This window comes from Amphiura filiformis, chromosome 20 (assembly GCF_039555335.1).
Source record: "Amphiura filiformis chromosome 20, Afil_fr2py, whole genome shotgun sequence".
Taxonomy (NCBI): domain Eukaryota; kingdom Metazoa; phylum Echinodermata; class Ophiuroidea; order Amphilepidida; family Amphiuridae; genus Amphiura; species Amphiura filiformis.
The window spans coordinates 15,776,642-15,905,708 of NC_092647.1; the positions used below are offsets into that span (position 1 = coordinate 15,776,642).

A 129,067-nucleotide genomic window follows, 5' to 3' on the forward strand; every position below is an offset into this window, starting at 1 on the left:
GTATTTTATTGTTAAACCTAAATAGCGTGATTGCTTTTGAATGAGCGGCAACACACATATTTTGTTTGAGGATAGCTGGATCTATCTCCTTTCTTCACATCTTCTCTGGACATACCAAAGGATTGCGGAGTAAAGTGGTAACATCGCGTGGGGCGATGTTATGCCTAAACAGGAGGGTGAAAGTGCATAGGAACAATGCCGGAAACTACGTCACGCTATTGTTCGACTTAGACTACATATTTTTAACGCATGCGTGTTCGTCAATACAGCTTTTAGTCTCCTCCACCTTCGCAACACGGTAGGCCTACGTGAAGTGTCTGGAATCACACTGACGGCGGAGGAGAATACTAGCTGGTCAGACAGTTTAATTTTTACAAGCATATAATACCTGAACAATCACCGTCATTTGATCGATTTACTACAGAATATATTGTATATTCAAAATATAATTTTAATATTGTAAACCTGTTAACTTGTATATTTGTGTACTAAAGTATAAGGACACGTGAATAAAATCACGTCGAAGACAAAATGGCCGCTAATCCGCCTATTGTCTAGACCTAGGATACATATTTCAACAGAGGGCAGCAGTCTAGGATTCCTATCCCTTTGTCTATTATTCCTGGCCTAAAGGACATACCAAAGGATTGCGGAGTAAAGGGGTAACATTACGCTGAGGGGCGGTGTTATGCCTTAAAGACATACCAAAGGATTAAGAGTACAGAAATAAATCAAATACTGGAACTTACGTTTCGTAAACACGACGTTTCGTCCGAAACCATCGGACATCATCAGGTGACTGAATTAGGTCGATTAGATACCTCAACTAAGTCTGAGGAGTATTGTGGTTTTTGAGAGGATACCATTTTGGTGAGTTATATATTTTATAATCAAGAGATGATATTATTTGGTGAGTCGTGTATATTTTTATTATGCTATGTGATGGTAGTGCACATTCTGTTGGAATCATATTGGGGTTTTTTTTGTCGTAATTTTAAGATCATGATGCATGATACCTTGCCATACATGCGTGCCGTGTTTGCAAGTGTCATTACATTAGCATGCGCTGAGCGGGGCTACTATGCCCAATTTTCGTTTGCCAAAAAGTAGTTGTGTTTTATATAATATTTGATTAAGATTATGATGATACCTTGCCAATACATGCGTGCCATGTGTTTGCAAGTGTCATTACTATTAGCATGCGCTGAGCGAGGCTACTATGCCCAATTTTTCGTTTAGTACCAAAATAACCTTGCCAATACATGCGTGTCATGTGTTTGCAAGTGTCATTACTATTAGCATGCGCTGAGCGAGGCAACTATGCCCCGGGACTATGCCCAATTTTTCGTTTAGTACCAAAATAGGCCTTTCATATTAAATTGTATTAACACATTTTTTCTATTGATTGTCATTCTCGTCCTTGCTGCAGAGAGGGTGCTAGCTGTGTAGTATTGCAGAGGTAGTGGTAGGAGTAGGAAGCTAGAGTATAGGATAGGGGTGTGACTGAGTCTTGTATGTTGTAGTCTGGAAATAAGTAAATAAAGTACTGTTGAAGTTAAATTGGAATTATTTAGATGCACTTCTGTTTGTAAAAGATACTCTGAAGGTGGGGTTCTGCCCCCACGACTTGCCACGTCTCATTACAAAACTTTTCGTGTTCCCATTTTGGGAACTGGTGTCAACCCGGCCACCTGACTTTCATATTCAAAGTTACCGACCAATCAGGTTTCATAATTAAACATACATTGAGACAGTTCCCAAATTTGCATGGGCGTCCTCACATTATGACATCATAGCGATATTATGTGGGGAATGTTTGTACCTATTTGAGATTACTGGATAGAAGAGACCCATAGCTATACATTAGTACCAAATATAACGGTACACGACGTTTATAATTATAAGGGGGTCGCAACAACCCCCCTCTTCGTAGTGCCTGTTACAAAATATGGCTCAATAGTTCTTGGGTTAATGTCTGGCATATATAACATGAAAATGGAAGGTATTTTAAAAGAGCCATGTACACCAGTAGCGTACCGTGGCCGCTCCTACCCTGGGGGCTGAAGAAAATTCAATTTTGCCGCCCCTTCCTCAACAGCCCGAAAAGGTTCACCCAATTTTTTTTTTGGTGGTTTGAAAAAGTGAAGAGCAAAAAAACAAAAACAACAAAAACAACAACAAAAAAAACAGGATTTTAGGTGCTAGCGCCCAAAAAGCAACACATTGTACCATTTTTTCACAATTTTTATACTTTTTCAAATTTTTCCGCCCTTTTTCTTTACTAATTCTTTTTGCCGCCCTACTTTTTTGCCGCCACCGTTTTTGCCGCCCTTCTTCTTCCGCCGCCCCTTCGTTTTGGCCGCCCCCTGCTTTTACCCCGTGGGGCTCGCGCACCCAAAGCTCCCCCCCAACAAAAATACGCGCATGTACACGACCCCCCAGAGTATTTAGTTTTAAGTTTGAGTTTCTTATATCATTGTGTACTGTGTTTATTCCTGATTCAAAGTTGCAACTGGATAAATTTTATGAAAAAACACTTTGATCATTATTCAACATCACTTGCAAAAAGCAACTTGATTTGAAGATCTGGTGCTACATTTATGATAATTATTATATGGTGCCCACTTTTGTGGGCAAAAAAATCTACGTTATTGGGCAATGGGCAAGTTGAATTTACAGGACGGGCAAAATAATTTACTGAGTGGGCAAATTAATACTCACCCAGTTTCCTGTTATTTACCTCCCTGAATTCTTTTTATTACTATTTATTGAATTATTTACTTACGATAAATATCTCTTTGAGCTCAACTGAATGCATTTATTGTGATTAAAATATGTTATTGTCTATGAGAGAGAGAGGGGTAGTGAGTGAGAGAGAGGGGAGGTGGGGTATTATGCAGTCACTAGATAGATGCACACATCTTTATCATATTATGGTGTGGTTTACTTCAATTCTCTGTGTCAACTATGCGCTGAACCTGGGTTTGACCCGTTTTGTCGAATTATGAACTAAAATTGGTGAACTAGTCTGATGATTCTTTTTAATATTGTTGTTTTTACACACTATAGCTCTATATAGGTCACACCATACACTCCCTCTTCTGAGTTTAAGTTTCTCTTTTCTTCAGAAACCAAAAATCAGGGGATTCAAAACAGGACTCAGGTCTTGTCTGCAATCATAACGCCTAAAGGCTGAATTTATACTACATCGCTGAGCGATAGAGATTTGTTTGTAGCCAATGAGGTAGAGCGCTTTTTGTTGCGTTGGGAAAAGCGCTGCTACCTCATTGGTCAAATACCAAACGCTTTTCGCCCATCAAATTCAAATTCAATGTAGGCAGGACACCCACTCGTGTATTATAGTAATATAACTATTGTCATGATTGTAAGCATACATTTTTATTTTTTTATTTTTTATTTATAACATTCGGCCGAAGCCAGGCTAAACCCAATAGTGCTCAGAGGCTACTAAATTCAAGGGATGCCTTCAGATATGACGGGACAGGGATATGGGAAGAGGTCCGATTTTAGAAGCAGGAGGAAAACCGGAGCACCCGGAGAAAAACCTGCGAGGACGAGCATGGATCGGCAACCAAACTCACATGTGGCACCGCGGGGAATTGAACCCGGGCCACAGTGGTGAGAAGCGAGTGAGAAGACCAGTGAGAAGTGGTGAGAAGCAAGTGAGAAGACCACTACACTAACCCGCCCTCCCATATCCACCAAAAAAACGTTGACAACGTTAAGAAAGCAGCAAGTTTAAAAAGCCCCCACCTCGGCTCACTTTTTGAAACTTGGTCCCATTTGTAAAAGATACTGATTTAATCTTTGTCATAATTATCAACTTAAAACATTTCCAGAAGTGTTATGTATCTTTAATGTGCCGATGAGATATTAAGTTGTTAGCATTCTGGAACGATCAGAAAGGTTATTATGTTGTTCTTGGCCAATATCCTATATATGTTTTGTTTTATAATAATTATTTAGTTCATGACCAATGATTGAATTAAACGAATAACAAGTAGGCATGTTAATGGCAATGATCCCAGCAAACACAAAAACTTTTTAAAAACGTTTTAAATAAGTTATATTTTGGCTTTTGGTTTAGGTAAAACGTTTTAATAACATTAAAATGTCGGGTTATATAAAGGTCATGATAACTTTTAAAACGTTTTGTATGAAAACACACTACAACAATATTTTTAAATGTTTTCAAAAATGTTATTGTAAACTATTTTTGCAAACATTTTTGCCAAATATTGTGTCAATAGTTAAATAACATTATGTTAAAATATTTGAACCCAGCAAACACAGAAATGTTCTTAAAATGTTTTTCAAAACCTTTTAATAACATTTAAATGTCGGGTTATATAAAGGTCATGAAAACGTTTTTAAAACGTTATTGAAAATATTTTGGGCAAACGTTTTTCGCAAAATATATTTTCAACCCCAAAATAACATTCTGTTTAGAATGTTTTGTATCAAGTTTTCAAAAATGTTTTTGGAATGTTATTAAAACGTTTTTATACCCTTTATATAACCCGACATTTAAACGTTTTCTGTAAAACATTTTGGTTTGCTGAGCAGTAGATTATCAAAAAATGATTTTTAAGGTTATGAAAACGTTTTATACTCTTAATATACCCTTTATATAACCCGACATTTAAACGTTTTCTGACAACCTTTTATAACCTTTTTGCGAATGATGTCGAAAACGTTTTGTGTTTGCTGGGATGCTATTGTTTAAACGTTAAAAACACCGATTTGCTGTTGATATTCAAAATGGGACCAAGTTTCAAAAAGTGAGCCGAGGTGGGGCTTTTTAAACTTGCTGCTTTCTTTTACGTTGTCAACGTTTTTTGGTGGATTTTCTTTCTTTTTATGAATGTAGCCAAGCAGCTCTAAGCTTGGAAAGTCATCGGGTTACGAAGTACGTTAACGTTACGAAATATGTTATCCTTGATTTATGACAGTAAATAATTTAATAAAACTTTATCAGCCGTTTATTTTGTATACTTGCTGGTCACTGCTACCGCGTGACTGTAATGTTAATAGGGATACATATACATTTTAATATACTTTAATTATTCAAGGTAAAATGTAAATACGAACAACACATACCCAATGTTGACGATACCAGCGAGACACAGAGTCAGTCCGATTTACTTCAAATTGAAACTATGTAGCAAGGCTTATACTACGGAAGCGTCTAAGTGCCACGACTTAGCAAGATAATTATGTTTTAATGATTGTGGTTTTGTAGCCCTGCGGGCAATCTAGTTGGATATCCAAATTTCGCGGTTGATAGTTCTTTGTAGCCCTGCAAGGGGCAATCTAGTTGGATTTCCTATTAAGCGGCGGTTGTTGGCGGTCTTTCGCGGTTTGTAGTTTTGATTTCCCTCATTCTTCATGCCTTACCTTCAATCGGGGGTTAATTTATAGTTTAAGCTTGTTGGATAACTATACTTCGCGGTGTGTGGTTCTTTGTAGCCCTGCCGGGCAATCTAGTTGGATATCCAAATTTCGCAGTTGACAGTTATTTAGATTTATATATCTAGTTGGATTTCCCTATTAAGCGGCGGTTGTTGGCGGTCTATCGAGGCTTGTGGTTCTTTGCAGCCCTGTGGAAAATCTTGTTGCACATTCCTATAGGCTGTGGGGACAGTCCCTCCTTTCAATAGGCCTTTGTGTATTTTTGCCGCTTTGCTAATTTGTCTTTACGTATGACTTTAATGGCCTTCCATATTTGGTTGTCTCTTTTTGGATACGTTTTTGTCCCTGCTGGCCTTCCATATTAGTGGAACAATTTTTCACACCTATAGAGTGTATGCAACAAACCAACCGGAACGGTATAACAATTGAAATGACAGTCATGTAGGAATACAGTTCTACGATAGCTGAAGATGACAGAGGGACAGGTCTCTAGATCGATTCAACAACCATTCATACATATAACATGTTTTATTGTCCTATTATCATGCGAATCACCCCGTGGTAGGACAGAACTTTATCTAAATGAGAAAATATTGGTAACCTGATCTAGTTTCTAGATTGTTGTGTTGTTCAGATTTAAATAAATAAAGAAAGTAATAAAGAGATTTCTTTTATTATTTGTTCTGCTAGCGGCTGCACTATAGGTTTTTTTTTTAAATAGGCCCTTAATATAATAAATAAAACCTGAGAATCAAACATAAAAAAAATAATATCACAATAGCACTGGATGATTAAAATTGTGTTATCCTTGATTAATGACAATAAAGTTATTGTTTAATACAATATTGAAAAAAACAGTTGATCATCGGGTTTCGAACTCGGATCCCTGGATCCGGAGTCGAACGCCGAAACCGTTGAGCTACGGGACTCTGATATAAATTGCTGTGTCGAAGTACATTATTTATTATATGAATGGGTGCATCGTCCGGAAAGAACAAAAGAATTTTTATCTAGGGTATCTCAGAATATGTGGCACATATATGGGCGCTAAGTTGTAAATTTGCCCATTTTGGCCCCAGATGTTTAAGGCTAGGGGACCCAGAGGCTCAAATGTTAAAATAAAGGGCATGTCGTTTCTCAGCAAATAAAGGAGCTACATGGTTTAGATTTGGTACACTAATTAGGTCTAAAGCATTATATTGTTATATGTATATATGAACCCCGTGTGTCACATAATATGGGCCCCAGGGCCTCAAACGCTAAAACATAGGGCCGGCCGTTACTCCGTAAAGAAAGCAGCTACAATGTCCAGCTTGAGTCTGCTGATAGCACTTGAGAATTATATTTCAACATATGCACATGAGCCCCAGAAGTCAAATATTATGGGCCCCGGGGCCCCAAATGTTAAAGCAAAGGCCCAGCCGTTTTTCATCAAATAAAGCAACTTTAGAGCTCAGAGTTTGTACACAGATTGCACCTGAGAATTATATTGTTATATGTACATATGAGCCCCATATGTCACTCCATTGATGGGCTGACGTTAGGCATTCCACACTGGTAACAAATCCAAGTCATGCTTGAATTTGCATGCGCTTCATACTGCAGTTACTGTCCGTTTTCCTATACACAATACACAGTGCTCTCACCATTGAGCTGTGACCTCTACAAATCGTGCCACGTTAAAAGGATAGGCATTTGCCTAGTTAACGTCAATGTGTGAAAAATACCCGGCCAATATTAAAAATACTCTCAAAAACTTCTAGCAAATATATTTCTCTAACATGACCTAAAATTACAGCTAGGTTAGATGTTCAGAAATATTCGTACTTTGGTAAAACAGTGAGTGAGGGCAAGGCATAGCTAGCCAAATCGCGTGTTAATTGAATGGAGATTTGACCGAAAATTTTGGTAAACGGACCGCTCACTTCTGAAGAATGCCACACGAAAACGGTACAAGCTACATTTAAAGTACTCTCTGTTCGATCATCATGATGAGTTTTTTTAATAGTATGCCGAAATTTGGTACTGTAGGTAATTGACAAAGGGTCGTACTTCGCTGATGAGTAAGTGACAGTGAACATGAAAATCAGGGCCCATAACCCAAGTTAGTAGCTAGTTAGTGGAGGCCGTCACGGGACTGATTATTGATTATTGAAGTGCCTTATTAATAGATACGCACGATTTAGGGCAAGAAAAAAAAAACCGGGACACTTTTGGAGACATCATCATCATCATCATCATCATCATCATCATCATCATCATCATCATCGACATCATCATCATCATCACTTTCTACATTTTTTCTAAACAACATAGGGCCTACCGTTTTAATAAGATTTTTTTCTTGAAATGCATGTAACTATAATTATTGTTTAGAGCGTGATGAAATAAAACATCACGATTTTCATCACAAAACAAATATAATGCATAAGAAATCGTTTGTTTTAGAGCGTGATGATGAAATAAAACATCACGGTTTTCATCACGAAACAAAGTAATACATAAGAAATCGTTTGTTTTAAAGCGTGATGAAATAAAACATCACGATTTTCATCACAAAACAAAGTAATAGGCCTACAAAAGAAATACATTTTTCGAGAGTGATTAAATAAAACATCACGATTTTCATCACGGAACAAAGTAATACATAAGACATCGTTTGTTTGATTGCAATCAACCGCGACAGTTCGTCTCACACACATAACAATGCACTGCGATCAAATAGGTTGATGACAACATTTGATTGAATGGACTGCACTGCGCCATCCTTTGTTTGGAGCCAATCAATAATTTCACGTACAGCCTCTATGCAAATTAGAGTTTACACACGCTGCAGCTGGGGTAATCGACCGAAGCTGGTTGCCGTTAGTGATCGAATGCATGAGCTTATTTGCTTTATTGAATCGATTTACTGGATTAATTTCCTGTTAACTGGGTTTAATGCCACAAAGGTCGAATCGGGCTTGCCATGGACCATAAGTGCATCATGTCGTAGATTGCAAATGGCATCTTCATGCACTGCACGTGGTACCAACCACAACATTCATCGCACTGTAAGGGTCGGTTCATAGTGCATATTCGAAGGCGAATATTCGACTTCGAATACTTTTTGTGACGTCAAAATATATACGGCAACGAATAAAATATGATGACAGGCCGAGTTGAACCGGATTAAATATCGCGCAACTGATAGCGAGATACTATTGATTTATATGAAAGGCTCGAGGTCACCTGAATATCGTTCGACGAACGATGATTTCAAAATCCCCAATGAAAATTAAGGGATCTGGAATGAGCGTTTTGAGCGTTTCGACAGTATTTTTGTGGGACATGAGAACACATCAGACATATCGAATTACATTATGAATACGAAGAATGTCTTTCTGATATCAAATAATTATAATACAAATTTTATGACAAATTATTAAAATTTGATATTTTTCACATATTGATATATAACAGTCCTCGAAGTAAATATTATAAATCTAATGATATTTTCTTAAAGTGTATGTAGCTGGGAGGAAAAGCCGACGATCAATTGAAAATTTTGCCTTTTTCCCCAAAAGACCTAATCTTTTTGGTGTTTTGGGGAAAAATCCATATCTTCAATACGAAAGGTCAAAATTTTCAATTGATTGTCGGCTTTTCATCCCACCTACATACAGGGCCGTTCCTAGGGATTTTGCCGCCCTAGGCAATGCCTCTCCCTGCCGCCCCACCAAAGCATACCAAAAAAAGTATTAAGGGGGTTACCCCCTTGAAAACTCCTCAGTTTTGACCTATTTGTATACTGCCCACGACCGTTTTCCTCAGTGGCGTAGATTTCTTTTTGACATTGGAGGGATGGGGTTGCCATGAAAAAATAAATCTTGAATTATAATGCGCGTGAAGCGCGCGAAAAATATTCCCATTTTTAAGCTAAACTGTTGAAATGTGGTGCAAAAATGAAATAGATTCGCGCGAAGTGCGGAAAAATTGCAATTTTGGGACTGAAATGGCCAAATAAGAGGTGAATTTGTCAGAAACCCACATACATGCGTCAACATTGGGAGGGGGGAGGGGGATGATTGTATGGACCATCCCCTGGCAAAATATTGGGGATTTACCCCCCCCCCTGGATCTACGCCTATCAGCCAATGAAAAAAGTATTCACCGGAAATATATTTGTGAAACTATGCAGAACAACCAAAACCACGAGCGTTGGTACCCTATCATTGCGTGTTCTTTTAAAATAAATTCTTGTTTATTTCTATAATTTGTGAATCGATCAGACATTAAAACACACTTAGGCCCTAGCAATGTAGGTCTACACAAGTTCGGAACGAGACGTTTTATCTTTTGACGCGTATTTCGGTCGAATGCCAAAATTGATTGCTCAATGAATCATGAAATGAGAGCAATACTACTTTTATGATACCGATCTCAAGTGGATATCAGCCAATGTATATTTGTGGGAGTTGAATTTTGTTGAACTCGACAGATATATATTTGGTGGGTCACCGTGGGTGGTCTCATATATAACACTTGTGAGGGCTGTCATATTTGCCGTCGCTTCAATCATAGGCTATCTTATGATATTTATATATTTATTTATTTATTTATTTATTTATTTATTTATTTATTTATTTATTTATTTATTTATTTATTTATTTATTTATTTATTTATTTATCTATTTATTGATTTATTGATTGATTTATTTATATTTATTGATTGATTGATTGATTTTTTAAAATTATTTATGCATTTATTGACTTATTTATATATTTTTTATTTATTTATTTATTTATCTATTGAATCATTCATTTCTTGATTTGCTTTGCAGTTGAAACCTACAAGAAGGTATGGGTCAACCTCCGCGCCTGTTACAGGCAGGTCGTAAATGCCCCGAAAAGCAAATCTTTTTGACTCCTATTCAGGTCAGGTGCGTAACCAGACCTGACCTGGGGGGGCAAGATTGAAAAATTTCCCAATTTCTGATCAAAAGTTTTAGTATTTATGTTCGAGAGAAAGCTCGCTTGCCACGAAGCGTTAAACGGGTGGGGTCCAGGGGTCCAGGGGCAAAGCCCAGGCGGGGGTCAAGGGGGCTGAGCGTCATGAAGCTCCTGGTTTTTTGGCATATTAGAAAATATCAGTGTTTCAGAGTACACATTTCACAATGAAAGTAATAGGCCTATAGATCTTCTCTCTTTCTTTCCCTTTCTCTTCTCCCTTGAGTCCCTTCCCTTTCTCTCTCCCTTCCCCTTTTCTTCCCTCTTTTTCTTTTCTTCTTTCCCTTTCTCTTCCCTCTTTCTTTCCCTTTTTCTCTTCTCCTTCCCTTTTTTCTCTTTTTCCCTTTCTCTTCCCTCTTTTTTCTTTCCTCTTTCCCCCTTCCCAATTTTTGACTCTTCTTCCAGGTTTTTGTGTCCGGCGGCAGCTTGCACCCCCGGCCCCCACTGGTTACGCCACTGCTCCTATTTAGACCCATTTATACAGACATTAAATCATGACAATAATTCAATGGAGTTCACCTATTATGATTTTATTAACTTCGTTAAAGAAATTCTCTAAATTTTGCTTACCTTGGTCAACGGGCAATACTTGTTAACAGTCGGGCAACGCTGTGAATTGTAGAAATATATCTTTCTCCGGTTCATAGTTTTATATTCGAAGCCGCATATATTTTGACGCCCAAAACGTATTCGAAGCCGAATATTCGCCTTCGAATATTCACTTTGAACCAGCCTTAAGCAATCCTGACCCCACTTGGCAGCTTTTTCGCAGACAAGACAGGGATACTTAATAGGGCGGGGCCCAGGGTTTAATTCGGTGTCGCCTGCCAGTAACAGGAGGATAATGAAGAATGACGAATTCCTTTCAATTTTGAATTTGGGTTTCACAACACTGTGCTTGAAACTACTGTTGAATACATTCAATGATTGGGTGGGGGTTACATCAAAGTCAGAAGTTGTAAAGTGATGTAGAAAAACAAAGTTCAAGCCGTTTGTTTTGGTCAAATACAGGCAGATGTCAATAAAACCAAAAACACAAGTGGTTTCATTACTGCTGTTGTTGTGGGGGTGACCATATGGGGCACGTAAACTGTTGTTCATTACATCATCGTATGGAAAAGTGTTATGAGTTCCAGTAGAAATGTGCCATACACTGATGACAAACTGCATTAATGTCAACAATAGAGTTATTAGTGGTTGCATCCTGAGGCTGAGCAATAACAACCAGCAATGTCAATGGATAAACAATTTGATGTTTCTCACTACATATTAAACAAATAAAGCATGGGTAGATCTCACCAGTCAGTGATGGACAATAAACTAGCAGAATTCCACTATCCACAGAGTAAAGCCCCAGGTTCAGTGATCCGTATCTTCCGCGGGAATGAGGTTGCCGAATTATGCAGACATGCACTTGCACAGAGATTTGGTATGTGCAAGATAATCCAGAAAAATGGCATTTAAAATCCACAAAATGGAATGAATCCGAGTTCATACGGTGGAGAAATCATAAACACACAAGGTATGATGAGAAATGAGGCTTAGATTATCAGCTAGGCAATAAAAAGAAAGCAAAAATGTGGGATGATGCACAAGGTAACTCCGGCACTGCGCACACGCATCAATATACAAAGAAATGAAGCAAAAGTGTTTGTTTATTATTAAACAATGGTTGACTGTAGGATTGGTGTCCCTTTTTGAATTAATGAGTTGTCAAGATATTACATTTGGGACTCTAAATAACATTATACATGGTTTTAGACACACTTTGTACCCAGCGAAAAATATCATAGAACAATAGAAGTCAAATGTTTTAATGTTAGGTGTAAATATAGTGTCGCGGGAGCATCTTATTAGTCTTCTTTAACAGTCTTTTTTTTTAAAAACTTGCTGGTCACGGCTACCGCGTGACTCTAATCCGTCTTTGTGTTATGTTGAATGTAGACAACATGGATCGGATATCAATCACACGCGTGCACGGTGACTGGTGCATTCATAAGCGACATTCAAATGTTTGTTACACAGCCGTGACATTAGTCACGGCTGTGTCTTTTTTCTTACAGGATCTTCTTCTTTCTTTCTTTCTTTGTTTATTTCTTTCTTTCTGTCGACCATTACATTTGCTCTAGCACTGACATGCTTGCACCGATTTTGACCTAACTTGGTCACAACCAGCACTGACCATGCCCCAACATGTCACATGAAAGTCGTTTGGTCAAAGGTCACGTAGGGGTCACAGAGGTCCAAAACGTGATTTCAACTCAAAATGCTACTTCTCCCACAAATTTTGCAGGACAGTAACGCCACTTGCACACATGCATTGTTATTACCCAGTGTATATGAATCATACACAGATTTGAGGTCAAAGGTCATTCAGGGGTCACTTCCTGTATAAAACCAAATTCCTTCAAAAAATTTTATTAGCTAAGAAAAACATAGGAGAGTGACGGTATGTGCACACATGAATTATGTTTACCTTATGTATATGTGGTATTTTTTTTTTTAGAGTCAAAGGTCATTAAGGGTCACTTCCAGTATAAAACGAAAAACCTTCAAAATTGTTTATTTGATAAGAAAAACACAGGACAGTAACAGTATGTTCACACATGAATTGTGGTTACCCAATTCATATGTGGTATTTTTTTATTTGGGGTCAAATGTCACTTCCGGTCTGAGACGGAAAACCTTCAAATACCCCTTCTGCCACAAGTAACAAAGCAAAGTGGTGCCACACGTGCACCCATGCATTGACATTAGCCAATGTCTATGGGCGTTTTCATATATTTTGGGGTCAAAGGTCATTAGGGGTCACAACACGGCTGTGTTCGTGGGTTAGACCACAGCTAAGTCTAGTTTTGTTTTTAATCTGACAGAATTTCATAGCTCAATATGTGAAACCAACGGGCATCCAGCATTGGATTGGTCTTCATGATATTACCACTGAAGACGTGTGGACCTGGAGTGTGGATGAGGAAGTAATGGACGATGCACAAAAGTAAGTTGTAGGATTTTCAGGAAATGGTATCAGTCTGTGCTCCAATCTCTTATAAAAACTCTCACATAGTATGTGATGCGATCAAGCAAAATCAGTCGGAACTCGGCAATCCTAGTTTTGAGATATGGGCGAAATAATATATGTAGGGGTAGAAAAATCAAAATTGATTTTTTTTTGTTGCAAAAATGAAAGGGAAAAACATTTTTCTTTCACATGAACATAATTTTGATGAAATTCCAAAGGAAAATGGGATTTTTGACCCCATACAACTTCGATGATTGTCAAAAATCGTGAAATTATTCCAAAAGAAGCTCGGATTTAGCGTTTTATTATGCCAAATGTGTGCTAAAAATAACTCAAGTAAAGTACTCTAACTTTAAACTTGATTTTCTCCTTTATTTTTTATTATTTTATTATTACTGTACCGGTATTCACATTGTTGTAACTTTGTAACCAAAGGTCGTATTGAAATGGGGTTTTCACTAATGTGGAGCTTTAATACGCTTAATGAAAATATAAGAATCCCAGAATTGACCTGGGCCTATTTTAGACTGATTTTGCTTGATCGCATCACATATGAAATATCCAGAGGGTTCATTTTCCCCACTACCTAGAACTCTCCGCACAGCGTCATCATCCCCATATCTTCGTGTCAAAAATTGCCGGGATAGTACGGCGAATCTTCTCGTTTTTCAATAGCTACGCATGGCGATTTTGTTCGAGATTGGCCGAGTGACTCAGGCTAAGCATACCATTTACACCATACGACTATCATATGAGATACCACCAAGTTTCTATTCTACACATTATTACGATTTGCGCATGCGCTAGTTCCCCATTATAATGTTGCTATTACAAGAAAATTCGATTTGTTTTCATGTAAAACCCAGGTTTTATTTTTAATACACTAACTTGAAATTAAATACACTAATTAGTGGCCATGGCTGTTTGATGTGGATATATTTTACTGCATTTTATAAGTAACGATTTTTAAATCGTAAAAGAAATTGTGATATATTTAATTTTGAGAATTTACAATTATATAAAGGAACACATTTAGCCCATTTACCTAAGATCCAGGTGCTTGTATAGAATATTCAATCATCATGGTCTATAACACAATGCATATGTAAACTTTATTTATATGTGTCAATAAGGCCAAAAAAAAGGTTTGTCTCAAAGCTCACGAGAAATTTAAAAACAAATGCGAAATGCGATTTTTTTAAAAAATTTTTTATTCCCGACTTTTTTCATGAGAAAAAAGTTTGATTTTCACCGATTTTTATGGAAAAAACTAAAAAACATTTTTTTTGGGTCAAATCTTGCGATTTTGCAAACGCGCGCGCAATCTTTGAGACAAACCTTTTTTTTTTGGCCTAATAGAGTATTGATTTCAATATAATCACCAACGGAGTATGGAGCTGTATGGAAAAAATATTTATAACATAGGGTGTTGACACTGTGCTCCGTAGCTCACTTGTCATTATGCATAAATGATAAATCTGATTTGTGTTATTTGTTCACAATTATTTTCCTGATCTTTACTCCCTTTGTTTGCTTGATACACAAGTGATATGATATTTGCTCGGGATTTCGCGATCAATAAACTGGTAGACCCCTAAATCAGAAATGTTAGGCAGTATGCAGACTCCGACTAATAGACGTATACTATTTGATGTAACATATCTACGTTATTAAATCTAGTCCCATTCTATTTCCAGTAATGTTTAAGTTCTAACGAATGTTTGATGACGTAAAATCGATAATATGTTACGTATAATATCTAGTAGAAATATTAAAGGGCATTTCGTGATCCACAGCCTCATCCCTCCCCACTTTTCTCAAAAAAAGTTGAGATTTTTATATCACTGGAAACCTCTGGCTACATGTTTATGTACAAAATATTTCTTGCAGATTAATTCGTTTTGCAAAGATATCGTGAAATTTGAATTTACAACGCATTGTCTATGGAGCAGTGTAATACACATAATCATGCATAACTCGCAAACGCAAAATCGGAATCAACTGAAATTTTGGGAATAGGTTTTTTTCGTGGATATGTACTGAAAAATATCATCAAAAAAGGATGCTAGGATCACGAAATCCTCCTTTAAATAGAAAGATTAAATAACGTAGATATGTTACATCAAATGTTTTACGTCTAATAAGTCTGCATACGGCCTAAGTATAAAGTAAGCCCTTATTATAATTATAATTATACCAAGACAAGTTGCATTCGTTAAGATACATATACTTTATTGTCATTAATTATATGAACTTTTTATGACCATTTATTGAATACTTTACTTGTGATAAATATCTTAAATAAACTTAAAGATTGCAGGGTTGCCTATAGGCCAAGAGGGGGGTGTCTCATCTCATTTATATTTATCTGTTGTCTTGTCACTCTGTCCTACATTTTTACTTGAAAATGTTATTGTCTCAAATTGATCAAATTGCTGCAAACACGAAATGTGTGCTGCCTACATGAAACAAACTTTTTTAGCCTTATGATAGTCTAAATCTATATGCCTATCAAATATCTGCATGTTCGTGTGTTTTCATTGATAGTATGTGGGATGCAGGACAACCTGATAATTATGGTAGTGGCGAGGACTGTGCAGAGATGCGAACAAACGGGAAGTGGAATGACATACCTTGTCCTGCCTATGATCGACCATACATTTGTGAAAGTCCCAATGGTAAGAAGCAATGTGCATCAATTTGCAATAAGCCCAATCGGCATTGTAACTTCCGGTTTTTGAGCGCAGTTTTGGGACACTTTGACCTGTGACATATCGGAAAAATTACTGTAATTATTATTAATTTATTTATGATTGTAATAATGGGTAGCTCCTAATGATGTTATCATTAAACATATATAGTTAAATAATTAATTTATAAAATAACCATATTTTTGGTTTGATTTTATTCTTGTACAACATTATATTTTGTACACACAAAAACCAAAGAGGGCAAAAAGTAAAAAAAAAAAATGCAGAAACTGTCCCACAATGCATTGCAAACTTCCAATGCCAATTTGGCTTATTGCCAGTGCCCTTCCTCAAAAAAAAAAAAAAAAAGTACCATTATGATAAATGAAATGAATTTGTTGTTTTTAACGTGTGATATTTCATCTGACGGAGTAATCGATGCAGTACGACGGCCACTCACTTCCAGAATTTTTACCGGCGTGACCTCTGTTTTCAACAAAATGTTGAAAATAAACCGGCAAATACGATGTTTTGGAAAACACTCAAAAATGGAATACATGAGTCGTCGTCGTCGTCGATCTACTCATATCTGAGTATTCGTGACCTTTCTGATGAAGTTTCTCCACTCATGTCGATCTTGTGCTTTGGTGTAACAACTGTAAATTGACATTTTGGTTAACGAAACAATTCCATCTGTCCACCTGAGTCTCTGTCTTCCTCTGCTTCTCTTCCCCTCAACTTTTCCGAAAAATTATCACTTTCTCTAGATTGACTCCTTCTCGCCTGGCAACATGTCCAAAATACTGTAACTTCTGTTTCCTCACTGAATTGATGAGTGAGACTTTCTCTCCTATTTCATGCCGAACACTCTCATTTGTCCTTTTGGCGGTCCATGGGATGCATAGAAGTTTTCTCCAGCACCACATCTCAAATGCTTCAATCCTTCTTTGATCTGCCGCATTGATCACCCACGTTTCACACGCATATGTTGCGATCGGGAAAATCAAAGAGGAGACAAGTCTAATCTTTGTTGACTTGCTGATACTTCTGTCCTTCCATAACTTGTGCATGGTGCATATTGATGTTTTTGCCATTGCTATGCGACGTCTGATCTCAGTAGAGCATCCGCCTTGGTTTGAAATCATGGATCCAAGGAAGTTGAACTGTTTGATGACCTCAATTGCTTGGTTTCCTGCATGAATAGTGGTGTTCTCTTCTTGTTGGTTGATGACCATCACCTTGGTTTTGCTTACATTTAGAAAAAGGCCAAAGTTTTCACTCTCCGTTCTCACTCTTTCAATCAGCTCCTCAAGTTCACAAGCACTGTCTGCTAGTAGGGTAGTGTCGTCCGCATACCGTAAGTTGTTGATGGTTCTGCCTCCGACAGATATTCCAATGCTGCAACTCTCAAGGGCCATTCGCATAATATACTCTGCATATGCATTAAACAGATGAGGAGACAAAATGCATCCTTGTCTCACCCCTTGCTCGATTTTGAACCAGGTACTGTCATCACATGTTGTTCTAACAATTGATTCCTGATCGTCATAGAGTGTCCTAAGCAGTTCTTCCACATGTTTTGGGAAGCCCATTGATACTAAGGTGTCCCACAGTTTTTGATGTTGAACAGTATCAAATGCTTTTGAATAGTCGATGAAGCACATGTAGACTGGACGGTTGAATTCAATAGCTTTCTCTGTAATATTTCTGATGTTTGCTATTTGGTCTCTTGTGCCTCTGCCTTCCACAAAACCGGCCTGCTCTGGGGGAATCTCACGACGCATGTGCTGTTTGATCCTCTCAACCGTGATGTACAGCATGATCTTACTTGCATGGGAGATTAGAGAGATGGTCCTGTTGTTTTTGCATTCTCTTGTGTTGCCCTTTTGGGGAGTGGTAGGAATATTGATCTGGTCCAGTCTATCGGCCAGCTCTTGTCTTTCCATAGAAGATTGCATAATTTGTGCACCACATCCACTCCTTCATCTCCGGTTTCTTTGATCAACTCTGCTGGGATATCATCATATCCTGGTGCTTTACCTGTCCTCATTTTCTTCATTGCCATCACCACTTCTGATCTCAGTATGTCAGGTTCATTTTCATCAACCTCAATTGGTTCTGTTTCACCTCCTAAACCATCTTTACTTGCATACAGCCCTTGACAGTACTGTTGCCACCTCTGTTTGATTTGATCACTCTCAGTTAGAATTTCACCATCTTCATCTTTGATTACATCCAGCTTTGGTGTTTTCTTCCCTGTGATTTCTTTCACTGCTCTAAAGAGATCCCTGTAGTGGTTGGTAGAAGAATGTGATTCAACCTCTTTGCATTTCCTTTCAAGAAAATCCTGTTTATCTTGTCTGGTTCTGCGTTGAATTCTCCTGCTTAGGTCTTTATACTGCCTTTTGTCCTTCTCCGTTAGTATGCCTCTTGCTTTCACCTGTCGTCTTTCGTCTGCCATTGTACCCACTTCCTCTGATATCCATGGCGATCGGGTTTTCTTTGGTTTCGGCAAGTTGTTCTGTGCTGCTGTAGAGATTGCCTTCTTGGTTTGTTCCCATAATTCATTAGGTGTCCACTCTTCTTCCTGTTCAAGGAGTATCTGAAAAGAGTTCCTGACTTCCACTCGGTACTGTTCATTAATACGATTAACATCATATCTACGTGGAGGAGTGTCCCGTTTGACTGACTTCAGCTTTGATCGAATTTCAGCAACCAGAAGCTGGTGATCTGAACCACAGTCTGCTCCTGGGTATGTTTTTGCTACCTTCACACTCGACCTCCATCTTCGTTTGATTAAGATGTAATCTATCTGATTTCTGGTCCTCCCATCTGGAGATATCCAGGTGTAAAGCCGTCTAGGATACTGTTGGAATAGCGTATTTGTTACGATCAGCTCATTTTCGTTGCAGAAATCAGCTAGTCTTTCCCCTCTCTCATTAGCTTTGCCCAGTCTAGAGCAACTTTGATGACTTATTAAGAAAAGTAAATCTCCCATAGAACACCACAGTTAGGCGGTCAAGATAATAAGTGTTTTCTTTCATTTTCATTTTACCTCGTTATTTCTGCTTCAAATGATACAGAAAACCTTCCTGACAGTTATATTTTACCCGAAATCGTATATTATGGCTTTAATAAAAGAATATGAATAATAGGATTAAAAAAACCAAAAACGAAATAAAATCAAAAATCAAATAGAGGTGCTAGCGGGGTTCGATCCAAGATCGCACGTCAAATATTTATCACTAAGCCTAAAACTGAGTGATTCGTTAGATTCGGTATTAATAGCTATCTTATTCTCACTCAGTTGCTCCCTTAATTCATTCTATTTCTGGAATGAATTAAGGGGTACTACACCCTGCCCAAATTTGTGCCTATTTTTGCATTTTTCTTTAAAATGATAGCGCATTGGGGACAAGTAAGATATGTATATTATAGGGGAAGGACTACAACAACTTCACTGTAAATTTTATTTCTATTTATTACAATAGGCGGCAGAAGCGGGAGGGGGCATGACCCTCCTTAAGATGAGAAAACTGGGAACAACTATTATGATATTTATTCCCACTTTAGGAGCTTGCAGACTTATTGTACTCTGTTGCCAGGGACTTATGGCAATGGAATTTTTATGGTAAATGACATAACTGGTTTGATATTTAGATAGCCGAGTGGGCACGATTTGCTTCCGCAAACTGTAAATTCTTACTGTTATGTGAATAATCATTCATGTCATATAGTTCATTTGCGTTGGACTGTACAGATTGAGTGAACATGAAAGCCCAGATTCGTAGTAACCAAAATGATGTGACAGGAAAAGGCCTTGGCTATTGCACGACTATTGCGTGCGGAGTAAATATCACAATAGTTGACCCCCTAAAATCCTAGTAAAACAGAAAGTAAATAATTGCCCTCTGGTTCAATCAATCTTTATTTCAACACAGCAAGCGAAATACATACTAGCAGGAAAAAACAATAAAGATTGGATACAAATGCCCAGGACATGTACCAGGACATGACAGCAAAGCTGACCCGGATACGGTGCAGGGCTGCACGAAGACAATAAATTAAAACACAAAACAAGGTCTAATTAAGGCAATATATACAATAATGCAAGAGGCAAATGAACGCAAAACACTTAAAGCTTGAGATGGGGTTGCAAATAGTATAAATGGAGAGGATATCAAGTTTGCTTATGTCCTTTTTGATTGACCTTCGGGTGGTTTGGCTTTGACAAAGGAGAAGATATTTATCCTTTTGATGATATCAGGTGTAAACAACCCACGTGACCCGATTTCTATGCAGGTGAGATTGCAGGTGGAGCCATTCTCGGAAATGTCTGTTATGAGGTCGGTATATTTTTTAGTTTTCCGTTCATGAGCCTTATTAATATTTTGTTCAAATGGGACTGTCAACTCAAGCAAGTGGACATACTTCTTTATATTAAAACAATATCGGGACGGAGTTTTGAGACTATGACATTGACAGGAAGTGTGCCACGTCGGAAGAGGGCATGTCGGAAAAAATCTGGATAGTTGTTGTACTGGCATTTTTAGATGTTGTAGAAGCTTAGGATTGAATCATGGCGCCACTTCCATCATTGTAAAAATACCGAGTTTTGGGCCAAAATAGGGTAATCTTGCACAATTTTGGGCGTTTCGTGCGCACTGGTGTATCAAATAGCAAAATAGTCTGAAATTGAAATAATATTTTCATGCACTTCACGCCCAAATGTCCCAGTATTAAAGACCAGAATGAAATATACCTAACCCTTGCCCTTACATTTTGATGATTCCACCGCCACTGATTATGACCAAAAGAGTTTATTTCACATGGTAAATCATGGTAAAATTTTCAGATATTTCCAATAAAAAGTATACAATGTAATAATATGAATGTGTACATCAAAAAATTCAATCATGGCAACTTCCTGACACCAAAGGATTTTTCTGTCTATAGACACATGGTTTAGCATATGCCCATCATGAGATTTAATATATGAAAGTTGTAGTGTGGTGACTGTGGTCTTTATCCTGTTGCAGTGGCGTAGATTTCATTTTGACATTGGGGGGATGGGGTTGGAAAAAAATCTTAAAGTATAGTGAATCCAGCACCTTTTGGCGACATAATAAGTTTATGGTACAAATGCGCGAAAATTTTTGCTATTTTGAAGCTAAACTGATGAAATATGGTGCAAAAGTGGAATAGATGCGCGCTAAGTGTGCAAAAATTTGCACTTTTGGGGCTAAAATGGGCAATATGAGGTTAATTTGGTCAGAAACCCATATTCAGATGTCAACATTGGTGGGTGATGATTGCATGGACCACCCCCCTGGCAAAATATTGGAAGGTAAGGCATTGGTCCCATGTATACACGTATATCACAGTCAGCTTTGAAAAAGTTGTGAAAAGGGAATTTTCTCCTGGTTGTCCCAATACACCTTCATTTGTTCATTGGAAACTCTTAAAATTGGCTGGTGCAGTTATAACATAATGGTGTTTTCTGTCTCACATTGCGACCCATCAAAGGAAGATGCGACAACTTTTATTATCAATTTTGTCCCGGTACTTTAAGCCACCCTGCATTTTTTAACACGCTTAAGATTAAAATTGCTATTTCGGGTGCCTTCTGCTTAAGCACTAACATCCAAATAAATAAAAATTTCCATTTTAATTTCAGACGTGATTATCAAGTGTGATGAGTCTAATGGTTGGATGTCTGCAGCCTCTGCTTGCTATAAATATTACTCAAATGACTACACATGGACGGATGCTAACAATTACTGTCTAGCTCTTGGAGGAGCATTGATAAGTGTAGAGAACCAAGAAGAACAAGATCTTGTCACGTTACAGGATCCACATACAAAACAGACATATGGATAGGAGCAAGTGATATTGTAAGTAGACCGTACCGGTCAGATTTGAAATGAAAAATGTACAAAACCTTTTGTTACTTTAGGCTCTCATTTTCACAGGGTATTTTGGTAGGGTGTTTTGTTTCAATTTCATTACTATTGCAGACAAATTACGTAAATTTATTATCTAAATATCTGCTTTGGAAAAAAAATCTTCAATTAGGTTCTCGTAGGCCAAGCAATCATTTTCATTTGGAGTCATGCACATTATACCAAATCAACCTGGTGTAGATTTTTCAACAATACTTCATTTTTGAGCAATATTACTTGTACGTATTGGGGGTAACGTATCAGTGGTAACGTATCTGTGAAGCCCTTTCCCACCTTTGTCTTCATCGTGCAAGTGTAAAAACTTACTGACTTCATAAACATACTTGATCAATTACCAACCAATGTATTATAGTCTGGTATGGTATTTGGCTTCATTTATCAAAGCGTTTTTTCCCAGTGGAGTAGAATGTAGGTAACGTATCTGTGACAACATGAACGTAACGTCAGGACTTTTTGCCATTAATAGACCTGATTTTTTTACTTTGAGACCATTGTTATATAATATATCTATGGAGCCTGATTGATCCATCCCATATGAGAATATTCATCTAGCCAACCTGTTGGACAAATTTAATAACCTGTGTTTTGATGTTTTATACTTTATAATTAGGGCATGATACCGGCTAATGAAAAGTACCTATAATCTATTATATGCGCGCACCTTGGCTGGCGACATCCAGGAACACAATGGATATGCATAATCAGCTTTATTGTTTTATACTTTCTAGATATGTTGCAACCTCTAGCCCCACACATTTTAGAAAGCAACTCCTAAGTATAAGTTGTATTAATAAAAGTCATTTCTTTCTAATGAAACAAGTCTGAATACGACTTGAATCTATGGGCGACACAAATTTGGCATTTTGAACACTTTATCGGAGAATGAGCATATACCGTCTAGTTGGAGCAAACTGATTAATGGTTTTGTGTTTTTAATGCATATCACAGTTTACAGAAATTAATTTAGTTGTTAAATGCAACACAACTTAAATGTGATTCAGTTTAATAATAATGATATTGTGTTTTCAATGTTTCATATTTCAGACAAGTGGTACATCTGGTGTATATCAATGGCCTGATGGTGTTAACATAGGACCATACACTAACTGGGCACCTGGACAACCTGATAATAGGTTAGTAGGGGAGACCGGGGCAAGTCCGCCCTCCCCGTGTTTCTGAACTCGTGACTGCTGGAAAAGAACAATGATGATGTAATTAGCTGACACACGTCATAGCTAAGTACCCAAGAAAACAAGGCAGTCCAACATATCTCGCCACAGAAATTATCGTCAAAAAACGTTTCCGAGTCAAGGAAGTTTACTTTTTAGAATTAATAATATTGTAATAATCTCAAGACCTTGCAGAGTTGGTTTTCGTTCTTATATTTATTTGGAAGGTGAGCCTTTTGCCCAACATATTATGCAATTAAAAGATCGACATTTTGTGTTTAGTAGGCATAAAACGAGGTAAAGAAAAATGTACTGTTGGGGGAAGTCTGCCCTGTATGTGAAGGGGCAAGTTCGCCCTGTGTTTTCCCATAGATTTTAGGTATTTAAAATCTATGGTTTTCCCCAGGCGGATTCCCGGGGCGGATTCGGCCCATCGGCGTATTATGCAAAATATTGATTATAATACCTTTAAAAAGGTTAAAACTACATGCAAGCATATTTTTATTAAAGTTAAGTGGTATCAGTATTACTCATACCACCATTTATGCCCTAAATCCATAAATGCCGAAGTTGTAAATAAAGGTTTTGCTCATTTTGTACACCTACATTTATCAGCTTACATTATACCCCTTCAATAAATTTAGTATACTCTTTGGAAAAGATTAAGTACCCAATATACCCTTTACTAAACGTTTGCATTAATTTTATCATTGTTATGCAATATTATAACCTTTTCTTTTTTACCAGCACGGGGCAAGTCCGCCCTTGCATCGTGATTTTTATTTTCACTTCTCTGCCGTTACTGAAAGCTCAATGTTCTTATAAATGTGATAGTATTTAGCTACAATATACTGTTTTAAAGTGCGAAAACTAACATGAGAATTGCCCTCTCTAGGCGAGATTGAAAAAGTAGGGCGGACACGCCCTGGTCTCCCCTATCCATATTATTAACACCTTAGATAAGCGGTGTACCTGGAGGATATACATAGCCTAGTCTGATGGTGTTAACATAGGCCCATACACTAACTGGGCACCTGTACAACCTGATTATTAGATTACTATCCATATTACTTATTACTAACACCTTAGATAAACGGTGTACCTAGTTGATATACATGGTCTGATGGTCTAACCAGTCTCTTACTTCCATGGTCTAACATAGGACCATACACTAACTGGGCACCTACATGTACCATGATTCTTACCATGTTGATAAATATATATACATAATAGTACTCATTGTGTTAATAAATTCGGTGTTTTCAACTCTGCGCCAATGAGCCATTCACAAAATTTACCAGTTGCCATTTATTACAAATGTAACAATTAGATGCTCATAAACTTAAAATAAGTTTTAGTAATCACTCATTTTTGTGTGATTTTATCACAAATTGTTAGTGGTTTTCTAAGCTGCTAATGACAGAAACTAAATCTTGCAGTTATTCCAGTATGGGTGGAAATTGCGCAGAGGTGGTCAGCACAGCATCAGAGGGACAATGGAATACAGCAGCATGTCCATCAGGAAGAAAATTTATCTGTGAAAAACCTGAAGGTAAGTAAAATATTAATGATACACAGAATGAATACAAAACTAGAAGGCTTTATATTTGTACACAAATACGGCTATAGCCGCATGTTATCGGTGTACACAAAATTACAGTCCTTATTTGCTGAGGACTTAGGTTGCTGTTGTCAGTCTCTCTAATTCACAGTGAAGCTATGCAATTTGAGGGATTGAAATTCACAATACGCAATTTAATTAGGGGAAAGCTATTCTAGAGGGAGTATGTAAATTAAATGGAACAGCCATTTCAGAGGGAGTATGTAAATTAAATGGAACAGCTATTTTGGGACCATTTCATAGGGAGTATGTAAATTAAATGGAACAGCCAAAGGTATGTAATTTAAATGGAACATTCTTAGCGTTTCACACATAGTATTTCCAATTATCATCATCTATAATTATTATAATACGCTATTGAAATTCACAATATGCAATTTGATTAGGGGAAAGCTATTCCAGAGGGCGTATGTAAATTAAATGGAACAGTCATTTCAGAGGGAGTATGTAAATTAAAAGGAAAAGCTTATTTTGTGGCCATTCCAAAGGGAGTATGTAAATTAAATAGAACAGCCAATGGGTATGTAATTTAACTGGAACAGCCTTAACGTTTATGTTATCTATATTATAATTACGCTATTGTCTGTGAATCTGTTTAGTCCTACGTGTGTGGGATGGGATGGGTGTTAGTAACAATATAATTCTCAGGTACAATCTGTGTACAAACTCTGAGCCCTGAAGCTGCATTATTTGATGATAAACAGACGGCCCCTTTTAAACATTTGGGGTCCTGGGGCCCATAATATTTGACTTATGAGGCTCATGTACATATGTTGAAGTATAATTCTCAAGTGATATCAGTAGACTCAAGCTGGGTACTGTAGCTGCTTTATTTACTGAGTAACGGCTGGCCCTATGTTTTAGCGTTTGGGGCCCTGGGGCCCATATCATGTGACATATGGGGCTCATATGTACATATAACAATATAATTCTCAGGTGCAATCTGTGTACAAAATCTTGAGCTCTAAAGCTGCTTTATTTGATGAAAAACGGCCGGCCCTTTGCTTTAACATTTGGGGCCCTGGGGCCCATAATATTTTACTTTTGGGGATCATGTGCATATGTTGAAATATAATTCTCAAGTGCTATCAGCAGACTCAAACTGGACATTGTAGCTGCTTTATTTACTGAGTAACGACCGGCCCTATGTTTTAGCGTTTGTGGCCCTGGGGCCCATATTATGTGACACATGGGGGTTCATATATGTACGCACGAATGGAAATACCCATCCGATCGTCTACCCAGGGTAAGGTTACCCAGGGTAAGGTTACCCTGGGTAGACAGCGTGATAGGGACTTTGATATAGAGTTACGATGTATGTACATGTACATTTGTAAACAGCCTAGAGCTGTTCTTATAAATTCAATTCCCGTTAAATAAGGACATGTGTACAGTGTGCGCAGGCCTACATCTTCATTCAAGTTTGCACATTAATAAATAACAAACATGTCAACTAGAACATCAATTAGCCTCCACGTAATACCGGTGTGCGGCACTCATGTGCTATAACAGAGTGATGGGACTGGAGTCTGGGTATTACATACAATATCATTATTGTTGCATCAGCGTGACACGCCCGTTGGATGTAATACCGCACCGGGGTCAAAGCATTAATGTTTGGTGGTGTTTGTGTAGGAAACCCCGACCAGCATGACCAGTTCATGAGTATGACCAGGGGATGACACTCTTATTCACATTTTCATTTTACAACGCAAACCTATATCGAATCCCGGTGGTTTGCGAATAATGAAATGTCCGCATCCCAGATCAATTAAACCCTGGTATGAATTATTTATTAGCTTTCGCCACGATCCGTTTTGCAATAACATAAAAGCACTTCAAATAACAGCCCGTTGAGTTCAATGAACTACGCCCTGAAACCGATAGTGCCCCGTAAAGAAGCTCTAGCTCCCATTGATCTCTATACAGGTCAGTGAGCTCTCCATACACAAATGAACAAGTACAATAGGACAAGGCCAGCACCTATGACCTGCTTAGTGACATGTTATTTTGAAGTCTTCTAAAGCTTAATATCTTGAAGATTAGTATTCGTTTGTACATATGGACTGCGCATTTATGATGCAAAATATTAGTTCTTATATAAAATTACAAAATATTGGTATTATGACACACGGTATAGGTGATATAAAACGACTAATAAAATCATGTCATCATGGCGTCATGTCAAAGGTTCATTATATCCCGTATGTTTGTCTAAATTAATTAATATTTTCAGAACAATTTCTACACCCATTTAATATGTACTCAGGTGGAACCCGACTTTTTTTAATTTTCATTTCTTTTTATGTAACAAATTCAGGTTTTTCTATTGCGCGCGCTGCCGGGCAATACAAATTTAATGCTAACATTGAATAAACGCGGAATTAAGAATATGCATTTCTAGTATATACAGCGTCTGACTCTACCTGAGGACCTAGCCTGATTCCCATGGGCTCCAAGAATGGCTCTCCATACACAAATGAACAAATGCAATGAAGGGTCGCCATTGCTCTCCATACACAAATGAACAAATACAATGGAGAGTCCGACTGCCATGCAAATGAGCCAAGTGTCCTCTCAAGGTATGCTCTGTGGTATGACATTAGCAGCGTTCCCAGTGTTTACACAGCACTGAACGTCCGTATCGTGGACATGGCCTTGGTACATGTTACGGTAGTCCAAGTTGGTATTTACAATTTAATATGTCCAGTTTTACTAATCCATTACCATTATTAAACCATGATAACACGTGCAGTTCAGAATGAAGAGTGAGAAGAGATGGGGTAGTCCGGCGTTTGAAAGTTGATAATGCATAATGTTCATAGGCGTATATTTTTCATAGACATTACACGTTGGCAAGAAGTCATACGTCATATACCTTGTCTGTGTTAACATGGTTAGTATAAACAGCACACAGATATATATATATATCCAGATTTTTACAAAGTAATATAGAGTCTACCCAGGGTAAGGTTACCCTGGGTAACCTTACCCTGGGTAGACGATCGGATGGGTATTTCCATTCGTGCATATATATACATATAACAATATAATTCTGAAGACCTATTAGTGTACCAAATCTAAACCCTGTAGCTACTTTATTTGCTGAGAAACGACCGGCCCTTTGTTTTAACATTTGGGCCTCTGGGGCCCATAGCCTTAAACATCTGGGGCCAAAATGGGCAAAAGGTAATTTACAACTTAGGGCCCATACATGTACCACATATGAGCTCTAGTGCCCTTGTAGTTTTATAGCTAGTCTTGTCAATTTGTTGCCACTTATTTTAACATTTGGGGCCCTGGGCCCATAATATATGACATATGGGGCTTATGTACACTTGTTATATAGAGTACCCTTGGATCTATCAGTGTACCAACTCAGTGCCCTGAGGCTGTTTCATTTGATGAGAAACAGCATGCTTTGTATTTTTACATTTGGGCTCTTGGGGCCCGTGACCTTTGACCTCTGGGGCCAAGATGTGCAAAGGATCAATCTACGGGGTAGGGCCCATAAGTGTTCCACATATGGGCCCTGGGGGCCTTGTAGTTTTAGCGCTAGCCTTGACAGAATGATGTGTTTGATGGAGGAGGAGAAGAAGAAGAAGAAACGAGAAGGCTATATATTTGTACACAAATACGGCTATACCCGCATGTTATCGGTTTACACAAACTTACAGTGCTTATTTGCTGAGGACTTAGGTTGCTGTTGTCAGTCTCTCTAATTCACAGTGAAGCTATGCAATTTAATAGATCGAAATTCACAATATGCAATTTGATTAGGGGAAAGCTATTCCAGAGGGAGTATGTAAATTAAATGGAACAGCCATTTCAGAGGGAGTATGTAAATTAAATGGAACAGCTATTTTGGGATCATTTCAGAGGGAGTATGTAAATTAAATGGAACAGCCAAAGGTATGTAATTTGAATGGAACAGCCTTAACGCTTCACACATGGTATTTCCAATTATCATCATCTATAATTATTATAGGCCTAATACGCTATTGAAATTCACAATATGCAATTTGATTAGGGGAAAGCTATTCCAGAGGGAGTATGTAAATTAAATGGAACAGCCATTTCAGAGGGAATATGTAAATTAAATGGAACACCCTATTTTGTGGCCATTTCAGAGGGAGTATGTAAATTAAATAGAACAGCCAATGGGTATGTAATTTAACTGGAACAGCCTTAACGTTTATGTTATCTATATTATAATTACGCTATTGTCTGTGAATCTGTTTAGTCCTACGTGTATGGGGTGGGATGGGATGGGCGTTATTAACAATATAATTCTCAGGTGCAATCTGTGTACAAACTATGAGCCCTGAAGCTGCTTTATTTGATGACAAACGGACGGCCCTTTTTCAACATTTGGGGACCATAATATTTGACTTGTGAGGCTCATGTACATATGTTGAAGTATAATTCTCAAGTGCTATCAGTAGACTCAAGCTGGGCACTGTAGCTGCTTTATTTACTGAGTAACGGCTGGCCCTATGTTTTAGCGTTTTGGGCCCTGGGGCCAATGGAGTGACATATGGGGCTCATATGTACATATAACAATATAATTCTCAGGTGCAATCTGTGTACAAACTCTGAGCTCTAAAGTTGCTTTATTTGATGAAAAACGGCTGGGCCTTTGCTTTAACATTTGGGGCCCCGGGGCCCATAATATTTGACTTCTGGGGCTCATGTGCATATGTTGAAATATAATTCTCAAGTGCTATCAGCAGACTCAAGCTGGACATTGCAGCTGCTTTCTTTACGGAGTAACGGCCGGCCCTATGTTTTAGCGTTTGAGGCCCTGGGGCCCATATTATGTGACACACGGGGTTCATATATACATATAACAATATAATGCTTTAGACCTAATTAGTGTACCAAATCTAAACCCTGTAGCTCCTTTATTTGCTGAGAAACGACAGGCCCTTTATTTTAACATTTGAGCCTCTGGGGCCCCTAGCCTTAAACATCTGGGGCCAAAATGGGCAAAAGGCCATTTACAACTTAGCGCCCATATATGTGCCACATATGAGCTCTAGTGCCCTTGTAGTTTTATAGCTAGCCTTGTCAATCTGTTGCCCCTTATTTTAACATTTGGGGCCCTGGGGCCCATAATATATGACATGTAGGGCTCATGTATACTTGCATATATAGAGTACCCCTGGATCTATCAGTGTACCAACTCAGGGCCCTGAGGCTGCTTCATTTAATGAGAAACAGCATGCTTTGTATTTTTTTACATTTGGGCCCCACGGGCCCGTGACCTTTGACCTCTGGGGCCGAGATGTGCAAAGGATAAATCTACGGGGTAGGGCCCATAAGTGTACCACATATGGGCCCTGGGACCCTTGTAGTTTTAGCGCTAGCCCTGTCAATCTGTTGCCCCTTATTTTAACATTTGGGGCCCTGGGGCCCATAATATATGACATATGGGCTCATGTATAATTGTATATATAGAGTACCCCTGGGGCTATTAGTGTACCAACTCAGGGCCCTGAGGCTACTTCATTTGATGAGAAACGGCATGCTTTGTATTTTTACATTTGGGTCCCTGGGGCCCGTGAACTTTGACCTCTGGGGCCAAGATGGGCAAAGGATAAATCTACGGGGTAGGGCCCATAAGTGTACCACATATCGTCGTCCGTATTCCATAGTGGCGTATAGTGATTTTTGGTCATTTTTTTTTTAAAAATTGGCACATATGTTTTTAATGATGTTCTCTTTCATTTTTTCTAAGTCTCATCAGTCATAATTATCTAATTAATTAGTAATTAATTAATTAAATGTGGCGTATAGTTACAAAGTGACATTTTTTGTATTCCATAGTGGCGTATCGACCATACGCCACTTTTTATACACATTTTATAATTATGAAATATCGGCAAAATGAAAAACATCGTATGTCATAGTGGCGTACGCGTATCGGACCTATACGCCACTATGGAATACGAACGACGAAAAGTAACGCCATAGGGATTACACGGCGACCGAGGTGGCGTACGGTTAACGTAAGGTTAGGGTATTGCGTTTTGTTCGTTTTCCATAGTGACGTATAGTTTTATTGTCAGTTTGCCAGCAATAGTATGTATTTATTTCTTTTGAAAAATATATAACAATGAAATCTATTTAGTTTACTACAGAAATTTCACATCATTTACAAAATATAATGAATGTCTGATTTACACAACTCGATTTTAAATTGGCATTTCTTCAAACCCGATTTTCTCGAAAAGTTGTTTATTCGCGGCGCCCCACTATACGCCACTATGGAATACGGACGACGATATGGGCCCTGTGGCCCTTGTAGTTTTAGCGCTAGCCTTGACAGAATGTTGTGTTTGATTGAGGAGGAAGAAGAGGAGAAGGAGAACTAGAAGGCTATATATTTGTACACAAATACGGCTATACCCGCATGTTATCGGTTTACACAAACTTACAGTCCTTGTTTGCTGAGGACTTAGGTTGCTGTTGTCAGTCTCTAATTCACAGTGAAGCTATGCAATTTGATAGATTGAAATTCACAATGTGCAATTTGATTAGGGGAAAGCTATTCCAGAGAGAGTATGTAAATTAAATGGAACAGCCATTTCAGAGGGAGTATGTAAATTAAATGGAACAGCTTTTTTGGGGATCATTTCAGAGGGAGTGTGTAAATTAAATGGAACAGCCAAAGGTATGTAATTTGAATGGAACAGCCTTAACGCTTCACACATGGTATTTCCAATTATCATCATCTATAATTATTATAGGCCTAATACGCTATTGAAATTCACAATATGCAATTTGATTAGGGGAAAGCTATTCTATTCTAGAGGGAGTATGTAAATTAAATGGAACAGCCATTTCAGAGGGAGTATGTAAATTAAATGGAACAGCCTATTTTGTGGCCATTTCAGAGGGAGTATGTAAATTAAATAGAACAGCCAATGGGTATTATATTTAACTGGAACAGCCTTAAAGTTTCTGTCATCTATGTTATTATAATTACCCAATTGTCTGTGAATGGGATGGGGTGGGTGTTATTAACAATATAATTCGCAGGTGCAATCTGTGTACAAACTCCGAGCCCTGAAGTTGCTTTATTTGATAATAAACGGACAGCCCTTTTTTAACATTTGGGGCCCTGGCCCATAATATTTGATTTATGAGGCTCATGTACACATGTTGAAGTATAATTCTCAAGTGCTATCAGTAGACTTAAGCTGGGCACTGTAGCTGCTTTATTTACTGAGTAACGGCTGGCCCTATGTTTTAGCGTTTGGGGCCCTGGGCCCATATTATATGACATATGGGGCTCATATGTACATATAACAATATAATTCTCAGGTGCAGTCTGTGTACAAACTTTGAGCTTTGGTGAAAAATGGCCGGCCCTTTGCTTTAACATTTGGGGCCTGGGGCCCATAATATTTGACTTATGGGGCTCATGTTGAAATATAATTCTCAAGTGCTATCAGCAGACTCAAGCTGGACATTGTAGCTGCTTTATTTACTGAGTAACGACCGGCCCTATGTTTTAGCGTTTGGGGCCCTGGGGCCCATATTATGTGACACACGGGGTTCATATATATATATATAACAATATAATGCTGAAGACCTATTAGTGTACCAAAGCTAAACCCTGTAGCTACTTTATTTGCTGAGAAACGACCGGCCCTTTGTTTTAACATTTGGGCCTCTGGGGCCCCTAGCCTTAAACATCTGGGGCCAAAATGGGCAGAAGACACATTACAACTTAGGGCCCATATATGTGCCACATATGAGCCCTAGTGCCCTTGTAGTTTTATAGCTAGCCTTGTTAATCTGTTGCCCCTTATTTTAACATTTGGGGCCCTGGGGCCCATAATATATGACATATGGGACTCATGTATACTTGTATATATAGAGTACCCCTGGCTCTATCAGTGTACCAACTCAAGGCCCAAGGCTGTTTCATTTAATGAGAAACAACATGCTTTGTATTTTTACATTTGGGCCCCTGGGGCCCGTGACCTTTGACCTCTGGGGCCAAGATGTGTAAAGGATAAATCTACTGGGTAGGGCCCATAAATGTACCACATATGGGCCCTGGGGCCCTTGTAGTTTTAGCGCTAGCTCTGTCAATCTATTACCCCTATTTTAACATTTGGGGCCCTGGGGCCCATAATATATGACATATGGGGCTCATGTATACTTGAATATATAGATTACCCCTGGGGCTATCAGTGTACCAACTCAGGGCCCTGAGGCTGCTTAATTTGATGAGAAACGGCATGCTTTGTATTTTTACATTTAGGCCCCTGGGGCCCGTGACCTTTGACCTCTGGGGCCAAGATGGGCAAAGGATAAATCTACGGGGTAGGGCCCATAAGTGTACCACATATGGGCCCTGTGGCCCTTGTAGTTTTAGCGCTAGCCTTGACAGAATGTTGTGTTTGATGGAGGAAGAGAAGAAGGAGAAGAAACCATAGAATGGCAATATACCCGTTCATGCTTCGCATGCGGGTATAAGAAACCATAGGATGGCAATATACCCGTTCATGCTTCGCATGCGGGTATAACCATAGGATGGCAATATACCTGCTCATGCTTCGCATGCGGGTATAGCAAATTATAACTCTCTTTTCACCAATTATGGTGGTGGGGTGAATTATGGACCTTTGTGTACTAAAACTATAAGTAAGGCCCTTAAGGTGACTGTGCACTCTCAGAAATGCATTATTGAAAGTGCTGTAACTTCTTATAAATTATTCATGAAAGATGTATAAAAGTATACTTTTTGGAATGAAAATTAGTCAAGGAATCTAAATATAAACACAGATTTGCTGTAAAATGATTAAAAAAAAAACTCATTTATCTACTCAAATTTGTGTAAACACACTTTAGAAACAACACAAATCCAAACTGCTTTTTTGCGTGTTTTTTTTTCAATTTTTTCTAAACTCTGTGTACTATAATAAACTAATAAACGCATACCAAAAAGTAATTACCCTCCCCCTTCATTACGAAATAAAACTCAAAATCTATGAAAATATTTAAGAATGAAATAGCAAAATTTTGAATTTTGATACCTCATTTGCCTGGATAGCTCAAAGTTTGTAGCCATGGTGACTCATTGAATGAAAAAGAAGCATTTTCAAAAGTTGCACTAAAAGCTACTCAAGTCATTGAACCATTACATTCTCTACATGACTGGTCAAAGTCAACAGGGAAGGTGCTATGGTACCAAACTTTCGGGGGTGGGGGTGGGGTGGTTAGTAAAATTAATGTCTAAATTCTCTTGCCAGCTTGAAGTACAGTGTTTCTAACATTCCCTAAAATAAAAAATGGAAAAAAATTAAAAATTTACCATCCCTGAAAGTTGGTGACCATAGCACCTTCCTTGTGGGCTACTAAAATCAAAAACTTTTCAAAATTTAGGGAATTTTCAAAAATAAAGAAAAACATAAGAATTGTTACAATTCTTAAGACTCTTAAGGCCAGAGTAATGGAAGACACATTCGTCCATACCCGAATTTGAGATTTCTTGATATCTATCAACACTAAGGTGTATTCTTTCACTTGAAACTGATAAAATACAACTTGCTAATACCTACTCGTATTTTTGTTTGATTTATTTTACTCTTTTCGACTCCAAAAAGTCACATGGCTCAAGACAGCTTAGTAAATTCACCTTTTCGGTAAATCCCATAACCCTTTGCGAGTACACCTGAGAACTCGTCATTTTACGTCACGCCGACTTTGAATGCGCAGTACAGCTCAACTGATCATACTTGTCCTACATTCGACCTTGCATGATTTTTGAGTTGACACAGTCATGAAAATAACTATAGATACTTGACAGACCATTAGTAGCCCAGTTCTGAACCTTTTCATTGATCATTCATAACAATAGGTATCTGATGGATCAGTGAAGATAAGAAGGGATTATAATATATCCGTAACCTTGATATTATAGTACAGCTCGAGGAAAAAGTGCAATGGACATGTTTTCATTTTATGTTTCAAATATCCCGCGCATGAAAATTGAGTATTTAAATTTATTGGAAATCTGTTTTAACAGATTTTGTTGACATCTTTTTCTGCACTGTATTATACCTAAATTAAGAAATTTGATAAATATTCAAAGAAAATATAGGTCATCTAAAAAATGTTGATTTTTACACATTTTGGGGCAAAAAAGGAAAAAAATAAGCAAAAATATCAAAATCTGTTTTAACAGCTTCATTCATCAAGTCATAACAAAAGGCCTACATGCTTAATTTCTAATAAAATATTGAAATTGTGAAAAATATAGGTATTCATTGATTTTCATGTTTTTTCTTGCAAATATGCTAATAATATGCAAATTATGAAATTGCAAAATAAAGTTTCTACATAGCATACATCTTGCAAGTGTGATGTTCAAAATGACAGACATCAAAAAGAGATTCGATGAAATGTAAAGGTGTAGTAACAATTTTGGCATGGACTGTCTGGTTAGGAAAAGTACGGTAAGTTGAGCTGTAACGATGTTCAATAAACGATGCAGGTGGTGGTCGCATTGCATTCTCTAAATTCAGTAAATTTTCATCGTCAACCGTGTAATTGAATGGGATTATTTTGAAATTTTAAAACGCTTGAAATATCACAAACAAATGGGCCTATGTTAATAAGTAATACTAGCGGGATACCCGCGCTTCTCGGGGTCCCCGCTAGATGAGTAAATGGGAGCGTTCACTATAACAGGAAAAATACTGAACAGGTAGAATCATTGAATCATTATTTTCTAAATCTGTTCTTTCTTACATATCCCTTTTAGCATCTTTTTTTTTTTTTTTTTGCTTGTGATTTCCCGTTTCCATGTTTTTTACTTAATTCTATTCTAATTATTTTAGCTTCTTTTTTTCTTACAATTCCTGATTAGTTTCTTTCCTTCTTTGTTCCTTTCCCGTTTCATTTAGTTACTTTAACCCATTGGCCTATTTACTCGTACCTTTTTGTCCCCATTTTAATTTAATTTTTCTTTATAGTACCGCTTCATGTTGTTTATACAACACGCATCTTTTCCCGTATTTATTACGTCCTCTCATAGCGTGTCTGCGGACGTGTTTACCCGGTATCCCGTGACCCGTCCATGTACCTTTTTCTCCTTTATTTTTCCTTCTTTCCGTATTATCATGTCCACTGGTCTCTGGCTCGCAAGTCGTGTGGCTCTGCGCCGTTTACGCGCGCATTTGCGCAATGCGCATTACGCACGCGGCGCCGACGCGCTGCCGGCCAGCTGCAGTGACGCGTAGGCTGGTAACCGATTTCATAACAAAAACCCCGTTTTTACGCATATTTTCACTGTTTTTGCAGCCAATTCTTTATCATTTTCAACCAAATTTTCGCATAACCGTCTCGGTAAGTTCCCCGTATGAATTTGGCGACATTTGGATCGAAACTGACGGAGCCTTTATACACTATACATAGATACATAGATACATAGATAGATAGATATTAGATAGATACATACATACAACATGCCCCTATTTATAGTAAGATAAATACAAGCTAAAACCGTTGGGGTTCGATAATGAACCCCACAAAACTAACCAAGTATATTGAAAATGCCATACGGCCGGGCGGTTTCACGAGTTGCCGGCTCGATCATGTCATCCACCACCTGAAACGATGTGCACATCGGCGCAGATAGGCGTGACGTAAAATGACGAGTTCTCAGGTGTACTCGCAAAGGGTTATGGGATTTACCGAAAAGGTCAATTCTCGCGATTCCAAATACAGCGCGCCACCAACGACGGCAGTGAAAATTGGCATTTCCCGTGTCTGGGGTCGACATCCTTTTTCATCAACCATAGCTGACCATGTTTGTGATTATTACTATAAAAAATGTTTTATAGTACTTTTTGAATTTTTTTGAGATTTTCTGTGTATTGCAGTTTGATATTCACAGATGTCCTTTTCTAAAACCCGCAAACTTGATGTTGATACTAGGTGTTTCCTTTTTGTTATACATTTTCTAAAACCGCCCTTTTTTTGTTTTTAAACTTTACGATGCTTTTCAGCCCGATACGCGCGAGCCTAGTCAATGCGAAGTAGGCCTAGGCCTGTCCTTTATTTTTAATGGAAAACGCATCTAGGTTTTATTTTGGTTATTAGAATAAATTGTTTTAATTCTTTCTGAATTTATTGTTTGTTCAATACGATAATAATTAATATAACACCAGCATACTTAAGAACATCCATACTATAGGTGTTGCGTTTTTGTAATCGGCCTACATTTTCTAAAAATGGGTTGTTGTTTTTTGCATGAAGGCGCTTTAGCGGCCCGCCGCGCGGGATAGGCCTACAGCAAAGAAATTCAAGTAAATTTTAAAAAGATTCTTAATGTCTCATTACTTATAAACATGTATCACATTGGTTTGCCGTTTTTGTTATTATTGTAATTGTTTGATTTGTCCTTATTTTATTTTTAGCCTAAATTTGTATTTTTAATTATATTACTATCAAACATTAAACAAATTACGATCGCAATAAAAACACATTGTAGACATAGCCTACCGCATAAAAATAACATTTATTTTTTGTTAGTATTTCAATTTGAGACTTTAATGCATAAGTTCAACAATACCTCAGAGTTCTAGCCTTATAATAAAGATGAAGAAAGTTTCAAACTGCAAAAGAGTACATGAATTTTAAAAGATCATTATTTTAAGGCATATCAAGAAAATATGCATGAAAAAACTTCATAACTTTAGAACCAAGTATGCTAGACCTTTGGTGTTTTCAGTTTAAAATGATAGCTATTGTACGTGTAATCTTAATACTAATAACGGCGTGTCCGTCCGTCCCTCTGTCCGCGCGCTATCGCGTTCGCGAGTTTCGCGTTCACGCGGTGCACTATCGCGTGCTCAAGCTGCGTTATCGCGGAGTATCAGCGGGAGTGTGCGCGGAGTACAGTGCGCGCATCGGCAAAGCATTACAGTGTGACTAACAGGTGCATCTCATCGGACCAATAAATAGGCCTTATTTTTAACACATATTTCAATACTGAACACGTGCACACACCAAACACGTGCATATAGGCCTATTTTAGAAGAACGTGACTATTTCCGGAATCCTCCAGAATGGGTTAACATAAAAATTATCCGTTGTGGTAAGGCCTATAACCTTTTTTGCGTTCACGTTTCTCGCGATTGATTTCATTATTTTAGTAACGGCCTATCCACGTCCAGATACTAATTTCGGTTTCTCTAAATGTGGTAACAGGGCTAGGAAGAGGCGAATTCCAGATTATGGGTAGGCCTACCGAACTACCGTTCTAAAACAAACAGAGTTGATTAAGTTGTGTCAAGTTGGGTCTTGATCATTGAGAGACGCATTTCATAGTAGTTTAAAAAGTCAAGGCAGGTATATGGGTAACGGGTTTGGGTAATTAGAAATAAGCCTATCACGAGAAGCGCCCGACCCGAGAACCGCGAAATCTAGTGTATAATATTTACAGTAACACAGTTTTCAAAAATGCCTCCTTTGGCGTGGCCCCCATGAACCAGATCGTGTCACAATGTCATGCCCGATTTTAATATTAATTCATGTTTCTTTTTCATATTTTATTTTTACTTCCGCTTTCTTGCATGTCATACCATCTTTATTTCATCTTTCCCCTTTAATAATTCATAACCCAAGGAAATTTACTCTTAATGTAGGCCTAGGCCTACTCCCAAATAGCACACGTTGGTTGGAATGAGTTTCTTTTTAGTCATATTATCGGTCGACACCACATTGAAAAATCAGGCCCATGGATCAAGGACTCAACCTACAAAGTAAAGAGGTCAAATCTGGGGATGGACTTCATTGGAGGGGTGAACGCATTGTTTAGGCCTGCTTCATTTGAGACTGAAGGGGCGAACCGGGACATCCACCCCACACCGATTTACGGTGAAGGATATACTGCACAATAAGGGACAATTTGCAGTTGATGTTTTTGACAGAAACAATATAACTTAACATGCTTAACAATGTAGTTTGGAGGCCATTTATAGGCCTAAATGAAAATGAAAACGTGCCTATTCATACAGAAGGGTAGGCCTATTCGAGCCCCGCACCAAATTTATTGAGGGAGTGAGCCCACAGCCCCCGATTCATGAGAAAGGCGCAGGATTGGTTGTTTTAGTAAATTTCCTATACTTAAGGTATAGGGAAATTTTACATTTCGCCACATATATAAATTGTACAAATAGCACAAATAGCTAGAAGTAAATGCAAAAGACAAGGGTTCAAAGGGCTTTAACGTACTGGCCATAAGCAATTTTGAACTTAGATTATTTTTCTCATATCCTAGTTGCTTCCAATGATCGCTATTTGTGCAATTTGTGCAATTGGTGGAAAGGGCTTTAAGGTGCCGACTATATAAGCAATTATGACATTGATCGCCAATTCCCTTCTAGCCGTCAGCAATTTGTGCAATTTATGCAATTTTGAACTTAGATTATTTTTCTCATATCCTAGTTGCTTCCAATGATCGCTATTTGTGCAATTTGTGCAATTGGTGGAAAGGGCTTTAAGGTGCCGACTATATAAGCAATTATGACATTGATCGCCAATTCCTTCTAGCCGTCAGCAATTTGTGCAATTTATGCAATTTTGAACTTAGATTATTTTTCTCATATCCTAGTTGCTTCCAATGATCGCTATTTGTGCAATTTGTGCAATTGGTGGAAAGGGCTTTAAGGTGCCGACTATATAAGCAATTATGACATTGATCGCCAATTCCCTTCTAGCCGTCAGCAATTTGTGCAATTTATGCAATTTTGAACTTAGATTATTTTTCTCATATCCTAGTTGCTTCCAATGATCGCTATTTGTGCAATTTGTGCAATTGGTGGAAAGGGCTTTAAGGTGCCGACTATATAAGCAATTATGACATTGATCGCCAATTCCCTTCTAGCCGTCAGCAATTTGTGCAATTTATGCAATTTTGAACTTAGATTATTTTTCTCATATCCTAGTTGCTTCCAATGATCGCTATTTGTGCAATTTGTGCAATTGGTGGAAAGGGCTTTAAGGTGCCGACTATATAAGCAATTATGACATTGATCGCCAATTCCCTTCTAGCCGTCAGCAATTTGTGCAATTTATGCAATTTTGAACTTAGATTATTTTTCTCATATCCTAGTTGCTTCCAATGATCGCTATTTGTGCAATTTGTGCAATTGGTGGAAAGGGCTTTAAGGTGCCGACTATATAAGCAATTATGACATTGATCGCCAATTCCTTCTAGCCGTCAGCAATTTGTGCAATTTATGCAATTTTGAACTTAGATTATTTTTCTCATATCCTAGTTGCTTCCAATGATCGCTATTTGTGCAATTTGTGCAATTGGTGGAAAGGGCTTTAAGGTGCCGACTATATGAGCAATTATGACATTGATCGCCAATTCCCTTCTAGCCGTCAGCAATTTGTGCAATTTATGCAATTTTGAACTTAGATTATTTTTCTCATATCCTAGTTGCTTCCAATGATCGCTATTTGTGCAATTTGTGCAATTGGTGGAAAGGGCTTTAAGGTGCCGACTATATGAGCAATTATGACATTGATCGCCAAGTCCTTCTAGCCGTCAGCAATTTGTGCAATTTATGCAATTTTGAACTTAGATTATTTTTCTCATATCCTAGTTGCTTCCAATGATCGCTATTTGTGCAATTTGTGCAATTGGTGGAAAGGGCTTTAAGGTGCCGACTATATGAGAAATTATGACATTGATCACCAAGTCCATTCTAGCCGTCAGCAATTTGTGCAATTTATGCAATTACCCCCCCCTTGCAAAAAAGTCCACTGTTTCAAAAGCGAGTTGACTTGTTGTAAAATTCTTAACTCGCCGGCGGGACTTGCCGTATGATGCCTAGGATGATGATGATTGATGAGGATGACAAGATGCCGATGCCTCAAATTTAGTATGACTCGGATGATGAATTGAATATAATGATGATGCCTAGGATGATGATGACTCCGATATGATGCCTAGATGATGATGACTCCGATAATGATGAATATGATGATGATGATGATGATGATGATAATGATGATGATGATGTTGACGACGACGATGATGATAATGATGATGATGATGACGACGATAATGATTACGCTATTAGCGGGAATGATTAAGGCAGCCCCGAAAAGTTTAGTGTTAGTGTTAGGGGAGTTTTCGGACTTGTTTTTTCTTTCTAAACATCCTCGTACGTATCATTCTTCCTTAAATTTTCTCGGTTTGTAATCAGGCGGTTCTCGACAGCAATGGGACAGCGCTATTTTGAGATTTTGGGAGTCTTAATTACCCAGGAATAAGAGCTAAATCAACCGTGAAATTTTGTTGATGACGATGCCTCGCATGATGAAGACTTGGATGATCATGATGACCATGATGATGAGGATGACAAGACGGCGATGCCTCAGATTCATGATGATGATGATGATGATGATTAAGGCAGCCCGAAAAGTTTAGTGTTAGTGTTAGGGCGGTTTTCGGACTTGTTTTTTCTTTCTAAACATCCTCGTACGTATCATTCTTCCTTAAATTTTCTCGGTTTGAAATAAGGCGGTTCTCGAAAGCAATGGGACAGCGCTAAGGCGATGCCTCAGATTCAGTATGACTCGGATGATGAATTGGATATAATATCATCACACTGCCGACGCAGCTTTTGACTATAATGATGATGCCTAGGATGATGATGACTCCGATATGATGCCTAGGATGATGATGACTCCGATAATGATGAATATGATGATGATGATGAATATGATGATGATGATGATGATGATGATGATGATGATGATGATGATGATGATGATGATGATGATAATGATGATGATGTTGACGACGATGATGATGATAATGAGGATGATGATGATGATGATGATTAAGGCAGCCCCGAAAAGTTTAGTGTTAGTGTTAGGGGAGTTTTCGGACTTGTTTTTTCTTTCTAAACATCCTCGTACGTATCATTCTTCCTTAAATTTTCTCGGTTTGTAATAAGGCGGTTCTCGAAAGCAATGGGACAACGCTACGGCGATGCCTCAGATTCAGTATGACTCGGATGATGAATTGGATAATTATAATATCATCACACTGCCGACGCAGCTTTTGACTAATGATGATGATGATGATGATGATGATGATGATGATATGAAAGCGGTTCTCGAAAGAAATGGCGCAGCGCGAGCCCGGAAAAGTTGAGTGTAACCGTAGTTAGGGTGGTTGACGGATTTTTCTTTTTGCTTATAAGCATCCTCGTACGTATCATTTTTCCTTAAATTTTCTTTCCACCAATTGCACAAATTGCACAAATTGCACAAATTGCACAAATTGCACAAATAGCGCTTACTGGAAGCAACTCAGATATTGTCCTCATTGCTTTTATAAATTGCATAAATTGCAACACCTGTGGCTATTTCTACAATTTGTAAAAATTGCTTACGTACAGTGGCTATTTGTACAAATTGCACACTTTCTTGCAACGGTAGGCAATTTGTGCAATTGACTGACATAAATGGCACAAATTGTAACACCTGTGGCTATTTATGCAATTTGTAAAAATTGCTTACATACGTTGCTATTTGTGCTATTTGTACAAATTGCACACTTTCCTGCAACTGTAGGCTATTCGTGCAATTTACTGACATAAATTCCACAAATTGCAACACCTGTCGCTATTTATGCAATTTGTCCGACATAGATTGCATCAATTGCAACTATCTGTGGCTATTTATGCAATTTGTGAAAATTGCTTAAGCAACTGGCTATTTGTGCAATTTGTGCTATTTATACAAATTGCACACTTTCTTGCAATTGAAGGCTATTTGTGCAATGACCAATCCTGCGCCTTTACGCGATTCATAAGCCTATGTAATTTTGTTGACAGAATTGCACCACGAGAGTTTATTAAAAAAATTAACAGGTTTATTTGTTTAGTACAAGTATATATTTTCTCCCGACATTATACATTCCGGGTATACATTGGGGCCAAAGTGTTTTGTTTATAGGGCTATATAGAAGGAAATGGCTTCTAAATTTACGACCTTTCGTGATCATACAGTAGGCCTACATCATGCTACAAAGAGCGTTTCAAAACGTCACACGAAAAATGCTTTAAAACGATTAATTAATATATATTCAAGTTTGTAAAAAGGTTATAAATGTAAAACATCAATAGGCCTAGGTTAGGAAAAAAATAATAAAAATAAAAATAAGACAAGCGTTCAAAACATTTATGAAAACAAAAAAGCTTTTATCTTAATCATGTATCACGCATGGTAATAATTATGGGAAAAGTTATCCAAACAAGAAATTAAAAAGGCACGAATTTGCGTTTTAGATAAAATTTCCTGTTTGAAATTGTCTTGCATCAAAAGCATTTGCTATTATAGGCCTATCCAAACTCGAAAATTGACATTTTGACATCGGGTTTATATGCCTATAGATGGTCGATCAGAGACATCAACATTTTTGACATCGAGTTTTAACCGTATTCCGTAAATGGTTGAATAGGAATAGAGTAGGCTACATTTGAAATTCGAAAACGTTTTCATCGTATTTAAAAAAAATGCTTTACGCTGTCCATGCTGTTAAAATAGGGCCTATCAATATTGAATATTTCGTTATTCTAAATATTGAGAATTAGGCCTACTTTACTTAAATCAAACAAGGTTTAAAAATTGGTTTTTTTAAGGATATATTCATGAGGGTCTAAGTAGGCCTATCCCCAATCATATTTTCAGTGTTTTCTTTTCTTGTAAACGAGAGCCTAAAGTATTTTCCCAAGCGCCTCGGATCGGGTTCGGAAAAGTTTGAAAATAAGGGTTTAATTGATGCCCATTATTTTGTGTGGGAATATGCCTAACACTCTGAACATTCACAGAGGTAGGCCTAAACCATGACTGTCGAAATTAACTTTAAAAGGAGGCAGAACAACAAAAAACACATTAAAAAAAATAAATGCTTTACGCTGTCCATGCTGTTAAAATATGTATTGAATATTTCGTTATTCTAAATATTGAGAATTAGGCCTACTTTACTTAAAACAAACAAGGTTTTAAAATTGTGTTTTTTTAAGGATATATGCATGAGGGTCTAAGTAGGCCTATCCCCAATCATATTTTTTTTAATCAAGTCTATTATAGGCCTACTTACAACAAAGCTTAAAGACCTGAAAGTGTTTTCTTTTCTTGTAAACGAGAGCCTAAAGTATTTTCCCAAGCGCCTCGGAAAGTTCGGAAAAGTTTGAAAATAAGGGTTTAATTGATGCCCATTATTTTGTGTGGGAATAGGCCTAACACTCTGAACATTCACAGAGGTATAGGCCAAAACCATGACTGTCGAAATTAACTTTAAAAAGGAGGCAGAAATGAAAAAAAAATCGTCGTTTCCGTTTCCTTGGTCGATGGTTCATCGTCGACGCGTCGTGGATGTCGACTTTTACCCATGATGCTCTGCGCGAAGTAGATCAGCCAGGCGTGATCGTAGGTGGCGCGCTGTATTTGGAATCGCGTCAATTGGCGGGAAATAATGAGTCAGAAATGTGCGAATGCGAAATATCGTGATTACGCGCGCGATTCGCGTCGCGTGACGCAGCGCAACTCTGCGCGTATGTCCAATGCAGTAAAGACGCATTCGATATGTTGTTAACACCGGCAAATGTGGTGTAAATAAAACAAACATTTGCCGTCAAAATGCCACTTAGATATTTTAACTAAAATGAATTTTGGCGCACTAAAAGCAGACATTATAGATTCATTATGCAAAAAAATACATATTTAGGCCATGCACCAAATACAGCTTTTACAAGCGTGAAAGTCTTACCGTTTTAAGATACAAGAACATTTTGTGCATTTTTGAGATAACTTTTTGCACTATCGTTTTGAGTACACCAAAGTCTAGGGAAGGTTTTCGCATTTTTTCAAAATATTTGTTTTAATCAAAAATATGCACCATTATGTGCAATTTTTAGCTAAAAAATTTAAAAAACATTCCCTAAGTTCATGTCTCTTCTTCATGAAAAAATTGGGGTAAAAAAGTAAATTTTTGTGACTTTTTCAAAAACTCAAAATTGTTGAACACATCTGACATCACCATGGGATTCCTTGACTCATTTCCTTTCCAAAAATGTATAGTTTTATATACTTTGGACATACAATTCAGAAATAATGATGCTCGAAAAGGTCCATGTTCTCTCCCATTACTCTGGCCTTAAAATAGGTGGGGAAATACTTTTCCTTTTTAAATGAATAGACCTGATTGATTTGACACAGGAGCTATTTTCCTGTAAGGGTGTTATATCCGAGGCAGCTACCTTAAAGGAGTATTTCGTGATCCTAGCATCCTCTTTTTATAACATTTTTCAGTAGATATCTACGAAAAAGCTTATTCCCAAAATTTCAGTTGATTCCGATTTTGCGAGTTTGCGAGTTATGCATGACTATGTGCTGCTCCATAGACAATGTGTTGTAATTTGATATCTTTGCTAAACGAATTAATCTGCAAGAAATATTTAGTACATAAACATTATGTAGTCCGGGGTTTCCAGTGATATAAAAATCTCAACTTGTTTTGAGAAAAGTGGGGGGATGATGCTGTGGATCACGAAATGCCCTTTTAAATATAACGCATCAAAATACAGGTCACATTCGACATTATAGTGGCTCGCATTGGCGACATACTAGTATGTGCTGGAAAAGGCCAAAAAAAAAAATAGAGATTGACAAAATCAGGACAAAACAGAATTTTTATCATTGCCACCAATAGAGCTCTCAATAAGCTTCACGTCATTGACCTGAACTTGGGCAACCACTCTACCAAACCATTTGCCAATGTTAAGAATTTAGGTGTTATTATTATTTTTTTATTCCCTGTGCTTGGAACTGATGGAGGGAGAAAAGACATACATAATGGCCATCAGTTCCCAACGATCATGAATAATTACATAATAATCAAAAAATTCTTATTGAGCAACAGGTTTAAAGAGAGACAGACGAGACAAAGACTATGGACGAAGACAACGATCACTCTAGACTACCCCGTAGTTCACTTGCCCATTGTGCATACTCTGGATATTGTATTTAAGCTTTAAACTCTGATTTAATTAATGTGTGCACAATTGATAGATTTTCACATCTGATCTTTTCAGTCACCCTACTCCCTCTTCCAAGTGGACTACTGACTTTGCTTTGCGGTTAAGATTTTTAACACGGGACTCTATGGAGAGTTAGGCCAATTTCTGGCCTAACTAAAATTGGCCATGATGTAATGCATCTTTAAATAGATCTGCCTTGTGATTGGTCGCCCATATCTCGATATGGTTTAAATCTTCTGGGCCCGCGCCGTACACAATTGTCTGTGGTATTTGCGGCGCTTTTGTGTTGACGCGAAAGTTAATCTCTCATCAAACATCCAGCGCGTCCATGCTTAGTACTTGTGGTTAATGGACTGATAAGCAGGTATGCTTGACAGTGTGTTTTAGAGAGCAAAGTCCAGGTGGTAAAGTTCTGCTTACAATTCAAAGTTCATAGTCGAATTTTCGGGGTTCGCTATCAATAAACTGGTAGATTCCAAAATCAGAATTGTTCAGTATTAAAGTGAGCCATTATAATTATGCAAGATAATGTTGCATTCAATTACTTTTATTGTCACTAATCATCTGATATTTTTAACTCTTTATGACCATTTTACTATTGAATACTTTAATTTTAATAAACATCAGTATAATTTTGAGTTCAACGAAATGGGTTCATCATGACTAATAATAACATATTTTAATAAAATTCGACTATGGCATAGTCTACGATCACTCTCACTCACACAAAACATACAAAAGGACAGAAGACAAACAAGAAAAAAGGATTCATATTATACTCACACACTTAAACAATCTAGCCATGATAAATACATAATATAAAAGTTACTTGAAAAAAAAAAGCAATCAAATTTTATCAATGTCGAAAGAAAACTTTTTAAAGTGTTTGCCAAGATTGCACCTCAGACCTATCGAATTGCATTCTGAATACGAAGCATGTCTTTCTGATATCAAATAATTTTCATTTTTGAAAATCACAATATAATACAAATTTTATGACAAATTATAAAAATTTGATATTTTTCAAATTTTTGATATATAACAGTCCTCGAAGTAAATTATATAAATCTAATGTTATATTCTTAAAGTGTATGTAGCAGGGGGGAAAAGCCGACGGTCAATTGAAAACGTTGACTTTTCATATTGAAGATATGGATTTTTTTCCCAAAAGACCTAATTTTTTTTTGGTGTTTTGGGAAAAAAATCCATATCTTCAATACCAAAAGGTCAAAATTTTCAATTGATCGTCGACTTTTCATCCCACCTACATACACTTTAAGTATAAATCATCAGATTTATAAAGTTTACTTCAAGTACTGTTAAATATCAAAAATATCAATTTTAATGATTTGCCATAAAATGTGTATTAAATTGCGAATTTCAAAAAATCAAAATTATTTGATATCAGAATGACATTCTTCGTATTCAGAATGCAATTCGATATGTCTGATATTAACTCTAATGTCCCAAAATAAATACTGTCCAAACGTTCATACCCCAGCCCTTAAGCTTAACGAAATTGAGGAAATTTTGAAGAGAAGGAGCCACCTGTTGAAATTTGCATCTATGAATATAAAATTTAAGAAAGAGAAATAAAAAGTTAATGCAAGTACTATGAGGAGAAACGTCCTTAGTAATTCCAAATAATCTCTAAATAGGTGTTGTTTTTGATAGAGCTCTAAATATGTCTTCCCATATTAGCAATCTTTTTAAAACTCTCAACTTTCACATCCGTAACTTATGACGCATACGACGTTTTCTTAGCCAGCTGCGTGTCATCATATGTGATGCGATCAAGCAAAATCAGTCGGAACTCGGAAATATTGATTTTGAGATAAAACCAAACAAAAGAAATATTTTCTTTTGTTTTGGAAACTCTTTAATTGCTCATATCTTTGGAACTGGTTGTTCATTTTCAGTGCGGTTTTCTGCAAAATCCAGCTTTGTAAATGCTTGTTACAATCATATAAAGAACTGAAAATTTAATATTTCCGAGCTCCGACTGATTTTGCTTGATCGCATCACATTATCTTGTCTTATCTCGCATAGATTATGCCAACTTCCTTATGGTGAACGTGGTTTTATTCATAACTTTATTTTGAAACAAGCAACATAAATCAATTTGCTAAACATTTAGTTCTACACATCATTTACGAAATTACAATATCACCCTTGACCTAATAACATTATTTGTGTACATTTTCTACTAATATATAGTCTTACTATAATGATTGTTATTGTTTTACAGGAGTATGTCCAACTGGCTGGAGAATTTTCCGTGGCAACTGTTACCAAGTCAACACAATGAATAAATACACATGGACTAACTCCAAACATTACTGTGAAACACAAGGGTCTTTCTTGGTTACCATTTTAAGGTTTGCATTCATTTATTCATTATTCATCTTTTTAGTTTTTATTACAACACTTTTCGATAAAACACATAGGCTTAACTACTAGATTTACCTAAAGACTTTGATGTGGAGTGCAGAGTAGTTGTCTGATATTATATTCAGCGTTCAGCCCATCCCAGCTTATTCAGTAGATTAATGTTGTAGGGAATGGGGCTTTTGGCAAATCTGCTAGTATATGCATGTAATTTAAAGATATGAACTGCATTTCTCACCTACATGGACTTCACTTCTACTAGGAGGTCGAGCAACATGTTGGTATGCTTTGACTTAGCAAGCGAATGCAAAAACTTAAGCGAGTGTTGTTCCCTCCTGACAGAGAGAGTCTAGCTTACAAACTAACTACATAAGAAATACGCCCATCGTCAACTCAACACTGACCTATTTTCACTTTCGTTCCAACGTGAAGTTGATATCTGTTCATAAAGTATGGTGGATATGCAGACTTGGTCAATATGATACTAGTGTACCTGTAGCTGAAAGAGCACCTGTAGCCGTGATAGTGCTCCTGTGATATGGAGAATTACTTTCACCAAGTTTAAGCCAAATCAGATGAAGTTTAAAATGTAGCTCCTGGATGACCTTTGACCTCGGATGACCTCGATTTTAGTTTTACGTGTTCCCCTCATATCAAGGACTCCACCCACCAAGTTTGAGCCCGATCGGACAAAGTTTGAAATTTGACCCCTCCGTAATGACCTTTGACCTCGCTTGACCTCAATTTTATTTCGGGCATATATTCCCCGCGTATCAAGGATTCCACCCACCAAATTTGAGCCCGATCGGACAAAGTTTGAAATTTGACCCCCCTACGTAATGACCTTTGACCTCGGTTGACCTCGATTTTATTTCGCGCATTATATTCTTCTTGTATCAAGGATTCCACCCACCAAATTTGGGCCCGATCGGATAAAGTTTAAAATTTGACCTTTGACCTTGACCTCCGATGACCTTTCAAACCACCCCATAAACGTGGATTGCCCGATACCTATCTATATCCGAAATATCGGAACGATGCCTCGAAGCGCAGCGAAACGCATAGCCGGATAGACAGACAGACAGAGCTCATTATTTTATTAGTATAGATTAGGTTGAAAATTTGGACCTTGATACAACATTGATTGGACGTCGATTTGACATTGACGCAAACTGTCCAATACCTCCCTAATCTACAGCAGCAGCCAATTTGCATGCCTCTTCTGCCACATATTTCATATGACAATAAGGTGTTCACATATATTATTTAGGATCAAAGGTTAAGGAGGCTGTGTACTCTCAGACATGCATGTAGTAAAAGAGCAATAACTGTGTAATTATTCGCTCAAGACATATAAAAGTATACATTTGTAATGAAGGCAAGACATCAATAAATCTTAATATAAATACAGATTTGGGGTAAAAACAACAATTATGAAGAAAATCACAAAAAGTGAGTTTTTGGCAATATTTGTTAGGTACATCATAACAAAAAACACTCTTTCCAAAATATTTTATTTTGTTTTTAGCTCAATCTTGAGGCTCCATTCCAAAAACGGTTTTTTTATTTTTTTGATATTGGCCTTATTTTTTGAGATATTGACCATATAAGGCATCAAATTGAACGTTTTAAAATTCACAAACGCCTATTTGCACAAAATGATGCCTAAAATCGGAAATAGACCAAAATATTTAAAAAAATGAGAAAACCGTTTCTTGAGTCGATCATCCTTTTTACGATGATCATATTTGCTGACCTATAGATGCTGTATTTATTGCGTTATCGTGTACCTAAATCGTAATTTTACCGAGAAAATGATCATCGGGTAAATCCACGGCCCCTTGAGAAGTTTGAGCGAAATCCATTCATAACTTGATATTTAAATCGGGGAAAGAACTTGAAAAAACCCACATTTTATCAGCTAAAACGGAACCATTTGACCACTAGGTTTTTGTGCTTCCGTGGTGTTTCCATAAGATGCGCCGCGCATGCAGATAAGCGTCGCGTATGCGTAGCGTATTTGTGCGTTAACAAATTGCGCGATACGCAACGCGATGCGTTGTTGCGCGCGTGTATCCTGCTGGTACAACAAAGATTTTCTTTCCTTTTCAATTTCAAACACGAGTGGAATAGTGAAATAAAATCCTTAAAATATTGCAGTTGGAGTTTGCAAATCTGGATTTTCATTCCTTGTATTTATAAAAAAACATAACAAAGTACAAACATATCAAAAAACTCAATTTTGCGAAAGAAACAATGTCTAGAGTACACAGCTGCCTTAAATTGTTCGCTTTCGTTCCGAGACAAAAAAACAACATTCAAAATACACTTTCTGCCACAAATAACATAGCTACCCAGTAAACACAAAACATTTTGCAGAAAACGTTTAAATGTTGGTTTATACAAAGGGTATAAAACGTTTTGATAACATTCAGAAAACATTTCTGAAAAAACATTTTGACATTATGTTACTAGAGTTGACAAAATATTCTGCATAAATGTTTCCCAAACAATGTTTTACAATAACATTTAGACAACATTTTTAAAATGTTGTTGCAGTGATTTTGTTTATATAAAATGCTTTAGAAATATTTTCATGACCTTTCTATAACCCAAAATATAAATGTTATTTTAAACGTTTTGATCATAACCACAACGGTTATAACATTTTATGAATATTTTTATGTTTGCTGGGTGCCCAGCAAACATAAAAATTTATGAGTTGCTAACGTTTATTCAAAACGTTTTAATTTATGCGCCATCTCCCCATCTCCCTGCCGGACTTCCGGTATGAGATGAAATACCTTCAATATGCCTCTTCTGCCACAAATAACATAGTTAAATGACACCACTTGCACGCACACATGAAGTGACATTAGCCAATATCTATGGGATGTTCTGTTCTCATATTTCTTGTCAATGGTCTTTAAAGGGTAAATTTCCGGTCTAAGATAATATACCTTCTCAATGCCCCTGGTCTCACAAGTAACATAGCATAGTGTCACCAATTGCTCATCTGCATTGACATAAGTAATTATATAATATGACCCAGGCCTATGGTGTTTTGGGTGAAAGGTCGATTAGACGGTACAACTGTGTTTGTGGTCGCATACAACCCAGCAAACTCAAAACGTTTTCGACATCATTCGCAAAAGGTTATAAAAGGTTGTCAGAAAACGTTTAAATGTCGGGTTATATAAAGGGTATATTAAGAGTATAAAACGTTTTCATAACCTTAAAAAACATATTTTGATAATCTACTGCTCAGCAAACAAAAATGTTTTACAGACAACGTTTAAATGTCGGATTATATAAAGGTAATGTAAAAACGTTTTAATAACATTCCAAAAACATTCTTGAAAACTTGATACAAAACATTCTAAACAGAATGTTATTTTGGGGTTGAAAAAATATTTTGCGAAAAATGTTTGCCCAAAATATTTTCAATAACGTTTTAGAAACGTTTTCATGACCTTTGTATAACCCGACATTTAAATGTTATTAAAAGGTTTTGAAAAACAAACATTTTAAGAACATTTCTGTGTTTGCTGGGTTCAAACATTTTAACATGTTATTTAAGTATTGACATAATATTTTGCAAAAATGTTTGTAAAAATAGTTTACAATAACATTTTGTGAAAACATTTAAAAATATTGTTGTAGTGTTTTCATACAAAACGTTTTAAAACGTTATCATTACCTTTATATAACCCGACATTTTAATGTTAAATGTTATTAAAACGTTTTTACCTAAACCAAAAGCCAAAATATAACATATTTTAAACGTTTTTAAAACGTTTGTGTGTTTGCTGGGTAGACGGCACAACTGTGTTTGTGGTCGCATACAATCTATTAAAAGCTGTATGAATTTACATGATATTTTTTCCCAAATCAACCATGATTTTTCATTTTATTTATTTCGTTCTGTGATTACTTCGGTGAAGTTCAGACTTAAATGCGTTTATTTTTCAAATCAAAGTAATTTGTTTTGATCTGTGATATTTAATTAATTGCAGTGCTATTGAGAATAACTATGTTGTCAGCTTATTTGAAGAACTGCAAAATGTTGGTATCACTGATATATGGATTGGAATGTCAGGTAAGGTATCGATCAATCTGTTAATCAATGAATCACTCAATCATGAGATTGGTTTATGAGCTATACTATCCATATCAAATTATCAAGCAATCAATTTAATCAATCAGTCAATCAATCAATCAGTCAATCAATCAAAAAGTTCATCAATCAATCAGTTGATCAATCAGTTGATCGATCAATTGATCAATCAATTGATTAATCAGTTGTTCAATCAGTTGATCAATCAATTGATCAATCAGTTGATTAAACAGTTGTTCAATCAGTTGATCAATCAGCTGATCAATCATGACATCGTTGTTCTTCCATACTGGCACATTTTAAAAACTTGCCGTTTCGAAAAAAATCAACTTTATAACTATAATACCTTTCTCAGACACGGTGAAAAAAGTGGAATTCATCATAATTATAACTTCCAGGACACAGTTATACAATATTTCAAATTTAATTTAAACGTGATAATAACATTACCCCCCCCCTTGCCAATTTATAGTAATCTTATATACTGTATGCCAGTATATCAGAATATCAAAAAACACTATACTCTTATTGTACAATATGTGTCATATGTCCGTATGTCAGAATAGCAATAAAGTTGAAATATGTCATACAGCAGTCATATGCCAGTATGTCAGAACAGAAACAATGTGGCGGCCTTATTATTATCCAGAACATAAGTGTTTAACAAAAAAAGTGTTCATACGTCAAATTAATTAGCCCAATATCTCTTTAATGAATTGCAATTTATTTCTCAAAACTTCATCTGATTGTAGATTAGGTGTCATCAGAGATTCGTAATATCAAATAACTAATAACTAATAACAAAATCGTCATATGCTGGTATGCTAGAAGAGTGACGAGTAAATGATCAGTTGATCAATCAACCAGTTGATTAATCGATCAGTTGATCAATCAATAAGTTGACAAAGGGTCTTTTTATCTTTTTTTTTTTTTTGCCCCCCTGATCAGTCTCCCACCTCCCTCCCCAGTCCCCACTCTCTCCTCTCGAGTTCTTCTCTTTCTAGTCTTACAGTCTCTCCCTCTCCTCTCTTTCTTCCTCACCCTCCCACTCTCACTTGTTCAGTGTCAAGTATTTCCCTCTCTCCTCCCTCCTCCCTCCCTCTCCGTCCCTTGCGAAATTTATCAGTATGATCCATGACTGAAAATAAACTCTGCAAAAATAAACATTTAAAATAAACCCGAGCCTTGCATATAGACCCAACCAATTATCAGATTAGCTTGCCAGTGATACGAATGAATAGAATACATTATCTTTGCTCCAATGCAATTCTTTTGTTGTATTTCAATATAAAACATGATTACCAAATCACCACTTGTACGCGCCTCATTGGGAGATATTTGACTATTTTAGACGCTCGTTTCATCGCCAATATGAAAAACTTTTGCTTATAACTTGGCAAATGGTTAGTATATATTTCAATGCAAGACAATTTTTACGAGCCACTTACGTCTAGGCGTAAGTGCATATACACCAAACACAAGTCAATTGAAGCTGTACAATTTACCGCGAATTTAGGACCGTAAAATTTAGACTCTTCTTTTGTCTAGATTAGCACCCAACCGCACATCTCAAGGTTTTATGTAAAAAATCTATATAACTTACCAAAACGAAAACTGAAATTCACGAGCTTCAAATTTTCAGTAACTAACAAAAGGCTAGAATAAAAGATTGGCCACACCTGGGAGACTACCACTTCAGAATAACAATGACTTACAAAAACTATTACGGTTACGGAAACAGAAACTGAAAAGATAAAACGACGGAAAGTTCAATAAGTTGATCACTCAGTCAGTTAATCAATCAGCCATTCATTACATCAGTTGATGAATCAGTCAATTAATTACTGTATTTATGTATATTCCTCAGATGTTGCTACTGATGGTATATTTGATTGGAGTGATGGTTCATCTGTGAGCTATACCAACTGGAACACCAACCAACCATCAGATATCGCTGGCTCTCCTGATTGTGGAACTATATTTACAGGCAAGAAACCTCTTAAGGGATCTGGAATGATCGTTTTGAGCGTTTCAACAGTATTTTTTGTGGGACATATGAACACATCAGACATATCGAATTGCATTCTGAATACGAAGAATGTCTTTCTGATATCAAATAATTTTCATTTCTTGAAATTCACGATATAATACAAATTTTATGAAAAATTATTAAAATTTGATATTTTTCACATTTTTGATATATAACAGTCCACGAAGTAAATTTTATAATGATATATTCTTAAAGTGTATGTAAGCTGGGAGGAAAAGCCGACGATCAATTGAAAATTTTGACCTTTCATATTAAAGATATGGATTTTTTTCCCAAAAAAGACCTAATTTTTTTTGGTGTTTTGCGAAAGAAATCCATATCTTCAATACGAAAGGTCAAAATTTTCAGTTGATCGTCGGCTTTTCATCCCACCTACATACACTTTAAGTATAAATCATCAGATTTATAAAGTTTACGAGTACTGTTAAAAATATCAATTTGCCATAAAATGTGTATTACATTGCGAATTTCAACAAATCTAAATTATTTGATATCAGAAGGACATTCTTCGTATTCATAATGCAATTCGATATGTCTGATGTGCTCTAATGTCCCACAATAAATACTGTCCAAACGTTCATACCCCACCCCTTAAGCTCTCTTAGACCACATAGCCAATATGCAGAGTATAAATGTTGCATAATTGCACTCAAGCAAAGATGGAATTACTACCAGTAATATGTGAGATCTTTTTTTTTTAGTTTTCAGTTTTCCTACATGTATGTGAAAGTAATCACCATTGAAGAACTATCGGCTGATACAATTGTTGAAATATAAGTACCCACTAGAAAATCAAAGAAGACAAAGTGACAACAAGCACTAAATCTTAAACTTTGACAGATTAGAAATATTAATAAATGGTATTGTTGTGGTTTCTCCTTATCAGGCACGGAATCTGGTCAATGGAGCACTGATAATTGCTTTGGTCTTCAGGCTTTTGTCTGCCAGGTTCCTGTGGGTAAGTAGTGCTTGAAACTCCCTTGCAATTGCTTGAACTCGCAAGCATGATGGTGACAGGGCCTTCTCTAATGCTGCCCCTACCTTTGAAATCAACTTTATCGCCATCAAGAATGTCAATACCACCAATTTTCCTTAAAACCCACCTCTTCTCCAATATCTAGTCTCTGGGGTTTCTTGTTATCCCCTGTTTCCTGCTTTGTTTCTTTCTTTTCATGGCGTCTTGCATCCTGTCAGTAATAGCATTTTACAAAGCCCTTCTTTATTATTATTATTATTTCTTTGTTACTGTTTTGTTTCATAAAGATTTTTTCAAACTAGCAGTCAGTTTCAAGAAGAGTAGAGTAGTAAATGATAATTCTCCCTCTATCTTGCTGCTCTGTAATTGACCCAATCTAGGAGAATGGTATCAATCACTGGTTGTGATGGTGTTATCAATTTTTATGCTTTCTTGTCCATATACTCTGTTAGAATGGAGTGAGTTTTTATTTGCTTGCAAAGGAAAGGAAAATTCAAGGAAAACGCTCGCTGCTATTCACCAGTTAATAATACGAATAATTCTTAATAATTAGTATTTTGTTTCTCTTTCTTTTATTGTCTTTTTAGGTCAACCTGTGAAGCCAGTTCCACCCAATGTGCGTAAGTACAACATCATTTAATCTTAAAAGATATCCAGATCAATTTTTCCCCGGCCCCAACTCAACACAAAAGTTGGTAACCATGAGAGTTACCAAATCTTTCAAAGACCCCTTTGCAATGATGTTTCATCAAATTTACCCCTTTTTCATGCAAAACTGAGGACAAAATTTGGCCAATAAAAACCCCGTTTTGTGGTTTTCAATGACTAGAATTTCCAGAGCCCTTTTCAATAACACTAAATATTGACATAAAATTACTGGATTTTCCCAAGTACCCCTTTTATCAAAATTTTGCGGAGAGTGCACATTAAATACCCCTTATTTTGCTGATTTCACGGTTAAATTTCGTGGGCAGTGCACATTAAATACCTCCTATTTTACCAATTTCGCAGTCCTCCCTACTGGTAAAAAAATTACCCCTTTTCTGCGCTATTTGGTAAGTTAGGGCCGGATTTTACAGTGAAAGCATGGATTAAAGGATTGGTTTTATAACAGAACCATAACATCAAGATAAGATGTTTTCAGCTGATCTTTAAAAATATCTGTGACGATGTTTCTGTAATATGTTTTCGTTTGGGGACGTACGTTTTTGAATAAAAAAACAACAATAGCAATATCAACGACAACAATTACAGGCCACATGGAGCAGTTTTTAAGTGGGGATGCAGACCATCTGAGAGGAGTTTGTGGCCACAGCACACTCCACCTTCTGTAGATCTGAAACACAGACAATTTAACTTTTAAGTGCTATATTACAAAGCTCCACTACCTTTGACTTTATGGTTCATATATTTCATACATGCTTTGTTTCAAATTAATTTTTGTGCTCTAGTTTGCTCTTATACAATATTTATTCTCCGATCACAAGTTGCTTCATTTTTCACCCTATAGCTCTTGGTGATTGCCCTCCTGGCTGGAGTTTGTTTGATGAAAATTGCTACTACCTAGAACAAACCAAGAAGACATATGACAATGCTCGTACAAGCTGTGAAGCTTTTGGGGCTAAACTGACGAGCATACATAGCGCTGAGGAGCAGTCATATCACTCAAGTAAGTTTGTGTGTGTGTTGAAATGGTCACTGCATGTTGAGGCAAACTTCTGATGATAATCTCAGGGAGGGTACTTAAGTTTGACTTTGGTAGGGATATTCTTCCAAGAATCTAAAAAAGAACCCATATTAATACCAATTTTTCCAAGACAATTTGATTGATTTCTTTACCCAAGACCCAGATTACCTCAGAATTTTGGCCAAATGCAATACAATTTTGTGAAATTTCTACAAAATTAAAAACAAAATGAAATTTAGGCTCCAAGTAAGTGACATTAGGCATGTTAGGGTATTGTTTTCGAAACTTTTCAAAAAGTGACCCATTTTTATACCACAATTGAAAAGGAGACCATTGTTATACCAGAGGCATAAAAATGAGACACATATTGGCATGTCCCTGTAATGATCATAATGTACTCGGTATGACCATGATGGCCCAATTCGAATGGAAAGGATACAAAGATGAAGATCATGAAAAATTAAGGCCACTCCCATGCAATAAAATAATGTACTCCTCTAAATGTGAAACATCATAGACCAACAGAGGTCGATTTGAATATTTTCTTCTGCTTCTTTTCAGTGCGTGTGAATACAGTGAATGATTGGATATGGATTGGTTTCCATGACATCACAGATGAGGGACAATTTGAATGGGAGGATGGAACTCCGGTAAGTTACTCTATGGATTTGTTGCTGTTACATTAATTTATAATGACATAATATTGGCATCATAACACGAGAAATAAGATGAGAAATGTGGAGACTTGTGCACTGCTATAACAGAAGCTTTATCCATATGATGTCTCAACCATCCTGTCAGGATGCCTGGCAATAGATTACCAAACCAAGTCTATCGCCTTGACTTCACACAGACTGCTGTATTTTAATTTATGCATCTGAAATGTATTATGGTAATGTCATCCTCAAGTAGCAGGTTTTGCATTTGATATAAATTTGTATTTGGGCTGGTATGTGCCTGCAAAGCAACCAGATAAGTGATAGGAATTAGGAAGGTAATGAATTTGCCAGGGATTTCATTTACTCATTTAATATTATTATTTTACATTGATTTCAAAGGTTGACTTTACCAACTGGGCTCCAGGACAACCAGACAACTGGGGCGATGCAGGGGAAGATTGCACACATATGAGGAATGGGGAAACCCAGGCTGGACTGTGGAATGATTTGCCATGTGATTATACATCCTACTACATGTGTAAACTACCCAAAGGTGAGTGAGTTGATCTACATTAAGGACACTGTTATGTCTCGAATTTGCTGAAAGCCACACCCTGAGATCTGTTACTGTTGATTCAGACTACCATAGACAGATAAGGGTGTATTGAAGAAGCATTAACTCTCTTCACGCGGGTGTCGACTGCAGACGACAAGTTTGAAAATTTTTTAGAAATTCAAAAATTTCAGAAATGTAAATTTGCATGACTATATTTGAAATCAGCACGAAAAATGGATTAAAATGAGTACAAACAAGCCTAGTATTGATGCAGTAGTTATTAAGATAACTCTTGATATTTTGAGAAAATATTTCAAAACTTTAACTTTTTTCATTGAAGCGCATGGCTAGCACGCAGAGCATTAAAGCTATCGATCTATGCTGCATGCTGCAATCATATCATAAACGCACTATTCAGTATCGAAGTTACGTAATGTTACTATGTCAACGGGATCACGCGCTAGAGTAATGAACCACGATCGAAATGATCACCACATAAAGTATATGGCACTCGAAGGCATACCAAAGTAGCGTGATCCGGTAACCAAGAGAATTACGTAACCACTTCGATGCTGAATTGTGTCTCACGCAATTTGACAGGTGTATCATATAGTGACCTTTTATAGTCGTTTTTGGAATAGAGGTTATAAATATCTTTCTTTCCATTACGTCAATTCCTAAAGCTGTAAATGAAGTAAATAATTTAATTAATTAATTAATTACATTGGCGTATAGTAAGAAAATGGTAAAAAAGCCAGAAAAGGTGTATCACATAGTGGCATATCCTTTTTTTCTGTTTATCGAATCACACAGTAGCGTATCGTGAGGAAGTAAATTGATTCTCATACCTATGTAAACAATGGTGCTATTCGCTATAGAAGTAGTGATGTAACAGAAATAATTACCATAGCAATGGATGAAAACAATATTTGAATATAATGCCCTGCACTGTACCTCGACATCGCACCATTGATTATCAAAGAATAGGTATAAAGAACTGGATCATAATTCTATTTGCAATTTCACATGCATAGTCCCTGTACGTTTCACTCTCATTTGTACGATTAGTGCATATGAAAAGGGTTGACTACAAAAACGATTCTCTTATAAATGCATCTACGCACAGTTTCCACCTCGATACACCGAGCGCACAGATATGTCCAAGCACAGCGAGTCTATACTCTACGCAGACTGTGTTTTACTACACGGTGGAGTGCATAGCATCAGAAGAACTGTGTGAGATCTAGTGGAAAATAGAAATCTGTGATTGGTGTTTATCAGGGGCTATTTTAACGTGTCTCACTGCTGTCACGTTCGTGCCGAGATAAAATATTCATGCAGTGACAATTAACAATCCGTGTAGATATACTTTAATAGTAGACAATTTCTTACGGTCACATTCAGGTAAAATGTCAATTTTTAATTTTTGAAACGCACTCTACTTCATCAACAATTTTATCTCATTGCACGAACGTGACGGTGAGACACGTTAAAATAGCCCCTGGTGTTTATCAAAACCTCAAGTGTTCCCTTCATCCAATCAGATTTTTTATATCGAACGAAAGCTAACACTTTCCACTAAAACACTTTTTCTCATTAGGTCAACAACAGATAACACAATTCAATATTTATAGCAAGGCGAATGTGGTAAATGTTTGACCAAAATGTAGGCTTTAAAAGTCAAACCTCAAGTGTTCCTTATATTGTCCATAATTATACTAGCCTCATTTTAATGAGCTATGGCCAATTCTCTTTAAATTGCAAATCTTGTGCATAAATTTACTATTTTCGCCTGTTTTGTCATATGGTTGTAAATTCAATGAACTGTGACTTTGTTAAAGAACGCTTACAAATCTATGATCGCTCACATACACACACATGATAGGTGATGAGTGCAGTCTACTTGTAGTGCAGGGCAATACATTCAAGAATTGTTAACACCTATCGCTATGGTAATTAATCCTGTTGCATCACTACTTCTACGGCGAATACAAAAGATTACGCCTTGTTTATGTTATTTTACTTTCCAGCTTGTGATGAGTATACATCGGGTGATACCGATGAAGATTACTACTATCGCTACCATCCAGCCCAGAAGTCAGTGGAGTACATATATTTTGAAGTGCAAGCTGATAATGATGTACATATAGGCCTATCACCAATAGAAGGTGATGCTGACCCTATGTATGAGATTGTTATAGGTGGATATGGAAATACATTGTCAGCTGTCCGTAGATGTAAACAGGTAAAATTACTGAGAGCAGACCAGAAGTTAGACTAGAGAGTCCAAAGAGCCCCATACCGGGAAATCGGCCATATTGGATTAAAGGTATACTTCAATTTGAGTGAGGCAGTCAAAATCGAGAGCCATGGTTATAATGTATAATTAATATGCTATATGCTAGCTGTCGACACTGGATAGCAATTGACACTTCCAGATGGTCGCAATGTTTATGATATGCACATGAGATATTATGATCAAATCGGCCTATTTGTTGAGCATCTGTTGGTGCAGTCTGACAAAATGATATGAAACATCTTTGCCAATCCCTTTAAGCAGGCAAGATTGGTAAAGTTGGCAAAGCCATACACCCAGCAAACACAAAAATGTTTTAAACACGTTTTAAATAAGATATATTTAGGGTTTTGGTAAGAACGGTTTAATAATATTAAATGTCGGGTTATATAAAGGTCATGAAAACGTTTTAAAACGTTTTGTATGAAAACACACAACAACATTTTAAAAATGTTTTCAAAATGTTATTTTTGCAAACATTTTTGGCCAAATGTTTTGTCAACACTTAAATTACATTATGTTAAAATATTTACACCCAGCAAACACAGAAATGTTCTTAAAATGTTTTTTCGAAACGTTTTAATAATATTTACATGTCGGGTCATGAAAAATATTTTGGACAAACGTTTTTGCAAAATATTTTTTCAACCCCAAAATAACATTTTGTTTAGAATGTTTTGTATCAAGTTTCAAAAATGTTTTTGGAATGTTATTAAAACGTTTTTATACCCTTTATATAACCCAACATTTAAACCTTTTCTGTAAAACATTTCGTGTTTGCTGGGCAGTAGATTATCAAAAAATGTTTTTAATGTTATGAAAACGTTTTATATAACCTGACATTTAAACGTTTTATAAACGTTTTGTGTTTGCTGGTCAGCTAAGGAGTACGGGGGCACTCACATGCATTAAAATGTGGTACGAGTATGTATGACAGTCAAGCTTCTATGTTCAAGCTCCGGAAGTTCCTTAAGACCACCTACGTATGGATCATGCTCCAGTTCTTTGAGCCTCAAAGTCTGACAATTGTAGATCTTTTAGCTCAAATTTGGACATAAATGTTGCCATTTCAATTCATCAAGCCCCTATTTTGCTCGAAAATCAATTCTTATCCCAACATCCTTACCAAAATTTCAGTTTAGTACCACCGGAGCCCCCATGAAGACCTACAGCTAGCTTTGACTACATTTATAAATATGCATGTGGCCATCTCTGCGCTGCCATAACAGCTTGTAGCCAGGAAGTGATCTTTGACATAACGGGTGGTCTTCCTGTACATTTGAATGCAAAGTAGTAAAGTGACACCAGATTACTTACCAACTTACTTTTGTTTAAAAAGTTACAATCTTTTTTGTGTTATAGTAGTCAATTGTGTCAGGATTTGGTCACACTTGGTGATCCTGGTATAGCAGTGCCATGGTCATGTGCGTATGTGTTTATGAATTGAAGCTAGCTGACCCATAGATACACTACCCCTTATATACAATTGATTCAATAATTTCAGTGTGCCAATGAAATCGATGCACCAACACCAAGCATCTTAAACATAAATGAATGGCGTGGGTTCTGGATCACTTTTAACATTAACACGGGCAAGATGGAGATTGGCAAAGAAGCACAAGCAGCTTTCTTGACCTACACCGACCCTGATCCAATCGACGTCCAATATGTTGGATATTCAACAGGATGGGGAAGTGAAGGAAGATTCAGATTCTGCAATCTAAGTACGTATATATTTTTGACAAATTATATCAATTAAAGTAAGTTACTTTAATCTTAATTCTTTAGTAAATCAATCAATCAATAAATAAGTAAAAATATGTAACATTAAACATTAAGTGCTAATTTTATTAGGTTCATGCAGACTGCCATTTTCTTTTCAAGTTAATACAACTTCTATATTCAAGCTAGATCAAAGTTCATCTCATCAGTGGCGGCACCAGGAATTTTTTGAAGCTGTTCGGGGGCTTGTCACAGTTGGTCAGCAGGCATTATTTGTATCATTTCTTACTTACATTGCCAGGTTTAATAAACAATCACTACAAATAGTTTTGCATTGTTATACTTGCATTTAATGTAAACCAGAGAATTGTTTTGACATATTTTTTCTTTATTTCAGCTGATGCACCTACCCTGAACCAACACGTAAGTAAATACTTTGCTCTGCAGCATACGTAAACTGGCTTCTCTGTTACTAATATATAGCTTATACTTATTGTTATAGACCATCCTTAATATAATTGGCACGGTCTTGCCATTGACGGGGTAAACATCAATATTACATATGATAAAATATTTACAGTATCCAAAGATTGGCGCTCTGTGCGTCAGCATACCCCTACCTTATTGAAAGTTGAGTGCCCCTGGCATGCCTGGGCCTTGGATATAAAACATGGTAACATTTTCTTGGACAATTGGTATAAAAATGCAAAGTGTACATTGGTATAAAATTTCAGCACATTGGTTGATGACATCAGTAGCCCATCCAGATAGACATACAAGTCCAGTTTAGGAATTGAATACATGAATACAAAACCCACCCAAGTCCATGGGAAGTGATTTTGAAAGAAAAACATGTGTATCATTTTAATTCCTTCAGTTATATTTACCTGGTCAATATGGTAAGTTTTACTTGCAAATGAGTGGGTAAAACTGTATTAAGTATGACGATTAGCATTTCAGGGACTTCGTGGGGTTCATTTTAAATTCTGGACTTGGGTGGTTTTTTGAATCATATACAAAGACAACAATGTTAGAATGAGATTACCACTAGTAAGAGAATACAAAATAAAGCACATAGGTATGTATAATGTTGATAAGCATTCTGCCATGTAATATAAACCACACTGCACACTTTCCTTTATTAAACCCTTTTTTTTTCTTCAAAAGTCACTCTCCAGCAATGAATGTGTTACAAGCGGACTTTTATACATACTGGATTTCAATCAATGTGTTACAAGACTCAAATCATGGACTTGGCTGGTTCTTTCATGCTATGTTTCACATGCTCAATAGACACAGAGGATAAATTTGAATTGTTTTTTCATACATATGACAGGCCTATGTATAGCAACAATTTCCCATGTTTAACTCAATTTGGCCACAGTATGGACTTGGGTGGGTTTTGTATTCATATATTCAATTATAAGTCTTTGTGAAATGGACTCATGACATAGGTTGATATAGGTCTTCTTGGTAGGTATTCTATAAAACACACATTGTGAAATGGACTCATGACATAGGTTGATGTAGGTGTTCTTGGTAGGTCTTCCATAAAACACACATTGTGAAATGGACTCCTGATCTAGGTTGATGTAGGTCTTCTTGGTAGGTCTTCTTGGTAGGTATTCTATAAAACACACATTGTGAAATGGACTCATGACATAGGTTGATGTAGGTGTTCTTGGTAGGTCTTCCATAAAACACACATTGTGAAATGGACTCATGACATAGGTTGATGTAGGTCTTCTTGGTAGGTATTCTATAAAACACACATTGTGAAATGGACTCCTGATCTAGGTTGATGTAGGTCTTCTTGGTAGGTATTCTATAAAACACACATTGTGAAATGGACTCCTGATCTAGGTTGATGTAGGTCTTCTTGGTAGGTATTCTATAAAACACACATTGTGAAATGGACTCATGACATAGGTTGATGTAGGTCTTCTTGGTAGGTCTTCTATAAAACACACATTGTGAAATGGACTCCTGATCTAGGTTGATGTAGGTCTTCTTGGTAGGTATTCTATAAAACACACATTGTGAAATGGACTCCTGATCTAGGTTGATATAGGTCTTCTTGGTAGGTATTCTATACAACACACATCGTGAAATGGACTCCTGACCTAGGTTGATGTAGGTCTTCTTGGTAGGTATTCTATAAAACACACATTGTGAAATGGACTCCTGATCTAGGTTGATGGTGGTCTTCTTGGTAGGTATTCTATAAAACACACATTGTGAAATGGACTCCTGATCTAGGTTGATATAGGTCTTCTTGGTAGGTATTCTATAAAACACACATTGTGAAATGGACTCCTGATCTAGGTTGATATAGGTCTTCTTGGTAGGTATTCTATAAAACACACATTGTGAAATGGACTCCTGATCTAGGTTGATGTAGGTCTTCTTGGTAGGTATTCTATAAAACACACATTGTGAAATGGACTCCTGATCTAGGTTGATGTAGGTCTTCTTGGTAGGTATTCTATAAAACACACATTGTGAAATGGACTCCTGATCTAGGTTGATGTAGGTCTTCTTGGTAGGTATTCTATAAATCACACATTGTGAAATGGACTCCTGATCTAGGTTGATATAGGTCTTCTTGGTACAGGTATTCTATAAAACACACATTGTGAAATGGACTCCTGATCTAGGTTGATGTAGGTCTTCTTGGTAGGTATTCTATAAAACACACATTGTGAAATGGACTCCTGATCTAGGTTGATATAGGTCTTCTTGGTAGGTCTTCCATAAAACACACATTGTGAAATGGACTCCTGATCTAGGTTGATGTAGGTCTTCTTGGTAGGTATTCTATAAAACACACATTGTGAAATGGACTCCTGATCTAGGTTGATGTAGGTCTTCTTGGTAGGTATTCTATAAAACACACATTGTGAAATGGACTCCTGATCTAGGTTGATGTAGGTCTTCTTGGTAGGTATTCTATAAAACACACATTGTGAAATGGACTCTGATCTGATCTAGGTTGATGTAGGTCTTCTTGGTAGGTATTCTATAAAACACACATTGTGAAATGGACTCCTGATCTAGGTTGATGTAGGTCTTCTTGGTAGGTCTTCTATAAAACACACATTGTGAAATGGACTCCTGATCTAGGTTGATGTAGGTCTTCTTGGTAGGTATTCTATAAAACACACATTGTGAAATGGACTCCTGATCTAGGTTGATGTAGGTCTTCTTGGTAGGTATTCTATAAAACACACATTGTGAAATGGACTCCTGATCTAGGTTGATGTAGGTCTTCTTGGTAGGTATTCTATAAAACACACATTGTGAAATGGACTCCTGATCTAGGTTGATGTAGGTCTTCTTGGTAGGTATTCTATAAAACACACATTGTCTAGAAATGGACTCCTGATCTGAGGTTGATGTAGGTCTTCTTGGTAGGTATTCTATAAAACACACATTGTGAAATGGACTCCTGATCTAGGTTGATGTAGGTCTTCTTGGTAGGTATTCTATAAAACACACATTGTGAAATGGACTCCTGATCTAGGTTGATGTAGGTCTTCTTGGTAGGTATTCTATAAAACACACATTGTGAAATGGACTCCTGATCTAGGTTGATGTAGGTCTTCTTGGTAGGTATTCTATAAAACACACATTGTGAAATGGACTCCTGATCTAGGTTGATGTAGGTCTTCTTGGTAGGTATTCTATAAAACACACATTGTGAAATGGACTCCTGATCTAGGTTGATGTAGGTCTTCTTGGTAGGTATTCTATAAAACACACATTGTGAAATGGACTCCTGATCTAGGTTGATGTAGGTGTTCTTGGTAGGTATTCTATAAAACACACATTGTGAAATGGACTCCTGATCTAGGTTGATGTAGGTCTTCTTGGTAGGTATTCTATAAAACACACATTGTGAAATGGACTTCTGATCTAGGTTGATGTAGGTCTTCTTGGTAGGTATTCTATAAAACACACATTGTGAAATGGACTCCTGATCTAGGTTGATGTAGGTCTTCTTGGTAGGTATTCTATAAAACACACATTGTGAAATGGACTCCTGATCTAGGTTGATGTAGGTCTTCTTGGTAGGTATTCTATAAAACACACATTGTGAAATGGACTCCTGATCTAGGTTGATGTAGGTCTTCTTGGTAGGTATTCTATAAAACACACATTGTGAAATGGACTCCTGATCTAGGTTGATGTAGGTCTTCTTGGTAGGTATTCTATAAAAAACACACATTGTGAAATGGACTCCTGATCTAGGTTGATGTAGGTCTTCTTGGTAGGTATTCTATAAAACACACATTGTGAAATGGACTCCTGATCTAGGTTGATGTAGGTCTTCTTGGTAGGTATTCTATAAAACACACATTGTGAAATGGACTCCTGATCTAGGTTGATGTAGGTCTTCTTGGTAGGTATTCTATAAAACACACATTGTGAAATGGACTCCTGATCTAGGTTGATGTAGGTCTTCTTGGTAGGTCTTCCATAAAACACACATTGTGAAATGGACTCCTGATCTAGGTTGATGTAGGTCTTCTTGGTAGGTATTCTATAAAACACACATTGTGAAATGGACTCCTGATCTAGGTTGATGTAGGTCTTCTTGGTAGGTATTCTTAAAACACACTTGGGAGGTCTTCCATAAAACACACATTGTGAAATGGACTCCTGATCTAGGTTGATGTAGGTCTTCTTGGTAGGTATTCTATAAAACACACATTGTGAAATGGACTCCTGATCTAGGTTGATGTAGGTCTTCTTGGTAGGTATTCTATAAAACACACATTGTGAAATGGACTCCTGATCTAGGTTGATGTAGGTCTTCTTGGTAGGTATTCTATAAAACACACATTGTGAAATGGACTCCTGATCTAGGTTGATGTAGGTCTTCTTGGTAGGTATTCTATAAAACACACATTGTGAAATGGACTCCTGATCTAGGTTGATGTAGGTCTTCTTGGTAGGTATTCTATAAAACACACATTGTGAAATGGACTCCTGATCTAGGTTGATGTAGGTCTTCTTGGTAGGTATTCTATAAAACACACATTGTGAAATGGACTCCTGATCTAGGTTGATGTAGGTCTTCTTGGTAGGTATTCTATAAAACACACATTGTGAAATGGACTCCTGATCTAGGTTGATGTAGGTCTTCTTGGTAGGTATTCTATAAAACACACATTGTGAAATGGACTCCTGATCTAGGTTGATGTAGGTCTTCTTGGTATTCTATAAAACACACATTGTGATGGACTCTGATCTAGGTTGAAGGTCTTCAGGTATTCTATAAAACACACATTGTGAAATGGACTGTGAAATGGACTCCTGATCTAGGTTGATGTAGGTCTTCTTGGTAGGTATTCTATAAAACACACATTGTGAAATGGACTCCTGATCTAGGTTGATGTAGGTCTTCTTGGTAGGTATTCTATAAAACACACATTGTGAAATGGACTCCTGATCTAGGTTGATGTAGGTCTTCTTGGTAGGTATTCTATAAAACACACATTGTGAAATGGACTCCTGATCTAGGTTGATGTAGGTCTTCTTGGTAGGTATTCTATAAAACACACATTGTGAAATGGACTCCTGATCTAGGTTGATGTAGGTCTTCTTGGTAGGTATTCTATAAAACACACATTGTGAAATGGACTCCTGATCTAGGTTGATGTAGGTCTTCTTGGTAGGTATTCTATAAAACACACATTGTGAAATGGACTCCTGATCTAGGTTGATGTAGGTCTTCTTGGTAGGTATTCTATAAAACACACATTGTGAAATGGACTCCTGATCTAGGTTGATGTAGGTCTTCTTGGTAGGTATTCTATAAAACACACATTGTGAAATGGACTCCTGATCTAGGTTGATGTAGGTCTTCTTGGTAGGTATTCTATAAAACACACATTGTGAAATGGACTCCTGATCTAGGTTGATGTAAGGTCTTCACACATTGTGAAATGGACTCCTAGGTTGATGTAGGTCTGATCTAGGTTGATGGTTGATGTAGGTCTTCTTGGTAGGTATTTCCATAAAACACACATTGTGAAATGGACTCCTGATCTAGGTTGATGTAGGTCTTCTTGGTAGGTATTCTATAAAACACACATTGTGAAATGGACTCCTGATCTAGGTTGATGTAGGTCTTCTTGGTAGGTATTCTATAAAACACACATTGTGAAATGGACTCCTGATCTAGGTTGATGTAGGTCTTCTTGGTAGGTATTCTATAAAACACACATTGTGAAATGGACTCCTGATCTAGGTTGATGTAGGTCTTCTTGGTAGGTATTCTATAAAACACACATTGTGAAATGGAATCCTGATCTAGGTTGATGTAGGTCTTCTTGGTAGGTCTTCCATAAAACACACATTGTGGAAATGGACTCTGATGGACTCTGATCTAGGTTGATGTAGGTCTTCTTGGTAGGTATTCTATAAAACACACATTGTGAAATGGACTCCTGATCTAGGTTGATGTAGGTCTTCTTGGTAGGTCTTCCATAAAACACACATTGTGAAATGGACTCCTGATCTAGGTTGATGTAGGTCTTCTTGTAGGTATTCTATAAAACACACATTGTGAAATGGACTCCTGATCTAGGTTGATGTAGGTCTTCTTGGTAGGTATTCTATAAAACACACATTGTGAAATGGACTCCTGATCTAGGTTGATGTAGGTCTTCTTGGTAGGTATTCTATAAAACACACATTGTGAAATGGACTCCTGATCTAGGTTGATGTAGGTCTTCTTGGTAGGTATTCTATAAAACACACATTGTGAAATGGACTCCTGATCTAGGTTGATGTAGGTCTTCTTGGTAGGTATTCTATTAAACCCACATTGTGAAATGGACTCCTGATCTAGGTTGATGTAGGTCTTCTTGGTAGGTATTCTATAAAACACACATTGTGAAATGGACTCCTGATCTAGGTTGATGTAGGTCTTCTTGGTAGGTATTCTATAAAACACACATTGTGAAATGGACTCCTGATCTAGGTTGATGTAGGTCTTCTTGGTAGGTATTCTATAAAACACACATTGTGAAATGGACTCCTGATCTAGGTTGATGTAGGTCTTCTTGGTAGGTCTTCCATAAAACACACATTCAAATCACTAATTATGAATATTCAATTTTCAGCTGTTTTTGACCCTCGCTGTGGTCTTGGATGGGAGTTGGACCCTACAACACAGAATTGTTATCTATTTAGTGACACAGACTATTTGAGTTGGCCTGATGCTGAGGAAGTTTGTAACAAAGATGGAGGCAACCTGGCCAGCATCCAAGGAATAGAAGAACAGACATATATTAATGGTAGGTGCTTGAATGTACTAAAATTGTTCAGTAGGGCTAACCTTTTAAATGTCGGGTTATATAAAGGGTATAAAACGTTGCAAACATTCAGAAAACATTTTTGGTATTCTAGTCTCTGGCCTTAGATTAGCATTTCTTTGCCATAAAATGTTAGCTTTTACTGTCAGATATATCCCCTTTTATTTTTGAGCCGAACAACTACGGCAAAGCAAGAAAATTGGAATTTACTACCAGAGCACATGTCGCCACTCCTTCGGCCATGTTATAGTACGACCTTTTGTTGTGTATATCACCGTCCCGCACGCCGTGTACGTACTGTGTGTTATGAACATCGTGTATGCGTTCGACTAATAATTCCATCGTAATAATAAAGCGCCGAATCCGGATTTTGACAAAACTACAGCACCTAGAGTCTTGATTTTGGTTGGTTTAATAAAGTACAATTTATTTGTGTAAAAAAATGAATTAAAAAAATTCAGTGAGGGCGTCCTCCTCAGCAAATGTTATAATATGGCTTTTAAGTACCAGCCTATTACTGAATAAGCAAAATGTAAGGTATCATCATTTTGTCAATGGAATGAATAGGGTCAGGTGAAATGTATGTAGGTTAAGTAATTTACAAGTGACCCAAAATGTTGTCTGCATGGCTGCTAGCTCTTCTGTCTGTCTAATAAACCTACTGATGTGTGAGTTTTTGATAACTCAGATGAATTTGCCATCATCCTTAATTTATCATTTTTTATCCTTGTCAAAATGGTCCATTATATGGTGACATATTTATTACACATCAAGAATAAAATGAATGCAAGTAGTGTCTTGGTCATTTATCATGCATTCGAGCATGTCAAATAGCATCGACGCCATCTTTTGAGTGAAGCACTGCCCCAGCAAACACAAAACGTTTTCGACATCATTCGCAAAAGGTTGTCAGAAAACGTTTAAATGTCGGGTTATATAAAGGGTATATTAAGAGTATAAAACGTTTTCATAACCTTAAAAAACATTTTTTGATTATTTATTGCTCTGTATACAAAAACGTTTTACAGAACACGTTTAAATGTCAGGAAATATAAAGGGTATAAAAACGTATTAATAACATTCCAAAAACATTCTTGAAAACTTGATACAAAACATTCTAAACAGAATGTTATTTTGGGGTTGAAAAAATATTTTGCGAAAAATGTTTGCCCAAAATATTTTCAATAACGTTTTAAAAACGTTTTCATGACCTTTATGTAACCCGACATTTAAATGTTATTAAAACGTTTTGTAAAAAACATTTTAAGAACATTTCTGTGTTTGCTGTGTGCAAATATTTTAACATAATGTTATTTAAGTGTTGACAAAATATTTGGCCAAAAATGTTTGCAAAAACATTTAAAAAAATTGTTGTAGTGTGTTTTCATACAAAACGTTTTAAAACGATTTCATGACCTTTATATAACCCGACATTGTAATGTTATTAAAACATTTTTACCTAAACCAAAACCCAAAATATAACTTATTTAAAACGTTTTAAAAACGTTTTTGTGTTTGCTGGGTACCTGTTGCAAACCATGCCTTGTATCTTTGCAGCGCGACTGAAGTACTTGAGTGAGGCCACCATGTGGATTGGAGCTAATGATTTGTCTGTAGAAGGCGGCTGGCAATGGAGTGATGGAGGTCCATTCAGATATCTCAACTGGAATCCAGGTATGTGCTTAGGGTTAGGGTGAAAAAAAAAACTTTCTCAGATCAACTTCAACTATTATGCTAAAATTGTAATACTATTGCACTGAAATATCAGTAACATCTGAGCATGTTTACAAATCCCTGCTTATTTGCTATTCTTTCCATATAGAAAAATCAGTAGGAATAAAAAAGGATCTGGTCCAGACAACGGCCTATGATTGGGGATTTAGGTCATTGGAGTTCTTGACATCCTCCATGCAGTACATCCACATCTGTCTCTAAATGAAACAATGTCAATATAATTGGGGTATTTTTTTTATGTCGGACATATCTAGGCATTAACAGCTGAAATCTAGGAGATAACGCTGACGAAATTTCGGCCAGGCACAAGTAACCCGATGAAGGGTGTCGCCGTAGATAGCTAGTCGGGGTATTTTTACAGGACAGGCAAGTGTAGCCGACAATCCGGGCGTTACTCTGATCGGAACTGACTGTAACAAGGTCTTTTATCATGGATCATCTGGCAGAGCAGAGATATTTTACGGGGGGTCCTGCTGGGAATTGCACCCGGGACCTCATGCACCCGGGACCTCTTTATACTTTATTTTATATGGTATTCTCTTTACAGGTGAACCGAATAACTATAATGGTAATGAGCACTGTACAGAGGTTTTTGCATCTAATGGAAAATGGAATGATGATAGTTGTGATACAAAGATGGGATATATATGTAAAAAGACAGGTTAGTCAATCAATTCATTTCGATCAGTAATGTTGATGTCTTAAAATGGCCACTTTGCCCCAATCTATCCATACTTTAACAGCTGGTCATTTGTGCTCTTGAGAGAGGTGTTGTCAGTATCGTGGTCTATTCGGCGAATGATTTCCTGCCATCATTTATCCCCTTCACTCACAGAGTATAAATGTACCAACAGAAGAATTCCACTCCTTGCTCACGGTGCATATATGCGCCCATAACACATGGCTGAGACGGCCATCTTGGATATGGTTAGCAGGGTAAACATATAATATGGCAAATAAATCATTTGAAATGATTATTCTTCATATTTAATAATTCACCTATACTGCACATGGCATGAGCGGCCATCTTGGATGCCAAGGGAATATTTCTATTTATTGGTGGTGTGCAGAAGTGTTAACTCAGTGGGAAATGCTCGGGGCCGCCAGCCGCCGAGAACCATAATATAATGGTATAATGAAGACACAGAGCCCCTTGATCAGCAGCAATGACGTACAGGATTTACTCCCATAATATGATGAACTTTCTTGGCCCAGTTTTAGGACATAATTGTCCTCAATTTGATTTGACCCATGTTAGTGTTTGAATAGCAAAATTGTGTTCACTTTGCATTCATTAATCCCGGTAAAATTGTTTTAGTATTGGATCAGTAGGACAGGTTTGTTAATATTAAGGGGCCGTAAAAAGGCAAAGGAAGATACCTTAAAGCCATATTGTAACATTTCTATATTAGTATTTCTTTTCCATAAAATGTTAGCATTTACTCTCAGATAATGTCCCTTTTAATTTTGAGCCGAACAAGTGAGGTGAAGCAAAGAATATTGGAATTTACTACCAGCGCCAATGCGTTACTCCGGCAGTCATAATTCGGATCCGGAACGATCCTTTGATATACGTGTGTGCCCATCCCGCACGCTGTGTACGTAATGTGTTATGAACATCGCATACATGTTCGACTAATATTTCCATCGTAATAATAAACCATCTTATTAAGACGGTTTATTCAAAATCTCGGATTTTGACAAAACTACGGCAACATTTCCTGTTAAAATAAGTTTTGATGGTGAAACTGTTGAAACCTGATTTCATGTGTTAATTCCCATTATTATCTCATATTTTGATTTCTATTCAGGTTACATTACATCTCATTTCACTGTGTTACCCAACCTGTACCTGCCTGGCAATGATAATTTCCGTCTACGAGATGTATTCCCATTGTTATCTCATATTTTGATTTCTATTCAGGTTACATCACCTCTCATTTCACTGTGTTACCCAACCTGTACCTGCCTGGCAATGATAATTTCCGTCTACGAGGCGTCTACCCAGATGAATGCGCTAGAGCTTGCGTAGAAGAGACCTCTTTCGATTGCCTGTCATTGGACTATAACAAGCTAACAAAAGAATGTGATCTGAGTGATACAACAGGACAGTACAATGGAGAACTGATTACTGACATAAACTTTGATTACTATGAAAAAAGTAAGTTTTCATTATCTTTTTAATATTGAGCTATTTAAGAGGTTCTTAATTAGTTTTGCTCTGGGATCAGATATACAAAAAAGTATTTATGGGCCAGGAAGCTGCTGGTATTGGTTTTTGCACATAATGCTAATAATCACACAAAACATACAGTTTCCCTTTAATAAAGCAAAGTGTTGGAACACACCCCATCCCCGCCACTCTTCCAACCAGCTATAGAGCATAAAGGCGCAGGATTGGTCATTGCACAAATAGCCTTCAATTGCAAGAACGTGTGCAATTTGTATAAATAGCACAAATAGCCAGTTGCTTAAGCAACTTTACAAATTGCATATATAGCCACAGATAGTTGCAATTGATGCAATCTATGTCGGCAAATTGTATAAATAGCCAAAAGTGTTGCAGTGATGTCAGTAAATTGCACGAATAGCCTTCAGTTGCAAGAAAGTGTGCAATTTGTACAAATAGCACAAATAGCCACGTATGTAAGCAATTTTGTCTGTCATTCTTCACCCATAGTGCCAGATGTTGGCCCAGGCCCTACTCTCTCCCATAGAGCTATAGAAGTAACCCGGTCTGGGCAGAATATATAGCAGTTAATATTTGTCTCTCATTCTTCACCTATAGTGCCAGATGTTGGCCCAGACCCTGACCCTCCCACTCTCCCACCCAGCTATCGATGTGATGAAGGCTGGGCTGGCTACGGCAGTTATTGTTATCAGGTTCAAAATGTACTTCAATCCATGCAAGAGGCTAGGACGAGATGTCGCACACTTGGAGGGGATCTAGTGTCTATCCACAACAAGGCTGAGAATGATTTTGTTCTCAATACTGTGAAATCAGGTATTAATATATATCATTTCTTCCAATAATTCTTAGTGTAACCCGTCATGAGATTTCTTGGTGTAGATTATTCATCCAGTAGAGCAAATGTATACCTGTTAATAAATAAATTAAATTGCTACTCACTATGCTACATTTACGCCTGGAAACACCAGACTGACTGTGATGTAATATGCAATGATGATAGGGGACAACCTTTTGGTGCCTGGACCCATGCATGCGTCAGCTTAAGCAGTGTCTTCATTTCTTGCCATTTTATTCCCAGTTTCTGATTTATTCATGTGATTCCTAACAAGTATCAGGACATGGAAATAAAGCATTTAGTGAGACAGTTTTCTTCAAATGCAATTGAAAATAACCTCATTTTGCTTCATAGAGCATGAAGGTGTGCATCCAAAGTAGACTTTTAACACTAACTTTGAAACAATACAGAATATAACAAACACAGAAGTTGAAATGCGTTCTTAAAAAGTGTAATTTCATTGGTTCCTATAGTCATACAACCAAATGATTTCATTCACTTATTATTAGCTGGTTTATCAAGCCCAATTTGGACTGGTCTAAATGATCTGACTCTTCAAAGCTCCTTTGATTGGACGGATGGCAGTGAAGTAGACTTTACGTGGTGGAATACTGGTGAACCAAATAACTATGGCGACAAAGGTGAAGATTGTGTGGAAATGTATGGTAATGTAAGTAAACATAATTACACTTGTTTAATAACTTTTTAAATATTAAATCCATATTTTAACATTTACTGAGGAAGATGCCCTCAATATGTTTAATTTTAATTAAAGTTAAAACTAACTAAGGTATGACGTTACTGTCCTCAGATCGATGTGTCAAGTGTCTGGTCCATCGCACTACGTGCTTCTATAGTCTGTGACATAACACTCATGACTCCCATGTTTTAAGGCTAGAGTACATGTGGCAGTGGTATAAAAAAGATCAATAAAGGTTTTTTAACTGATTCCAATGTAAATGAATGTATGATTTAAGAGTAGCCATGTGCTTAAAATTCTTGTCCTGACAATAAGGTCAACATGTACAATGATCTTCAATTACCTTTGTTGCAGGGAGCTTGGAATGACCAGGATTGCTCAGATCGTGTTCCATCTGTGTGTAAGATTATGAAGAAAGATCTACCACCAACTCAATTCCCAGTCACGCCATCTGGATGTAGTCTGGTAAGCTCCATTTTTTTGGCAAAACATGATAATATTGTTTTAATCTGAAACATTTGCACGTATTTTTCTGGAATCAGGAGTATTGCTATCAGTATTGATGGCGCTGATAAAGCAATGTGGGTTGATATCATTATTTGTCTTGTTTATGTAGGGCTGGGTTCCATACCAATATTCCTATTATTATGTTGAGGGTGATGATAAAACAATGTAGGTTGATGTTATTATATCATTGTCCTGTTTCTGTAGGACTGGGTTGCATACCAATATTTCTATTACTATGTCGAGAGTGATGACAAACAGTCGTCTTAGGATATTTAAATAAAGGCACTTAATTTATGATGCCCACGTGACCAGATGGTCGCTGACATCCTATGTATTTCAATTGGAAACGCGGGATGTATTATTGTAAGAGTTTCCGTCGATAACTTTTTTTCCCGTCGGGAAAAACTTTCAAAATTTACTTCTTGAAAACATACTAAAAAAGCAGAATCCCCCAATATGTAATTATTAAAGTTGCCTTATACATTTCAGCAATTTTGATGATATTTGTCTATCTATTGTAGCACATCTACTGATCACTTGGTGGTCTTGGTATGTCGGCGCCCATGGGTCACGTGGGCATTAAATTTAGTGCCTTTTATTAAAAAGCCTATGGTGACTGATTAAGTAATGCAGGTTGATGTTATTATATCATTATTGTTTTATTTATCTAGGGCTGGGTTGCATACCAATATTCCTGTTACTATGTTGAGACTGATGATAAATCAAAGTGGTCTGATGCTATTGACAAGTGTGACGTCAAAGGTGGAGACTTGATGTCCATTGCTGATAGGTAAGGCAAGATGTGTTTGCTATTTGATATCATTATTGCATTTGATTAGGCCTATGTAATCAGTGACGGCACCAGGATTTTTTTTTTTTTGGGGGGGCATTGGTGGCAACGTGAATTTCAGGGGGCAAAATCAACAAATTTTGTGCAAAATTGCCGCAAAAAGTTGAAATTTACGTAATTTTGGGATTTTTGCCTCAAAAGTGGGGTGCAAGAAAAAAAATTGGCCTAGCTTGTGATTGTTTGTAGCTCCTTATTACATTTAGGAGAGGTGTGGCAAAGAGCACAAATTATTTCTTTCTGAATTTCAGATTTGAGCAATCAGTGCTTGCCAGTCAATTGGGTTTACAGGACGGTCAAATGTTCTGGATTGGATTGAGTGATTTGGCTAGTCCTGGAGAATATACGTGGAGTGATGGTAGTCCTGTGACATACACACACTGGGACCAAGGAATGCCAGGTAAATTTATTTACAGTCAATGGACTAAGGAATGCTCAGTGCTTTATAGCAGAGTTGTTGCTAGAGTGGAAGAGGAGTGTGATCATGTGATGGTTATAAAGTCTGTGATATATACGGAATGGGATAAACAAAAATGTCAGTGTTAGAAAGAAGAGAAGGGTTTATGTGATGGTAGTCTGCCTGGGGTAGTCCAGTACAGTGTACACTCACTGTGTGTGGCAGTTTCAGTCTGGAACCCAGGGCACGGTTGTTTGAAGGCATGTAAAACTGAGTCGTTTTTAAGAAAAGTTAAGAAAAATGATGACGCTATTTATCTAAAATCTTGTTTGCATCTTTACAAGGGGTAGACACTTGTAAAATGGTATAAAACATCAGCAAACAGACTTTTTATCATGAAATGTAAGGTATAACTCATATTAGTTGACTTATTTAAATTTAAAATATATGTAAATAGCGCCCCCAATTTGCACACAAATGTACAGTTTATAGAATTAAAATTGCCACAAAAAAGCAGAAAAAGATGAATAATTTGATATAGAAACAAAAATCTATGTTAAAAATTGCTACAAAATATTATATGTGTATTATTAGTGTGATAGCTGTTGGTATTATTCAGGTCTAGAATTGAACATTATAATGTTTTGTTAGAAAAAATAATAAATAATAAATGATCAATTCAAACAACAGGACTACTGAGCCCCGCTGACAGGCGGAAATATTGTTTGTCGACTAAAATTGTTAATTGTTGCGACAAAGTACTGATGTCAGGAAGCCAAATGATCAATACATTCAAAACATTTTAAAAAGTTTGGTTAAAATGCTAATATTATATTATGATTTGTTAAAATGTTAATATTGTATTATGATTTTCAGATAACAGCAATGGTGACTGTGTGGCAGCTACTTCTGGTGTTGTTGCTGGTATGTGGCAAGATAAAGCATGTTATGATGAATTGAACTATGTCTGTGAGAAAGGAAGAATTGGCTTCACAGCTCCCCCAGTAACCCAACCTCCACCACCAACACAACCCAGCAATCAAGGTTGTGCAACAGGATGGATTGGATATGGGAATAACTGCTTTAGGGTAAGCTTTTGGTGTCTGCCTGCTATGTTGAATATGAAATAAGGGTAAGGGTTGGGGTTAAATCTGACATAATGAACCTAATTGTTTTTAACATAGTGAACACGCGACATAACAAACCTTCAACATAGTGGGCTGTATCCAAGATTTTGGCTGATATTATGTTTGGGTGTAGTGGCCTTTCACAAACTTCATTTTTTGTGAAAAAAAAACAAACTTTCATTTTCTTTTGTTCACAAGAACATCCAGCAAGGACTGGCAGATACATATTTCTTGTTCTCATTGGAAAAAAGCATGAAATGCAGATACCTTAATTATTTAATATTTCTTTATTTCATTGATTTCAAGGCGAATATCATATGCATATTATTTCAAATTTTGATTTCATCTACTGTTATTTTCATGGTTACGACAAAATGCACTGACATGAAGATCAGGGTCTTAAATAGGATTTGACAAGTGCTTGGCATTTTCACCAAAACTACCTGTCCAAACGTTAAACATAAACCAGTCCTCTGCCACTTCTGAGGATTTAGTCAGCTCAAATAGCTATTGCTATAGCCTTGATTTATTTATCTTATCTGGTCTTGTTTGGAGTTCACAGAACTTATTCAAGTATTATTTCTAGAATTTAGCATATATCACATGCATTAATTTTGCCTGTTCCAGGAGCAAACTTCTGTCCAAAATGATGGGTGAATGGGTGGTTAGCAAACATCGTGATGAAAATACAATTTCAAAGCTTTGAAAATTAATATCCAACATAATTCGTGCACATTTTGAATAGAGAAGTCTTAGAAAAGTTTTTGTTTTTTGATTTTTTTAAATCATGATAATTAACATTTTGTTTCTTTTAAACTTCCCAGGTTGATGAAGTGCCAAATTCGGAAACCTTGTTCTGGGTAGATGCTCAACAACACTGTCGTAACATGGGAGCAGAACTGGCCAGTTTCCATAGCGGAGATGAAGAAGACTATGTAAAATCACAAGCTAATGTTATGTAAGTTCATTTTCAGTTTGTTTTCAAACCATTACATTTGTGTATCACTTATTAAATTCACATATCCTCCTAGAAGATCAGTTGAGTGAATGTCCTTAGTCATTTACCATTGCATTAATAATAATAATAATAATAATATTTAAATGTGTAAGCTATAAAATTGTGTAAGATTCAATTAATGAAATTGTTTATCTGCTTCCAGTACCCCAGGTGCAGGATTCTGGTTTGGGCTACATGATCAAAGTACCGAAGGTGGTGAGTAGTTTTTATTCTAATCACAGATGTCACATAGGACATGTTGTTGTTGTTGTTGTTGTTGTTGTTGTTGTTGTTGTTGTTGTTGTTGTTGTTATAAATTAAATCTGACTGGAGCCCATTGACTTTCAGCATGATTAATATAATTTATTGCAGTGGAACCTCAAAACATGACAAGCCAAACAGGCTTGGTTTTATTAATCTTACATGATAAATAAAGGCACTAAGTATTCCAAGGAAAATAGCCTTTAATAACTGAAGTAATTTGCAGGATAATTATTTTGTTGTAAATAAAATGAATGAGGTCAAGATTAATATAGGTGTCAAACTCAAAGCTATGCAGTAGTTATAGAGTCTCAATAGAAGCATGACCAAAAACCCTCATGAAACACAGAACTTACATATATAACTTGTTTAGGGGATAAACAGCAAGTTTCATATTTCTGAACTTGGTCAATTTGTTTGCAGTTGTTTTTCACAATTGTTATAAATTGAATTTTATAAAAAAGTGCTTTTGCCAAAAACTGATTAAGATTTGGGGATATTCTTGCTGGGAGGGTGAAACTTGTTGGAAGAGTGTGGAAAAAAATTATATAGTTACGAGGGTTGGTCAATAATATCCCGCAACCATTATTTATCTCCGCTCATGCATGACTTAGATGACTGTTACTTACGATCAATAAAGTGTGTACCTTTGTCTTTTAAAACACACAACAATTTGTATCAGAGTACCTTTAATTACGTAATCTCATTTGCATAAAGTCATTGCCATATGTACACTGACAATTGTCAACATTGGCGGGAAATTTGAATAGTATTTGCGGAACGTGTAATAAAAAGAAGCAGAAGTGAGGACCAAAGCAATCTACAAGCCTTATTTTTGGTATGAGGTAATCTGAGTATATTCAATTGATAATTGTGAAAGAAGAAATGTATCCGTCAACAGATCATGAAAGAGACTGTCTTTGAACTTCACCAAAAATAGGCCTTAACGACAAACAAAAATGGTGTGAAAATCGGGAGAAAAGAGCCCACACGGTAAAAGAAATAATCCAAATTTTCTCCAAAATAAAACAAAAACAAATATGATTATTGGTATGGTATGAGAGATCATAGTCAGGACAACAGAATTTGTTGCAATAAAAATAGAAATATGCGCATGCGTTGATGGTACAAAAATGTATGAAAAAAGTAAAATTTCATCAAAAAAGCGCTAAAAATATGACTAATACAAGGTTTGCGGAACAGTAGCTGGGTGAGTGAATTGCTATACCAAGTCTTATGCTAGAATTAGACATACCTTTCGATATTCAAATTTCTTATTCAATCCAGAGCCTCTCTATGGTGTGCTACTTTGACTACAAAAAACATGACCTTTTGAAAACAAGGGTTGATTAAGAAAGAAATGTTTGTGATTTCGCCACTGGGATCTCCCTTTTTAATAATCAGTAGATACCCAATCAAACCAGGTACCATTTGTTAAATTTTGTCATCGATTAATCCTTCTATCTCTTATTATGTAAAGAACAATGGGTGATAAAGCCAACTCAAAATTGGAGATATTCAACACGACCTCTTTTCTTTAATAAAAATGGTATAGATCTAAAAAGAGTACAGCATCATTTATATGTTATCGGTCTAAAAAGTTGCAAAAACCGCGCCAGATTCCATACTTTTATTCTCGAGAAATTTGGAATTATGTAACAATACCTCAATTTGGCGCGAGCTTTCCTTGACTATTTTTCACCATAAATCAGGCAGTGCCCATACACTATGGTGTTTATGCTAATGTCATTACGTAATCAAGTATTCAGTATCGCTAATACATATTTGTTTTGAAAGACAAAAGTACAAACTTGTATTTAGCGTAAGTAACAGTCATCCAAGTCATGCATGAGCGGAGATACACCATAGTTGCGGGAACTTATTGACCAGCCCTCGTATGTGTACACTTTCATACTTACTGCCATTTGCATACATGATTTTCATTTTCTTTTTAAGTTGAATTAACTTATTCTGTCATTCAAAAAATTTCCACTTCAGGTTTTGAGTACACAGATGGTACACCAGTGGATCACACTAATTGGGGCCCTGGTGAACCCAATGACGTAGGGACTGGAGAGGATTGTGTGGAGATGTTTTTTGGTGATCGAGGTTGGAATGATATGGATTGTAATTACTATAGAAGCTGGGTCTGCAAAATAGCAAAAGGTATAAACAGAAAATGCAGTTACTAAATGTATATAGCATACTGTGCCAAGTATATGCCCCAGGGGGTGATATTTTTCAATAGGGGGACCTTATTAAGGATGAATTTCAATGAACTGGATGGAAGTTTAAGGAATTGGATATCAACATTTGCCCAGTAGTTTATGTGGGACTTTGGACGTCATCGGTTGATGGGTATCCTCGGTTGTGAAGTCATTTTTCAGGGGTACATACTTATTTGCAGATCTTTACAAATGTGCCCTGACACAAACAAAATGCACTTTGAAACTGTTTGTTATCTTACAAGGGCATTTCGTAACCGGTAACCCACAGCATCCCCCCCTTTTTCGCAATTATACCACTGGAATCGTCTGGCTACTTAATGTTTATGTACAAAAAAGTTAAAAGTTCTTGCAGATTAATTTACTTATCTGGATATCTACTGAAAAATGTCTTAAAAAGAGGATGCTAGGATCACGAAATACTCCTATAAATCTGTTTAAAACAGGTAGCTTTTCACCTTTTTGTATTTTTGTCCATAGGTGTTGTACCTTACACTACTCCAGCTCCACCTACACCTTCTCCTTGTAAGTATACAATACAATATTATTACACTCTTGGCTGGCATGTTTGGCTGTTACTAAGTATACAATACATTATTATTACACTCCTGGCTGGGAGGTGAAATTGGCTGTTACTAAGTATACAATGCAATTATTACACTCTTAGCTGGGAGGTGAAATTGGCTGTTACTAAGTATACAATGCAATTATTACACTCTTAGCTGGTAGGTCCAATTGGCTGTTACTAAGTATACAATGCAATTATTACACTCTTAGCTGGGAGGTGAAATTGGCTGTTACTAAGTATACAATGCAATTATTACACTCTTAGCTGGTAGGTCAAATTGGCTGTTACTAAGTATACAATGCAATTATTACACTCTTAGCTGGTATGTCAAATTGGCTGTTACTAAGTATACAATGCAATTATTGCACTCTTAGCTGGTAGGTCAAATTGGCTGTTACTAAGTATACAATGCAATTATTACACTCTTAGCTGGGAGGTGAAATTGGCTGTTAGTAAGTATGCAATACAATTATTACACGCTAGGCTGAGAGGTTAAATTAACTGTTAAGTATACGAAACAATAATTATTACACCCTTAGCTGGGAGGTGAAGTTGGCTGTTAGTAAGTATTATGATACAATTATTACACTCTAGGCTGGGAGTTTGAAATTGGCTGTTAGTAAAGATACGATACAATTATACATTTTTATATCGGAGGTTAAGTTGGCTGTTAATAATATGTTTTGAAAATCACTGGTTGCACATGTGTACGATATCACACTTGATTGCCCCCGGGGTTTCTACTGAGCATGTTATGCGGTATTACTCCAAGCCAAACCACATCACCCATCAACCTTTGCCCAGTAGAAACACGCAGTTTGTGCTTGCCTGATTATGTCTTTGCTGTGTTTTTCAGATCCTCCATGTCCTTCTAACTCTGAATGGATGTTGCGTGGAGACTACTGCTATTATTACAGTGCAGAGATTGATGATAGAAGAGGCTGGGTAGAGGCTAACAGTTACTGTATGGATAATGGAGGCTATCTAGCGTCCGTACATGCAGATGGAGAGAACGACTTTCTGACAGATATTGTAAGTTGTAAACTTAAAGCCGTAATGTATGAAAATTAATTGTATAATTAAAGGCTCAACATTTCTGAAATATATTCCACCATGGATATAAGTGTCTATACACAGAGAAACATCCAACATTAAAGTCAAAATGTATGAGTCCATAAAATTTGCATTTTGTTTACTCAAAATGTTGAGTAGTAATAAACTGAAATAAAGTGAAAGAAACCCCACTGGCAATTTGATTGTTTAACATGGAGTTGTATGGGGAAATTAATATCTGAATACGTTAGGTGAAAAAAATTAGGTTTGAAAAAAAACAATTTCATATCGCTCATTATGGCTTTAAATATTATTCAAATCTGATTTCGTACAAATGTCATTTTAGTGACCATATGACGATATGTATTTAGTAGGATTGAAGCTTTGATGATTACTGGAAGTTGTTTTTTTCATTCCCCAAAAGTCACACTGATGTAAAACATTACATCAAACACAAAATATCTACCAATATCAATGCATTTCTGCACCTGATACTACATGTAATTCATATCTACCGAAAAAACGTTGACAACGTGAAGAAAGCAGCCAGTTTAAAAAGCCCCACCTCGGCTCACGTTTTGAAACTTGGTCCCATTTGTAAAACGTACTGATTTCCTGGGACTGATTTAAACTTAATCATACTATTATCAACTTCAAACATTTCCAGATGTGTTATGTGTCTTTAATGTGCCGATGCGATATTAATTTGTAAGATCAGAAAGGTTATAATCTTGCTCTTGCATGGTAAGCCAACATCCTATATATGTTTTGTTTTATAATATTAATTTCATGATTAATGATCGAATAAAATGAATAACAAGTAGGCATATAATGCCAGTCATGCTATTATTAAAACGTTATAACTGTTTAAAAAAAATAAAATAAAAACGCCGATTTTGCTGTTGATGTTCAAAATGGGACCAAGTTTCAAAAAGTGAGCCGAGGTGGGGCCTTTTAAACTTGCTGCTTTCTTTACGTTGTCAACGTTTTTTTGGTAGATTTCCTTTCTTTTTATGAATGAAGCCGAGTAGCTCCAAGCTTGAAAAGTCATGCGGTTACGAACTACTCCATAAGACGAATAAAGCGAAAAATAGAAGTTTGAATAATATTATCCTTGATTTATGACAATAAAAAATACGAGTATATATAGCTAGACCTATAACTAAAATGTACGTGGTTCTTTGTAGCCCTGGGGCAATCTACTTGGATATCCAAATTTCGCCGTTTGTGGTTCTTTGTAGCCCTGCAGGCAATCTAGTTGGATATCTCTATTGAGTGGCGGTTGTTGGCGGTCTTTCGCGGTTCGTGGTATTCCTTTATTCTTCAAGCCCTGTCCTCTATCGGGGCTAATTTATTGTTTAAGCTTGTTGGATATCCATATTTCGCGGTGTGTGGTTCTTTGTAGCCCTGCGGGGCAATCTAGTTGGATATGCAGTTTTTCGCCGTTTGTGGTTCTTTGTAGCTCTGCAGGCAATCTAGTTGGACATCTCTATTGAGCGGCGGTTGTTGGAGGTCTTTCGCGGTTCGTGGTTATAATTTTCCTTATCCTTCAAGCCTTGCCCTCTATCGAGGGCTAATTTATAGTTAAAACTTGTTGGACATCCATATTTCGCGGTGTGTGGTTCTTTATAGCCCTGCGGGGCAAACTAGTAGGATATCCAAATTTCGCGGTTTGTGGTTCTAGTTGGATATCCCTATTGAGCGGCGGTTGTCGGCGGTCTTTTGAGATTTGTGGTTTTAATTTCCCCTTTAATTTCGGGCCGCCCGCTCCTATACATCCCGAGGATGCTTTTCAATAATTTAAATTACATGGTGTCAAAAATTACTATTACTTGGTATGATAATTTATCTTACCATGTTGACTTATATTGTTTGTTAAGGTAACTTTCGTGGTTCGTGGTTATAATGTCCCTAATCCTTCAAGCCTTGCCCTCTATCGAGGGCTAATTTATAGTTCATAGGGCCTGCACTTTGGCTCGTTTTTTGCAGGTTTACATGGTCCAATAATCACAAGATGATTGACATGTGGTAACAAAGGAAGCAGTCACTGCAATTTGATTATGTCCCATATGATTGGCCATTCAAGACACCCCTGTGAATATACTATAGCGGCCTTTTCAAAATATAATACCTGTTTGCTTGACTGTATTGACAATACCCGGGAACAATACAAACAGTATATGCATTGGACAAACTTTTTACAATAAGCATGATAAGTGATGATGTGACCTCCAGATTTATACATCGTTCGTCACGCACACTGACAACATTTGATTGAATGGACTGTAGGCTACTGCGCCGTGATTACGGTGAAGGACACCGGTTCAAATCCTTTGTTTGGAGCCAATCGATAAAAGCATGCAAGGCTTCTATACCCATGTACAGTTAGCAGCCTGGACAACCGATTCTTTTGTTCTGCAAGGCTCACTCAGTCATTTAATGAGGCAATACAAACGATCGAATTTGGTGTTGAAATGAGCTAAATTTTGAGTTACACCTTTTCAATGTAAAATTAATTTTCTCGGCCAAATAAAATGCAATCATTTTCAGCAAATGTCAGGTCAAATTGTAGCGCTTGATACTGTATTTTTTTTCAAATCCTAGTGTTAAACTTAGGCGTGAAATTCAGTCATTTCGTGTAAGATTTTCGATTTTGATAGGCTTAAACTCTGTCCGCGAGCCTTTTTTTGGATCAACCTTTTAGCTTTTCAAAGTAATATAGTTCGCTAATGAAGGATTTTTCCCAACTTTCTAACGCACATCACCGTGAGCGATATATCATAGTTTTGTCAGAATTTCCGTTTTGATTTCACCACTTTTCACTCCCGCCTGAAATTTTTTTCAAAATCAACGCTGGAATCTAAGGCTGATACTAGCATTGTGGATCGATATCCCTGGGTTTAATAGGAATACCGGCATGGGTACAGTGTTGCCAGAACTTCAATATAGCAACGAAATTCCCAGGCCTAATATAGCGCTCCAACTGATCACAGCGGCGTAGCTGGGATTTTTTCCAAGGGGGGCAAGTCTGTATGGGCGGTGGCCCAAATCCACCAAATTTCCCTGCACTGGGGGGGGTGAGAGGGCGGGGCCCAAATAGACAATTTTGCCAGGCTTATTGAATATAATCGTATGGTATTGCATATCGTATGGATTCTCCATCTCTCAGCCCCTCTTCTCCCTCTCTTCCCTCTCTCTTTCCTCTCTTTTTCTTCTTTCTCCTCCTTTTTCCTCTTTTTCCTTGCACTAGGGGCGGGGCCCAAATAGGTAGTGGGGGTGTATGTAGGGAAACGTTGGGGTGGTACTCAACACACTTTAACCATATGACTTCCAATGCAAGGCTTATTGTTGCCACAAATGTTTTTTTCCCTTAAGGTTATTTAATAGGTTTTTATAAACTTCCACACCTGTGCACCCACCCCACCCCATAGGCCTACATGTACACGATATTACATAATAATATATAGCATAGCTATACATTTAGGTATACGCCTACATGTCAAATTAAAAACAAACCCGAACACAAGTCTGAAGGGTGTAATGAAAATGGCAACCCGCGATGGGGGCGGGGGGGGGGGGGTAGGTCATACAAAATTCACCTGAAGATAGGAGGGACAGAAGATTAAAATCCCGTATAATAACACGCTAATTTTTCTAGGTTTGGACCGTGGATTTTCCCATGGACCTCAAGCGTGCGTCTCTTTTAAGAGAAAATACGGGCTAACCTAGGTAAACAAACAAATAGACAGACAAAATGGTTTTCATAATCATGGAATCCATATAAATTGAAATTGCAGGCTATCACGGGAGCAAATTTTTAAAATTCACCTCATTTACCAGAAAACCCAATTGGGGATTTGGGCTACTAAATCGCTGGTCGGGCAATATTTGCTTTTCAATGGAAAATTGCCCTGGATGACAACAATGAAAATATCGACTATTTCAGCTGGTTGCTCACGAGATAAAAGTACTGAGTTTGACATTTTCGCATCATGAAGGGAAAAAGGTAAAATAAAAACGGAAATTCTGACAAAACTATAATATATAGACCCACACGATGTGCGTTACAGAGGTGGGAAATATCTTTCTTTAGCAAACTATATTAGTTTGAGACGCTAAAAACCAATTCCGTAAAAAAGCTCGCAGGCGAACTCAAGACCTATAAAAATAAAAAATATCACACTAAAAGACACAATTTGATGCTTAATTTTAATACCAGGATTTAAAAAAAAAAATATATATCCAAGCACCAAGTTTTTAACTGACATTACTGAAGAAAAAAATATATTGCTTTATATTTGACCGAGAAAATTAATTTCATAGCAAAAAGGTGTATCTCTGAATTGTGCTGATTTTAACATGTATCGATCGACTTTTAGCGCGACTAAGCATTTCTAAAGAATTGGTTGTGCAGGCGGCTGACTGTGTACAGTTTATCCCTACATAACCTATGTCTTGAATACGCTGGCAAAGTTATGTAATAATCGGATTAATACTCTATATAGAGTGTATGCAATAAACCAACCGGAACGATATAACAATTGAGATGGCAGCCATGTTGGAGGACAGTTCTAAAATAGCTTAAGATGACAGAGGGACAGGTCTCTAGATCGATTCCACATCCATTTATACCTATCACCTGTTTTAATGTATTATCATGCGATTTGCCCCGTGGCACCTTATGGAGGACAGAATTTTATTTAAATGAGGATGACTCTGTCATGAGTGACGTCGTATTGCATACCCTCTATAGCAGTAGGTAAAAACAAGTTTTGAATAATCCGCGCTATAAAGTCCCATTCAGTGATCCCAGCGAAAGTGAAAAAAAAATCAAATTGTTACGTTTATAAATCAAAACAGGAAAACGACAGTATTGACGAAGTTGAAGCCCCATTCAAATACATGTAGCTAATTTATATACTGTCAGTACCGGTATATAAATTACAGACTCACGTAAATACATTATTTCTTGTCTTAGACACACGGTTTTCGGCTGAACCACTGCACTAGCAAGCTATGTTAGCACATCTATGACAATGACGAAAGGTACAAAATCAGCCATAGGCCTTTAGATAGCAGAAGACACAAAAGTGGTGTTTTATGACCTTTGACATTCTTTTGTGGCAAGTGACATGGTCTTTCAATTCACGCCGAGTGTCCTTGACAGGTTTGACTATGCTTCAGTGGTCATGAAAGAATTCAAAAGATAACCTCTGCCCCCAATAATCCCAAGCAATTGTCTGAAACTGCTCCTCGGATCATAAGAACTCAGTCCTCAAATGATAGTCATAATAATGTCCAACATTTTTATGATTTTTACGATCGTCGGGATGAAAAAAAATCAAAAAATCACTGAATGGGCCTTTAGTTCCCTCTCCTTACCCTGGCAATATAAATCAAAGAAAAATAAAGAAAGAAAACAAGAAAAGAAAATTAACCAAATTAAGGGATCTGGAATGAGCGTTTTGAGCGTTTCGATAGTATTTTTGTGGGACATGAGAGCACATCAGACATATCGAATTGCATTCTGAATACGAAGAATGTCTTTCTGATATCAAATAAATTTCATTGTTTGAAATTCACGATATAATACAAATTTTATGACAAATTATTAAAATTTGATATTTTTCACATTTTTGATAAATAACAGTCCTCGAAGTAAATATCATAAATCTAATGTTATATTCTTAAACAGTCCCTGGCATGATACCATACATGTATAGGCCTATGTATAGTAAATTTGTCTGCTTTATCTGTTTTGTGCTGTTTAAGCAAATAGTTAAACATAATTTCCATAAAATGTAAGCTTTTACTGTCAGCTAGATATGTCCCTTTTAATTTTGAGCAGAACAAGTGAGGTAAAGCAAAGAAAATTGAAATTTACTACTACTAGCGCCAATGAATGTTATACGATTGTAAAACGGTACGATCCTCTGGGTGTGTGTGCGTATGTGTGTCCTGCACGCGTATTTTTTTTCTGCAACTATAACGGGACGCAATACGATACCGGTATGTTATAAGAATCAAACTTACAAGAAAGATGGCTCTTGTCAAATCCTACAATTCTGTCAGAGAAAATATGCATATTTGCATTAAATTTTTAATTAATTGACATAATTGATTAATTAATAAATATTTTATTTAATGATTTACCATAATTCCAAATATGTCAAACAATATGTCAAATTAAAGCTTATGAAATGCTTTATAAATTGGTCAGAGCGCATTTTGCAGAATGCATTTTAGTACTTTAGTTACATGATTCCAAACATTCTATCCAATTTTTTGCTATACACGCATAGGAGCTGTACTTTTAAAATCCGCGCCTAATCAATAATAATAGTCTTTCACTCCATTGTCAAAGTACTGTGCTCCCTGTAGCTGTAGCATTATGGAGTGACCAGGTCCTAGAGTGTGATGGTTTTGTAGCAGATGACAGTGCTCATTCAAGCCTGTCAAGGTCAGTTAGTAGCCACTTGCTGAATGGATGGCCATGATCAGCTATCAAAGAGATGCCTTGTGCAGCTGCCAATCACAGTAGAGGTTTGATAACATTTTGTTAAAAACCCAAATGTGATATAAGGACAAAGCTGTGCATGTTGGTACTTAATTGTTTGGACTCGTACGTTGAAATTCCCTTGTATTAGTATTTTTATGTGTAGTGTATAGTGGTCATAAATTATATAGCTTTTAAATTTTGGGCATTTTTGCTCTGTTGCACTGTACCATTATGGAATTTGAGCAAATCAATTACCGACACAAGCAGGTATACAGTGTATTATTTTATTTTTATTTCGTATCTCAGGAGCACAGCTCACTTGGTAAGGCATCAGAATTTGGTACACTAGCGCTTCGAACTTTAAATCGGAAGGTGGTGAGTTCGAGCCTCATCACGGTCACATTAATTTTATAAACCAAATTTTGTTCGAACTTTTCATATTTGTTTTTCTTTTATTGTTTCTTTTCTTTGTCTTTTTTTTTTTTTCTTGTTTTCTTTATTTTTTCTTTTTTTTTTTCTTTATTTTTCTTTGATCCATATTGCCAGTGTAAGGAGAGGAGGGAACTAACGGCCCATTCAGTGATTTTTTTTCATCCGGACGATCGTAAAAATCATCAAAATTCAGATTTTGTTCAAGACTGCGGAACTCAGTCTTCAATGATATAGTCAGTAATAATCTTTTGGTCATTATATGACTATCATCATTTGACGACTGAGTTCTTATGATACATCATCCGAAGAGCAGTTTCAGACAATTGCTTGGGATTGTTGGGGCAGAGGTTATCTTTTGAATTCTTTCATGACCACCGAAGCAGAGTTAAACCTGTCAAGGACACTCGGCGTGAATTGAACTGACCATGTCACTCGCCACAAAGGTCATAAAACATCATCTTGGTGTCTTCTGCTAGTGGTTCAGCCCTAAGCCGTGTAGGCCTATTTAAGACAAAAATAATGCATTTACGTGAATCTGTAATTTATATACTAACAGTATATATAAATTAGCTACATGTATTTGAATGGGGCTTCAACTTCGTCAATACTGCCGTTTTCTTGGGTTTTGTGCCAATTTTTTCATTAAATTTTTTATAAAAGTAACAATTTGATTTTTTTTTCACTTTCGCTGGGATCACTGAATGGGGCTTTGCAACGCGATATATTCAAAACTTGTATTCACCTACTGTTATAGCATTAATCCGATTATTACACAACCTCGCCAGCGTATTCAAGACATCCAATGCAAATAATCACCTAGATTATGACGTATCATACCGTAAATATGGCGGAGTACTCAAATTAATTCAACAAAAGCATGATTACAAGCTATTGCAATCTACCGCGACAGCTCGTCTCACACACATAACAAATGCACAAATACGATCAAATAGGTTGACGACAACGTTTGATTGAATGCACTGCATTGTGCCATGATTACGGTGAAGGACACCGGTTCAATTCCTTTGTATGGAGCCAATCAATAATTTCACGCACATCCTCTATTATTGCCCAATTATTGCCCGGGATGATTGCACACTGTAAAAGAGCTATTGTTATAATGTTTGATGAAATCGTGTTTAACTACCGTATTTGCTTAAGAACGGCACAATACAGATAAAGCAGACAGATTGACTACATGTGGTACATGTATATACATATTAATATAGGGAATGTGTGTGAGTCGAGTATTACCTAATTATAATAGGGGCGTATCCAAAAATGAATTCACGCCCCTTTCAAATGTCGAGCCAAAGTGCAGGCCCTATGTAAAACTTGTTGGATATCCAAATTTCGTGGTTTGTGGTTCTTTGTAGCCCTGCGGGGCAATATAGGTGAATATTTCTATTGAGCGGCAGTTGTAGGCGGTTTTTCGCGGTTTGTGGTTTTAATTTGTAGAATATCCATATTTCAAGATTTGTGGTTCCTGAGTCCTGCGGGGCAATCTAGCTGGATATCCAAATTTCGCGGTTTGTGGTTCTTTGTAGCCCTGTGGGGCAATCTAGTTGGATATCCCTATTGAGCGGCGGTTGTCGGCGGTCTTTTGAGATTTAATTTTCCCTTTAATTTCAGGTCGCCCCTCCTCTGCATCCCGAGGATGCTTTTCAATAATTTAAATTATACGGTGTCAAAAATTACTATTCCTTGGTATGATAATTTATCTTACCATGTTGACTTATATATTGCTTGTTAAGTCAACTGGATGTGACAAAAAATTTTGCTATGTAGACATTAATTTGTTGCTAAATTCACTTGGCATAATAATTTATTTCACGAAGACGACATCCATTTTTGGTATGTCGACTTAGCATGATAATTTATCTTGCCATGTTGACTTGTTTGTTCAGTTGTCTTTGCGAGATATTTTATATCGTCATGTTGACATAATGCTGATAATAAGTCGACATGGCAAGATAATTATCTTGTCAAGTTGTGTCACATAGACGCTTCCGTACTATATATGCTTGATAAATGCTATTTGGATTTTTTTTCCTGCTGGCCTTCCATACTAGCGGAACAATTTTCCACACCTACAGAGTGTTTGTAATCAACCTGCCGGGACGGTATGACAATTGTCATGTTCTACGATAGCTGAAGATGACAGAGAGTCAGGTCTCTAAATCGATTCAACGACCATTCATACATATCACAATCATGTTTTATTGTCCTATTATCATGCGAATTTGCCCGTGGTAGGACAAAATATATTTAAATGAGAATAACAATGAGTAACGTCGTATTGCACTATTGCATACCCTATAATACCTGATCTAGTTTCTTGTGTTATTCAGATTTCTTTTGATCCTTGATGGTGTTGTATCACACCATGGTAGGTATTATATTATTAATACCTACCATGATAGTGTATGCTGTGTTTTTAAATAGGCCGAATAACACAATAAACAATTTCCCTAAGAATCAAACAACTTGCTTTAATAAAAAATAATAATATCACAATAGCACTGGATGTTTAAAGTCATGTTATCCTTGATTAATGACAATAAATTGTTTAATAAAACATTGAAAAAACTCAATTGGTCACCGGGTTTCGAACTCGGGATAGCGTATCTAGAGTCAAGCGCCCTAACCATTAGGCCACGGGCCTCTGCTGTAAAGTACTGTGTCGAAATACAGCATTTATTATATAAATGGATGCATCGTCCGATAAGAACAAAAGAATTGTGAAAAACCTGATTTTTTGGCGAATGGGGCTCAGAATTTGTATGTAGGGTATCTCGAAAGTGAATCTGAAAAAGTAGTGTGAAGGTGATAACCAGTTAGACCTGTAGCAGTGTCTAAAAATTCTGGATCAGTATGATTTGCAACTAATTTTCGCTATGAAATACCGCGTGAAATGGAAGCAAAAATATTTGTTTATTACGAACAATGATTGACTGTAGGATTGGTGGCCCTTTTGGAATTAATGAGTTGTCAAGATATTACACCTGGGACTGTAAATAACATTTAGCATGGTTTTCGATGCATTTTGTACACAGCGAAAAATAACATCGAACAAAAGAAGTCAAGTGTTTTAATGTTAGGTGTAAATATAGTCTCGCGGGAGCATCTGTTATTAGTCTTCTTTATCGGTCTTTTTTTTTAAACTTGCTGGTCACGGCTACCGCGTGACTCTAATACCTTTTGAAGGGGACTTATCATGAAAAATATTGCTGGTGCGTGACCATCAAAACATAAATGTGACGTGTCATGTCAAAAGGAGACAATTTTGGGCAGGATCGTAAATGGAGAAATAGCCAAAAATCTGCTGGTGGGTGATTTGTTCACAATTTGGGTTTGTTGCTAATTTGTGATGTTATTAATGTTAAAAATATTGTCTGATAGTTTCAGACCGGAATGTAACTGGCATCTTGTATTTTTTCAGACATTTTTCAAGTTAATTCCCACTCTCAACATTGTCAATAATATTTTTAAAGGCCGATATCTCAATTTCCAATTTTATAATACCATAACTTCCGAACTCAATATCTTTGCTTAGGAATGTCCAAATTCATTTTGGAAAACGGCGTTGTGGAGCAAAATATCTCTATATTTAAGACATGTAAAAACCTCAAAATTCATAACCTGCCCAAAAGTGTCTCCTTTTGACATGACACGTCACAAATTAGCCAATCAATTTAGTGACTTGAATGCATAGTTGATCAGGCAGTAGATACTGCATTCAATACCCTACGTAAAGCTGAGACGATAGGTATTTTCGTCTCAAACGTCAAGTAAGGGCAACGCTGTACATCAAACGTACTGTTGCCAATGTGTGATTTGCCACTGCACACATTGTTTGAATTAGAAAAGATTTGCAATCAGCTGCTGAAAAATGCTATTGATAATTTGTCCACATATCTATAAAAGTTCAATCTTTTTACATCACAATATTAAGTTACCCAAACTTTTATTTCAGAATACACATTTCTTGAAAACTTTTATACTCTGCTTTTGTTTGCAGACTTTAAGAAAGTATGACTACCATTCGCATTGGATTGGTCTAAGGACATATGCTGCAAATGGGAAATATTCGTGAGTAGACAGAACTGAAACTTAATTCAAAGAAGCTAGTACCATATTCTATTTCTATGTAACTTCCAGAAATAGATAAACAGATATTAAAAAAAAAAGAATGAGCGGAGGGAATGTGAGGGGAGAGGAGATTTGAGAAGAGGAGTGAATAAATGAATCTACAACATTTGAGAGCAAAAAAGTCACCAATTTTGTGTAAATATTTGTCCTTACTTTATTAGATAATAAAAGACAAATACCAAGTATTGGCTCATCAGTTCTTAGAGGGATTTTAATTCTATGAATAGAATGAAATATAAAGATATTTATTTTGTGATGATAAGATGTGGAAAAATGTGGTGATTTTCATGTGAACCAAGTAAACTCTAAATCAGTTTACATCATTCTGTATCATTATTCAATCATTCTTTATTAATTGGAGAGAGAGCAGACACACGCTAGATTGTTACGATATGGAGCCGCATCCACTAAGGTTCATGTTAAGATATGGAGCCGCATCCCACTAAGGTTCATATACTAGTATTATGGTATAGCTGGTGATAAGTGGGCGGGCTTACTCATATCTTTGATATCTTTACTATTCTATTGTTTTACTACCTTCTATTGTTTTAGATGGTCTGATGGAACACCTCTAGACTACATCAACTGGTCACCAGGGGAACCAAATGATTTTAATGGAGAAGAAGAGTGTGCAGAATTCTATGTCTATAGTAAGTTATGTGTTCAATAGATGATAACATCAGTCAAGTTAGTGCGGTTGGTAGGGCATCAGAGTCAGTGCAAAGATGTCCCAAGTTCAAGCCCTGGTGTGGTTGGAAATTGTTCTTGTGAAAATAATTGCACTAACTTGAAAATTCACCTGGACATGGAACTAGCTACCTTATTGTCTCGGGTTATACTAATATGTTACTCAGGGAGCTGATCCTGGTTGCGATGGTTATATGTGGGTAGACTAGGAGACTGGGCCTATATTGAGCTACTTCCCTGAATGTTGTTAATTGTCTTTAAAGTGTTTCTTGGGCCACAGAGGTCAGCAAAATTCTTTAAAGTGTGTAGAGGCTTGTGGGTTGGTGTCGTGCACTATAAATCCCAAACCCAATTTTTTTATCTTATTTGAACTGTTTGTGTTGTGATTTTAATTTTACCAGTTAGAATGTCATGCATGTTATATTTTGGGTTAGATGTCGGGGTCTTCTTTCTGGAACCAAGATGGCTTTCTGGAGGTGTTGTTCATGCCTAGCTATAATGAAAATTATGTACTTTTAACAGCTTAGTAGAATAGAGGCTAGTAGAATCACAACACCCCTCTAATCACACTTGTATAGTCCTAGGAAAACATTAATAATAAGAGGCCGGCAGGGGAGAGATAGAAAGATAGACAGTAAAAAGTGGACAGAGAGTGAAAAGGAGGGGGGAAAGAGTGAAAGAAAGAAACTAGAAATAACAACATTTGGGAGAAAAAAAGTTACCAACCTTGTGTAAATATTTATTTTTACTTTTGACTTTCAGCAACATCAGAACCAGGCTCATGGAATGACCTCAACTGTGGAGACAAGATTCCATTTATATGCAAGAAAGCTAATGGTAACATTGCCCCTATCACCTATCCCCCTACTCCCACTCCTGTAGGTAACTGTCCTACAGGAGCCTTCAAATTTGACAATCGTTGTTATCAGTTCTTTGGGGAGGATACAGCAGATCGTGTTGGCTGGCATGATGCAAGAACGCAATGCGAGTCATTGGGAATGCAACTAGCTACTCTACATAGTCAACAAGTGCAATGTAAGTATTTGTTTAAAGGTGAACCTCATTGAAAATAAAGTTATATATCAATGGAAAGCTTATGATGCCAGAAAGCAGAAAAGAATATTTTTTATTTGCCTAACGCACCAGGATAGACATAATCTCCATGCAAAGATTGGATATTGGCACCCCCCCTAAATTACAAAACGAAATCGTTCAAATTGGGCGCTTTCGATGATGACGTCAACACGGGGACACACAGTTACTTCCGGGTTTGATTGTAAACACAATGTCCATGCATTACTGTGGCATGCATCGGCCCAATGCACGAACTCAGTCATTGCCAACTTACTTTACATGAAAAATATCTTCAATAAAATAAGAATAACATGAAGGAAACATCATGATCAAATCAAGAATGAAGTTCCTGAATAAAGTGTGTGGATTCAAAAATGGGAAAAGTGCTGCATGCTGGCCGGGGTGATTCGGGATAGGCCAAGCCATCCACGATATGCAGGGAATATTACAGTAAAGCACGAAGAGCGAAGATTCGCCGAAGAACCGGAATGAAAACAGATTGCAAAAAATAACTGCTAGTGCTACCAGTTCAGATCGTCACACCAAGTTGAGATGAACTTATCACAATGAGAAAATGAAGGAATAGAATAAAGTACATGTACGGGATTTTTTAATTATTTCTTAACTTTACAACCGGTCATATATGATAGGCGAACTCGTAGATACATACGGGGCGAGGTGAACTCACTCAGTCGCCGAGTGTTCCGTATCCGCGACTGTACGTACTGTGCTTGCAGACAAAATGACCGATTTGATATTCACATTCTGATATTTCCAACTTATTGCTACTTCATCAGCAACATTTATTCCTGTAGATGTTCCAAATATAAGGGAACGATTGATCAAATCTGCTGAAACACGGCGCAACTTGAACTTGTGCTACCGGAGACGAAGCGAGTCGCTGTGTTTGCCCACCTTGATCGGCGCGGCTGCCTGTAATTTCTTCAGCATAAAAGCAGCAATTTATACGCATCGTGTTCGGTAATCCATACATGAATGTTTCACTTTTTCAGTACACTGATGGTAGTATCATTAAAAGAATCGTGACACAAGTGACAATATTTTAATTTTATTCAGATTTCAGAATTCCATCAAATAACGGTCTACTAAGCCTAAATCGTATTTATTTTATAATAAAGTATCTGTTTCTTTCAATCGTGATTATGATTGTGTGGAAAGAATGTACCGGGAGAATGTATTACCGCAATGCGCTATAATATGAAAACCTTTATGGGCTGGATTTGATGAAATCGGCGTTTTTTTATATTATTTTTTTGATTACTACAAGACGATATTTTTAAAATCAGATATTTTTAAATGAATCAAGAATAGGGAATGTCACAAACAAGTTATTTAATTTGTTATTCGATCATGTTTATTCAGTCCATGACATGAACGGTATACGGTAGCAGCAATCATTTGCGCATGGAATTGATCCCAGCACGAAATTCAAACTCAATTACCCAGTTATACCCAGCCAGTTATGACTGATTTTGTCAAAAATTTACGGAACATTTTCGTGTTGACAATAATTCTATTATTTCTAATATATATAGAAGGAATCAGCAACTTGAAGATTCTTCTCATTTCAAGCTTTATTTTTGTAAATCAGACTTGCCGGGCAGCTTGCAAAGTACAGGAAGCAAGTCTTGTTTACATGTTTCCGAGTAGGATCACGTGACTGCGAACCCTGAGCTTACGTCACGAGCATTCTCAAGGTCAAAGACGATTGATTTGGAAGCTTTTTGGGCGCCTTAAAAAAGACCAAAAATTCATTCATTTTTTTAATTTTTCAGCTTTATTGGCCATCAAAAAATCGGAAAAATTATTTTTAATATCCTGATATCATAAGCTTTTTATTGATATATAACTTTATTTTCAATGAGGTTCACCTTTAAGCAATTTAGACATATGAGAATGGTAGCATTTGTTGGTTATTTCTTTGGAACCTGCTCTCTATTGCAGCCTCTTGTGCCCTAGATAAAAAGTGCTACATAATGAAGTGTGTATATATTTTATGAAGTGTGTATATTAATGAATCTGTTCTTATAGCTTTCTTGACCACCCAGCTAAAGACTGTCACATACCGTATGTGGATTGGACTCAGTGATGTTACTACTACTGGTCAGTTCCGATGGGCTGATGGCACAGCTGTAGATTTCACCAACTGGAATAATGGGGAACCTAACGAAGCAGGTGGTGAAGTAAGTGTGCATTTGAAACACACACCCTACATGCAGTTACAGTGTGATTCAAGTGTTTCTCCGGTTGACACCACAGACATCATCAATACACACCTTTACTGGAAATACCCAGCAAACACAAAAATGCTCTTAAACATTTATTCAAAACGTAACATTTAAATGTCAGGTTATATAAAGGTCATGAAAACGTTACTAAAACGTTTTTGTAAGATATTTTGGGCAAACATTTTTGCAAAATATTTTGTCAACACTTAAATAACATTCTGTTTAGAATATTTTACAGCAAGTTTTCAAAATGAATCTTGAATGTTATTAAAATGTTTTATACCCTTTATATATCCCGACATATAAATGTTTTCTGTAAAACGTTGTTTCCTGGGTATGTGTCAACCATGGACCAAAAAAGCACTGGGGAAACGTGGACCCAAATTTACTAACCAAGCAGTGGAACTATCGATCCATAGACAGAAGAGTGTCCATTCAGCCTCATTATGAAATCATGTTATTTTTTGCAGGAAGATTGTGTAGAAATGTTAAACAACAAAGATGATGTTGGTGAATGGAATGATAATGCATGTGGGAAATTGAATGGATTTGTTTGTCAGAGGAACCCAGGTAGGAACAAATACAACTAATGCATAGCATCATATAAGGGGACAAAAAGTAAAAATCAGGCTCGCTGACTCGTGGTTCTTGGCACTGTAGATGTGTCTTACTCTGTATCTTTAAGTACATGTGATATTGTGGGTTAAACTTTTAGACAGACCTTTCTTAAAAGAATAACTGCCACCACCTCAACAGATTAAGGTTAAGATAATGGTTGGAATGGTGACCACTATTCTAAAGTTCAAACATTTCACTAACCAAGGTCAAAGCCCAGTGTAAAGCATTTTGATTCATCAATTTGCTGATGTAGTGATTCGCTGATGTAGTGATTTTGTAATACTTCCTTAGTTACTGGTACACGCTTTGACACCTGTGGATCTGTTTTGTAACCAAAGATGGAAGTTAGCCTGAACAAAGTTGCTAAGTGATTAAAAAAAAAGGCTCCGCTGTGAATATCCAAGATATTGTAAGCCTAAACAAGACATAATCTGATCCACCCAGGCCAAAGTCAGAAATTTTGGAATTAAAATATAAGCAAAATAAGGAACAGAAAACAATAGAATGCATAAGACAAACTTGCTATACCTTATTCACCCATTTTGTACAAATATATTGTACAAATAGCTCAATGTCTAAGTCTGTTCATCCCAAATCTGAAATCAAATCAGACTTACTCTGATGTTGGCTACAATTTTGCAATTTTGTATCTTATGCATAATTTTCACTGCCTCATACAGATCTAAGTCTACCTGACCCAGGTGATCTTCCCAACAGCTGCACAAAGACAAACTATGTCCAGTACTATGACAGTTGCTTCCGAGTCATTACATCACAGTCATCGGGAATGTCTTTCCAAGATGCACAGAGCGCCTGTAAGTCGGATGGCACAGATTTGGCTAGTATTGTAGATAGTTATGAGCAAGCTTTTGTGGAGACTCGACTACATATCATGGGAGATAATCCACTGTGGATTGGATTGGTGGATGATAAGGTGAGCCTGATTAATGACTGGATTGCATGATTATTAGCATTATTTACACATAAGCAGTAGCATATCTGGGATTTTTGTCAGCAAACCAATTTCCCCCATCAGGGATGCAGCTTAAAAACACATGTAGAACCCTGATCAGCCATCCAACATTATAAATACAACATTGTTTCAAAATTCAGGATGTAGGCCAAATATTTTATTGGTCTTGCTATGAGATTTAAAATATTGGGCTCGACCATGTCTTGCTAAATATTTTTAACTCATAGCTCTGCCAATAGATATGGGCTCAATCGATCCAATTTTATATCAGTATTTGTGTGAAATAAAACTATTATTTATTTAATTTTGATTTTACAGGTTGCAGGGGAGTACAGTTGGGTGGATGGTTGGCCTGTATGGTATACAAACTGGGGTCAAAGTGAACCAAGTAGAGGACCAGGAGAGGGCTGCGTGGCTGTGGAATTCGACGGGTCTTGGGATGACACAGACTGCAGCAGGAAACTTATGCCTCTCTGCAAATATTCCACTGGTAAGTGACAAATTCATGTTTGTAATTAAAAGCAATATTGTAATATTGCCATAAAAAGTAGATTTTTCAGAATATTATTTTTCACTTGGTTTTAACTGCAATTTAATTCCAGTGCCTATATTGCAAATCCGTGTATCAGTCTGTTGATCATTAATGAGGTTGATTTGTGTAATGAGTTATGAACATCCAAAGCAACAAGACATTTCGTCAGATTCATCATATAGTGTGTATCATGAGAAAAACTGTGAAATAAATTTTGGAGAAAAATAAGTTTGAAAAAATGCTGATAGGGTTATATTACAAATAAATGTCGGTGATTTAACGTGCGCTACACCTAAGTACCAGCACACTTCAACAATTATTCCGCTGCCATTAGGATATATCAGAATCATTTCCGCTTCCACAAGTCCGCAACTGATGCGCAGGTACTCTCAGCTGACTTAGATTGTGATTACCACCAGCAGCTCCCCATTTTACACCTGGGTGGAGTGAAGCAATTGGGAATTAAGCCGTCTTGCCCAAGGACGCAACACACTGGCCGCGGTGGGGGTTCGAACCCACAACCTTTCGATTATGAAGCTCGCGCCCTAACCATTGGACCACCGTGCTTCCCATATTATGTTTTTTGCACTAATTTCAAACTGTTCTTAAGTGTTCAAAGCACCTTCCAGTTCTATGTAAATTTGAACTGTTAGTTTTTTTGGTAATGTGGCATTTTGTGAAACAGATTCCCCCCCCCAATACAATAGCTGTATTAATAGTGGTGCATTTATGATAGTTTTTTAAGTGTATCACATAATAAGCATATTACGCCACTATGTGGCACATTGTACAATTGTGTCATACATTTACTCTGTGATACACAATGTTTTTAATATTGGTCATACTTAATTTTGATTGTAATGTATTCTACAAATTCAATTGTTACAGTTTTGGTAAAATATGAATGATTGTACACTACTTTAATAAGAGAACACGAAAGCAGTTGCAAACTTGCTTGCTTGATTATATCACAGCAGACCAATATATTTAGTACAAGTAGGTTTGCCACACTTGAGCTTTGTATGATACACCAAACTAATCACGGGGTACCAGACACGAGTGGCACGTGTTGTACAAGTGAACTGTTTCCAAAAAAGGAAACAAAATCAAATTGTTCAGGTTCTTAATATTGTGTAAGAGAAAAATAGCTTTATCATTTTTTTATATTTTGCTATGCATACTGAGCTCAATTCAATACATATATTTCAGCACCCAGACCTACCGATCCACCTATTGCCCCTGGAACATGTGATGATGGTTGGTCAGCCTACGGCAGCTTCTGCTATAGTCTAAGCACAGATATGAAATCATGGCCTGAATCTGAGTACCAATGTGAGAAGTACGGCGCTACAGTTGCATCGGTACATAGCAGACAAGATAATGAGTTTATTAAGAATCTAGCTAAGGATGGATGGAGAGATTTGTGGATAGGATTGCATCGTGATGATAATGGTAAGCTTTAATAATTGAAGCCATAAAATACAGTCTTTTTTAATATAAATGTCATTCTTTCTTGTTCAAACCTGATTTATTGGCATATTTTTTACACAGGTTTCACTTTAGACCTTATTTGGAACTTATTTCATTTGTGTGTGTTTGTAGGAATGTAGAGCTACTTGATACTATTATTATTATTTTCATAATTGTTGCAATCACATCTCCCAAATGGGCAAGAAATTATTATGGAGGAGATGTAAGAGGTGGATGTTGTGGCACCCCCTTGGTTCCGGGGGTCAGTATGTTGTCCCAGACAGGGCCGGGTCAAGGTCTAACCCTTTGTCACGGTTCAGTCTGGGTCTTTTTGTTCTGCTTTGGATAGCTTCCAAGACCCTACAAGGGAAGTCCTTTACGTCATCTACTTCTGTGATGTCATCGGAGGTGTTTCAACAACATCACTAGCAACAACAAATATTCAGAGCAATAACATCCGCTGGAGACGCCACAATTTTATATAATATGACAATCTCTCTATATTTGTACATAGGTGCTTTTATGTGGCATGATGATACAGCAGTAGACTATGTGAATTGGGCAGAAGGGGAGCCAACATGGGAGTGGAACGGTGAACATGAAAATTGTGTAGAGATGTGGTCTAGTGGATATTGGAATGATATTGACTGTCTCTATGACCAGGCTTATGTCTGCAAGAAAGACAAATGTAAGTTGTTTGCTTTCATAATTCTTTTGCACAAAAATACCTTTATAAACTCGGATTCCATCACTCTCCAAAAAATACAGATGCTTGTGGAAAAAAGCGATTACAACTGCAAATTTTTGCAATTCTTTTTTGTGCAAAATCCAGAAAAAGGGTATTGTAAAATTCTTGATGATCCTGAATAGGGGTATATTTAGCCCTGGTCTGTTGGTCAGAGAGCATCTTCATTGCGCTTGGTTTTGAGTTCTGGTATGCATGGTAAGTCACCCCTGATAAATTTTGTGACTAATTTTACATTTTTCTCAAAAAACACACTGTGGTAACAAAAATGTATATTATAGGGGCAATGAATCCAATTCAATGAAATTTCGGTGATTCAAGACAAGTAATTCATTATATATTTTAAGAAATGAGGTACATTCTAGCAGTACCTTTTTTCTTTTCATAAATAAGTCTTCAGTCTAACATGTTTTCTAAAATGTCATGCAAAATCATCCTGCTTTAGACAGATTTCAGCTACTCAGCTCCCTCCCCACATACACTCAAATCCGGGATAGTCATTTGATGGACATGCCTCTGTAATTATACAGGAGCTGTGCAACATTTCGATTGCTAAATGGTCAATATCAACCAAAATGCATTATTTATCATTACCTGATGGATGCCATCATTAAAATTGGTTGTCTGCCCGATTAGGCAGTTTGTATTTTGTTCACACTTGTATTAAGTTTTACCTTTCTATCTTATGTTCAGCACCCTTTGAGACTGACAAACCGCCACCTGGTACTCTACCAACAACACGCAGACCTCCACGTACCTATCCAACAGGCTGGACTGGCTCAACAGAAGCAATTCCAACAACACTACCACCAGGAACACCAATAGACCCAGGAAAACAAACTGGTAGGTTAAGGGCGTGGCCATAAATCACAGGGGAGGAGGATATACCCCGTTTTTGACTGGGGTGACTGATGTAATCACCTCCACTTATATTATTAGGGCTATTTTCAACTAATTAGTCAATCGCCTGCAGATGAATGGATTCTTTTTTTTTTTTTTAAATTTCATTGTTAACCTTTTGCAGACATTTTTTGTTGAGTGATTCCCTGTCAAAATAAGGGTCAACATTTGTGTTGCAAGCTAACAGCCCCAGTAGAAACAGATCGGGTGAAGGGTAATGCAATAGAAACAGACTGGAGCAATAGGTGATACAGGGTGATGCAAGGAATATGCTGTAACAGCCCCAGTAGAAACAGATCGGGTGAAGGGTAATGCAGGGTGATGCAATTTTGGGGTGATAAAGTGATCAAAATCTGGCCTAAAACAGATTGAAGTTCACGAAAAAGTTTTCTGTACTTTCGTGGGTAGTCAATCGTGGGTATCAATCGTTACCTTGCATTTGCAGCACGTACAGCAGGAACAACCTGGGTTGATTAAGAATGCAGGGTTGCAATGCACAGTAATGCAAGGTGCTCAGTATAAACATGCCCATTGTTTCAAACCCAACCACTTACCCAGGTTAAGATTCTCCATTCGATTTATTTAAATGTACCCTCAGGTTAATAACTTGGAAAAATTGTTTTATGTAAAACATGAGCTATATGGTAAGTTACAACACAATGATTTCACTACCGCACGAAATCTTTTTCATTTTAACTGCCAAAACTTCACTATTATCTATTGCAGGCTTATCATCTGGCGCCATTGTAGGCATTGTCATAGGGATCTTAATCTGTGTGGTGTTGGTTGGTACTATCATCTTCTTTATCTTCAGTGGAGGAATAAGCTTACCAGGCAAATCTAAATCCCCCCTTGATATTGGCAGTGTGGGATTTGACAATGCTTTGTATAATGCTGGCGCAGGATCAGTACAGGTTAATGATAGTGCCACTGTTGGAGATCCGACCAGTGTGGCATAATTACTCTGTCTGTCATTTTTTGTTTTGACTTTCAATAATAATAAGGACGTTTTGTGCATAATTTTGACATTTTTTTACTAAAACGTCGATTTCTCAGAGTTCACTTTTGACAATATTGCACGATTTTTGTGACAAGATAACTCAAAAATATGCAAGCAAAAGGTAAACTTTTTGCACTATCGTTTAGAGTACATCAAAGCCTAGGGAAGGTTTTCTCATTTTTTCAAAGTATTTGTTTAAAACAAAAATATACACCATTCTGTGCAATTTTTAGCTTAAGGGCTGGGGTATGAACGTTTGGACAGTATTTATTGTGGGACATTAGAGCACATCAGACATATCGAATTTCATTCTGAATACGAAGAATGTCATTCTGATATCAAATAATTTTGATTTTTGAAATTCGCAATTTAATACACATTTTATGGCAAATCATTAAAAATTGATATTTTTGATATTTAACAGTACTTGAAGTAAACTTTATAAATCTGATGATTTATACTTAAAGTGTATGTAGGTGGGATGAAAAGCCGACGATCAATTGAAAATTTTGACCTTTCGTATTGAAGATATGGATTTTTTTTCCCAAAACACCAACAAAAATTAGGTCTTTTTGGGAAAAAATCCATATCTTCAATATGAAAGGTCAAAATTTTCAATTGACCGTCGGCTTTTCCTCCTGCTACATACACTTTAAGAATATGTCATTAGATTTATATAATTTACTTCGAGGACTGTTATATATCAAAAATTTGAAAAATATCAAATTTTTATAATTTGTCATAAAATTTGTATTATATTGTGATTTTCAAAAATGAAAATTATTTGATATCAGAAAGACATGCTTCGTATTCAGAATGCAATTCGATAGGTCTGAAGTGCTCTCATGTCCCACAAAAAATACTGTCGAACTGCAATAAACGCTCATTTTAGATCCCTTAATAGAGTGACAAAATTGCTTTTTTCACATGTTTTTTTCAATATTTCGAAATAAGAGACGAATTTCAAAAAATAAAACCTTCCCTAAGTTCATGTCTCTTCTTTATGAAAAGCTAACTGAATTTTTTTTACTCCGAACGGATTTTTTTCTAAGTTGTCCAAAAAAATTGGGGTAAAGAAGTGATTTTTTGTGATTTTTTCAAAAACTCGAGATTTTTGAACAAATCTGACGTCACCATGGGATTCCGTGACTCAACTTCCACAAATGTATAGTTTTATATACTTTTGACATACAATTCAGAAATAATGATGCTCGAAAAGTTCCATGTTCTCTCCCATGACACTGGCCTTAATCACGCGAACTTAAACAGTTGTTCTTTTCTCTATTTCTAAAACATTTGGGTTGACTGTATTGTGTTAATTATAATCAGGGCATACCAGTATCAGAGAGCAAAATTTCCCATTCGTCCGAACCGACGCAAATATTGTTTGCTGACTAAAATTGATAATTGTTGACCCAGTTTGGTTCTATTGTTTAATAATTGTTTAAAACAATACAAAGTCCATTATCACCAGCAATGAAAATTCCAATTTTAGGACTAAATTTAATACTACAATGACTACAATGGGAGAAGAATTATGGCCATTGCAGCTATTTCATTCCAGTATAATATATAACCGTATTTACTGTTGTCCTGGCATTTACGAGCCGGGGCAACATCACACCATCAACAGATTCCCAAAAGAGGATCATATTTATTTGATCACAAATGTGGGGGAAACTCACAAATAGTGAAATTAGAAAGGATTACACTTTTCATTTGTTCTTAAAATTGACCATGCCATTGTTTTTTCCACAATAAATTTTGCTTGTCATAAATTTACCAGATAATGTTTGCATACAAAATTATTCTAATTTTCTTACAGTTACATAACTGTAATGATTTACATTTGACAGTTCTTATACATAATTTATTTTTGTAATAAAAGAAGAAAGAAATGTATGAAAACAACCACAATAAAGAGTAATTTATACACACGTTTGTGGTGTATTTTAGCTCATTTATAAGTTTGTATGTTTGATAGAAAGTGAATATGATGTGAAAAAGACACAAAACACATCAAGGATCAATAAATGATACCAGAGGATATCTATGATATGATCAATGATGTAAATAAACAGACTCGGTAAACCAAACAACCAATGTAGGTACAAAAACAGGCAAAGTTCGAGTGGCCAAAAATTGCCAATTTCAGAGCCCACAGAAGTGCCAGCAAAACAGTACAAAAGTAACCTGAAGCAGACAAACAAAACCAAACAGACAAAAAAACCAAGCATTTGTCTGGAGCAGACAAACAAAACTAACAGACAAAAAACAACCATTTTCAAAATGATTTAAATATGATCTGATTTGATAAATAACCTTATCTATGTACATTCGTTCTGTGACTTATAAATGGGCATCTGTATTTAATTGCATAATGGTGTGCTGCTTAAATGTGTGTAGAATGGGTGAAAGGTTCTTTAATTACTTTTGATATGGTACTGCAACTCTCAAGTTAACTTTAACCCACTTCTTTTACACTAAAAAAAAGCTAAATTTTGTTGATTTTTCAAAACATGGCATTTCAAACTTATTCATTTCATTTCTACATGCATACTGAATTATATGACCTAGTGCCAGTGCCGCCGACAAGGGGATTAAGGGGATGCGTTACCCCCGGGCCCAGGGTCCTAGGGGCCCGTAAAAATAAAGAAACATACTTTACTATGGGGCAGTAAAAGCAAAGTAAAGGGACCTCAGGGGCCAGTAAAAAAGTAAAGAAAAGATACCTTGTAATTCAGAGGCAATAAGCCATCTTTTCTTTCTTTTACTATCTTCTTTGCTCTTTACGGACCCTCCGAGGTCTCTTGTTTTTCTTTTTACGGGTCTATTAAGTGTCTTTTCTTCGCTTATTAAGCTGTTTTTACATGCTCACAAAGGTCTATATTCTTCCTTTTACGGGCGTATGGTATGGTATGGTACAGGTCCACTACGGTCTCTTCTTTGCCTTTACGAGTCCATTATAAGGTATATTTTTTCTCTTTTATGGCACATAAAAAGCAAACAAAAGTAGTGGGCCCGTAAAAAACGAAGAAATTAGACGCCTTTTAAAAAAAATACAAGATAGCCTTGTGACTCACACTTTCTAATAAATATTTCACTTTATGTTACTGTTTGCTTTTAAGAAAATGATTATCCTCGCTATAATGAAGACTTTGAGAATCAGGGGAGTGCAACTTAATAGTGGGAAAACAAATTGCAAATTTTTGCGCGTTTCGTTGTTTAATCATTTAGCTTAAAATTGGCAATTTTTCCGCACTTCGCAAGGAGTTTGTTTCAATAAGTTTCATCTTGGAGCAAAAGTCGCTATTTCGAATTGCAAATTTTCGCGCGCTTCGTGCGCATTTGTCAAATTCAACGGTTCATACTTGATCATTTTAGCTTCAAATTGGCTTTAATATTGGCAAATGTTTTGCACTTCGAATGGAAGCTGTTAAGAGAAACTTAATCTGTGAGGAAAATGCCACTTTCAAATTGCAAATTTGTGCACGCGAAGCGCATGTCTCCTTCAATGTTCATATTTGATTATTGGCAGCTAAACACACTACTTTAGCTCCGCTTCAACATGTGTTCAAGGATTTTACACTAACCTCCCTCCCCATGTCACAAAGCCCCCCCAACACCCACCCACACACACACTTAAAGCCTTAATGTACGATCTTCTTAAATTTTTAGATTTTTCTTTTTTTCTTCCAAAATGATAATATGCAATCATTATGAAAGTTCCCAATACATTTGGACGCGAAATGCATTGGGAATTTGCAAAGAAACAACATCATAAACTTCACCTCTATCACTCGAAACATCTCGCACTATTTGGATTAGGACAGCGAGTGCGGCCTCAGAGTTAGTCTCCTACGCGGCCAGTTTGGTTACGCTCCTTCATTAGGCCAGTAAAATCAGCTGAAAAGGTCAAACAAATTGCAACATGGATTTTTTTGCGGAAAACATTTTTATTAGGTGCCCTTATTAACATACTAAAAGTCTACCAAAATCAACCTCTGCGAAATATGGATATATCGTGTTTTTTTCAAAATGTCCTCCAAAATGATTAAAATGATGGACAAAATATAGAAAACAGATTCACTATGTCACTTATTAGTAATAGTAACACGATTCGTATGTCTCAGGCCATGCTTAGAGGGTCTGAAACAAGATTCATCACTTTTTCTCACTTGTAAGTTTTCAAAATGGCCGCCAAAATAGCTAGAAGTAGAACGGTCATTATTCCATAACTAAATATGGAATTAAATAATTAGTAAACACAAAATGATAGTTTGGGACCACAAGAAACCCCACGTACCAGAGAAAAAGGTTTTGACACCCCCAGAGGAACGGGGATGCCCAGTATCCCCAAACCCTAACGACATATCGCCCCCACCAATGCATGTTTCTTGTGACCCTCTACGTATGAACGTATGACAATCTTGAGGGGTGGAACGCCTAAATCGCGGGTCAGTATCAGGTCATGAGAGGTAAGTATTGTGCGCTTGTGTATCTCCCTCTCACTTCTGAGTGGGAGGAAAGCACTGAGCACCCTCTACTTACCTCCCACGATCTCCTTGATACGCGCAAGGTACCCTCTGAGGACCATGACTGGACACGTCGGTTTCATCGTATATACCCGCAATGAGAACCAGATCAGGGAGGCATATCGGGTAATGAGTAAAGGACAGGCATGGTCTGGTTCTTGTTCAGGAACCCAGCCCGAGGAAGGATAAAGACTACCCCGGTGGTGAAGCGTAGGTGGTGCTCGTCTATAGACAGAGCATGTACATAACTGGACAACGTCAACCGCAGGCCACTGTCATCAAGAACACAGTCTTGAGTGTTAAGTCCTGCAGCGAGAGGTCCTCCGTGGGTTCGAAGGCCTTAGGTAGATACTGCAACACCAACAGGAGGTCCCATTCCGGAACCAGGGAGCGAAGGTCTTTCAGCCACCATGCTCTTAATGAGGTCGAAAAGTGCTGGACTCGATAAGACCGTCATAGACCCCTCCCTCCCAAAAAAAAGCCATGATGAACCGCCACAATGGCAGTCCTGTAGGCTGAAGCGGTACAGTTCCCGTGGTAAGGAAATATGTGACTTGTAGAATCGGCAAAGTCGCGAATCGTAATTCTGTCCAGTTGACTGTTACCGAATATTAATGGCCCGCTGTCGGGACGAACTGGCGGAAATACGCCAAACAGTCAGGTGGAGGTTGTTGATCACCTCCATCTGTACCTGGTGCCGGTGGCGTGGCGGAACTGTGAGAAGATCTACGCGGCATAGACGACTGTCTGGTTTTCCCACGAGAAGGTCCAAGAGGCGGGAGAACCACCACTGCTTGGGCAAGAGGGGAGCGGCGAAAAGGAGTAATCAGTTTCGAGAATTGGCTACCTTCAGCAGAATCAGAAGGATCATGGCAATGGGAGGAAGGCATAACCGAATATGCCCTCCCAACTCTCCTGCATGGCGTCCCTGCCTACAACCATTAATCCCGGGTGAAGTAAGTCAAAAGCTGATGGTTCTGATGGGACGATCTAACCTCTGAAAGATGGACCGACATATGCATACTGCTGAGTGAGGTGCCACTCTATTAGACAAGAGAGAGGATGACTGCCCCCCCCCCCCCCGACAAGGAATCGGCGAGTCAATCCCGGCCAGAAGCTCCGTACCACCTCCACTGACACCACCGAAGGAGGGACACTGTCACCCTGCAAATGTTGGTAGCTGGGACTTTTGGTGCCCCCTCCTTGTTGATGTAAAAACGCAACGGTCATGCTGTCACACTGAGTTGATTTATCCACCAGGAGAGGCAGGAGTGGAGCTGCCGAGACACCGCAATTATGAGGCTCTGAGGATGCCGCCACGCTTGGAACTGCCCGAGGAAGTATAGCTGTATCTCCTTCGTACGCAAGTGGCAGCGCCGAACGCTGGTCACCAGCCCTAATAGGCAAAGCCACACCCGAGCTTGAATCGATGCCGCCTGCCTGATAATCAGAGCGCAGAAACAAACATCAGCGATCCTCAAGCCTATGGGAGAGACCCGGACCCTGGCGAAGTCTATCGTTGCCCCCAGAATGATTAAAGTGAAACAGTAAAAAATAAGTTACAGTCATGTTGCAGTCATACTGACAATTAAATCACCTGTTCGAATTACCCCTGATGTATAGGTCTTTAGAATCGACCCTGCAGCTCTTTGTGGGATAAATTTTTGACGATGCTGTATTGAATGTTATATTAGAACCGCCTATACAATTACCATTCAAATATTTACTCTAAAGTAGCCGATGTACATAATATGTGGATTATAACTTACGAGCGTATATGTATTATTTACTGATTCAGCTTCTATGGGGAAAAGTTGATTGCCCTGTCTGTATTCACAACCCATAATGAACGTATTTGGCGGCCATTTTGAAATTTTTAACAAAAATTACGCAGCAAATAAATATTTATGAAACGGTTAGGGCATAAGAGCATTTGTAGGTCAAAATGTCACCCAATTCCCACATGGACACTCATATAAAAATTATATTGAAATCACAAATGTCTATTATTTTACGACAATTTGGCTGCCATTTTGAAAAAGTCAATTTTATACATCTTTTGCAGAGGTTGATTTTGGTAGACTTTGAGTATGTTAAAATAGGGACTTAAGAGCAACATTTTCTGAAAATAGAATTCATGTTGCAATTATTTTGACCTTTGGAGATTTTGGGGCTGATTTTTACTGGCCTACATGTGGAGGGAGCGTGACCAAACTAGTTTTGTAGGAGCTTGTAGGAGACTACGGTTTGCGATCGTGGCCGACATAAAATCATAATCTAAAAATTATGATTTTATGTCGAATCAACAGAAAATCATCCCGTTTTACTACAAATAGGGCGAATTTGACAGTTTGCTCATAGATTTAAGTTAGAACATGTGTAAGTATTACAAATATGCCAAAAAAAATCGGGTTTGAAAAAAATAAAGGTAAATTCTGAAAAAGATCGTACGTTAAGGCTTCAATGCTTTTTGGTTATACAAATAGAGAGCTTCCGCCTCTGTAAATCCCTACAAGAACTAAGGGTACTCTTTATTAACAGTGCAAAAGAAACAAATTTCTATTGTTTAGCTTCCGCCTCTGTAAATCCCTACAAGAACTAAGGGTACTCTTTATTAACAGTGCAAAAGAAACAAATTTCTATTGTTTCTATCATGTCTATTGTTGACCCCAATTTATTTTCACCAAAGCCTTTCATTTATCAACAACAACAGTGCCGGATTACTACCCCTTACACGTGGGTTGTCAAGAGTAGGATCTACCACTATATCCATTATTATTACAAAACTTGCAACGTGTCATATCGGTCGACACACAGGTTCAGTGTTTATATTCGACACCTTTGGATATAGCTAATCTACAGCCAAAGAGCAAGAGCAAAGTGCATTTTTTTAAATATCAAATTAAATCACTGATAAATAAATAATTCGCAAATCTTAATTCACAATCATGACACATGCATCCAAACATTCATTTTCCCGTATAAAAAAGTGGAAAACAAGATTCGCTCTCCCGTTCTGTCGCATGCAGGGACTTTTTGATCTTACCCGATCATAGTTTCGCATTTCTGTTACGGACAAGGATTTGTTGGAGTCTTGTAGGATATTATATACAGGAGGAAAGGAGGAGGAGGTATCCTGGGAGATTTTTCACAGTATACTAACATCATCGCCAACATGAAGCTTTGGCAGTTGGCGGTGTTAGTTGTTGTATTACCAACGGGTAAGTTTTTAGATAAAATATCGTAAAATCTTAGTGCTATACCTCATCTTAACAAAACATACAAGTTTGGATTTCGTCTTTGTTTATATAAATTAGCCAATTGAGCAGCTTTTAGTATTGATGTCTTTAATAATTACAGCTACCCCATCCCACCCCATGCCCAATTACTGGATGGATTCAATCTTTCCATCCCCTGCACTGTATGGTGATATATTGTATCCAAGAGTATGTGAACACTTACAACAAAGACCATCTTAAAGACACTAAAACTAAATTACAAAATAAAGTAGTTGATAGGTAGAGAACTTTGTTCTGCGTATTTTGATACCTCATTCGGTACGATACGCCTTTATTTTCCTAACTTCTAAGTAATTTGAATAAAAAGAGCTTTTCAAAGTAGGAAATATCTACATTTGTCACTTTTGAAAGTCGACCATTTGTCATTCAAGTGAGCAAAAGTGTGCAGAACATCTAACCACTTTATTTTGCAATTTAGAATTAGAGTCTTTAAGATATGATGTTTGTGTTAGGTCTTCGGATACTTATTGGGCGCAGTATATATGAGATCTCTTTTATGAAAAGAAGTGACGATATTGATAGAGTAGTAAGCAAGCCATTTTGTCACGATTTATAACAACTTGCTTATTTCAAAACAACTGATTATTATATCAGTATTAGCCTATATTTTATACAAATCCCATTCACACCCCTTCAACGATAACAGTGTACCACGATGTTCCACGATGTTCCACTGCACTGAGGTCTATCAGTTTGCGATCAAAGTCTGTCTTCGTAATCATGATAATAGATCAATAATAATTATCAAGTCAACAGTAAGATCATTATTTCTTGTGTTTGTGTAAAAGTTCGAGCGCACACGTACGAACTTATGCTGAAAAGAGGGCTAAGTTGGAACTTTTCATGCTTTTAGCATGTTCTGTCTACCTTCACCCTGGACTTGTGTTGACAAAATATACAGTTCCGTGCCCGGAATTTAAAAAAAAAAGGTAAAGTAAAGGAGACGATCCTGTATAAACAGTGATCGGAGTGCCCATCTCTCTTTCATTGGGGATTGGGCCAGACTCCTCCGTGTAATGTTGCTATAGGGGGATCGCTACACCTCCTCCACAGCGAGTCTGTTACCTTCCCAGCATTTAAGAATGCCGGTACCCATTTATACACCTGGGTAGAGAGGAGTAATCGAGATAAAGTGCCTTACTCAAGGGCACAACACGATGGCGTCGCCGGAGCTCGAACCCGCAACCTTTCGATTATGAGTCAGGACCCGTTCCGCTCGGCCACCGTGCCCCTCAAAGCAGGAATTAGCAGCTTTAATCAAATTAACTCTTACTTAAAATATTTCCAGTGATGGGAACAGCCCGCGTTTTCAATTTTAAAACTTATTATACTACTCAAAATCGGCAATCGACAATTACTCGGCAATGGGAAATAAATTTGTCGATATTTCCCGACGACTCGTCGTATTAATTTAAATACAACAGCGCTGAACATTTTCCAAGAACACGTCTTGAATATCAATCTATGGTGTCTGGAAACATCAAACTTGCAAACTTATTTTTATCGGATAAGAGAAAGTCCCCGCGTTTTGTTTTTGTTTTGTTTTTTTATTTAAAATTTGACAATTATTGAGCAAAAAGTAGTCTAATTCCACGAGTGCCCACTCGAGTAGTCAATAGCGACAACACCAATTACACTATATCTGTGCATCCTGAGTGTACGTGCATGCGTGAAGAAGAGTCAATTATTATATAGAGAGCTTTCGACTTTCAAACGTACAAATCAAACGCCCGCGCATCAATTCAAAATCCCGTCACATGACATTGATTTTGAATAGATGCTCTCTAATAGACGGATTCTATGTAATTGATAACCGCCTAGACCGATTGGGGCAGGGCTCGAACCCGGAACCTCAGTGATGCAAGCTCACCGCACAACCGCTATATGTACTATCCCGCCCTGTGCCCCGTGCCCACCCACCCCCTGTGCCGCATGATATTAAAAGGGTCGCCATTCTTACATGTGTATTGCTGTTCTTTTTTTTCTCACAGTATTCTGTCAAAAATGTCGGAATGGTTGGATGCAATACAATTACCAGTGTTTCCAGTTGTTTTCAAATAAACTGAATTGGTATGAAGCCCGGATGGCTTGTCAAGGTCTCGGAGGTGACCTAGCAGCATTAAAAACTACAGATGTTAATGTAAGTAAAGGGATACTAGAGCAATCATTTCGCATTTTGCACAGGAGTAATTATGATTCTAGCATCCTCTTGTATGATATCCACGAAAAAAGTTTATTCACAGAATTTCAGTTGATTCTGATTTTGCATTTGCGAGTTTAGTCATGATTACATCACTGCATAGACCACTGTGCTGTAATTTCGTTCTGCTTAGGGCTCGGATAACGAAATTTCAACATTTTTTTCTTGCCAAAATTATGAAACAACAGTCTTGTCAGGTTTTCTGGTCATTTTAAGACCAAATAATAGATAAAATGAGAGAAAACACACTTTCTACCTTGGCCGCTTAACTGTGGAGCTCTATGTGTATAATTTTATGTATAAAGACATTAATTCAAAATTGTTTCGTTTTCCTACAATACAAACACAATGAATTTGGTTGATTCCAATCAGGTGTAAACTTCGGGTCCCGTCAGTCCGAAACACCGTCAATCCGAACCACCGTCATGACGTCCGAAAATCTAATTGAAGTTAGGGTTAGGATTGGGGTTAGGCGTAGGGTTAGGGCTTGGGTTAGCTCTAGGGTTAGGGTTAGGGTTAGGGTTGACGTCTTTTCAATTAGATTTTCGGACTTACGGGTGTACCCGTAAGCTTGGACTTACATAAATACACTAAGCCAAAAAAGAAACTTATAATTTTTCACAAGGTCGTATCTTAAAATCCTGTCCATCAAAATTAACCAAAATTACACACAGTATTGCCTCAATACTCGACCCTAAACACATGTCATTAATCAAGCAGTTGTCCAACTGACACAATAGCAAAATGCACTGATATGGAACAGCTTCCTGGACCACATTCACAGCCCTATTGGCACCCAACAAACGAAATCTGTGAGAACGGCATCTTGAATCACCAGGATCATCATAATCAAATGTCCAAACAAAATAATGAAGTCCATTAGTAACGGGTATGTCCACCGTGCGCTTGCACGCATGCTGTGCACCTGCTTCTCATGCTTCCAACCAAGTTCCTGATGATATCCAGGGGAGATTGCCCCATGCTTCTCGTTACTAAAGGACTTCATTATTTGTTTGGACATGTGACATAATGATCCTGGTAAGTTTGTTTTGACTCTCTTTAATGTTTTTAACTTAATGTTGTTAAAATTGGTTGCTGTGACCTGTGATTCAAGATGCCATTCTCACAGATTTCTTTTGCTGGGTGCCAATAGGGCTGTGAATGTGGTCCAGGAAGTTGTCCCATATCAGTGTATTTTGCTGTTGTGTCAGTTGGTCAACTGATTGGTTACTGACATGTGTTTAGAGTAGAGTATTGAGGCAATCCTGTGTGTAATTTTGGTTAATTTTGATGGACAGGATTTTAAGATATGGCCTGGTGAAAAATTATAAGTTTCTTTTTTGGCTTAGTGTATTAGAAATATGCCATAAAAGATCAGGTTTGAAAGAAATAGCCAAATTGAATACCTGAGTGGAAGAAGGGCCCAACTCCATTAAAACTGTTTTTGAGATATTAAGAAAAAACTTAATATTTGGAAAAGTTTTATAGACAGATTGTTTTCATCTTCAGGGGACCTTTAATACCTGAACATACTGTATTACATGCCTTCAAAATTATATATGATATATCCATGGCAACGGTACAGGTCTTAATACGAGCTGGAGTTGGGCCCTTCTTCTACTAATATACTGCAAGTGCCAGTTCTGTAAGCAGATGTGTTGTAAATAGCTATAGAAATTTGGTAATTATCCGAGTAGAAGCATATAATATGCTAGCAAGAAAGTTTATTGCAGTGAAAAACAGATTTCATGGATGAACAAAATTCCTCTTTAACCCAATATTTGTGGAAGAAGGGCCCAACTCCATGGAGTTGGGCCTTTCTTCCATGAAAACCATGATTAAGTGTACGTGGAAGATTATTTAGAGAGTGGATTTTGGCTCAACTTTCACACACAAGGAAGAACAGCCTGCTGGCAATAAAATGCCGGGTCTAACTCATTTTTGTAAAAAATTGGAGTTGGGCCCTTCTTCCACTCAGGTATTCAATTCATTTGAGGGCTCGGATTGCGACGTTTGCGCAGTATTTTGTGGGACCTGAGAGCGCATTCTGAATACGTGGAATATCGTTCTGATATCAAATAATTTTGATTTTTTTTAAATTCTTGATATAATTCAAATTCTATGACGGTCCCTGGTTTAAGTATTTCCGGTGTTAGAGATGCTATGCACTTTTGCTGCTTGCCTGAACACCTTTTAATTAGTCAAAATATTCACTTTCAGCTTCCCAAATTTATACACCATTTCAGGCTTTTTTCACAGGCTTTTTGGTTAGCCCTAAGCAGCCAAGTGGCATCTCTGCGGTATATGGTATTCCCCGGTATTTTCCGCCCAAGCAGGCAGGTAAAAGAATTTACTAGCAGTTTGCAGTATATGGCTAACCCTTAATTATATCGACCTGTTTTCCTATCAGATTATTTAAATGATATAAACCCCAAATGTTACACAAAATAATTTAAATAACAAGCTCAGGTGGAATCACAACTGATAATGTATTCTTTCAACATTTTAAAGTAAAGATTGATTACAGGAGATTATTACCAAAATCAACACTGTTGCTGATTTGTGCAAGCTCAAAGACTTGAAGTAAACAATGTATAATGGATTAAGTTTCAAATAATGTTTTCGTCTATTAAAAACACACACCATTCAAGAATCTAAGAATTTTTATCTGTCATAAAAAAACGCACGCGTTTACGCCCAAACGACCTAAGCTAATCGTAGATACATCCTTTGCGCTCATTTTGGTGGTAACATTTTTACCCCAGCACTTTACCCGGGGTAGGACCGGCCATCAAAGATGACCATAGAGGGGCGGAGGTGGTGAGGCTCCAATGATTTTCATTACGCTCTTGTGAAATTAACTCAAGAGCTACTTACTTTTTACTTGTTAGTTAGGTGAAAATAGCCATGTCCCTTTAAATTAAGCAGAAAATTTGGTGAAAATCGCATTTTTGAAGAATTTTTGCTGAAAATCAATGCTGCCTATACTTTTGTACATAGTGAAACGGTATTGGTAAATCAAGTCAACACATAATATTATGTTTAGGTAATCCCCATTTCATTTTCCTACCCAAATCCCGTAGTACTCCTTTAAAATTCATTTCTGCATTACGTCATTTAATGGGCGCTTCTGCGCATGCTCGATTCAATTATTAACCAATCAATTAACCGTCAGCCAATCAGCGCGCCGTACGTGCTAGCTGGCTGGGTTCCCGCATGTCATTCTCGTCCTTGCTGCAGGTAATTATACACAGGTTTTCTTAGTCGTAATTTTAATTTCATTATTTTTAGAGTATTAAAATTGTTTCGGAATTAAATCGTTCCAAATTACGTTTGGATATTGTGCATAGAACGCATAGAGGTGTTTTTGAGATCGTGAGATTAATTTTAAAATGTGTTTTGGACGATTTTCATCATACGTAAGTTGAGTGGGGCGGTCTTGTTGTTTCACACGTGTATACGGTATACAGTACGCATCCATGCAAATTTCTTGTCGTTTATGTGTTCAAATGCACCTCCAAAATCATGATTTCTCATTATAGTATTTTATAATCGTACAGCTCAACTGATCATACTTTTCCTACATTCGACCTTGCATGATTTTTGAGTTGACACAGTCATGAAAATAACTATAGATAAGTGCCTCATTTCAAATATATAGTTTTAGTTTTGGTTTTGGTTTTGGTCACGTGGTTTCCTATTGTCCTGCCTAACCACTTGAATCATAAGATATCGAACTCATTGTTTCTACCTTTTGTTTAAAACCGAACATTTGTGTCAGTCAGTTTCGGTTTTGGTTTCAGTTTCTTATAAGTGGTGTGGATCGTAAAATTATTTGATTTGAAGTTACCTACTCTAAGTATACAAAAGAAATGTTTAAATTTCGCAGTGCAATATTCACGAGCAGAGAAGTCGAACAAAGCAGTCTACATTTGAAAGCATTGATTTAGTTTGAAAGCATTGACTGGAGACTACGAATTAGCCTAAGCTGATTTCACTGTGAAAATATATAGACCATCGAAATATTTCCACAGACATTACAATAGCCACTTGACAGATTATGACTTCATTGATATAAACACTATTATGCACAATTCTATTTATGTGCATGTCGCATGACGGAAGATCAATATCATAGAAAGCTGGTTTAAACTAACTTTTATTCAATTTATTTATTGGAGAATAGAGAGAGAGAGAGAGAGAGAGAGAGAGAGAGAGAGAGAGAAGAGATCGCCAGGGAAAGAGGGTATGTGTGTGTGTGTGTGTGAGGGGGAGGGGGTAAGGGTAAGGGAGAAAGAGAAACAGAGGGGAGAGAGCATTGGAACTGGGAAGGGAAGGAGGGGGAGAGGGGGGCTCAAGAGTGGAGTGGAATAATAGGGAAGAGTCGATATCGAGTGTGGGGGGGGGAGGGAGGAGGTTATATATAGGGTGACGGAGGAACATAGGTAAGAGGTATGGGTTGTGCTTTCCGGGAATAATCTAATTCATAATCAAATCATCTACATCATCATGCATCGTTTATATTTCAGACAAATAAACAAAACACCCCCCCCCCAACCCTCAATATATGCACATGATTTCTACATGTAGGCCTAGGTCTCGTATATATCCATCCTTTAATATTTATTTCCTAATTCGCAAGCTCAATCGGAAATAAATCATTTCCAATTGCGCCTACTTCTCTAGGATCTATCAACCTGCAAAACAAACACACAATGATACAGTTTATCTTACCAGGGGAATATTGTTCGTCAGCCGCGAACTACGGACGGACATCGAGACGGTCAGACCCGCCTATAACGGGTGTAACTTCGTAAGAAGCTAGAAGACCTACTGATAGGTCTGCGATTCATAAAGAATAGTATAACAAGACCTATATGCTAGGTCCAATTATCCTTCACTATGCTCTGCTCAAGAAATCGTTTCTTCATTGAAGGCCTAATATAGGCATATTCTTAAACCATATAACGCCTGTCAACATAGATAATATTTCTATGCAGAAAGCAGAAAACATTTACGTCACATGTGTTTATTATAACATAAACTTAAACATTGTTAAACAAATCAATCTATGCCATGCGAATAAGAATAACAATTCTTTAGCCCTAAGGAACCGAAGTCCTAACAATCTATAGGATTCGAATTATCTGAATTCTGAGCATCAAACATCTCCCATCTACCCAAATTACTGGACGGACTGTGACACGGATCAGACACAACCCAAGCTATCACAATTATCATCAAGCATGTCCCATAGGGCCTAGGCCATACGCCATTGGACACCGGATTGGACATGTTGCACACAATCCAAAAAGAGATAACTGAACACAAGTTTTAATAAGCCTACGGAAAATTAGACGTCCGTAGTCCTCGGTGCTGGCAACAATCAATGCCTTGATCACACCACGCTGTACACAATTCATGCGTACCGCTGAATTGACCATTACGTAATCCTCGATCCGCAGGCCTCCAAAGGAAATGTATATTATTTCCTAATTCGCAAGCTCAATCGGAAATAAATCATTTCCAATTGCGCCTACTTCTCTAGGATCTATCAACCTGCAAAACAAACACACAATGATACAGTTTATCTTACCAGGGGAATATTGTTCGTCAGCCGCGAACTACCCCTTATCAAGATATAAAGAACGGGCGGGCAAACGGTCCACACTGAATAATTAGCTATGCTGAGCTCAAACTCAAACTAATCTGGAATAATTTATTCCGAGCTACAAAGCCCCTCGATGAATGTGATACTCCTATATAGGCCTATATATAGACATTATGCTACTAGTTCTTATTTCCCCTCTCGCACCAGCCCTCAAACATTGTCAAAACAAAAACAAATCACATTTCCCTAGTCCTGATCCCAGGACCTCAGGCCCCCTCGGCCCTGAATCGCCAAATAAATTGCCACCTCAGTACTGAGACTGTAAAAACCAATACTCTTTTGGCTAAAATAAAAGATGCCTATATATATATTAACTGTATACATGAAAATCACCAGCGTTTAGCATGTTTAGTGTAAGCACAGATCTGTGGTGTAAGCATCCAACATATTTATAACATACAACATTGCACTAATGTACAGAGCTTGGACCAATAAAGTCACTTTGACTCTCTGTAAAAATATGTAAATATCTCGTCTAATCAAAGACCCTATGGTCTCATTTAATAAGAACCACTAACACGAAGAAACTCAAACGCTTCTGCCAAACTGACAATTTCAACAGGTTCATGAACTCCGAACGCCACAGATACTTGTGTAACAGCATAAGGTCTATAACTCAGTACAAGAAACTATTGCAGCTTTATTACTGCCTTGAGTGTAGTCACAAAGGCAGATGCAACGTCTTGATGAATTTTGGCGCATCTCACAAATTTACTTACTGAAATACTAGTTACTGGTGAAACATGAACACATATAGGCCTAATATGAAGAGCAGAACCGCAACTAAATATGTGGATATTCAGATCCAAGTGCTTCTATGAATAAAATAAATTCTTCTGACATTTTACTTTCACAAAACACTGCCCTTGTCACATACGATATCCTTAAGATATATATAGAAAAATACCTGTAGACCTATATAGTAAACGTAAATCAAGCTCAGTCGTGCATACTACATGTACTATAACTATGCATAAGCAAACAAAATGGACATCCATGAATAATATAATGAGAATACTCTCCGAAATGCTCACATCTGTCTTCAGGAATAATCCAATTACTGAACTTTGAAAAACAAACCAAAACACCGTACCTATAATGTATTCTTTAAGGAATACGTTAACATCTACTCAGCTAGGAATACCTCGTGAACATGGAGAACGCCTATATAGAAATCTCAAAAACCAACTTGGTGAAGCTGTACATATCATAAACGTCAAAAACATGAACAGACTCGAATATCCATCTCCAATACCTCTCTTAACCCATGCACGAAACTTACGAATTTCTACCTTCCATGATCTTCATGATCTTTGATAATAATAAGCAGAAACCCAGCATGTCTTCGAAGACACACATATTCACTGCTAACAATACAACATGCATGTATATATCCTAATCATGAAGGTAATGCTGTTGAAATGCGTATCCATATCCCAAATCCATGCAGCTGGTAATACAGTATAATCCATTTCATCCGTTTACCCCTACAAGTGATGCACTTCCAAAATCTTTCATGACGACACAATTATGGTATAGAACACATTGCTATAAATGCTTAGCTTGCTCATCTCTATTATGATCATGATGAGGTGTACCCAAGACTACCCGCTACGGAGTAAAGTTCATTAACAGTCACCCAAATATCGAGATATTAGCCCTAGTTTAACCGGCTGAGGGACAAATCAATTGATTTAGTCTATGGTCTATTAGAACCTACATTTACTATTGTCACATTCTTCCAAGTCCACGATCCATGTCATGTAAATACTCTTGCATTGCCACGTCCATGGAAAAGCTCCAACAGAGATCTTTCATATCCATGAGACTGTCCTTTATCAATGGAAAGCTCCCGTATAAATCTGAAGGAATGCTTCCTTCTATACTCTATCATCCATTCTGCTCATTCCGAATGGCCTCATCCATTATGCACAGAAAAAAACAAACCAACCGGAACTTTAATGGGAATGATCAAATTCCATTAAACACATCCTCTGTGTGCATGAACCCAGATATGCCTATACATCCTCCTTTGCTCCATACACCTCAATAGGAAATTCCATACACATCGATGATACTGCTCCTAAATAGGCCTAGACACATCCATATGGGAATGCTCATATAAAATAATGTTATGTTATACGCAACCTTTGGGACCTTGCTCCCATACACATCTACAGCCAGGATCCATGAGAATACTCCCATCCATGCACGTCCGTGGGAAAAACTCCCATACAAACCCATGTGATGCTCCCATATATGCACCCATGGGATGCTCCCATCCACGAGATACTCGATCCCATACACATTCATCCCAATGCTCCAATACACATTCATGGAAAAACTCCCGTACGCATTATGTAAATGCTCCCATGCACGTTCATGGGAATGCTCCCATACAATGCACTCGTTCATTGGAATGCTCTCCCATAGACTCTCCCATGAGAATGCTCCTATGTATACCAAATTCATGGAATGTTCCCAGACACATTCATGTGAATTCTCCCATACACTTAAATATTCAAAAGCTCCCATATACATTTTATAGAAATGCTCACATACACTCTGCGTGATGTTCTAGATAGAGCTTATCAGATGCCAAACCGAGACACCGCACATTCATGATAAACATAAATTGCTCCCAAACTCATTCAAGAGAATGCTCCCATACACAATCATGTGAATGCTCTCATACACGTCCATGATATGCTCCCATACACCTTCATGGGAATGCTCCCATATACACTCATGTACGTTCATGGAAATCTCCCATATATAATCATGCGTCTGCTACCAAGCATGCACATCCTCACATACATTCCGTGAGAAATCTCCAATACGTCAAGCTGCCTTTACCCACAGTAAGTACTTTACTCATCCACGGGAATGCTCCCAAGATCAGAAAGCTCTAGCCTCTGCAAACCTCAGAAATTATGCGAATCTACATTTTCCTGTAGGAATACTCCCATGGTAATACAAATCCATATATTCATATTGCCCACATAACAAACATATTCATGCCAAGCTCATTAATTTCTTATTTACTCGAAATTTTTAAGACCACGTTCGTGGTAAGGCGACAATGCTCACGCCCATGGAAAAGCTCCTATATGTCTCAATGAATCCACGTGAGAGGAATGATCTCATAAAGGCCAATATGGAATTCCTCCTAAATAGCCTAACAACACTGGTAATCGTCTATCCTAAGCAAAAACCGAAAATGACGAAAATGTTGAAAACATCCTGAAGCATATAGGCTTAATAAGTACCTACATTCTTATGCGACATTACCATAAGCATAATCAGAATGAATTTGCATTCTACTTCTACACAAAAGCTTCAAATTAACGTTCTTATATTAAAGTGCCCGCTTTGAGGCCCAAGGCCAACGAAAGGCCAAACTGAACACAGCCATGCAAGCTGACATGATAAAGCAGCGTTCCCTGACATGTGCAGCGTTCTGAATAACGGCCCTTCTTGATCTCAATCTCGCAATCCATCGAGCTTCAAACTGGTATGAAACTAATCAATCGTAAGCCAGGTGTTATTCTGGATCAAATTTAATTTAGAAATTTGTGAATAAATTAATACATGCGAAAATCAATACTTGCGCGAGAAAAATATATCGGTGCGTTTCCAACGGCAAAATTAATCATGTAACGTACTAAAAGTATGACAAAAGCTTGCAAGAAATCGAGATGTCAATACCATTAAACCAATCTTATGACTACTACTCTATCGCAGTCGAGATTGAAACCTATGTATGATCATGATAAAAGGGTAACGTGAACAACCTCTCTGCCTGACAGCACAACCGCATTTATGTCATAATATGATATAACAATTATTAGAAGATACCGTAAAACAAGAATTTATTAAAAACGTACACAGGTATTATCTATGGTTTTATACTTTATCCATATTGATTTGGAGACCTCGTCAAGCGAGTCGCGTACAATTAGAACCCCGGGTTAGAACCCCAAAAATCAAATGAAAGCAAAACCATATTAAGTACCCGCATCGATCACACGATATGATAATGATGCCTATTTATTTATCTGATCAATCAATATACAATCACAATGCGTTCACTAAGCAGTCTTGTACCCAGACTAAATGTAGCCCATCGTAAAGATAACGACAGAAAATCCGGCTGTGACGGAGACCACATAAAACCGTTCATGCCAGAAATTGGCGACCCAGGGATGGCGACAATTACTATACTGATAATAGACATGGTGTATAACCACCATACCATCCTAAATGTTGATACCAACTCCTATGCAATTCACATCCAATGTACTGGCCATGAGTCATTTCAGTAAGGCCTATCCATAGCCCCATAGGCCTCCAAGGCCTATGTATTTTGAGGAATAAATCACCTACCTCCTTACATCTGTTACTTCTTGTCAATCAAAAACATCTTACCAGGTCTCACAAGCAACCGCCATACATACCATATATACTTTTCAAACCCCGATTCCAACTTGGCCTACAACAAGCTTGATAGTAATATTTATACTAGGCTCATATCTGTTTTATCTGAACTAAATACGCCATCCTTATACAATTTGACCAAAAGGTGTATACAGCGCTGGAAATTAGACGTCCGTAGTCCTCGGTGCTGGCAACAATCAATGCCTTGATCACACCACGCTGTACACAATTCATGCGTACCGCTGAATTGACCATTACGTAATCCTCGATCCGCAGGCCTCCAAAGGAAATGTATAGTCATAGATGAACTCCTGGATGGGGCAGCTTTAATTAGCATGAGGCCGCATTGATATGTAAATAGCGTATTGTTATTTAAATTTGCGCCCAGACGTATTGAGGGCGACAGTCATGTTATCCAGACGGAGAATGGCTGCATATGCCGGGCATGTCAATTTGCTGAGTGAAGGCTGATAATTACCTTTCTGTATAGGTAATAAGCTAGTATATTTCGTGTACCAGTTGGTTATAACAAAAAATTAGTATCATATTAAATATATTAAATGTATAAACTTTGAAATTTACATGAATTTGAAGAGCAGAGCTTCGAAATGTAGCTAAGTCAGGTTATGTGAAATTCTGCTGCGTGACCCCCTCTGCGTGGTAGAATTATATTCATAAAATATTGAATTTAACAGATATCGTGGGTAGCCAACCACGATTTATCAGCATTTGAAATATATGTTAATTAACAAAGATAAATAATAAAGAGTACAAATGGCAATTAACTAGTAAACAAGCCTGAAATCTTAAAATGTTGCCACGTGATTTCCCGAACACATGATATGTTAACATGTGACCACTATTCAGATTTACCGTAAATATTTGGAGTATGCTTGCACATCATGCACATACACTGTGCATTTCTTTACTTCCGTATAAAAACAATAATTCATGCTGGGAGCTAAGTAACATTGTCTGCTCAGAGCAGATTGGTATTTTATTTTACTTGAGAGCATAATAGAAATACATAAAAACGAATAAGGCGCCATGATGGAAGGTCAGGTCGGGTATCAAAGGTTATTCATAACTTAAATACTACTTGTATTTCCCACCTTGCCTCTGTCACATGTTTCCTTCATATTATTGACAGCAAGTCCTAATTTTGACTTTGCTATTGCAAAATGTCATTTCATATCAAATTAGTAGACTTTCTTTGAAAAAACATATCACTGGTGCCTGATGGGAATACCCGTCCGCCATTTCATTAAACTGGATCGTTTTCGCCTGTTTTGCGCCCAGATGTATTGGGGGCGCGCTATACTCTCATTGAACAGGCAAAGTTCGCAAAACTAACAACGTTGTTATTTGCCAAACTCAATTAACATGATCCAAGGGGTCGAACATGAATTATTCATAACGAGCTATAACGGATCGATAACTGGCCTCACTTTCTAGCTAGTAAACCAGCTGAATTTTTCATAGATTTTGCGTTGCTAATAGAACAACCGTGAATTTAGTGTCACCCCCTTGGTATAGTCTCAACGATGTCTATGCATAACTTATCAAACAAATCTCGGAACACGGGTGTAATTTTATGGTGTCATGGAAGTGTGCCACCTACGGCAAAAGTCGCCCGCGTTGATAGATATCGATAATGAAAATGTTAGCACAATAGGCTATTATATACGTATGGTTATAGGCCATTATACTTTTGATTATATATACCCTCTTGTGTCCTCCCAGCACAATAGTGTTATGATTGTATACCAGTTCATCTCCACATTTTAATCCCTTGATTTTTGGTTTCTGAACAATAGAGAAACCAAAACTATGGGTCTTTTTATCTTTTCAGTTTCCGTAACTCTATTGTTCAGATACGAAAACGCAAGGGATTCAGTAAGTTTACTGTAATCTGACTTCATTGTTGACTCTGAAGTACCAATCAGCTTATTTCAATAGAGGTAATTGCCTGTGTCAATAAAGCCCATAAAGGCTGGAGATAAAATAGTATTGAACACCGGTGTCCGACCGCTGTTTTAATGGTCTAGCGCCCTCTCGTGTTTGACAGTGATAAATTGATTCACATTATTATGACAAAATGCAAATCCGAATGAAAAGGTCCACTTTTTTCTGTAAAAACGTTGAAAATAAGCCCTTCAATCACAAAAGGTCCGCTTATGAGCCTGTCGCGCCCCATTGCACTTGTGCAGGGCCACAGTGTCGCCCTTCCCTCGTATCAATGTCTATCTCCCTATTTTGCTTCCTCCTGCCCCCCCCCCATGATCAGGCTCCCCACTCCCTCCCCGATCCCTACTCTCTCCTCTCGAGCTTTCTCTTTCTAGCCTTTCCGTCTCTCCCTCTCCTCTCTTTCTTCCTCACCCCTCCCACTTTCGCTTGTTCAGTCTCAACTTAAGTATCTCCTCCTCCCTCCCTCCCCCTCTCGAAATTTAACAGTATGATCCATGACTGAAAATAAACTCTGCAAAAATAAACATTTAAAATAAACCCGAGTCTTGCATATAGGCGCAACCAATTATCAGATTAGCTTGCCATGAATAGAATACATTATCTTTGCTCCAATGCAAATTCTTTTGTATTGCATTTCAATATAAAACATGATTACCAAATCACCACTTGTACGCGCCACATTGGGAGATATTTGACTATTTTAGACGCTCGTTTCATCGCCAATATGAAAGACTCATTGCTTATAACTTGGCAACATGGTCAGTATATATTTCAATGCAAGACTTTTTTACGATCCACTTACGTCTAGGCGTAAGTACATATACACCAAACACAAGTCAATTGAAGCCGTACAATTTACCGCGAATTTAGGACCGTAAAATTTAGACTCTTCTTTTGTCTAGATTGGCACCCAACCGCACATCTCAAGGTTTATGTAAAAAATCAATATAACTTACCAAAACGAAAACTGAAATTCACGAGCTTCAAATTTTCAGTAACTAACAAAAGGCTAGAATAAAAGATTGGTCATACCTGGGAGACAACCACTTCAGAATAACAATGACTTACAAAAACTATTACGGATACGGAAACAGAAACTGAAAAGATAAAACGACGGTATATATTTGAAATGAGGGAATCTATTAGTAGCCCAGTTCTGAACCTTTTCATTGATCATTCATAACAATAGGTATATAATATAATATATCCGTAACCTTGATATTATAGTACATCTCGAGGAAAAGTGCAATGGACATGTTTTCATTTTATGTTTCAAATATCCCGCGCATGAAAATTGAGTATTTAACCCAAAATGGAAAATGGAACAATTTATTGAAATCTGTTTTAACAGATTTTTGACATCTTTTTCTGCACTGTATTATACCTAAATTAAGAAATTTGATAAATATTCAAAGAAAATATAGGTCATCCAAAAATGTTGATTTTTACACATTTTGGGGCAAAAAAGGAAAAATAAGCAAAAATATCAAAATCTGTTTTAACAGCTTCATTCATCAGGTCATAACAAACGGCCTACATGCTTAATTTCTAATAAAATATTGAAATTGTGAAAAATATAGGTATTTATTGATTTTCATGTTTTTTTCTTGCAAATATGCTAATAATATGCAAATTATGAAATTGCAAAATAAAGTTTCTACATAGCATACATCTTTCAAGTGTGATGTTCAAAATGACAGACATCAAAAAGAGATTCGATGAAATGTAAAGGTGTAGTAACAATTTTGGCATGGACTGTCTGGTTAGGAAAAGTACGGTAAGTTGAGCTGTAGGTCCTAAACAAGGCAGCATACCTTTTCCCTTATTATGGTGTGCAATTCAGCTTTCTAGGTAAAGTGAAGAGTGAGAAAGAGCTGGATTAATTTGGTGTTGTGAATTATTTTATTTGTGTAATTAAATATGGTTTCCATTACTGTGTGCTTGCTTACGCGGCGACATGGATTACGTGCAGGTTTATGTCTTCGAGGTCAAATGTGCGTATACAGTACAGGTGCATTACTGGGAGTGCATATACAATGTACATGTGCTAATTGCGTCAATACGGGGGTCCCTAAAAGACATACCAAAGGATTACGGAGTAAAGAGGTAACATCGTGTGGGACGATGTTATGCCTAAAGGACATACCAAAGGATTGCGGAGTAAAGGGGTAACATCACGCTGAGGGGCGGTGTTATGCCTAAAAGACATACCAAAGGATTGCGGAGTAAAGGGGTAAAATGTTATGCCTAAAGGACATACCAAAGGATTGCGGAGTAAAGGGGTAACATCACGCTGAGGGGCGGTGTTATGCCTAAAAGACATACCAAAGGATTGCGGAGTAAAGTGGTAACATCGCGTGAGGCGATGTTATGCCTAAAGGACATACCAAAGGATTGTGGAGTAAAGGGTAACATCACGCTGAGGGGCGGTG

The 129,067-nt window shown here is 37.2% G+C and overlaps 2 protein-coding genes across 2 annotated transcripts; one reads left to right on the forward strand and one right to left on the reverse strand.

Moving 5' to 3' along the window:
- Nucleotides 1-17,971: 17,971 nt before the first annotated feature.
- On the reverse strand, nucleotides 17,972-19,129 carry LOC140142149 (uncharacterized). Its single transcript, XM_072164115.1, has one exon. It carries the CDS (start codon nucleotides 19,127-19,129, stop codon nucleotides 17,972-17,974), a length of 1,158 nt encoding a protein of 385 aa, XP_072020216.1.
- A 2,291-nt stretch (nucleotides 19,130-21,420) lies between these two features.
- Nucleotides 21,421-104,484, forward strand: LOC140142150 (macrophage mannose receptor 1-like). Its single transcript, XM_072164116.1, has 38 exons — nucleotides 21,421-21,478; nucleotides 21,809-21,942; nucleotides 23,139-23,246; nucleotides 24,662-24,815; nucleotides 48,225-48,330; nucleotides 52,381-52,463; nucleotides 54,349-54,468; nucleotides 55,418-55,489; nucleotides 56,095-56,127; nucleotides 57,018-57,176; nucleotides 57,756-57,844; nucleotides 58,253-58,406; nucleotides 60,440-60,654; nucleotides 62,210-62,429; nucleotides 69,561-69,734; nucleotides 71,310-71,426; nucleotides 72,034-72,147; nucleotides 73,411-73,647; nucleotides 74,275-74,490; nucleotides 75,022-75,182; nucleotides 75,567-75,677; nucleotides 76,391-76,509; nucleotides 76,818-76,966; nucleotides 77,840-77,932; nucleotides 81,347-81,475; nucleotides 82,054-82,098; nucleotides 82,998-83,173; nucleotides 94,147-94,217; nucleotides 94,830-94,936; nucleotides 95,727-95,999; nucleotides 98,091-98,242; nucleotides 98,758-98,857; nucleotides 99,586-99,839; nucleotides 100,197-100,368; nucleotides 101,620-101,862; nucleotides 102,395-102,568; nucleotides 103,319-103,468; nucleotides 104,252-104,484. The coding sequence occupies exons 1-38, from the start codon at nucleotides 21,421-21,423 to the stop codon at nucleotides 104,482-104,484; spliced, it is 5,475 nt and encodes a 1,824-aa protein (XP_072020217.1).
- The last annotated feature ends 24,583 nt before the right edge of the window (nucleotides 104,485-129,067 follow it).

What these genes read in the sequence shown, in the direction of transcription:
- LOC140142149 (XM_072164115.1), bottom strand. Translation starts at nt 19,129, where the DNA reads ATGGGAGATTTACTTTTCTTAATAAGTCATCAAAGTTGCTCTAGACTG.
- LOC140142150 (XM_072164116.1), top strand. Translation starts at nt 21,421, where the DNA reads ATGTCAACATTGGTGGGTGATGATTGCATGGACCACCCCCCTGGCAAA. An exon ending in AGAACAGACATATATTAATG is followed by an intron (nt 69,735 to 71,309) that starts GTAGGTGCTTGA and finishes GTATCTTTGCAG; the next exon opens with CGCGACTGAAGTACTTGAGT. An exon ending in AGACCCAGGAAAACAAACTG is followed by an intron (nt 103,469 to 104,251) that starts GTAGGTTAAGGG and finishes TATCTATTGCAG; the next exon opens with GCTTATCATCTGGCGCCATT.